Source organism: Mauremys reevesii, linkage group 8, assembly GCF_016161935.1.
Source record: "Mauremys reevesii isolate NIE-2019 linkage group 8, ASM1616193v1, whole genome shotgun sequence".
Taxonomy (NCBI): Eukaryota; Metazoa; Chordata; order Testudines; family Geoemydidae; genus Mauremys; species Mauremys reevesii.
In genome coordinates, this window is record NC_052630.1 from 44524486 (window position 1) to 44646381 (window position 121896).

General features: G+C 43.0%; 1 protein-coding gene across 4 annotated transcripts; it reads right to left on the minus strand.

The window, feature by feature from the left end:
* Positions 1-18452: 18452 nt before the first annotated feature.
* Positions 18453-107029, minus strand: SUCO (SUN domain containing ossification factor). 4 transcript variants are annotated; one of them, XM_039485504.1, is made up of 24 exons: positions 106679-107029; positions 83306-83411; positions 80235-80345; positions 78127-78272; positions 72942-73082; positions 72590-72740; positions 67381-67495; positions 65668-65792; positions 65126-65193; positions 55795-55902; positions 48168-48273; positions 45849-45869; positions 45558-45613; positions 43606-43697; positions 41725-41790; positions 38790-38864; positions 34701-34800; positions 32229-33401; positions 30787-30874; positions 28951-29055; positions 25454-25608; positions 24671-24762; positions 21021-21076; positions 18453-20474 (listed from the first exon to the last, which is right to left on the minus strand). In XM_039485504.1, exons 1-24 carry the CDS (start codon positions 106744-106746, stop codon positions 20028-20030), a joined length of 3771 nt encoding a protein of 1256 aa, XP_039341438.1. In that variant the 5' UTR covers positions 106747-107029; the 3' UTR covers positions 18453-20027. The 4 variants fall into 4 exon arrangements, with proteins under 4 accessions (XP_039341438.1, XP_039341437.1, XP_039341439.1 ...); XM_039485503.1 differs by having other exon boundaries at positions 67381-67498; XM_039485505.1 differs by lacking the exon at positions 72942-73082 and having other exon boundaries at positions 67381-67498.
* Positions 107030-121896: the final 14867 nt, after the last annotated feature.

Below are 121896 nucleotides of genomic sequence, written 5' to 3' on the forward strand. Positions count from 1 at the left end.
TTGTCCATGCTGTATATGCACAGGAATACATACGATACTACGGTCGGGTGCCCTGCCTTTGACAACAGTCAATGCTCAGTGCATCAAAGGGGACCCTCCTCCTTCTACTTCCACATGCAGCTAGCCTCCTCAGTGGGGAATTTCTTCCTACCTGAACTCCAGCTGTGAACAGCATAGCCTCTGACTCATAAGACTTGGTTACTTTACCCTTTCTCACCTATGTACAAACATTAATGATCAAATTAAAATCATGCAGTCCTTTTACAGTACAGCACAGCAGTGTCTGTATTACTGCCTGGTATGGTGAATTCCACAGCTTGACTACATGCTGCAAAAAACCCTACCACAGTGAGCCTAAGAGCCCATATCAATTGACTCAGGGCCATGCTACATGGCTAAAAATAGTCATGTAGATGCTCCTGCTCAGGCTGGAAACCATAAGAACAGCCATACTGGGTCAGACCAAAGGTCCATCTAGCCCAGTATCCTGTCTTCCACCAGTGGCCAATGCCAGGTGCCCTAGAGGGAATGAACAGAACAGGTAATCATCAAGTGATCCATCCCCCGTTGCCCATTCCCAGCTTCTGGCAAACAGAGGCTAGGGACACCATCCCAGCTAATAAGGCTCTGAAGCCTGGCAAGGGAGGGTGGATTTCAGAGCACGGACTCCAGCCCAAATGGGAATGCCTACACTGTTATTTTGAGCCTCAGTGAGTTGACCCTGGCTCTGAGACTCAATGCTGTGTTTTGGGGTGGGGCAGGAGGTTTGCAGTCTACTGTCATTTACTATCATTTAATTTCATCAGTGCATTCTTGTTCTATTATAGTACTGGCTAAAAGTGGGGTTGATCAGTTTCCACTGTATCCTTGGTTCATTTTGAATACTTCATACTCAAGTATCCTCGCAACTCTGTTTCGTGGCTAAATAGTGGGAATTTTTTCCTCTCTATTTTCTCTGAGATCTTCTGCACTAGTCCACAGCTGCTTGAGTTAGCTCCTCAGTGCTACATATGAAGATAATAAACAGAGAAATAAATACCTAGCTCTTACATAAAACACTTTTCATCAGCAGATCCCAAAGTGCTTTACTAGGGAAGTGAGCATCATTAGCCTCATTTTACAGATGGGAAAACTGAGGCAGAGAGGGGTGAAGTGACTGCCCTGGGTTACCCAGCAGAGCCAGAATTAAAACTCAGATCTCCTGAGTCCCAGTCCACTGCTCTATCCACTAGGCCACAGTTTATGGAATTAGGGTGCGGATGTGATTCCCTTAACAAAAAGAGGCTTGCTAGGTCACTGGCATCAGTCAAAGATGTTGAAAATCCCACATAAGACCTGAATAACAACCTGAAAACCTGTATGTTTTCCTTAACCAAAAGAAGGATAAGAGGAGATATGATTGCACTCTTGAAATATATCAGAGGGATAAATACCACGGAAGGAGAGGAATTATTTCAGCTCAGTGCTAATGTGGACACGAGGACAAACGGATATAAATTGTCAGTCAGGAAATTCAGGCTTGAAATTAGACGAAGGTTTCTAACCATCAGGGGAGTGCAATACTGGAACAGCCTACCGAGGGAAACAGTGGGGGCGAAGGACCTCCATGACTTTAAGATTAAGCTAGATAAGTTTATGGAGGAGATGGTATGATAGGATAACGGGCTTAGTCAATAGGTCAATTAAGTGCCACACTGGTAAATAGTACAATGGGTCAATGATATGATATAACCTTTTTCCAGAGGGTATGGCTGGAGAGTCTTGCCCGCATGCTCGGGGTTCAGCTGACCGCCATATTTGGGGTCGGGAAGGAATTTTCCTCCAGGGAAGATTGGCAGTGGCCCTGGAGGTTTTTCGCCTTCCTCCGAAGCATGGGGCAGGGGTCGCTTGCTAAAGGAGTGGGTGGCCTGCATCTAGCAGGAGGTCAGACTAGATGATCATAATGGTCCCTTCTGATCTTGAATTCTATGATTCTATGTTTGAAAAAGGAATTGGAAAGAGATGTACAAAGATTTTAACCTGAATGTGGAGGAAGTCCAGCGGTTGTGATATGCAGGAGGTCAGACTAGATGATTAATGGCCCCTTAAACTCTATGGGGTGGGGCTGCCTATTTTTAAGATGTTCTGTCAGGTGGGACACTTCTAATTTGCTTTGTGCCACACCAGATGCTTGGGGCCACCAAAGTCAGTCGAGGGGTGAGGTCCAAAAGAACTGGAGAAGGCCAGGTATTGGACCTTTGAAAAAATGGGAACAAAGAGGGCCCGGGGAATTATAGACCAGGCAGCCTAACTTTGCAGCCTGGAAAGGCACTGGAACAAATTATGAAACAATCACTTTGTAGGCACCTAGAGGATAATAGGGTTTTAAGGAATAGTCAGCACGGATTTGTCAAGAACAAATCATGCCAAACCAAACTAATCGCCTTCTTCGACAGGGTTAATGATCTAGTGGAAAGGGGAGAAGCAGTAGACATGATATAGCTTGATTTTAGTAAGGCTTTTGACACCGTCTCATATGACATTCTCATAAGCAAACTAGGGAAATTTGGTCTATGTGAAATTACTATACGGTGGGTACACAATTGGTTGAAAGGCCGGACTCAAAGCGTAGTTATCAGTGGTGCATTGTCAAACTGGAGGGATGCATCTACTGGGGCTCCACAGGGATCTGTCCTGGGTCCAGTATTATTAAATTTTTCTATTACTGACTTGGATAATGGAGTGGAGAGGATGCTTACATATTTTCTGGATGACAACAAGCTGGGAGGGATTGTAAGGAGTTTGGAGGACAGGATTAGAATTCGAAATAACCTTGACAAATTGGAGAATTGGTCAGGCAACAGGAGGAATTTTAATAAAGACAAGCGCAAAGTACTTCACTTAGGAAGGAAAACTCAAATGCACAACTACACAATGGGGAAGAACTGGCTAGGTGGTCATACAGCAGAAAAAGATCTGGGGGTTATAGTGAATCACAAACTGAACATGAATCAACACTATGATGCAGCTGCAAAAAAGGCTAATATTCTGGGGTGTAACAATGGGTGTATTAACAGGAGTATCATATGTAAGTCACGGGAGAGAATTGTCCCACACTGTTTGGCACTGGGGAAGGAATCATCTGGAGTACTGTGCCCAGTTCTGGGCACCACACTTTGGGAAGGATGTGGGCAAATTGGAGTGAATCTGGAGGAGAGCAACAAAACTGATCAAAGGTTTAGAAAACCTGACCTGTGAGGAAAGGTTAAAGAAACTGGCCCTGTTTAGTCTTGAGAAAATAAGACTGGGGGAAAGAGGGACCTGATCATTTTCAAATATTTTAAGGGCTGGTATAAAGATGACAGAGAGCAATTGTTCTCCATCTCCCCTGAAGGTCAGAAGTAGTAATGGGCTTAATCTGCAGCAAGGGAGATTTAGGTTAGGTACTGCATTAGGAAACCTGTCTAACTGTAGGGATAGTTGGTTAAACTCTGGAACAGGTTTCCAAGGGAAGTTGTGGAATCTGTCATTGGGGGTTTTAAGAACAGGTTGGACAAACACCTGTCAGGGCTGGGCTACATTTATGGGTCCTGCCTCAGCATGGGGGGGAGGGGACGAGACTAGATGGCCTTTTGAGGTCCCCTCCGGCCCTACCTTTGTGTGATTCTATGTACAGAATGATTTCTGAGTGAGAGAGAGAATCTGAATCAGATACAGGCACAGAGTGTGTTGGCAAGAAAGAAAGTGGCTCGTTTCCCACCTCCCTCCTGCACCCAAAGCACTCCCGTGTGGGCCCAGTTTTCCATGACACAAGGTGAAGTGCCAAGTGCTCAAACCACTTGTTACCAAACAGAGGGCTGCAGAAAAAATGCCATAAAACCTCGCTCCTTCTGAAGAGCATTTTCTGACCTTCAGCCCCTCACTCCAAACCCATCTTGGCAGCCCTTGCTAAGCCCAGGGAAGGCAGCAAGGTACATGCAACTTCACTTCCAAAGTGTCTCGTGTTCAAGTGGATAAAAATTCGCTCCCAGTCAGCAGGTCAGCCAGCTCTCTGGAAATTAACTACTTACTAATCCTCCCTCTTGCCAAGATACAATGGGGAGGGAAGGAATGTGGGATCGCCACTCCCAAGTGCTCAGAATCATGACTTAGCCCCCACAAATCATGACACTGGCTTAAAGATCACAGGATTATAAGAAATAAAACATTTGTAATGGGCGGGGGGGGGGGAGACGACACCAGAGATGTCTGCTTGTACAGTGGCTAGCACAGCAGGGTACTTAGCCATGACTGGTTGTCCTCAGCACAACAATTAAATAATTCTGGATTTTGCACCTTTAGGTTTTCCAGAATTTTTCTGTAACCATGAGGGCTAGAAATGCGGGGGGGGGGGGGGGTTAATAAATAAAAGCTGTGATTCTGAAGTATCCGCATGACTCCAAGGTCTAGAACTTTACAAACAACACTAAATACTGCAAGACTCGTGATAAAAAGAAATCACAAGAATTGGCAACATGAAGTTAGAGCTCACCCGAATGCAGCATTTTGGCATTGCTGGGCATCCCATCCAAGCCTGACCCTACTTACTTTGTGAGACATCACCAGATGAAATGAGACCCTTCTTCTAAAGTAATTTCAGGCAAGACTCTGTTGAGCACTTTGAATGAAAGATCTATAATCTCTAAACTCGAGTTATGATCAATTTGAGAAAGAGGCCTGGAAAGAGAGATTTTGACATACAGCATCATGTTAATACAACTGTGAAATAGGAAATGAAAGATGACTGGGGAGCCCACATGAAGAGAAAAACTAAGCAATGAGGGAGCTTGAAATTCTAAGAGGTTTTTCATCAAAGAGGTATTGCTAATAATAAAAAACACTACCAGCACAGCAAAAGAGGAAGCTGTGGTTTGCTCTGTCCTAGCCTTCGCTGAGGGAAGGCACTGAACAACTCTCAGCAAAGTGGTCTCACATTTGGAAGTTCTTCGAACGCTGGTCCTTCCAGCCAAAGCAGATGCAAGCTACACCCAAGGGACTTAAAGGGGTTTACATTTCAAAGTTTTACTAGCATAACTCTGGAATAACTTTGCAGATTGAATAGGAGTGTGGAGGGGAAAAAAAAACAAAAAAAAAACACCAAAACAAAAAAAACCCCACACACCCTCCTAACTTCCAAGCAGTTTTATGTCAAAGTCCTCATGTAGACAACCTTGCCAGCAGAGCTTATTTTGTTTGGGGACCTGGTATAATCTACACTGGAAAAAAGTACTCTCGTTGCTATAAAATGTGTCTCCACTAGGAGGGTTTGCTGGTATAGCAACCTCTTTCTAGTGTAGCCAAGGCCTTTGTTCTTACATGGCACCAGTTGTTCAACACACCCACTCAAGTACATTATGTGGTCAATAGTTATTGAACTCTCGAACGAGGCTGCAGGCCTCTGCTTCCCTGTTTCAATGGGCTGAGACTCATCACGCCAAGCACGTGTCTGGGGCGACAAGCCACGGGAGACACTGTGCCGGTAGCTGCGAGGGTGGCAGACAGGGTGCCTTCGGCGGCTTGCCTAAGGTGGGTCTGCTGGTCTGCTGGTCCCGCGGCTTTAGCGGACCTCCCGCAGGCTGCCACCGAATCCGCGGGACCGGGGACCTCCCGGAGGCAAGCCACCGAAGGCAGCCTGCCTGCCATGCTTGGGGCAGCAAAATACCTAGAGCCGCCCCTGTCACTGACAACGCTTCGTTAAGGCAGAGCTAAAGTAGCCTGATTGTATCCTGTGCCCTTGTAGCACAAAGTTTAAATGACACCCAAGCTTCTGAAAAAACAGGGTGAAGAGTTAAGATACCTGCTAATGAAACGTTAACTCTGCCCCCCTGGAGCTGGGAACAGCCATTGGGAATTACTTGCGTACACTCCAGCTGCATTCACTGCGTTAGCTGTACTGAAGGGTGGGGGGATTAGTTGGAGCAGCTTGTCTGAGCTGTGATTGGAGTCTGATGATGTCTGTGGGGCCTTTTCCCTCTGGGTGGGTTGAACCCCTCCTCGTGTGACCAGAGAAGAGAGGTGCACATGAGAGCCAGGCTCCCTCATCTCAGTGGTGAATCCTGTAGGTTGTGTCATTAACGGAGCACATGAGTCTTCTGGCCTTGGAGATTGCAAGCAGTGAGGTGGGAAATGAGAGAGGGCTGTGAAAGCAGTAGTACAGTGTTAGAGGGAATCCCTTGGGTAAGAGCAATGGGGCTGTCAGATTTAGCAAGCGGGGGGTTATTGCTGTGTCATGGGTGTACTGGGGCATTGCTCAAAGGCGGCAAAATTAAGGTTCTGGGGGCAGGTACCTTAACTCTTATTTCCTGGTTTTTAGACGTTAGAGTTCTGAAAAGGCACAGAACACTGCAGGGTAAACTTAATTCCGCATTAACAATGCTTTGCATCAGTGAATTGGCCAATTTGTTTGGTGGTTGTTTTTTGTTTGTTTGTTTGTTTTAAACAGATATTTTCTGTAGGAGTTCGTGGCCATTTAGCTTGTAATAGTTATCACATAGGTTTGTGGTTGAGATACTGCTGAGGAGAGGTAATCAAACCTAGCTCTTAATATAGCACTTTTTATTAGTCCTTCTCAGAGCACTTTACACAGGAGGTAACCATCATTATCCCCATTTAACAGATGGGGAAATGGAGGCACAGAGAAGTAAAATTACTTACCCCAGGAATAGAATGCAGATCTGAGTCCCCATCCAGTATTCTCTCCATCCAGGCCAAATGGCTGCTAAGTGATTCCTAAGCACTCCTCCCCTTTCCTGTAACCTGTTGTAGCGGAACAGAGATAATGGTCCTGCTTCAAAATGTCCAGAGTGTGTCATTGCTCATGGGCCAAAGAGAAGCCTCCAGACATGGTCTATGGCACAGAATCCTGACGAAGTATGTACTATACGAAGTACATCCGAGAAGACTGGTATGTCTCTCCTTCTCCACCTCCTCCCTCACCATTGCCCAAAACATATAGCCCCTCCTGCCACTTGCTAACATTTCCAGCTTGCTCTCCTCTTCCTCTCCCATTAAGCTATGGGCATGTGACGAGTTGTGCTTGGTTATCTGGCATCCTCTTCTGCTGCATACACATTATTGGCAGCAGCTTACTGAAGGGTTGCATACCTGCTCGGTTCTGCAGCCTGTGCACTGAGCTATGTCCTCCTGCCAAGCTTCCCCAGTCCACCCCACTCCAAGCTGGCTCCTGCCCCCACTCCAGCCAGGCGTGTACCTTATTTCCTGGTTTTCACATGTTTAAATTTCTGTTACCTGGCTCACCTGGGGGCAGGGAGAGGCAATCAGACCCCACAGATCCCACCACATATGAGTGTGAAGAATGTGGAGCTGACAGGTTCTCCTACCCTCCTTTTGTGTCACCGCTTAGTCTCATTTATCCCACTCGCTGCAGCCCCACAGCCATCTGCCCCAGCCCCCAACCCTTCCCAGCAAGCCTTCACGTATGTAATTTATTTTCTTTTCAAAAATAGTTTGCATGCCTCGAAATTATCTGCTAGATTCAGATTACATTGCCCCAAAATAAAAACTGACTCTGACAGAGGCAAATTGTAGCAACAGGCCTATAGATCTGGCTCAGATTTCTGCTAAAGGTAGTATTTGAACTTATATTTGCTGTAGCTCATGTTCAATAGCCACAGTAAGTACTCTAAAGCCATCCAGGTCCCAGACAACTAGCTGGCTAGAAACCCTGTTGGCTAGCCTTTCTGCACATGTGCATTGTAATCCATTTGGGACACACCAGTTCAGAGCGCCTAATTTTTAAAAATCACATTTTCAATATTGTGTCCCCAAAAGGATGCACTAGCTGGGATAAATGTTGAGTGACAGATCAGTTGGGGATGATCCAAGCCATGGTTTGAGCTCCAGGTGAATGCAATAAAATAAATAAGTAAATAAATGGTGATAGATTGCATCAACTTTAAGAAAAGCTGGTTTTTTTTCCCCGGGGGAGGGGGAAACCCTAGTGAATCCCTTGCTAACGGATCACTAATTTGACCCCGCATGGCACCCCAAATTTCAAGGCAAATAAACATTCTGAGTAGACATGCAGATTTTAGAGCACTTGAAAGAGTCAACTTTTATGTAATGATGGCTTCTCAACTTTAAATATAGTGGAGCTGCTGCTCCGCTATACTGTGAACTTGCCAGGAACAAACCTTGAAAGACCATGATGTGAGAATTTTAAATGAAGGAATTCAATTGTAGCATAAGTAATTAATTCAGTGATGACCCTGTTGGTCATATGCAAAAATCAGGGGATTAGTTGATCAGAACTAATCAGAATTCAGAACAAATATTGTGGACCAAATTCTCCCAAGGATGTTGGTATGAACTGTGCTGAAGCCCTTGTGGTGGGTAGACAACCAGGTGCTGGCATAAAGACTCCAACCTCCTACACAGGCAACAGCAGGCTAGATAAAAATCAATGATTAAAAAAGTTTAACAAGCTTTATTTAAATCAAATTTTCATTTAAATTAAATATGTTTTTAAAGTAAACCCATTTAAAATTAATTTTTAAAATTATGACAACCCTATGATCAGGCCTAAATTGACTATTTACATATAAAAATTACACAGTATGTTTGCTTCCAAAGCAAGATTTAAAGAAAAATCAAACCACTGAAAACAGTGGAAGTCATCAGCCAAGCACCTGAAACCAGAGTCCAAAATCAGCTTTTGAAGCTGTGGCCTTTTCTGCAAGTTCAGCGAGAGAGAGTATTTTCTTAATTTCAGTTTATTCAACTTGTTCAGTTCAATGCCTAGTTCATTCATAGTTAAGAAGCCAGCTGGGAGATGAAAAAGCAGGAAAACTTAATTTCCTCTTCCAATTTATGAATAAAAACTAGGTGAGAGATTATGAGACCTACTACTTCTAAAATCTTGAAGGACATGGCAACCAGAAACAACCAGTTCAATTCACTGACTACAGCTAACACGTCTTTTATTAAATCAGTTTTAAATAAAAAAATATGTTTTGATAAACGTGCTGAGTACACAAGAAAAATGTTTAAGAGTAGTTTTATTTAATAGAATTAAAATGCTGTTTTTCTGGATTTTTAATTTACTTGAATTTCCATCCAAAGAGAGCTTGACACAAATCACAAATAAAAAAATTAATGGTTGCGGGTAAGAAATATATCATTCACCTTTTTCTAACATAAGAAAAAATGTAAAAACTAAGATCTGAATGTATGTTAAGCTATATCATTACTTACGTATGTACAGATATAGCATATTCCCGTTAGCAAAAAGTAGTACCAAATTTAGTACAAAGACTAAATTATTGAGTTGCAAATCAACGTTTTAATGGTTACTAACCAATGAGAATCAACTTTTCTTTAGGAAAATAACCAAAAAGTACAAATGCAAAATAAGATTAAAGGAATGATGTAAATCAAGGTTTCTTGCTTGCTGATTAAAATAGTTTTGATTTAAAACAATCCACACTGCTGAACAGTCAGACAGTGCAGCCTGCAAAATAGTTATACTGACCTGAAAGGGGGCACACAAGACATCTTGGTGGTGAAACTCCAAAATGAGACCTGATGAAACACCTGAACCAACCCCCTCCTATTGGTGGAAAAAATGGGGGAGATCAGTGGTGACAAGCCACTTAACCTCCCCTGGATAAATCTCCTCTGACACAGGTGGTTTTAGCAGGCATACAGACCTAGAATGTGTGCCTGATGCCAGTTTTTCTGGATCTGGCCCAGCGTCTGCAACATTTAGGAACTGAAATCCTGACCATATCAGAAGTGATCTACCCACATTTTGGGAAATTCAGATTTCTATCCTGCTTGTACTATTTAATTAGCACATTCTACATTTTCACTTGGACACCAGTTGGGAATAGCAGAATGAGTTTAACGGCTGTTTTTCAAATCACATAAACTCACGCTGTGCAGTTCTTCGAGATGCGTCCCCCTATGAGTGCTCCTCTGGAGCCCTTCATCAGAGATTTCTAGCTAGCAGTGTCTGTTTGGCCTGTGTATGCACCCTCCTTGGGGCTGACACCAAGGCTATATATGGGTGCATGGGTGAACCACCCTCAGTTCCTTCTCTACTCAGTCATCCCCTCAGCCAAGGGAACAACCAAAGCAGAGGGGAAAGATGACAGGTAGTGGAGCACCCATAGGGACACGCATCTCAAAGAATTAGTTACAGTACAGGGTAATATTTCCTTTGAGTAGGGTCCCTACGGGTACTCCAGTTCAGGTGACTTTTGAGCAGTATCCTAGGAGGAGGAGGGTTCTTTAGAACAGGTTCCACAACTGAAGACAGTACTGCAGAGCCAAATGTCACATCAGGTCTGACGGCACAGAGCAGGACATAATGCATTGAAAACCTGTGGACTAAGGTCCATGTAGCAGTTCTGCATTGCTCAGATATACTGGGACATTCTTCAAAAATCTGTGATCTGGTTGAATGTGCTCTGACCACTGTGTGTGTGTGTGGGGGGGGGGGGGTCTGAGCAGCTGCAAACTCGTAACAGATAAAACCCAATATCCATTTTGAAAGCCTTTGAGCAGAAATAGAAGCTCCCCTAGAACTATCTGTGAAAGATCCAAAGAGTCTAGATCTCCTGAACTGCTTAGTCCCACCCAGGTAGAAGGCCAGAGTATAGAAATAGGATTCATGCTGAGAACTATGAGATTTTGGGAAAAAATAACTGGTAGATGGATAGATTGGTTAAGATGAAAATCCAGTTTAGCCATTGGGAGGAGCTTATGATATGAATGTAGAGATGTTATCGTTATAAAAACAGGGCAAAAAGGGAGGGAGGGGGAGAATCTGCCCTTGAGGCTTCAAACTCCTTGACCCCACCAGCCAATGTGATGGCAACTAAGAAGGCCATCTTCACAGATAAATGAACCATTGGTTCAAATGGAGGTCTCATGAGGTGGCTGAGAATCAGGATGGTGGGGGGGTGTCCAATGTGTTGGAAGAGATTACCCAGACCCTTAATAAATCTGGACTATACTGTGTGAGAACAAATAGAGAATACATCAACCATGGATAAAAGGCTGATATGGCAGCCAGGTGTACCTTGATGGATAACCCAGGTGTCTTCCGATCTAGCAGGTAATCTAGCATGAGGGAAAGGGGAATGGATTCTGGACAGAGGGAACAACGATTGCATCAATAGATGAATCTCTTCCATTTCTGCAGGTATGTAATGTGCATTCATGTTTTTCTACTGTTTAATAACATCTGCTGCACCTCGTAGAGCAGGAAACCTCTATTCCTGACAACTATGCAGGAGCCGGGCTGTAAGGCATAGAACTGCCAGGTTGGGGTGAAGTGCACGGCCCACATCCGGAGACAGAATGAGGAATGGTCAGGATTTCTTTACATTTAGCTGTAGGCCCAACTCCCAGAACAGAACCAGGGCCTTCTGGGTAGATAACTGCCTCAAAAGAGCAGCCCTTGAGTAGCCAGTAACTGAGGTCTGAGGATCGTTTCCTGCTGAAGGTGAGCTGCCACTACTGCTAGAACCTTCAAAAAACATGTTTGGGGCAGGGGAAGGGGAGCACTTGATACTGGAAACGGTCTTGGCCTATCGTGAGTCATCGGTATTTCTTCTGCATTGGGTGTATAGTTATACAGAAGTAGGCATCTTGTAGGTTGAGGGACGAAAACCAATCCCCTTCCTCTAGTGAAGAAATTAGTTGGCAGAGTCACCATCCTGAACTTTTAAGGTTTCACAAACTTGTTCAGCTGTCTTAGATTTAAGATTGGCCTCCAACATTCATCCCTTTTCAGTACTAGGAAGTGTTTTGAGTAGAACCCCCTACTCCTGTAAGGGGAAGGGACCAGTTCTATTGCTTCTTGCCAGAGGAGCGAGTCACCCTCTTCACTCAGTAGAAGCTCATAAGAGGGATCCCTAAAGAGGGAGGGCCTAGTCCAAAGTTATGACATCCATTGTTCCATGGTGATCCATTCTCAAGCCTGGTGGAAATGAACAAGGCAGTCCCCAAAGGGAGGGAGGTGGGCTAAGGGGCACAACTGTGAAATCAGAGGACAGAGGATCTGAACCTTCAACCAACCTAACAGAAGTGTGGTTTAGAGGACACCCGGGTGGTCCTCTTCCTCAGAAATCTTTCCTTGCGATTTTGAGAGTTGATGGTACTCCAAACTGAGCTGGGTGAGATCTCTGGGCAGTCTGTGACCTACTGAAACATCTTACTCAAAAGGTGTATAAATGCCCAAATAACGTAGGGTACCCTCTGAGTCCTTCAAAGCGTTCAGGGAGTCATTTGTGGTCTCCGAGAAAATTTTATGACTGTTAAAGGTGAGGTCCTCCACAATGTTTTGAACATCTCTTGAAAACCCCAAAAGTTGGAACCATGACACCCTGCACATAACTACCACTGCAGAGATGGATCAGGCAGCAGTGTCTGCAGCATCTAGGGATGCCTGGAAAGCCATGCTGGCCTACAGCTGACCCTCCAACTATGGACTGGAATTGCTCCCAGCAGTCATGTGGCAGCTGTTCAATAAAGGCTGTCAGTTTGTTGTGTTTGGCCATGACCACCTGATAGTTCGCCACCTGGAACTGCACAGTTGTGGATGAGTAAGACTTATCCAAAAAGAAGTGATTTTTGGTCCTTGTCATATGATGTAGTTCTTCAGAAATACTACACATTTGGAGTGCCTGAGGCTTACCATTACAGCCTCCTGGCAAGAGAGGCAACATTTGAAGACTAATGAACCAGGCATACTCTGCCAGGAGAAGACAAGTCTCCCTGGGGAAAAAAGAGGGGAGAACAGTCCTGTCATCTAAAACTAACTATACTAAACAGAAAACTAAAACTACAAACTAACTTTGAGAAAGCGAAAAGGCAGAGTATGCTCTAGGAAGACATGCTAGTGTTCCACCTCAGGTCGAAGCAATGGAGAAGCAACTGAAGGTGGTTTGCCCATAAATCCCTGACACTGCACCCCATATTCTCCACAGTGATATTATATGATGATTATGGCATAATTATGATGCATTTTGTACAAGATAGGTCATGTGAGGTGTCAGAAGTTATGATTTGCTGAATACGATTATCCTATTTGTATGCATGTATCATTTTTGTATCTAAAGTTATGAATATTGACTAATCTGTATTCAAAATGTGCTTACTCTGGATGACACCCACAACTAGCGTTTCAGGTACAACAATGAAGAAAGCAATCAGTGCTGATGGACCATCAGCAAAGACAATGGACCCTGGAAGATCTTAACCTTCCTGTAAATGTTCCAGACAGCCTGTAAGCAATGGCTGCTATGACTCAGCAAAGTATGCAAGGGCATGTGACCAGGCCACACGACTCTGGACTCCATTTTGGGATAGTCTGTATTTTTCCACACATTGGTCTGGAATCTTGTTTTGGAACAAAGGGTTCCTGCCATATGCTAAAGCTATATAAGGCTGGGAGTGACATCTGTTGTTGTTCTCTCCCCGCACAAGATGACTCCAGGAAACACCTGAGGAAAAAAGACCTAACTGGGGGAAGTGTTGGACCCAGGCTAAAGGGATTTCTATCCTGTGTATGAAAACCTGGGGATTCCAAGATGCAAAGCAAATGCTGCTTGTCCCTTAAGAATCTGCAAGCCTGCTTGTACCATCTCTCAGGGTGGAAAGTTGGATATGAATTAGCAATCTATGTAGTACGTTAAGCTCAGTTTGTTTTTGTTTATTTGCTAGGTAATCTGCTTTGATCTGTTTGCTATCCCTTATAATCACTTAAAATCTGTCTTTTGTAAATAAACTTGTTTTATGTTTTAATTTAAACCCAATGTCCCTTTAAGTGAAGTCTTTAGGGTGGGGGGAGAGAAGTTGCAGCTTGCTTTAACACAGACTTGTTGCATTTCTTCTGCCCATTGAGGGGGAGGAGAACTGGATAATAAATTCATACTGGTTGGTATATGGACCAGGGCAGGATAGTACAGCTCTGAGGTCCTAGGCTGGGAAGCTGGTGGCTATTTTGGCTCTAGCCTCTCTATTGTTGGTGCATGCAGTGGCTGGTCAGAGAGCTTGCATGTTAACTGCATCTGGGTTTGTCCCTGCCTGTGCGAATGCTGGTGGAAGTGTAAGACTGGGAGTAGGTCTGCAGCTTGTCACAGCAGCACAGTGTGAGAGGGAGCCCAGGCTGATGAGTCAGAGGGCTCAGTGGTACCCCAGTTCCAGGTGGCACCCCAAAGGCAACCCATCATAACCTCCATGTAGCCTGTGTCTGCCATGAGGAGGCAGAGGGCACAGGTGTGGGTCAAACAGATGTTGCTAGCTATAAATCTCCATCAAGGGTGAGAGGCACATGTGCATCTGAAGTGGAGCAACCACAGACACACTACTTGAAGATGATGTGGTTATGTGAGCTCTCTTCCAGTGGAAAGTCACTAAGGTGCCATTCTCTCTGGTTCTTTTAATCAGAGCGGTCAAATTTCACTCAATCAAAGATGCCCTTTTATAAGAAGTTTAATGGAATTTTAAAAATCTTACTTTATGAAGGATTTTGTTCTATTGCTCTGGGTTTAGATATGGCACCCATCACTATGGTACCTGAGCACTCCCAAAAGTTATGGTATCGAACAGTTCTCTCTCATCACCTTCGACTTTAGGTTGCAGTGGGGAATTTTAAGAGCCACACTGTCTTTAAGAAGTTTCCTCCATCCAAGTTAACTTGATAGCTCTGTTCCCTCCCCATTGTTGTGTATTTCTGTGAGCACAGGCGTCAAAGGTATGACCACAATGGCAGGACAAATTCTGCTGCTGCTACTAGTACAGTACAACCAGCAGTATGCACAGTGACTTCACAAAATATTCCAATACCGCTCATTTTAAAACTTACCAGAAAGGCAAGGATCTTATTGTAGAAGACTCCACAGCGTGGCATGCAATACTTGGCTTACCTGGATATTTATAAAATGTGCCTATCACAGTCCCTAGAAATGCGTAGAAGTTTAAGGACTTATTTAAGATGAACAGTTAGTGCACGATAAGCTAGGGTGTAAATCTACAGTGCACCCTCTGTCCATGTGGACCCCGCTGCCATGCACTACAAGTTCTCTAGTGCGATTTGATCTACTTTGCTTTGAAACAAGAGTAGGTCACTATTCACTAGGGAACTTTTAGTGTGCAGTAGCAGAGTCCATACAGAGAGTGCACAGCATGCTAGTGCATGTATATTTACACCCCAGCTTGCTGAACACTCAGTCTAGACAAGAGTTAAGACAGTATATACACCACTTATTGAGAAGTGATAAAGACTTCCACTCAAGAGTAAAGGTCACTGCATTCCTCGCAATTCTATTCTCATGAAAGAATGTCCTGTCCCTGATGTAGAGAATATAAATAAAACAGCCCCCACTGGTCTCACCTATCATGATAGCACAGAGGGAGAGATTGGGCTTCTTGGATAGCTAGGATTCGAGTCATAAGGAATTTGATAAGTTGAAATGCATCCAGAAATAGCTAGTGCTGCCTATGGAGAACAGGTGTAATATGCTCCACATGGCCAAAACAATTAAGGAAGCAATTAGCAATATTCTTCCCTAGCTGTAGTTTCCAAGTTCAAGGATAACCTGTTTGCACTTGGCAGTAATCCTATCTGGAGATAAAGGCACACAACTATGGAAAAGTAAAAACAGTCACTATTATCAAGACAAACTTATGATGAAAAGGTGCTTGTGACCATTTGTGCTATAAAAGATTCCAGAAGCAGTCCATGATACAAAAACACTTCTGTGGAAATACAGGCATACCACCTCAATCAATGGGGCAGAATCTATTGTTGCTATATGCTCTAGAAACTTCTCCTTACAACCAGGATCACCTGTCTTGAACTCCAACCAGTTTGATTTCATTCCAGGTCTGTGTCTCAGCTAGGCCTAAGGAAGAATAAAGTATGTGCTCCTGATTAGAGACAAAAATGTGTTTTCCCGCTGCATACTGATTGAACTACATCTCAAATGGCCTCACGAGCTCTCCCACTGGCATAATTAAACCAGCCCCAGCAAGCGGCACTAGCTATGTTGGCAGGAGAGCATCTCCCGAGAACATAGCTCTGTCCACACCGGCACTTTTGTCAGTGAAACTTGTCAGTCTGGAGTGTGTTTTTTACCTCCTCTGACCAACAAAAGTTTTACCAACAAAAGTGCTAGTGTAAACATATCCTAAGAAACAGGTTTTTTAAATCCCATTCCTTGTTTTTAATAAATCTTTCTTTTGGTTAAATTTACTGTTGTATGAATAATATCATGCAGACATCCCCAGAAAAGAGAGATATTCATAACCTTGAACTGAATGGTAAAAAGTTTCAGGAAGCTACATCCCCCTATGTAGTCTTGGTTAAGGACCCTGCACAAAGGTGTCCTATCCCAGAGTAACTGGCACAGGGAGAACAGAAGAGGAGACATGAAAGGCCCAAGCAGGAATCAAGAGTTGGCAGTGATATTGGTCACACTTCCCTAACTGCCTTACTTACCCACTGAACAGCGAATGACAAATAGAATCTTATGGTAACCCATAAATGAAAGCCTTGTGGCAAGCAACCTAAAACCCACCCACTGGAACCTCAGAGATAACCGTGACGCCAAACACTCCATCAGAGTCCATAGAGTCAAAACCATCTTCTGGTAAAAAAAAAAAAATCATCAAAATTCAACACCTGAAAGTATGGTCACCTATCTTCTGTACAGCACTGTGGAGAAAGACTAATGCAACCAGTGCAGTGCTTGTATTGTATTCACACCTAAAGCCGAACTGAAAGGTGTCAAAAGTTTAAGGCTCCAATTGCTTCATCACAACTTCAATAATATTACCAAAAAAGAGACAGCTATAGGAGACAGGGCAATAATTAAAGAAAAATCGTGATCCTGACATCTTGCTAAACACAGGCCTAACAATCTCTTGCCTGAGGAACGGTGACAGTATACCCACTTTGTCTTCAAATGATGCTCTGGGTAAATTACAATTAAAGACACCGGAACAAGAAAAAGTTGCACAAAGTAAGTTTCTTACCAGTGAAGTTGAAATGATAAATCAACATTTATATCTGACAGAATTGGTAAAACAGGTTATTAATATTACACCAACATCTACAGGCCTTGAGATCAGGGTTCCCTGATGCAGGGTGCTCTTCAAACAAATAAGAAAGAGTCCTTGCCCTAAGAGTTTACAATCTAAATAGAGAACAGATGATGGGAGGGAAAACCAAAGCACAGAGCGGTAAAGTGACTTGTCCAAGATCACATAGCATATCAGTGGATGAGCCAGGACTAGAAAAGACAGTTACCTTTCATAACTGTCGTTCTTTGAGATGTGTTGCTCATATCCATTCCATTCTAGGTGCGTGCACACCCAAGTACACAGCTGTTGGAGACTTTTTCTTAGCAGTATCTGTAGGGTTGGCTGTGGTGCCTCCCCTTGAGTGTCGTGCTCATGTGTTGGTATATTAGGCGCCACCGACCCTATGCCCTCTTGGTTCCTTCTTGCCGACAATTCCAACAGAGGGGTAGGAGTGTGGGTAATAGAATGGACATGAGCAACACATTGAAGGATAGATAGTTATGAAAGGTAACTTTTTTCCTACGAATGCTTGCTCATGTCAATTCCATTCTAGGTGATTCACAAGCAGTATCTACAGAGGTAGGCTCAGGGTTCAGTTTTGCAGCTTGCAGTACTGCTCTGCCAAAGCCAGCATCAACCCAGGCCTGGGACATAAACGCATGGACAGACAACCAGGTGGCTGCCCTGCAGATGTCTTGGATAGGCATCTGGGCCAGAAAAGTTGCCGAAGAAGCCTGAGCCCCGGTGGAGTGGGTGGTGACAATCGCTGGGGGCGGCACCTTCACTTGATCACAGCGGAAGGGAATGCAGGCGGTGATTCAAGAAGAAATTCTTTGGGCAGATACAGGGTGTCTTTCATCCTGTCAGCCACCACAACAAACAATTACATAGACTTATGGAAGGGCTTGGTTCGCTTGATGTAGAAGGCTAGCACACTCTTAATGTCCAAGGCATGCAGTCTACATTCCTCCTCTGACTACTATTAACTATGTACAGATTAGGTAGAACAAAAGACTATGAAGAACTGCTAATGCTCTTGCTAAAGGCAAGACAAGGCACTCCAACCCACCATCACGGGTGGTAAGAAGGAACTGAGAGGGCATAGGATCGGCGGCGCCTAATATACCGACACATGAGCATGGCACTCAAAGGGGCGCCACAGCCAGCCCTACGGATACCACTAAGACAAAAGTCTCTGATAACTGTGCATGTGGACACGCACACACCTAGAATGGAATCGACCTGAGCAAGCACTCGAAAAAGAACCAGGTTTCCTAGGGCCACAGTCCAGTGCCCTGTGAACGAAACCACACTGCTTCATGAGTTTGAGCTTCAACCAATTAACATGTGATTTATAAAAGAAAAGAAATGCCACTAAATTTATAAGACAAGTGTTCAGATTTATTTGGAAATTCACAGTTTCTAATGGCACTACAGCTCTGTAGTTACATATTCTTGTTCCACAATGTTGTATGCTGCACTCAGATAGTATAAACATTTTTTCTTCATTCTTGTTTGGAGCTTTTTCCAATTACATGTTCTATAAATCAGATCCATGTGCTCTGAATGGCTAATTGTGCAGACCGACTGAAAAAGTACATCACTTTAAAGTATTTATAAACTAACATGAAAGCAGCAAAAACAAAGGCTTTAAATAAGTCACATTACATACAATACCCAGAAAAGGCATTCGATCTGTTTAAAAAAGGGTACCACTAAAAGTGCTTAATAAGTTAACTTAGTTTTACAACATGAACCTATAACTCCTTTCAAAAAGGAATAACCTTTTGTCCCATTCACTCAGCTACACATTCATAACATTTTATGCAGTCACACATTCTATTTTATCCAAATATACAATCATGGTCAAAATAAAAAACACTCAGATATGAAAGTACCAAAACATACACACACACACACACACACTGCACATGTGTTAGCCAATACAAAAGCAAACTTTATGGAAATATCCACTTTTAAATAGACTTGAGCTGTTAGACTTCATCAAGGCTTGGCAAACTCACTTTCATTTGTCATGTGCACTTGTACCCAGCACTGGTTAGGATAGTTATATCTTCAGCTGTACCTAGTCACCCTTACATTTCTCCTTGTAGATAGGCCCCAATTTCCAAATTCTTAGAACAGAAAACAGAGTGACCAAAATAAAGCATCAATCCTTTTTGGTTAAATATTGTAACAGAGAATTCCGAAAGTCGGTCTGGGAAACAAAGGCATGTTTGTCAGTATGAGATCCTTCACATACAGCGAGTGTTACTGTACAGCTGTCATTAATGTAACGCGTCTAAATAAAATACACATCTGAAATTGATTAAAAATGCAATTAATGGCATTACAATTCCTTCTAACAAGATATTTTCCCCAAGTGAGTTTTCAAAACTGAGATCTAATCAGCAAGTCTACCATGTTAGTATTTCTACAGTATCCAGCCCACATTACTGAGTCCAGCTGAACGCCAACACGTCCTTTTACAGCACTGTAGTGTTGCATCCTCAAAAAAGCGAGAGAAGTTACAAAAGAAATCAAATGACAGTTTTATCTTTCTCCCTCTTCCAGTGGCATTATAAATAGACAAAAGGCACATAAATACGGGAAGGTGCAAGAAATAGGAACAAAGCTAAAGGAAGAGGATTAAGCTTTTATCCCTATTCCACCCAACAAACAGGGCTTCAACAATCTTTGCCCCAGTAATTGTGAAAAAAGTTTTATAAAACGATCCCTCCCACCCCCAAGCTGTCCACATAGGAAGTCGTCAGCCTTGTAAAGCTGAAACTCATAACCAAGATTGACACAATCCCATCTATTTAAAAAAGGCAGAAACCATAATTTCTGAATACTTTCCAGTTAGTTCATCTCTTCTCCCACCACTCTCTTACAAGATACAGACTGTTCTCAGATGAACAAAAAAATCTCCTGTATGAGAAGTTCAACTAGTTTTAGATTTGTCCAGAAACTGCTGTGACACCAAGTGTTCCTACTGTTATATCCTTGTTTCCTTTGATTATGTCATGCAGGCTTGGCATTGACCCTGTCTTAGTCTGTATTAGAGTTTTTATGAACTTCCCTTGGTCTGGAACCTTAGACCTCCTTCGTTTTAAAGCCCTCTTCTCAGTTTTTGTCTTTTGGGTCTGTCCATTGCACAGAGTTGTGCATGCTGAAATGCCACAAAAATAGGATTCCTCAGATTGTGATGAGGTTTCTGAGCTTCCTTCAGATGGCGGACCTTTATATGAGGAGTGATATACCTCTCCAATATTAGAGAAATCTCTCTGGTTCGTAAAGGGTTTCCTTCCTTTTATTTCCCCATTGGCTAATGGATGCAGAGGCTCTGATGCTGGTTTGATAGTCTCAATCTTTTCACTTTTATATTTGCAACGTTTCTTCTAAAGCAGAAAAAGGGGAAACAATTAGATTGTGCAACACAAACAGGAAATAATATCAAGTATGAATACTGGTAGGTCATACATAGGCTTGGCAGAACTCTTGTAATTGATAGCTAATACCGATGTTTATTTTTAAGCATTTTTAAATTTTTATTTAAATTTTCACAGTTGCAGTAAATTATGGGGGAGGGGTCAGAATTATTTAATGATTGTAGATGCTGAAATTCAAAAAGTTAAAGCTTTAACTGTTAAAACAAACTATCAACATCACATGGCGAAATACAAAAAGTAAATACCTTTAAATCAAACTGAAGTTCTCCGGCAGCATTTTTCTTACTATGCCTATCTGTAAATTTTTATTATCATTGATGTAAATGTTTATCAGCAGCTTGTGTGTGTATGGTGAAGTCAGTATTTACTGACATTTACCAATAAAAACCTAATTCTTTCAAGCCTGATTGTAGGTAAGTGACCAACAAAAGCACCATCTACTGGTAGTATTTTCAAAACACTTTTCTTGCAAAAACTGGAAGGAAGCTACTATACCTTTTTTTCTGGTGAAAACTTCAGAGGTTCTACAATGTAGAAGTCATCTGGATCCACTATAAGACAAGAAAGGCTACATATGAAAGGACAATAACATTTAACTGAAACCACAGACGCTAATTTCTAAAACCATGAAACTATATAAGAGATCTCATTCCTCATCCCAAGGACTATTACTCTGCTTTCCATGCATACATCTTAATACTATGGATTAGATATTAACAAGATGCATGTGCATGGAAAGTAAACTCATCAAAATGTTCAGTATAAAGTTTTATCTCCAGAGTAGCTAATTTCTACCCAATTATATAATTTTGCAACTGCAGATCTCATTTGAGGGATTAGGCCATAAGCAAGATTTGCAGAATATATTTTCAGAGGGAAGAGAGGGGAGTGTTCAAGGACCCTGTATTTGGGGCAGATTTAAGCATTTCTTTATTAAATAAAAGTGCTTTTTTTTTGGCTTCCTTGCACAGTTCTCCTTAGAAGTTCACTGATCATCTTCCGAACAAGCTCAGTATTAAACAAACTTGCTTGTGCTGAAAGACCACATAACTAAAGATTCATCTGCAGAAATATTTTGGAAAAGGTTACATCACAAATAAGAGTTAATGCTACATAACAAAAAGCCTGTCTATAGCAGGATATAATTGGAGGCATCGCAATGTGTACCTAGGGCTGTAAGAAACAGACTGACACGTCAGCAGCATACCATGTCTTCAGAATTTTTATTATCACACTTCCAAGAACAAAGGTGTAGAACACCAAACACGTAGGATATTAGTAAAGAAAGTAATTTGGGTGTTAGGTGGTCTCCATAACTACACTTTTGAAATTCACTCACTTTTTTGTGTGTGGTTTCTTTTGGCTTACACAGGTAGAAAAAAAATCTGAAGTGATTTTGCTCATACCATAAGCACAAAGGGGAAAAAAAAGCATAACTTCTTGGTTAATTAGCAATTAGCAGCACTTCATTTATTTTAGTAGGGCGCTGATCTGAGGAAATTGGATTCCATTTTCCTTTAACATGAAAGCTGGAAAAAAGATTTCATCTGAGAAAGAGGCAAAGTCACTAGTGAATTTGGATGCCTTAATATTTTGGTCACTCAGTTTGTGCCACTTTAAGACAAGTGTTCAGCACCACCGAGTTATGATCTTTTAAAATGGTCTCAAGTTGGGCCCCCAAAACATTGAGGGAAATGTTTTCGGAACCTAAACTCCTTCAGGGTTGTTACAAAAATCAACGTATTATAGAATGCTATATTTTATATTGGATTTATTTTTTTCAGATACACACACAAACTGTAAACATGCCAGTGCATAGAGAGTTGTGGATACTGACAGGTGTAAATTAAAGTTAAGGTCAACATTCTGTCAGGCTCAGGTTTTTCCTTCCAGAGTTCCTCTTAGCTCATAACTAAGCCATATTATTCTAATTCCCCCTGCTTCTAGAGTGCTAACAAGTGAAGATGCATGATCTGGGGAAGGGATCCTCCAAAAATAGCAACATACCAGCAGATTCCACAGCTAGGGGCAGATGATATTAGCCCCTTAAAGACAGTGACCCCAAATTTAGGAGATAAGAAGTGTAAATCTAACTACAGCAGAGTCCTTGGTATTTAATATTATATTATTGAACTTATTAAAAAAACACGTTTACAATATTTTTGCTTGCCATTGCCGGTGGGGAGTAAAGGAGGGGTTTGTAAATGTATACTTAATGTCAAGGGTCTCCAAAAGAATGGAAATAACACTCTTATTTTTGTGTATACATTGCTGTATAACAGACTAAAAGGCTAGCTAGCAAAGCCATGCATAAAGGGAGTTCAAGTTTACTAGAAACACCAAGAGATTAAAATTAATCAATAGCAATCTCTCAGAACATTACCTTTTTTGAATTTAGTATCCCCCAGTTTATATAAACTCAACCAGATGCCTGATTTAACACCACACATTCTTCTGTGCAGAGTATGGAGTACTGCAAGTGCACATTTCTGATGAAGTATGGATTGAATGGGACCTGCTGTGTACTAACTTATTTAGGACCTTACATTTAGGCTCACATTTCAGAAAATCTTGAACTTCGAGAAAAAAATTAAGCTTCCACCATAGCATTTAGGCACTAGGTATAACAATACTCAAATTCAAGTTGTCTATAATTACGCACAGGTTTTATATAGGAGGTTAGTTTACATACTCTGTGCCCTCATTTCGTTTACAAATATTTGGCAATATTCTTTGAACAACAATTCGTTTTTCAATGTTGACAATACTAGTTTCTTAAGACTCCCAAATGAACCTAGTTTCTTAAGACTCCCAAACATAAAGGTGCTCTCCATTTAATTTAGAGTAAGAATTCAGCTCTGTAATGACGGATTTCTACCCCCACTTGATTATTTTCAAGGCTTGGTGATTGCCTAGTGGACTCTGATTTACTCCTGAAGCAGGAAGTAGTTTCCACACAGGTTCATGTACACTAAAATGGGGGATTTAAAAAAAAAAAAAAAAAAAAAGACTGGAAATATAGTTGCTGGCCAATATCTATGCTGATGTAGAAAAACGAACAAATGAGAATTTTTTTTAACTAGTCTGGTATCAGAGTATCCCCTCGCTACCAAAAATGGAAATCCAACTCAATGTTAATCTAGAACAGCAAAAACGTAAGTAGTATATTTCAGGGTTTACAGGAAAAAAATGTTCCATGACTGCCTTAAAGAATAGGCTTGTCTACTTCTGAAAGTCCAAATTCAGCTGTGAAACTCATGCCAAAAAGGTTTCTCTCTCTCTCTCCCCCCCCTCCTTTTTTTTTTTGGTAAAGCATGCAGCATTCCTTCTATTTCTTTTTAAAAGTTCCAAGATTAAGGAGTTAATTTTTTGGCTTGCTGAGGAGTCTTATGTTAAAGTGAGCATATAGTGCAGTAGTATCAAATAGCACTCTGACCCCCGCTTTCTAGCTAAACAAGGTCAGGCCAATGGATTACTGTGCTAGAGGCTTCAAACGGTGCATGCGCTCAGTCAGTTTTGAACTAATGCCCCAAATGTACAAAGGTGGAGGAGATATTAAAACCAAAGTCCTGCCTATTTATCTTTATAGATATCAAAGTATTTCTGTAAGAGTGTTAGACCCTGTGTCTAAACCAAATTCCAACTTTATTACATTTTGCCCATCTAAAGTTTCCCTGCAGTTTCAATGGCTTGCTATTCTCCTCTTTCCTAAATAGTCTGTTTTGCATTACTGTTTGCTTTTAAAATATTAAAAATAAAGTGCTTTTACTCCTGAGGTGGCTGACCTTGTGTAGTTGGCATTTTGTTTGTTTGTAAAACGTTCTAAGATTTCTATTTCAAATGAAAGCTTCTGTTAATTCCACTGTAGTAACCCTAAATGATTTTGATTTTCTGCACTCAACTCAGAGACCTTTTATAAATTTCTGTTTTAGAGACTATAAAAAAAACACTGAACTACTTCAATTCAGAATTTCCCAGTGTACACAGTGATAGACTTCAGTAGTGTACAACAAGTAGAGTGCTTCTGGATTACCTTTTTTGAAACTGGTTTACAAACTACATGATCATACATCTACAATGCATTACTCATATGGTACAGACTTTACAACCACCACTAGGAGGAATTAGCTGTACATGAAACATACCTTCTTTGCTAGTTAGTTGAAAAGATTGGGACCTGACAAGTGGAAAAGAAGTTCTTCTTTTCAGATTCATATCATCATAGGAGGAAAAACATCTGTAATGACAAAAAACACAATAAAGTTCCATTTCCCAGAGTACTCTTGGGAGACACTAACTTCCCCCATTACCACTCCTTATATTTTTGTAACCCGCACACCTCCTGGGTGTGGTGATCTGTCTCATCTCATGGCACCAAGACCACTGACAGAGAGATCGATCAATGAGTCTGCTCTACAGCCTTAGTTAAGGGCCATGTGGCTTTTAGCTCATGCATTTAGCTCCAGACGTTCCAGGTTCGATCCCGCCCGCCTGCAACCGGACGGTCAGTGTTACACCTTCACACTGCAGCAAGCCTTCCCCATGGCAAGGTTTCCCAAAACTGCTCTGGACTTTGACTTTCTGATGGCCAAAGAAAGCTGCTGGAGAGTAAGATGCAGTGCTCTCTCCATATCCAGGATCTGATCCCATTCCTACATTAGTGATGTTAGACCCTATTGCAAATAAAAGGCACTACTTTGTATAAACTCCTTCACAGGAACTATTCTTCTATAGAAGTCTAGATGTTAAAGGGTATGCCTTTTGCTTATCAGAACCCAAACTTCTGAATGTACAGAAAACAGACTGGTATAATGAAAATGGACAAACATCATTCAACTGGATGGAAATAGAGTAAGTGAGCAACTATCAAATGCTAGATAAAGTGTAAATATAAAGTTGTAAGAATTGATTAAAATGTCAGAGATTACCTTTTGGGGCTTGGGTAGTGATTACTTTTGGGGATTTTTGAGAGGTAATCTTCATTGAACTGAGATGTATTTCTGCAACGCTGCATACAAAGCATCAAACCCAGGATGACACAGAGAACCAAAGAGATCACAAGATAGCTTTGTCGGTCAGACACCTGAAAAATAATTGGATTTTTTATTTATAAAAACTAAAGATTAAATAAGAGGAGTTTAAATACAATGGAGCTAGCAGTTACATCATGAACATGTTCAGCTTCATGTAAACTTTAATGAATAGATCAGTTTTCAAATCAACTCCAGGGATTTTTTTCCTGTTTCACTTCATAATATCCATTTCTCAAAGTTAAGTGTCTGCTATATAGCCAACAGGTCAAGTCCTGGCATTTAATATGCTGTAAGTGTATCTGCCAGTGAAGTTTGACAGCCATTAAAGCCAGTATACCCAGCATTTTCAAAGTACATTTTACAGCATTAAGATCAGATAAAAGTTCAGCTGCATTAAAGACATGTTCAAACACATTCACATTCATAAATGGCCTTAAAATATTTCCTCAATGTGCCTTTATTAGATGTTTGGCAACTGCCAGGATGTCAACAAGTAAATGCTGGCAACCAAAATGCTAAGGAAAATATAATCTAAACTATACATATAAAATGATGGGGTCTAAATTAGCTGTTACCACTCAAGAAAGATCTTGGAGTCACTGTGGATAGTTCTCTCAAAACATTCACTCAGTGTGCAGTGGCAATCAAAAAAGCAAACAGAACATTGGGAATCATTGAAAAGGGATAGATAATAAGACAGAAAATATCATATTGCCTCTATAGAAATCCATGGTATTCCCACATCTTGAATACTGTGTGCAGATGTGGTCACCCCATCTCAAAAAAAGATATATTGGAATTGGAAATGATTCAGAAAAAGTATGGAACAGCTTCCGTATTAGGAGAGATTAATAAACCTGAGACTTTTCAGCTCAGAAGAGATGACTAAGGGGGGATATGATAAGTCTATAAATCATGACTGGTGTGAAGGAAGTAAATAAAGAAGTGTTATTTACTCCTACTCGGAACACAAGAACTAGGGGCCGTCAAATGAAATTAATAGGCAGAAGGCTTAAAACAAACAATAGGAAGTATTTTTTCCACACAATTCACAGTCAACCTGTGGAACTCTTTGCCAGAGGATGTTGTGAAGGTCAAGACTATAACAGGGTTCAAAAAAAGAACTAGATAAATTCATGGAGGATAGGTCCATCAATGGCTATTAGCCAGGGTGGGCAGGGATGGTGTCCCTAGCCTCTGTTTGCCAGAAGCTGGGAATGGGTGACAGGGATCGATCAATTGATGATTATCTGTTCTGTTCATTCCCTCTAGGACAAGTGGCATTGGCCACTGTCGGAAGACAGGATATTGGGCTAGACAGCTCTTTGGTCTGACCCAGCGTGGCCGCTCTTATGTTCTTATGAATTTCATGACAACTTTGAAGAGATATTGGAGTTCACTGCCTGGATTGCAACGACTTCCCATTAACAGAAATGTACACTATTTTCTATCCTAAACAAATCTTATTTTTCAAAAATTGTAATAGAACTCATAGTAGGTTAGGTGATTTCTAAAAAGATGGAGTTATAGTTTCTCCCATGAAGAGCATATAAAAATATGTATCTGAAACCTAAATTAAGATATGTAAGAACATTTTTAATATGAAACTATCTTCTCTGAAGAAAAACTGTTCTACTCCATGGAACCTGGTTAATCTTATTTTATATAAAACCGATCTCTTAAAAGGTCACTCAACTTTAAAGGGGCATGTACCTTACCATGCCTCATCTATGTGGGAGGATTTTTTTTTTTAATATATACATATTAAAAATAGTGCTTGATTCTGAAGATCACTGGCTGACAAACTTTATTAAGCCTGCTATTATCGTACCAAAACACTGAAATCCAAGGGCATTACTTTACAATCAAAGTAACTTTCAAGGGGGAATTATTCCAGCTGGGTTGGGGTTTTTTTGGGGGGAGGGGGAAGAGCTCTAGCTCTAATTACCCTTTCCATGTTTATTTTAAAAAATGTTTTTAGAGTTTTGTGCTAAGCCATTCACACTATATTAAAAGCATAATGAGCTATTTCACAATTCCCAACCAACTGAATGCACAGCTACCTAAAGCCAAATGTCATCAGCTAATCAGAAAAAAGCAGTATGCATTTTATTTTAAACTATATTTCTTTAGATTTAAAATATAAAAAGATGCCTATCCAAGGCTCTAGACACCTTGAGACAATAAAACCCCAAAAGCATTAAAGTAATCATTTTAATAGGAACACTGCCAGCCAGCCACTTACAGAAACTCCTTTCTATTCCTTTATTGTTTTTGGAAACACTCCCAGCCCTTTCCAAACACCTTAAAAGATGTCTTTGGCAGCATGCGCAGAAATTCACCAATCTCAAGCTATTTTGGACCCTGGGGATTGAAGCAAGTTCCAGTATCTTGAAGCCTTCACAGAATGTCCTGCCTGCTGTTCCCACTCTTTAATGACAGGGATCCTGCTCAAGTGCCTCTGTTGACCACAGCTGTGGCAATATGGCCCTTGAAGACTGTTGATATTAAACAAATATCTTTGAGGGATGTTCCATGGAATTTCAACTTTTTCCTTCGGTCCATTACAGAAACTTTATATGTGGCCCAGTAATTCTACTTCACTATAATTTATGGGAATCTATAGAATAATTAATAATCCTGAATTCTTGGCAAAGATTGGAGAATAACTGTAAACGGTTATTTCCTCTCTATCTTCTTGTTCATTTGCCTTGAAGCTGAAATTAGTCTTTTATTTATCCTTAGCAGCACTATGATGAAACGGTAAACACACACTTTTCCAGTTGTCTCTATGCAGATTTAAGAATTACCACACGTACTTCTGAAAGTCCCTTTCATTCTTTTGATCCTGCAAATCAATGACTTGATACTCAATAACTACAAATGAATAGATAGTGTTGGTTTTAAGTTTAGTTATGACATTTTTATTAAATGGCTTTTAATTACTTTTGTTTTCTTTCTTTGAATCTGTTGGTATTCATCAAGACAAAGATTTAAATATTAGCTGCCTAGTCTCACTTTAGTTGGAGGCACCATGCATCAGAGTGTGAGCAACTGCTTCTCCACTTCACTTGACCAAAAGCCCTCACCATTAAGGCGTGAACTCCAGGTATTAGGTCAACCTATTACCTAATCTTCCACCCATTACTACATTCTATACTCCTCCAGCCCCCTTTCCCCATATTTCAGCAGCTATTTTATTAGCAGTCCTGCTGCAACCAAGAAACTCACACTGACTAAATACTTGGCTGGCAGCCAGAGGGGGCTGAAAGCAATGCTACCTGCATCTCCTTGCAGATTAAGTTTTACCCCTGCAAAACTCAGCCACCAACAACCCAAGAAACATTTTATACAAAGAAGTGTCTCATGCCATATTGTTAAATTCGAATTACCTCATGTTTTAGTTCAACCACAGTTCTTGACAGATTGGAAACTAGCTGTGTCATGTTGGTCAGCTGTGCTTGTAGCAGTTGGATGGCTTCTGTTTGCCGCTGATCCTGTGTTTAAAAAAAGTTGGTTTATCCCCACATAGTTCAGTATGTGGGATTCTGCTAACATGCACCATACTATTTATCAAATTATAATTCCATTTTATCCACAAAGGCAACAGACACTACATAGCCATAGGCTTATGAAAAATTCATTTACATGCTGACTAAATACAAAGAAAACACTTACAGTAGTTAGGAGATTTTATTCTATAATGCAGAAAGCTAATCTCTACACAGCACTTGAAACGGAGTAAAAGCAACATTTTAGCTGCGTCAGATTTCTGCATGAAAAGCTTTATTGAAAATCTTTAGCAGTTCTAAGACTAACTGCATCTAATAATCTTATGTAATACTATACCAATACACCCCACTATGATTTCTAACTATTCCCTTCTCTAAAGTGCATAACAAAAATGAAACCAATGTATCTTATTTATGATAAGTTCATTAAATGGGATTTAACATGTGTTCAAATAGCAGTAGTTGAAAGACTTCCAGTGAAAGTCTGAATTCAATAATACCTGTGATACGTTATTTAGAACTCTTAATTTTCCCCCTGAATTTCAACAGTTACCATAGCAATATAAATCCTGTTCCTCATAAGTCACTTGTCAAGAACTACATTTTGACAAGATGATACTTAAAATGCTTAAGGACCTAGTGGAAATAGGATGTTTAAAAAAAACCTTGTGTTTGAAGTCTAATTGCTTCGATTACCTTGCATTGCCAATTGCTCTGCAAACTACATTAGTACATTTGGGGTAGGAAGACTACTGAATCAATTTAAAGCATGCTCAAGCAGTTTCAATTTGCACCCTCTAAATATATTAAGGAAGGTACGGCATATGTAAAAAAATTACAAAAATACAAGTCTGAGGCAAAACCTTGTCTAAAGTGGCTGATATATAGGACTTCCCAGTATACTGTTTTTCATCCACCTTCCTTGTGTATTGTGCTTTCTGAAGGCATCAGTGTAGCAAACAAAACTTTTGCTTAAACTTTCTAAAAAGAAATGTGACTTTTGGACCAAGACCCAGCCTGGAAGATTTCAGCTCAAATAAGTTTCAGAAGCTTTAAATTACTGAAAGCATGGAGTTGGATTTGAAACTCTTATGCAACCATGACTATCTACAGGGGGTTCCCAGCCCCTCAAACACCTCTCACAGCATCTGTCAATTCAGTCCTTTTCAAAGTGGGGTGACCTACATTTATAAGGATTGAAAATAAGAGTCCAAAAGAAGCAAGTGATCAGGTACGGATCTGTATATAAACAAGATAAAATTTTCAAAAATGCTTATGTGATTTAGAAGCAGAAGTGCTTAAATAATTTTTTAAAATGGGACTTGGAGGCCCTTCTGGAAAATCTTATCCATCGCCTTCAGACTACTTATACCAGTCATTTATTTTTCTTGAAAAGTAAATTTAAGAAATTAAGGTGGAAGGGAAAAGAGTCTGAGCTTCCCATTAATTTACAGAAAAAGAAATCTAAAAATTAATTACAGAATAAATACAAGATGAAAAATGGGAGGACATTAAATAGAAAAATATCAAATCTGCAGCTTTTACATAACTGTTTTAGAGTAACAAAACATGACTATTTCTAAAGATTCGTGCTCAGTCCAGTCACTAAACAAAGTTTAAAAATACTGACATTGTCCTTGTAAGCTTTTACACGTTCTTGAGAATCTCTTCGTTAAGATACACTGTCACCTACTTTTAAACAGAAGCAATTCGTACCTGCTCTTCTGCTATTCTTGAAGTATTCTGAAGCTTTACTATAGTCTTATTGAAAGCCTTCTGCATTTCTTCCATTTGCTTTCGGTACCTATAAAATGAATTGGGTTCCATATTAAAGACTACAATTTCACAGACTGTCACCACAGCACCTTCCTCTATTCATCTAGTACTAACTTCCTCTCTGCTCTCGCCCACATTCTCACCAGTTTTAGGGAGAAAACCCCTCTCCTTTGAAGTTTCCCACCGTCTGGAACAACTTTGCTGTTTTCCTGTCTTTATTTGTTTAATTCTCAGATAATTTTTTAAAAACATTTTTAGGAGCCAAATTAAAGCCTATTTTAATATTAAAAGAGTTAGCAATGGGCTGTATGCCAGAAATATTTGGAGTGGGAAGGTGCTTCTGCTACTTACTGTTGGTGCTGATTAATAGTGACTCACAGGAAGCAGCATTAAATAGCACTAAGCAGAAGATTGGGGTCAGTAAGCATGGTTATGGGAGCTACAATATAATATATGGAGATATACCTATCTCATAGAACTGGAAGGGATTCTGAAAGGTCATTGAGTCCAGCCCCCTGCCTTCACTAGCAGGACCAAGTACTGATTTTGCCCCAGATCCCTAAGTGGCCCCCTCAAGGACTGAACTCACAACCCTGGGTTTAGCAGGCCAATGCTCAAACCACTGAGCTATCCCTCCCCCCTGCAGTGCATTCACCCTTCATACATTAGAGTGAATGCATTGCAAAAAGCTTTCAGTGTTGAGGCAGCAGAAAAAAGAAGCAATGCAAACATTTACAACTACAGCCTTTACTAAGAAAGGATTATGTAATTAGTGTATGACAAGAAGATTTACCAACCTTTACTCCCATACATGCATCAAAAATAACTACTATTGAATAGTTATACTAACTTCATTAAAATCTGCAGGTTGTGTTCCCCTCCCTATCCATCTCTTTTTAAAACACAAACATAGGAGTTTAACATTACTGTATTAACCAAAAGGAATTACATGCCACCATAGACTGTCACACTTAGTAAGGGAAATTACTAAGGCCTGGATGCTTCTGCAACTGACTGAAGAGGCAGCAGGATCAAATCCTACTCTGGAAGGTTTGCAGAAGGCTTAGTGCACATCCTCAGGCAATACATACACTCTTTAAAAACGGAGCACTGTGTATTCTGCAGTAGAATATAAAATTCAGTGGCAGCTTGAAATACATAGGGAAAAATTCAGATACAGAAATCTAAACTTTTGGCAGCTTCTACCAATGGTCAGTTATTGCTCAATTGTCTGAAAAAAACAAAAAAAACTTTACATTGCTGATCAGTTACTCAAATACATGTTAGCATGTTGCCTACAGATTTTTCTAATCAGCTGTGTCGTGTTAAACACATTTTAGACATGATAAAGGTAGATTTTCATAATTTATTCGGAGACTTACCTTTGACTAAGTTCTTCTAAATAGCGGCTGCTGAGAGACATGTTTACTTCCAGGGCTTTAATACGATTATTAAGTCTCATAAATACAGACTCCTTTTGATTAGATCCATGAACAAGATTTCCATTAGTATAACCTAGATCTGTGGAATTCTGCAATTCAGCATAGAAATCTGTAGCCATTCTCTGCTGTCCACCAGAAACAGGAATAGCTAGAAAAGCTTCTTCAGTTGTTTGCTCATCATATTTTATTTCAGTTGATGCAGAAGATTCTACCACAGGAGACAGTACTTGCTTCTGCATTTCTGAAGCACTCACTTTTGCTTCCCCAACATCACCTACTGTTGCCATTGTATATTCAGGCTGTGGTATAGTCTCTGTAGGTTTTGAGAGGATTTGGACAGAATCTGTGTCTCTTGTGCTGATCTCCTTGAATTCACTGACAACGTTTGTTTCAGAGACCACAGAATGTTTCTCAGAAACAGAACTCTCAGCTTTCTTTTCTGCTTCAGTATGTATCTCAACAGTATCCTCTTGGGGAATTATCTGGGAAGTTAACTGTGCTGCCTCATGTTTTGTAGGCTCCAAGGAGACCTCCATTGTAGATAATGGCTTAATTTCAGAAGTAACTTCTAAGGGGAGAGATTGAGAGACAGTCTGAGGATGACTGGGTTCCAATTCAATAGAATCTATAGTCTGGTTAGTGATATCCTCATGGAGTACACTGCTTAAGTCACTTGCAATAGTAGATCCAGGTACTCTCCCTGTAATTTCACCGTCTAGTTTCTCAGGCAGAGACTCATCTATTGAAACATTTGAAGATTCTGTTGGAACTGGTTGTGAATGCTGAATGGTAACAGAGTAATCCCCTTGCTTGCTCTCAGAAGTTTTGCTACGTTGTCGATGAACAGCTTCTGCAGCTGAACACCACTTATAGAGATATTCTGAAAAGCTAGAAATACAACAAACCGTCACCAGCTCACAGCAATAGATTTCTGTCTCAGATTCAAACCATGTTGATGTTTCTTCCTCTTGTTCATCACTAGGCAGCAGGGTCACCGTTGACTGACTTGCCTCCTCTTCATACTCTTGAACTAGCTGAACAATGGGGCTCTCCTTTGTTAATTCCAGGACTAATTGTTCCTTATCTACTTGTGGTAGCTCTGTAGTTACAAGCCTACAAACAGAAGTTAAAATAAACACAGGCTATAGATTTGTAGGATATGGTGGTAGTTGTAAAAAAAGAATGCATGAAAGTGATGCTCAGGAAAGACTAATATCAGGTAATAAATGTCAGAAATAGTATAAGCAGGAGCCATTACAATTAAATAAATCACTGATTTATCTCTACAATACATCTCAATCCTAACTTGGTTTACTTTCCCTGACTATTCCAGACATAAGCTTCTCTTGAACAAAAATTGAGAACTGTGCCAAATCACATAGTGGCTTTGTACCATGGACAAATGTCAATTTGGAGATCACTACATTTATTTTCATGTATCAGGATACATATTTTCTAGTTTTGTTCCTCAAACCAGAGACCCATAGAACAGCATATCAATTGCACAGAACCTAGTCTTCCCTATTAGAGCCAGTTCTACATGGGACTGAGTAGAGGTACCATGCAAAAATAAGGCAGAGCAGAAATCAGATCCAGAGAAACTTGACTAAGGGCTGGGAAGAAAGAGGAGGAGAAGAAATCCAGGCTTGGTTCCAAAGCAGACCTCAATTCCAAATTGTTGTAATTAAAGGACGAAGAATAAGTTGCCTAGAGTCTGATCTGAAGTGTCTATATGCCAAGGAAGTATTAAATTCCTTAATATTCAAAAATTAAAAAAAAACTCTCAACAGCCTTCCTAGCCTCCAAAATATACAAGTTTCTTTGCAACAAAAGCCAACATGACACACATGTATGGAGTGCAATTCACTTGTGACAAGCTAAGATACGAACCCAGGGACCAGAAAAAAAGAAAGTGAATTAGTCTAATGTGTTGCCTACTCCCTCTGGACTGAATTTTTACAGTTTTTGTATTTTCTAAGAATATTGTCCATTGTTTGTAAAACAATCTAATCACAGCCCTATGGTTTTGTTCAACTGTTTCAGTGGTCACAAAAAACAGTTTGACCCAGAACTTTTGACTTCCTGTTTAAAAAAAAAAAAGTACAATACACTGGTTTCATTGAGTCAAGCAAGTAGTAATTTACACATATACTTTCATGCAGTGAAGACTATTGCAATACACAGTAACTACATTCTGAAAACTATCAACAAATATGAAAGACGTGAACCTCAAGTATGTTAAAGTCAAGCCCAAGTACCTGTATAGGCAAGGTTTCAACCAATGCAAGTATGTCTACATTAGGGTTTTCTAGTAAAACGAGGGCCGAAGTCTAGCAGTCTGATGCAGAAGATTTCAAGTAATGGCCAAGCTCTACCTCATTAGAACTAAATTTAACACACAAAATCACTTACTCTGGTGAAGGAAGAAGGGTTGGTTCAGGCAGTTTTGGTGCATCTGTTGAAGTGGCAGTGGCAGCAGCAACAGTGGTATTTTCAGACATACTGTTATTTCCTATTAAAGTATGTGGAACCACAATCAAATTAATATATAAGCTTCCTGAGAGCTCCATGAATACAACAGAAGTCAACAGGAAGGAAGCATAAAAATGGGTGAGGAAACAGGAAACATTAATACAGTATGCTCAAAAAACTGAATTCTCATTAACCAGGCATATTTATTTTCCCTATAAACATTTGTTTAGTAGCATTAACAAAGGAACTACACTAAAACAAGATACTGATTCTCTATGTTTACACTTAGATGAATTGGACACCTGTTGATGTGGTTTTGCATATGAAAGATGTGCTGAAGTATTTCTATGGAGAAGAAAGATAGTCTTTTTAGTCTCTATAACTAAGGTTGTGGAAAGCTACAGGCTAAAGACCACATCAGGCAGATTTTGACACAAAGAACAAAAGATATCTGGACCAGTATGCAGAACCCCATGCTATTTAATCCATCAGTAATAGCCACAGAAAATCACAGTAGCATCTTTTCCCTAGTCAGGAGGGAGAGTTTATGGTGGTAGCAGTATGGGGAAAGAAACCACAGAAAAGGAGAGAAAACACAGTTAGTCTTCTGTAACTGTTATTCAAAATGTGTTGCACGCGTTTATTCCATTCCTGGTATGTGTACACGCTGTACAGAGTCATTTGAAAATTTTCCCTCAGCGGTACCCACATGGTGAACTGGTAACGAGAGTGCTTCACTATGAATCAGATATTTTCTGTGATCTCAATAAATTGCCACACCTTAAATCACGGGCTGCATAGCAGGATCGAGGGAGGGAACAACAGAAGCCAGGGTGGCCATGTAAAGCTGTAGCTTTTTGAGATATCTGTTGAGTTGGGGTGCAGGTCTAAAATTAGACCTCCCTTGGCTTTCAGGATTAGAAATAAACAGGAATAGAACCCCTTCCCCCCGAGACACTGCAGCGCCTCCTCTGTGGTTCCAGCTCAAAGGAGACAACCTACTGGATGAGGAAACCCTTGAGAGTGTGGTCCCTGAAGAGAGAGGGGGAGGGAGGGGTACAAAGAAATTGCACAGAACTTAAGACCCATTGGTCTGAAGTAGGCAGGGATCAAGCACTAAGAAGCTGTAAACTGGTATGGCATCCTTGAGCCACCCATCAAAATGCCTGTTTAGCAACCGCTGGGTGTCTAGATCACCCAGATCCGGTCCCTCAGGGCTTTGTATCCGGCCCCCGCCGCTCTCAGAGGCCCCCGGCTCCCAGAGAGGGAGAGAGCTCCAGGCCCTGCCCTGCTCCCTTGGCCTGCCCCCCTGCAGCTGCAGCTGGGGAACCACAGGGGCCGGGAGCTTCAGGGCGGGCAAGGGGCAGCCAGGAAAGGCCGCAGCAGGGCAGCACAGCCACCCTCCTCCCCCCTCCCAGGGGCCGCAGGGGCCAGGGGCAGGGCGGGACAGGCAGAGGGCAGGGGGCCAGGCGGCCTGCCTTGCCACCGCTGAGCGTGTGCGCCTGCCCCACCCTGCCCCCCTTGCCCCCCCTGCCTCCTGCCCCTCCTGCCCTGCCCCCCAACTCCCCCCCACCCCTTGCCCCACTCCTGCACCCCCTACCTCCCCTGCCTGCACCCCCTGCCCCTCCCTCCCCCCCCCCCCCTCCCTGCCCTGGCTGCTCCCCCCCCCCCCCCTCCCCCCCCCCACCCACCCCCCCCTCCTCCCCACCCCCCCTGCCCCCCTGCCCCCCCCACCCCCCCCCCTGTGCACCCCAACTCCCCCCACCCCCCCCCCCCCTCCCCCCCCCCCCCCCCCCTCCTGCCCCCCGCCCCGCCCCCTCCCCCTGCACTCCCTCCTGACCCCCCACCCCCCCCCCCATACCATCCATGCCCCTCCCCCCCCCCCCCCCCCCCCCCCCTCCCCCCCCCTGCACACCCGCACCCATCCACACCCACCCCTCCCTCCACACCCCAAACCCCTGCCCCTGCATACAATTTCCCCACCCAGATGTGGCCCTCACCCCAAAAAGTTTGACCACCCCAGTCTAGATGGAGCATGCATTGCAAGAAGCCAAAAGCCAAGCAAGCAGTGCAGCTTGTCTCTACTTTTTTTCTTTCTTTTTCAGAGATGATGCAGCAGCAGAATAGTGGTGGTGGGTCTGGGGTGGAAAGTTTCCTGGGTGGAGCAGGAGCATACAATCCCAAAAACTTTAAAATAATTCCAGAATCTTTCCACTCATGGAGCTTAAAGTCTGTCTGCTCCAAAAAAGTGAGGACCCTTCAAAGGACATGTCTTGAATTGTTTGTTGGACCTCACGCAGAAACCCCAAGGACTGCAGGCAAGAGCTCCTGCGCATGGAAACTGCAAAAAAACCTTAACAGCCGAGTCTGTAACATTTAGTTCAATCTGCAGCAAACTTTAGTATGGATTTCCCCATATCAACTAAAGAGAACATCTGTCTAGCATCCGCCTGCAACATGTCCTTAATCTTTAAGGAGAAGTCTCAAATGTTAAAATCATAATGTTCCAAAAGAGATTGTTGGTTAGCAATCCTGAGTTGCAAAACCAACAGAAGCCCACAGCTCCTTGTGAACTGCCTCTGCCTTTCCTGGTACTAGGCCTAATACCAGACTGAGGACCAGGCAGCTCCTGGCAAGTAGACTCCCCATGCATCTGCAAGTACACAGAGAATGAACAACTTGTGTAGGACATAAAACCGAGGGGAAATCCCCACAGGTTCCAAAATGACCACTGAGCTGGTAGTGGGTCCCAGTGACTCCCTGGACAGATGCCCAATACCATTCCACCCAGAGGATCTCAAAGGCAACCCAGGGGAGTAACACCTATGTGAGGAATAGAGTGACTGGTTCCAAGGTTAGGAAAAGTAGGAGCCAGTCTCTCATTCAGAGGACAGCGAATCACCCTCTGCCGACCAACTGGGATGCTGCCCGTGATGGTGTCCGAGACCAGTGCTGAGTTGGCAAAGAATGTAGAGAAGTCAACATTGCAGGTTTCCCCTTCGACGGTACCGATGGGTAGGAAGTCCGAGGCACAGGAGGTTGTTGCAGTACCAAGTAATGCACCAATGATACTGGGACCCCTCCATCTGCCAGTACCAGGAGCGCTATCTCCTGCACTGCCACAGATACTGGTATCAAAAGGCTCAGCAGATCTCTCACTGGCACAACCACCTCTGGCCTGATCAATACCAAGATTGTCTTAGGTCACTGTGTGGTACTGCAGACGCAGAAGGGGCCCTTTGGGTCCTGGACTCGATGGTACCTGCCTTGGTGCCAGAGTCGATGGAAACTGGCACCATTATACCAGAGCAGAGGAATGCTTAGGTTTCAGCTGTACTCTACTCCCTATATTTAGAAGATTTGGTGCTGGCCATCTTCCTCTCTCAGTGGTCTTATGCCTCTTTTTAGGTACTGGGGAGGGTTAGCAGTGCCAGGTCTTGGGCACGATAGGAAGTGCACTCCTAACTGACACCGAAGCACTCAGTGCCGATTCAGGACGGCTAAGCTCTAGCACAAAAGATACAGGGTTTGAACCCAGGTGACCGAGGCATCCTTAGTACTGAGAAATGGAAACCCCAGAACTGGGAACTGAAGGTAACTAGTCATATCCACACTACGAAGTACTGATCAGCTACAAATCTAGAAAACTATTTGCTGTACAATGAATTTACAATGAGCACACAAAGCATTTGCTAGGGCAGCCAAACAATTCTACCACCACCACAGGCAGTAAGAAGGAAGTGAGAGGTCTCTGAGATAGCTGGGCCCTTTATACCAGCATGTGATGGCAGGGGTGCTCAAGCCACCTTGACTGATACCACTGAGGGAAGAGTTTCCGATGACTGTGCATGGGACACATGCACTCCAAGTGATTGCATCTGTGCATTCTACTCTTGAACTACTCTGCACTCAGGTCACCCAAGTCCTTAGGAGAAATGAAGGTGGGAAACAAGGAATCTATAACATGTTTAAAATCCTGCATCTTTTAATAAATTAACAAAATTATGCATCTAAGGAAATAACATTTACCTTCAGCTTCAGAAATCTCTTCTGTTTTTGCTCCAAGTATATTAGCAGCAATATTCACCATATTTAGAATGGCATCTGAACAAAAACACGACTGATCAGAGAGGACATGACCAGAAATCCTCACAGAAATCTGTACTATTATCTACCCATTGATTTGCATAGACTACTTTGGATCCATCAATTTTTTTCCCAGTCCAAACAAGTAATCTATTCCCTCCTACTTCCTCCTTATTTGTCTCATCATAAAAAAATGGTTGGGTTTTCTGCTTGACATAATTTCAAATATAGGTTTCTAGGTTATTTTGCAAAATTATGCCAAATCTTTACCAGTGGGGCTCTCAGTTAAAAAGGTTTATTCTGGCTTCCAACCATATATGTGGGCAGGAAAGGCAATTAAAGTATTTCCTAAACAACATGCTGCTAACATATTTCCTAAACAACATGGTGGTGGCAGTAAAGATCCTACTACATTGAGGCAAAATGTTCCTCTTCCATCTGAGCTGAGAAACATAGTTGCTTTCATGGGAAAAGTGAAAAACAATCAAAGCTGGTGGAAGGTTCTAGATCTTTTTGTAGCTATTGATTCAATACAGGTCCACAATGGATAAGAGATCTACTATAGACTGCAGAAAAGTTCAGAGAAGCAGAATTCCAGGTAAGAGTTTTTGCTATATTAATATTGAATTGGTTTTCTACTCTTGAATCTTGTGCTTCCAGCACAAGACAGGTGGAAATCCCTCTAGCACTCAAAAAAAATTCAGTCCTCTGAGTCAATGGTAGATTAAGCTCAACTGTCAATGCCTCTATGTCCTCTAGAATATTTTCAGCTCCTCGATGAGATAGGAAGAAAGAGTTCCCTCAGGTGAAAGCATAAATAAATGGCTCAAGTAGACTAGAACCAAAAACTATTTCCTTTTTAACTCTGATTGCCTACCCATCCTATCAAGTGATATCTTTACAGAACCAGAATTACTGAAAAGTATTTGGGTTTTGGTAAGATTGATTAGACTAGTGCTTTTGCAGTCTAAAAAGCTCGAGAGCTACACTCCTGAACACCATGAATTTTATCTGTTCATCAAGGTTTTTATTCCAGGCTTACCATTGTAGTTGCTGAATGCCTTATAAGAGATCATAACCAACATAGGTCAGCTCAGATCTGAAATCTGAACCAGATTCCTTCCGGAAGGTAAAACAGAGGAAAGAGGCAACTGAAGCTGCTCTGTCAATCTTCCAGATGATGAGAAGAGAAGGAGCAAGGGCACAAGAGCTACCTGCCCTGGTCAATATGGCCAGAGAGAATGCAAGACAGCTCTTATGATCATCCAAATCCCTAATCAAATTTCTGATGCTTCCCTCCTTACCCTTCATATAACTAGGGGGTTCTACTGTTACATAGATATTAGCCTCTCTACTTGAGATTAGAGATGGCATTGTACTAGATTGACTAAATGGAGGCCGCTTTTGTCACTCTTACATTTGCCCAAGCACAAGCCTCACAAAGGTTCCCCCCCACCCCACCCCCCCAAAAAAAAAAGAATGCAGATTATCCCAGAGTACTGGTCAAATGGCAGTCTCAATAACAGACTACTAGCCAAGACGATGTAAGAGTTACTGAGTGCTTAATGGCTACATAGTCACTGGTTTCTAAACAGACTTTGGCATACTAAACACACTATAAAAACATATTTGACATCCATTAAAGAAAGTCACTGCACTTCTCACACCATCAAAGCTGTAGTTGTATTAAGTTACATACAACTGTATTTGCATATATAGCATCATATTTTAAAGTACTTTATCAACACTATTCTGGGTATGGGTAGCTCAAGACTAACGATAAAGGATAAATGGGGCAGCGTCAGGAAAACTAACATGCTGCTTTTCGAGTTGAAAGCCCAACATTATTTGGCACTTTAACATTTATTAATAGACTGTTTGGGAATTTATTCCTTCCCACTAAGATATTGTGCAACATTCCTGGACATGACCTTTTTAAACTTAAGCCACAGCTATATTCTAGGAAAAACTGAAAGCAAGCATTACAAACTTGTATAGTGTGGAATTAAAAAATAAAAATGTTTGCCCATGCAGATACAAGACTACTAACCTGTTTGAGCACTAAGCAGAAGTAATATTCATTGTGCATGCAGAAGCTAGATCACTAACTTTGATAGACAGGAACAAGCTCAACGAGGCAACAATTATTCTAGAAGGGTTGGATGACTGGTGCTATTCTCTTAAAATAATGCGGCTGAAGTTGAGGACTCCAATTAAAACTGAAGTAGTGCCATGTCTAGTCACCTTAGTCCACTAAAACTCACTTATTTTCACAAGATTAGGTACAGTCACCCAGATTAAATGAAACTGGTTAAAGAGGAAGAATGTGAGAAGAAGTGCCTGAGCCATCAGCTCCCTCAAAAGCAGACTGGTTTAAGAACGGATAAAGAAGCTATGCTATGCATGTAAAGACTTTGGCTCAGAGACGTATAGTGGTTCTCTATCCTTTCCCTTTAGCCAGGTGCTCAGGCAACTCTATCCTCTTAATAATCAAGGTTCTATGGCACTGTTAATAAAACAATTAAGACTTAAAAAAAACACTCACATTCAACTTCTCATTTATTTAGGTTAACATGCTTATTGCTCTGATGCTAAGAGAAAAGGACTGAGTAAAATTTTCAAAAATGCTTTAAGTATTTTAGGAGTTTAAGTCTTATTTACAAAAGAGACTTAGGCACTTCGTCTCAGTCTGCTACTAAGGCATTTATGAGTTTGAAAATTTTGCCCTAAATCTGAATTACAAAAGCATGATTTTTCCCATTATTTAATGAAATAAATGTGTCACAATAAAGTGGAATCTTACTTTCACATAAAATAAACCATTTTATTAGTAGACAGCATTATGAAAGTGTTCTGAGAAACATGCAATTATACTCACTAGTAGCAGAGCCAAGGAGATTTTTTGAAGATTTTTCTTCCCCTGTATTGTAATCCAATGGATAATCTGTTTAAAGAAAATATTGTTGCAACAGAAAGTTACATGCCTTATGAACAGTGAAAATACACCTCAAGGTCTAGTGTTTGAGTTATATGCAAAGAGTCTGACAAAGTAAAAAAACAAACTTCAATTTACTGTAAATCAGAGTTAAAAGGACACTGATATTGTCAATGAGCCCACTGGAGTATCAGGTTGTAGGCACTGAAGCCAGGAGGAGTCTAGAATCTCAGATCTCTCCCCCCACTCCCTTAACCCAGGGAATAAAGGCACAGCAAACCACAAATCTGGTTAAAAAATGGGTTTCAACAAGACACGGGAAGCACAAAACATGGGCATCCCTTTCAGGGCTGACTGCAAGGCAAGAGATACACCTCTGGAAGTCTCTGCAAGCCCCAGGGCCTGAGACAGTGGACTCCGGGGACATGGGAGTAAGCTATTAGTGATTTACGCTAAATCTTAAGCTAGGCTAAGGAAATGTCTACGCCTGAAGACACGACATGAGTTCCATTATCTCTCTGCAGCAGCCAAAAAGGAACTGAGACAGTTGAGGGGTGCAGTCCCTTTATATAAACTACAAGGCAGTTCTGCAGGTTCAGAAGGAAGCTCTTGCAGGTAACTCCTATGAAGTAAGATGACTAGATTTTCAAAGTGAAAAACTTAAACATTTCTGATTGGGGAGGGGAGTGAAGAAGCCGGAGCTACTTCCTGAATGTTTTGGAAGCTGGGATCTAGGAAGAGAAAGAGCATGCCCACACATTTCTATCTTCCTCAGCCAAGTAAAACTTCTTCCACACTTCTCTTTCCTTTAAGAATGAAAATGGGATGCTTCAGCACAAGGCTGAGTGAAAGAAGTCAATGTTTACTCCAAATACATTCTTGTTATTTTCCTTCACTGTATGTGCAGGGCCAGCTTTGTCTCTTCCTTCTCTCACCATTCTCTCTTATTTACAGCAAAGAATCCTGTGGCACCTTATAGACTAACGGACGTTTTGCAGGAGCTTTCGTGGGTGAATAGCTGAAGAAGTGGGTATTCACCCACGAAAGCTCATGCTGCAAAACGTCTGTTAGTCTATAAGGTGCCACAGGATTCTTTGCTGCTTCTACAGAACCAGACTAACACGGCTACCCCTCTGTCTCTTATTTACGTTCCTGTGTCTTGCCTCCTTTCAAAACTTAGCTCACTTTTGTTCCCCTCTGTCCTGAAAGAAGCCAGGGCTTGCATCTGAAGCAGAGGTAATCGTAAGTATGGTTGCCAGCTCAGAGTGCATTAGTAACCACCTGAAGTCAGAGCATGTCTGTCACCATGTGAATCTATATATGGATGAAGGATGGCTTGAGAATTCACAAAGGGAGAAGCATGCTCACAACATCCAAGGTAACAGGTCTGGGGAGGATGGCTGGAGGTGTATATATGCTCAGCCAGCCTACTGTAATTCTCACCAACTCAGACAGTAGTGCCCAGAAGTGAACAATCTGCAGAGGTTTATAATGAAGAACAGTAGGTTGTATAAGGCCTAATGGGATGTTCGAACAGGCCTTGAAAACGGGCACATTACTCAGATTCATAGACTAAGGCCAGAAGGGACCATCATGTCACAAGCCACAGTACCTCAACCACTCACTCCTGTAATAGGTTTATAACCTCTAGCACATTCCTAATTTTCCGGCATATTTTACTACTTTAAGGATTATTTTAGTTCATCCTCATCCTCAACTTCAGAATAAAACATTCAACACAGGCAGGGGAAAAATACTAGCGATCACCAAGTACAGAAGGTATGTTAGAAGTAACTGATGCTTGTTAGTCATCAGTTTGCTTACCATAGTCTTCATCAAACAGCTCTTGTCGTTCTGATTGGTATTGAGAGTCAGCAATTTCTTCATATTCTTCAACCATACTAGTGCCAAACACCCTATAAACATTTAATTAAAACTGAGTGCAAAAATCTAATTGCTGTACTTACTGCCATAAATATGTATTAAGTAAGCAATGCTTATCCTCTGTTAGCCAGACAGCAAACTGACACCTTCCATAAGCTGACCAAACTCCCTTCCTTTGAAACAAAGTCACTTCTAAAAAATAATTTGTTAGCACTCAGAGTATTGTATTTAGAACCAAATCCTGTCGCTAATTCCTCCAAAACATTTCCAAAAAATAATACCTTTTCCACATCTATACAACTGGAACTTTCATTCAGACCCTTATCCTTAATCTTGATTACTGCATCCTCCTCCTCTGGCCTCCATGATGCACACAATCCCATCCTCTTCCCCACTTCCATTCAAAATGCAGATTCTAAGACCACATTCTTTGCTCAACAGTGACCATGTCGTTTGATCTTTGAATCCCTCCTCTGGCTCCCTGTTTTCCTACACTGTCTTCTAGCTTCTTGTCCTCATGTTCAAGGCTAGCTCAAAGGTCATGGTGTATGGTTCTGGCTTACAGTGCCGGGGTCCCAGGTTCAAAGATTGGGAAAATGAAAATCCTAAGGATTAGGAGACTTTAAGGAGGTGAGAAGGGCTGTTGCTTGTACCTTTGAGATATCAAGGGCTAGATTCACAAAGAAAAATTTGTTGGGCAAAAGAGAACCTGCAAACATGGGACTGACTCTGTAGACCGGTGGTTCGATCACTCACCTGAGAAGTAGAAGACCCAAAATCCAGTCCCCCTACTCAAATGACTTTTTAAAATTATTTATTCATAGTGGAACAGCTTCAACAGGAGACACTGAGGGAGCCCAATATCAGAATAACCCACAGCCCAGTGATTAGGACATGCACCTGAGCGATGGCAGATCCCAGTTCAAATCCCTTCTTCTCCATAGACAGACAGGGAACTTGAACCAGGGATCTCCCACATCCCAAATGAATACCATAACTACTGGACTAAAAGTTTGAGGCAGTCCTCCCTCCTTGCCGCTTCAGCTGTTTTGTGTAAGCTCACCTACACGGCCGAAGCTGGTAGGCAAGGGCTGAGCATTATTAACAGATTGGGCCCTGCAAGTGAGTGAAGTGGAGGGACAGCTATCTTTCCTTGGTCCATGCATTGTTTTAGGGGTTAAGACGTCTGTACGCCTAGTGTAGGACTGCAGAACAAACGATGAGAGGCATAAATATAGGCTTCTAGGGAACTTTTAATGCAAAAATTTAGGGACCAAGTAATTTTAAGTGCCTACAAGGTACAGGGGCAGCTGAATCGGGGGGGGGTTGCGAATCTTAGTAGGGTCTGATTCTGGGATTTAGGTAACCAAGGTGGCCATTAGGCATTTAAGTCCTTTTATGAATCTAGCCCCTAATACTGGCCACTGTCAAAGACAGTATGATACTGGACTAGATGGAGCTCAGTAACTGCCAGACTAGATCAGACCTAAGGCCTTTCATAGTCCTTCCCCTCCTTGCTTACCCACTCACTTGTTTTATTGTATTGCACACCCCATCCTTTGTTCTGCCAATTATGTCAGCCTTGAATGCCTTTGTCCACTTCTACAAACATCTCTGCCTTCTCTCATGCTTCTACTTAATATGGAACACTTGAATTAGTCCATAACGCTACCTATTTTAAATAAAAAGCTTTCAGTGACTTGGCAGCATCACTATGCAGCAGCTAATCTATGTAACTTTTATAAGCAAACACTCTGCTAATGAATTTCAAAAGGAATAAAGCTACTGAAAGCTCAAACTTGCGTTTTCCAGTTGTCACTAGAAAACATTAGCTACTTTTGCAGCACTAAAGTAAAGAAAACTTTCAGCTTAAGTGTTTCATTCTATATTACCTTATAAGGCTTAGAGGACAAAAGTGTTCTGATCCAAAATGTGATACCAACTCCACCTAAAGAATAAGAAGTATTCAAAATGGAAGACCAGGAAAGAACCATCAAGTTAAACCTCCATTCAACATATCCATACAGTTTTCAATCTGCAAGTTAGATTTATGTAAGTGATGTGCAGATTGCTCATTACAGAAAGGTTCTTGGAAAGCTTTATTCTTGCCATGCATTAACATGCGGAGCCACAGATTATACCCAAGCCCTATGCATTCAACATTCAGAAAGGAGGTTGCTAACCTTTATGTACTTGATGAACATCTGAAGCAAGAGAAAGGAAAAGAAAAAAAAAAGATGTCAGTACAAAGGTCATGCCACAGGCAACTAGAATTTTTTTTTTTAAATAAGTACTATCAAATGCACAAAGAAATAAGATGCAAAGGATAAAGCTGCAATACTACATCATTTGCTTTAGGTAAACCTAGATTTACTTTAGCCCTCAGTTTGCAGACAGAAAGGAATAACATGCACAGAAATCTTTGTTTCTATTAAATCGGAAGATACAGTCAGATTCCAAATTTTCTGTTATAGAATGATAAAAAATTTGATATGCCAGACAGAATACTGAACTGAATTAAGCTAAATAAATGTGATGATTAAGTTGGGGGGGGGGGGGAAGCATTAAACAGCCTACTGAAAGATGAGAACTTTTAGAAGAAATATTTAGTATGTACTTTATACATACTGTAACTGTTCTAATTTCAATATAACATGTTCTGTTTTACAGAAATATTTCTAGGGGGTGATAAAGCAGCTGAAGATCCAATGGGAAAGTTTTAGCCACTACTATATTTATAACATGCTAGCAAACTATATTCGATATTATAAAAGCCAATACATTCCAAGAACAATTAGTACTTTTAAGATTTCATGGGTTTTGGACCATAATATTGAAGGCAGAACAATATATACAAGAGATTTTTAAAAAATCTATAGCATCTAGCATACTTTTGGTACTTTACTAACAGATAAAGTCACAGTTCTGGCTATACTGATTAGGCTATTAATTAAGCCAGCAGGCAGAGCAAATAGTCTTTATCTTGTCATTTTACAGACTCATGCAAGATTTTTGGGGGGTGTAATTATGCAATTAACAGTTGAAGAGTAAAAGATTTGGATAGTTATTATCATAGATTACAAGTTAAATCACTCCCACATTATTAGGAAAATAGATTGCTCAATTTTAATGGTACAAGCCAATTTTTACAGAAATTCAGCGATTTCAAGTGATTGCATTTCCTTGGATGGTGCCAAAGTTTAACTTTTGTAAAAAATTTAATAGTATTGTGATAGAATTTAAAAAAAGGGTATAAAGTAAATTACCATGATAACATTAAAAAGATGTACTACATCTTTAACCAACTAGAATCTAAAACAGGTTCAAAGGAGAGAGAGAGAGAGAATGCTAAATGAAGGCTAGTATGCTTCGAATTATTTTTTTAAGAGTGATGCGGGAGAATAGCAAATCAAAATCCACACTGTTTCCATTCAAGTTGTGTTACTCCAGAAACCACTGCAGTACAAGTATATTTGAACTGAAGTTAAAGAATATGAAAAAAAAAATAAAATGAAAATAGAAAGCTGTCCTCAGATTTAATGTTTATTTATGGCATTGTTACATGCTCACTTTTATTAGTGAAATCAAATATTAAGCATGCCAATGCATCAAATAATGTTGTTTTGGATGCTCAGATGAGATGTTAACTAGAGAAAAAAAATGTTCTAAAATAAATCAAAAAGCAAGTATTTGGAAGCGTAAGTATCCTTTTCAGAACAAAAGCAACGTGCAATTGTACCATTAAATTCTCTTCATTAACTATGAGAGGATTTCTAAATAGGCTAGATTTCACATTTTCCTGAAATCTTAAGTAAAGTATTCTCAATGCAAAACAAGCCTCTGTGAATTTATCAATTATTACATTGTGGCTCCAGCACAGTAAACCTAAATAATTCAAAGGAATTAGCGTATGTGATAGTTACAGCTCAAGAACTCCATTATGAATACTATACTAGATATCAAAACTGAAGTTCTAAATTTTCAGTTTTTAATTCATCATTATTTTTGTTTGAAGTTGTGTAGCAATATAAAGTACAAACTACTGAGGAAGTGTATAATTGCTAGAGTATAGGTTACACCGCAGAGATACAGAATAAACTACAGCAGGTAATATGAACCTGGGGAAATATGCACCACATGTGTATTGGTATGTATTGTACTTTTAAAGAAAATAAAAGTTCTGAGAACGTTTTGCTTCATTAAACCTAAAAAGCAAAGTAAAACATTGGCAGCCAAAACCAAAGTTACAAAATCAACTGCAGTTGAGAAAATTGATGCTAAAGTTATCAACCTCTCCTTAATACCCTCTTGTATTTGAATTAATCATGGTATGTCAGTAAACAAAAATTCAGATTGCTAACTGAGCAAGGACTTTTCAACCCAGGTTTGAACAGACTCTCAAGCAACATTGTATTGGTGACTCAAGCGGAAGTAATCCTTCAAAAAAATTGTTGACATTAAAAGTGAGAATGGTTGCATTCAGTGCACATTAAAAATATTACCTTAACGTATTTCGCATACATCTGTTCATCCAAAGGAAAGCTTTGGACAATTCTCTCATCTCTAGCATGAAAAGTACCTAATTTAATCCATTTATTTGTTGGGTACCTGGAAAATACCAAAATGTTGACTTTAAAAACAAAAACAAAAAACAGAATCAAGATTTTTTTTTATAATTTCAATATTCTTTGAATTATTAATATTTTTTAAAAACAGTATTTCATTTTAATATTTTTCATAATTCTTTTTTCATAACTTCAATATTCCTTGTTTAGCCATTCTAGGAAACTCTAAACTGAAATCAGTCCTGCTTCCATAATGCCTATACAATTATTAAAGGATTATGCACAAGGCCTGTGTTGCTGGGCACTGATTTTTAAATCCAAACAAAATATATTGAAGTATTTGCTTTGAAAAGGAAAAATGGTCTGGATGTTGCAAAATAAAGAAGTTTGTCAGTCTCAAGTTCAACAGAACATCATCATTGTTCTTTTCACAAAAAAGACACTCTAAACCATTAGATAAAACACTGCTTGTTATAGTATCATACTCAATGATAGTAGAATTAATCCCAGTTCAGTTACTAAATTACTGAGATTCCAAGCATTTCAAAATACCTACAGTCTATAGCAAAGTTTTTTTTCATGCTTGGGGATGATTTTAGCTAAGTACTTCCTAATTTAAGAACAAGTTAACTGAATATATAGTTTACAAACATGTAAATACCTACTTTAGTACTGCAATAAGGTGTGTGCATCTGCTTCTTACTACAGACTGCTTTAGATACATATATAGCTATAAGTGTTGCCCTCATTTAAGTAGCAGGAGGTTAAGGGAGAGAGAGAGAGAACATGACAGATACAAAGTTTGGAATCTTGAAACATGACCATACACCCATAGTTTTTGAGCCATCAAAGCTCAAGAGAAGATAAAATCCTTCACAAGTTACTGGGAAGGAGCAATCAATAGATCCCCTATGCTAGGGGTTCTCAACCTTTTTCTTTCTGAGCCCACCACAATATGCTATAAAAACTCCACGGCCTACTTATGCTGCAGTAAAGGACAGTTACCTGTTCCATAACTGGTATTCTTTGAGATGTGTTGCTCCTGTCTGTTCCACAGTAGGTGTGCGTGCTCGCCACGTGCACCGGTGCCGGAAGTTTTTCCCTTAGCAGTTCCCATACTGGGGGAGCACCGTGGCGATCCCTGGAGTGGCGCCTGTATATCGCGCTATAAGGGGAGCCACACGCTCCCCACACCCTCGGTTCCTTCTTGCCGGATAACTCCGACAGAGGGGAAGGAGGGCACGGCGTGGAATAGACATGAGCAACACATCTCGAAGAATGCCAGTTATGGAACAGGTAACTGTCCTTTCTTCTTCGAGTGATTGCTCATGTGTATTCCACAGTACGTGATTCCAAGCAGTATCTGTTGGAGGTGGGTAGGAGTTCACGGTAGACCGGGACGAAGTACCGCCCTGCCGAATCTGGCGTCATCCCTAGACTGGGCAACGATCACCTAATGCGAAGTAAATGTGTGAACTGAGGCCCAAGTGGCCACCCTACAAATGTCTTGGATAGGGACATGGGCTATGTAGGCTGCTGATGAGGCCTGAGCCCTTACAGAGTGTGCCCTAACAATTGGTGGCGGGGGAACCCCTGCCAGATCGTAACACGTATGTATGCACGAGGTGATCCAGCGGGAAAGAAGCTGGGTGAAGATGGGTTGCCCCTTCACCCGCTCAGCCAAGGCAATAAAGAGTTGCGAGAATTTCCGGAACGGTTTGGTCCAATCCAGGTAAACAGCCAGCACCCTATGCACATTGAGCGCGTGGAGGCGGCTCTCCTCGCTAGAGGAATGAGGCTTAGGACAGAGCACGGGAAGAAAGATGCTCTGTTCCATATGGAAGGCAGAGACCACCTTCGGGAGAAATGCCGGGTGTGGGCGAAGCTGGACTTTATCCCTGTGGAAGGCCTTAAGTTACTAGACCCGTCGGGCCGACGTGATTGCTACAAGAAAGGCCACCTTCCACGAGAGGCGAGACCAGGAACACGTGGCCAGAGATTCAAAGGGAGGCCCCGTGAGTCTGGACAAAACCAGGTTTAGGTCCCATTGCAGCACCGGGGGGGGGGGGGGGCGCGAGGTCTAGCATACAGGAACGAACGGTCAAGGCCCTTCAGGAAACGGGAGGTCATAGAGGGGAGAAGACCAAGTGCCCTTGCACCAGCAGGTAGGAGGCCGATATGGCTGCCAGGTGTACCCTGACAGAGGAGGGTGCCAGTTCTTGATCCCTAAGGGACAGGAGGTAGCCCAGGATAAGCTACAGAGGAGCAGAGGAGGGGGAAATTCCCCGCTCACCTCACCCACTTGGAGAACCTGGACCACTTTGCCACGTACGTCTGGCGCATGGACGGCTTCCTGCTTTCCAGGAGGACCCGCCTTACCTGCTCTGAACACCTGCCCTCCTCCTCGTCTAGCCATGGAACAACCACGTTGTCAGGTGGTGCACAGCTATATTGGGATGGAGGAGGCGGCCCCCACCCTGGGAGAGAAGGTCCAGGCGAAGCGGCAGCGTCCTCGGGGGGGCTGCCAAGAGGCAGAGGAGGGTCCCATACCAGTGTTGGCAGGCCCACGCCGGGGCTATGAGGATGACTCTTGCCTTGTCTGCTTTTACTTTTTGAAGGACTTCGTCAATGAGGGGAAACGGCAGGAAAGCATAAAGGAGCTAACCCGACCACCGTAGGAGGAACGCATCAGCGATCATGCCCCCCTCCCGGAGCAGAACAGTGGGCAACGCCGGTTCCAGTGGGTTGCAAAGAGGTCGAGCCGGGGAACTCCCCACTCTCAGAAGAGCCAGTGAACAACCTCCGAGTGGAGCGACCACTCAGACTGAGGGGAGAAAACCCTGCTGAGGCAATCCACCTGGGTATTGCGGACGCCCGGGAGGCCCTCAGGGAGATACTGTGGGCTATACAGAACCTCCATAGGCTCAGGGCTTCCCGGCAGAGGGCTAGGGAGCGAGTCCCGCCTTGCCTGTTGATATACTACATGGCAGTGGAGTTGTCCGTGAAGACTCTGACCACCTTGCCGCAAAGGTGCGGCCACGCATGCCAACTTCACTGCCCTGAGCTCTTTGACATTTATGTGAAGGGACAGGTCCGGAATCAACCACGTCCCTTGGGTCCGTGTGTTCCCTGAGTGGGATCCCCAACCTAGATCCGACCTGTCAGTCACCAGATCTATAGACAGGTTGGCATCCCAAATGGGGACCCCTTGTAGCATATTGCTCGGGTAAGACCACCACTGAAGGGAAGCCAGCATCGGGGACGGAACCATGAGAACCTTGTCCAGCCTGTCCCGGGCCTGAGAGAATTGGGAGGTTAGCCTGAGCTGGAGGGGCCTCATTCAGCGCCTGGCATGGTGGACCACGTACGTACATGCTGCCATGTGGCCCAGAATTCGAAGGCACACTCTCACCTTTGTCACTGCCTCGGTCGCGGCCTTCCCGATGAGATCTCTCAGCGCCTCGAACCTGTCTAGGGGGAAGAGAGGCTGTGGCCCTCAAGGAGTCCAGTAGCACCCCAATTAACTCTATGCGCTGAACTGGAACTAAGGTTGATTTGGTCTCGTTCACCAGTAGGCCGAGACTGGCACATGTTGAGAGAAGCAGCCCCACGTGGGTCTTTACCTCGGAACGCGAGTCACCCTTGAGAAGCCAATCGTCCAGGTATGAGAAGATCTGTACCCCCCCACGCCCGCCTGAGATAGACAGCTACCACAGCCATACACTTCGTGAAAACCCTGGGTGCCGTGGATAGGCCAAACAGAAGGACCACAAACTGGCAGTAGTCCAGCCCCACTAGGAAGCGGAGGAAGCGCCTGTGCCCCTCAAAAATATGGATGTGAAAGTACACGTCCAGGAGGTCCAGGGATGTGTACCAGTCCCCCGGGTGCAGGGAGGGGATAATAGAGGCCAGGGACACCACACGGAACTTGGAGCGGGCCAGAAAACTGTTTAGGCCCTGGAGGTCCAGGATGGGTCTGAGGCCCCCTTTGGCCTTCAGGATCAGGAAGTACCGGGAGTAGAACTCTTTGCCCTGGAATTCTACTGGACTCTTTCCACCAACCCCAGTTGCAGCGGTCCACCTCCTGACCTAGGAGGAGGGCATGCTCCAGGTCGCCCGGGATTACTGGAGAGGGCAGGTGGTTTGGTGGGGGTAAGGTGAACTGCAACACGTAGCCCCTGGAAATGGTGCTGAGGACCCACTGGTCCAAAGTTATACGGGACCACGTCATGCGGAAGGCAGACAAACAGTTGCAGAACACAAACTTTATTAACTGGGGGAGCCTCCCTGGCAACTGGTCCAGTGTCCCTCTGCAAACAGTCAAAACCGCCTCTTTCCCTGCTTCTTGCCCCTAAAGGATCCAGGCTGCGAGGCCGAGCGGGACTGCTGCTGAGACCAGCATTTTCGGTCCTTCGGTCTCTTATACAGGGGCTCGTATCTGCTCCTCGCAGGTTGAGCCGACGGTTGCGGCCCGGCTTTGTCCTTAGCTGGAGGAATGTAGAGGCCCAAGGTCTGCAGGGTGGTACGGGAATCCTTCATCCCATGCAGCCTGACGTCCGTCTGGTATGCAAAGAGCGCTTTTCCATCGAATGGAAGGTCTTGCATAAGGGATTAGGCCTCCGAGGACAGACCCTACAAGAGGAGCCACGACACTCTACGCATGGAAATCGCAGAAGCCATCAAGCAGGCTGCAGTGTCAGCTGCATCCGATGCCGCTTGCAGGGCCGCTTTTGCCACCGCCTCCCCCTCTTCCACTAGTGCCTTGAAGTCCTTCCTGTCCCGATCCTGGAGGAGGGTCTCAAACTTAGGCAGTGTCTCCCAAAGGTTAAAGTCATATCTGCTCAGATTGGGGCCAAGGAGACAGTAGTTTGCCACAGGGTGTTAGAAATGTTGGTTATACCCTGGTGCAGGGGCAGAGCCACATGGCCCGGTGCCAAGGGAGACAACACGTTGAAGAGGGAATCGGACGGGGTCTCCATCTCCTCGGCCTGCAGCTGGAGGATGGATGCCACCCGCTTTAGCAGGTCTTGGTGTGCCTTGAAGTCCTCCTGTGGGACTGAAGGTGGAGGCACTGTCATGGTGTCATCCGGTGCCAGGGAGAGGGCCAGCATGGAGCCGAGGGCCTCGGTTGGTATCAGGGTGTTGAGCCCCAGATCAGAGTCCGGGCGTGGATCCGCTGACTCGTGGCCCACCAACTTGTCTCTTAGGCGGCCGGACTAGGCCGATGGAGCCTGAGAAGCTCTGGCAACTGGGCGGGCCCCTGTCTTGGCAGGAATCAGCAGCCATGGAGCCCATTGGCTCCACTGCCCTTGCCACAGAGCCCCTTGCCAGTGACCCAGCTGGGAGCCCAGCGGCGCTATCTGTCCTGGCTGAGCAGCGTGGACTGAGGGTGGGCGGCTGGGTGCCAAGGCAGAGGTCACCGTCGAGGGCATGGTCTTGCGAGAGCAGTAGGAGCGGCAGTGCCTGCGACGCTGCCTCCCTCAGGACCTGGACCTCGATGTCGAGGAACAGTACCCGCCCGAAGTGCTGCTTCGGTACTCTTGACGGCGTTGGGAGGTCCGGTGCCCCTGCGCCAAGGCATCACGGGGGGAGTCTCGAGCACGACGTCTAGGAGAGCAGGAAGTGGAACAGGAACGACGTCGTCTATCCCATCAAGATCAGCTGCAGTAGTCACGCCGCAAAGGGGAGCGTTCCCAGTGCCTCTCTCGGCGCCTACGCTCACTGGCAGGCGGCGTGAAGGGTCCCCGAGACTCCCATCCAAGCAGCAACCCAGATGGCCTGGCTGACGTCGAGGGCGGGCACAAGCTACAGGAAGATCAGTCGCTGCGCGCTGAGCGGTCCTCAGAGTGGGAACTGCGTTCCACCAGGGAGGCTTGGTGGGCACCCAAAGGAGGCTTGCCGCAGGATCAGGGGCCCGTCCCCGGCTGCGTGTCCAGAACCAGTAGGCTCATAATGTCTTTCGCAGCCTGCATCGCCTCCGGCGTCGACGGCATCTGTACCGGTGGGGATGAGTGCGCGGACAGCACCAGGCTGCTCCGCTCAACACGAGTCGGAGGCCTTAAGCCCAGGGGAGATCGAGGGCTGCCCAACATGGGACCAGCCTCCCCTCTTTCCTTGTCTCGGCGCTGCTGCGAGGTGGGGCCCTTCCCCTGTTTCTTGGTGGGAGACCGGTGCCGGCTGGTCGAGGGGGCCTCACTATGCACTGACGACGCGGCGGTGGGTGCCAAGTCCGTTCGACACGCCGGAGCTGGGGCCAGCGCCGACTCCGCCGGGAGAGCTCAAAGTCTAATCTCTCTCTCCTTGGTCCTTGGATTGAATGACGTACAGATCTTACAACGGTCACTGGTGTGAGTTTCACCCATGCAGCGGAGACACTCAGCGTGCACTCCTAGGCATAGAACGGTGACAGGAGTCGCACGACTTGAAGCCTGAAGAAACAATCCACGAATGGTACCACTAAGGTCGAGAAGGAAACCTGCAGCAGAGCTGGAGCACAAAGTTCCAACTACCTTCACTGGTGGCAAGAAGGAACTGAGGGTGGAGGGAGCGCGTGGCTCCCCTTATAGCGCGATATATAGGCACCACTCCAGGGGTCGCCACGGTGCTCCCCCAGTACGGGTACAGCTAAGGGGAAAACTTCAAAGAAGAAGTTGTTTTCTGCATATAAGAGCCAGGGTGGCATCAGGGGATAGAAAGCAGGGCAATTGCCTGAGGCCCCATGCCACAGGGGACCCCATGAAACTACATTGCTCAGGCTTCAGCTTCAGCGTCGATTGGCAGGGCTCAGGAACCCACACTTCATCCCCACGCAGTGGGACTTCGGATTTCTGCCCTGTATGTGTGTGTATATATTACACACACACACACACACACACACACACACACACTTTTAAAAAGGGATATGGGATCTACTAAGGAGTTAGTATTTTAATCTAATGATAACACTGATTGGGAGTTTAGGATGTGGACAACTGGTTTTATACCACTGGAAGGTAATGATGTGGGATCTCTTAAAATATGTTACTTGCTTTCCACAACTAAGGATGACAATCAAGGAGTTAAAAAATTAACTACAAATTAAAGATACAATAAATGCAGATATATTAGATGCTTGATTTGCAAGTAAGTTCTTTAATATTTTAGTGTTTTTTACTTCTGGTAAAAAATTACTTATGGGATACAAACCTCATCTAGGGAGGAAATAAAATTAAGAGAGATCAATGATGCTTTTCCCTGCCATTTGTAAGGAGGCAAATCAAAGACTGATCTAGAAAGTACCACATGACATCAAGGTAATAGTGTAGATTAAGTTATTTTGCTTTTTTGGGGAAGCTAAATGGCTGATATACCTATTTCGAAAAACACTTATTACACATGCATAGTTAATCTTACATGTTATTTCACAACATTTACATTAAGCAAAGGAATGAACCACACAGTAGTATTTGGTATTCAGATTCTATTCATTATGAAATCATTGCAATTGTTGAGTATTATTCCCGCTTTATGTTAAGCTTCCTGAACGCAAATGATCACAAAATCAAATTCTGATTATATGACATACCTGTCGCTAATGGACACCAGGAAGTCTTTAGGAGTAGATGAAAATAATTCATGATTTGCAATGTCAAGCTGCTTTACTTGAATTGGTTCACAGAGCTCAATAACGAACCTTTAAGACAAAAAAAGAGATATTGGAAATAAGTGATCTCCAGGAAATACACAATTTCATTACACAATTCAAAACCGTTAGTGCTACTAAATCTTTCATTCACAATGGAAATATGCCACAAGGTAGCTGTACAACAATATAGAGGCACCACTCACTGCTACCTTTAGAAAATTTGTCAAAGAAACTGCTCCTGTGGTGTGTGGGTGGGTTGCAGATTATTTTGCTTTTAAATTCTATGCCCAGGAAATGGAATAAAATCTTAGCTCAACACACCCAATTTTCTCAAAGTAAAAGAATGCAACTCTTCTTTCTTTCAAATTAAGCTCTACTCAGAAAAGTGACATCTTATCCCATAGACCTGCCCTCTTTGAGTATTCAGGGTCATATCCACTTATTTCAGTAAGTACCTACTACTCTTTATTCCTGATAATATTGCAAAGCCAATACAACTCCAGAAGAGCAAACTAGATTCTATTCTGGCTTGCTGTTTATTAACAGAAATTATTAATTATAAACCTCCACTGTAGGAGTATCTAGGTCAACAGAAGAATTCTTCCGTTGACCTAGCTACCAACTCTTGGAGAGATGGATTACCTGCACAGATGGACAAATGCTTTCTACATTGACAGAAAGTGTCTACACACTTTAGCGCTACAACAGCACAGCTGCAGTGCTGTAGCTGTGCTGCTGTAGTATAGACATACATTAAGTACTTAGAGGGTGTTTTTGGACAGTTTGTGGATTTGGTAGTTTGGAAAATGTATTGCTTTAAGGACTTGTGCCCACCCTATGTATAAATTTGAGAACTAAACAACTAAAACAAAAATTCGCACCATTTATTAAATAAAAAGAAAAAAGGTGGTGAGTTAAATGACAAGTTTAAAAGTGAGGAAGATGGAGGGAATTCAAGAGGGAACCTACATAAAGTCTGGAGTTTATAGTCTCACATTGCCATAGGAGTGCCTATCACCTTTTTTCTAGTCCTTCTGAAGAAGGCTCCAAATTTCTAAAGATCACGAAGGAAAACAGAGCAGCACTCCCAATCATCGCCTCTCCCCTTTTCCATGCAATGCATACAGGAAATTTAAAAAGTTTTATATTAACTTCTCCAGTTGTTCATGCAGCCTAGAGTATGTAGTGTATAAAGTTGAGACAGCATGCAGGAAATGGTGGAACCTGCAATTACTCCACAATACTGCTTTCTACCAATCTTACGCTGGTATAACTACGTCACTGAGGAGTGTGAAAAACCCACACCCATGAGTGATATAGTTATACTGACCTAACCCCCCAGTGTAGACAGCACTGTCAAGGGGAGAGTTCTTCCCATCGACATAGCTACTGCATCTCACAGAAGTGCTTTAACTAGGCCGATAAAAAAGGCTCTCCCACTGGCATAGTAGTACATAAAGCACTACAGGGGTGCAGCTGTGCTGCTGCAATGCTGTGTATGTAGACAAGCCCTACGAGAATAAGGACAACCGAGGGAATTATAAATCAGTTATCTTAACTTCAGTACCCGGAAAGATAATGGAGCAAACAATCAGTTTGTAAGCACCTAGACGATAAGGTGACAAACAACAGTCAACCTAGATTTGTCAAGAACAAATCATGTCAAACCAATCTAATATCCTTCTTTGACAGGGTAACAAGCCTTGCAGATGGGGGCAAGCAGTAGATATGATATCTTGACATTAGTAAGGCTTTTTATATGGTCTCACATGACCTTCTCATAAGCAAACTGAGGAAATATAGCCTAGATGAACCTACTATAAGGTTGGGTGCACAATTGGTTGGAAATTCACACAGTAATTATCAATGGTTCACAGTTAAACTGGAAGGGCATACTGAATTGAATTCTGCAGGTATCTGTCCTGTGCCCTATTCTATTCAGTATCTTCATAAATGGTTTGGACAATGGCATAGAGAACATGCTTAAAGTTTAGAGATGATACCAAGTTGGGAGGGATTGCAAGCGTCTTAGAATTCAAAATGATCTCGACAAACTGGACAAATGGTCTGAAATAAACAGGATGAAATGCAAAGGATGAAATTCAACAAGGACAAATGCAAAGCACTACCCTTGGAAGGAATAATCAATTGCACAAATGGCATATGACAGCCTAGGAAGTACTGCAGAAAAGGATCTGGGGATTACAGTGGATCACAAACTAAATACGAGTCAACAACGTAATACTGTGGAAAAAAGCCAACATCATTCTGGGATGTATTAGCAATATTGTAAGCAAGATATGATAAAGAATTCTTCCACTCTACTCAGCACTGAAAAGGCCTCAATTGGAGTTCTGTTTCCAATTCAAGGCATCACATTTCGGGAAACGTGGACAAACTGCAGAACGTCTAGAGGAGAACAACAAAAATGATTAAAAGTCTAGAAAATCTGACCTACATGGAAAGAGTGAAAAACTGTGTTTGTTTAGTCTGGAGAAGAGAAGACTGAAAAGGAACATAAGAGTCTTCAAGCATGTAAAAACTGTTATAAAGAGGTGGGTGATCAATTGTTTAAGGTTTTTAAGAATAGGTTAGATAAAAACCTGTCAGGGATGAGACAAGATAATACTCAATCCTGCCCCTGTGCAGGATACTGGACTAGATAACCTACTGAAGGCCCTTCCAATTCTATATTTCTATGGTTCTAACCAGATACCTGAGAGTATTTTTACATATTCTATCTATCTGTTTAGGGGAGAAGCAGGCTTGTGCAGACTGCTAATAGTTACTTGGCAATAATACTCCTAAACAAGAGCACTGCCACCAACTGAAGATGCACAGGAAAATTTCAAAGCACAAAGGATTAGCAAAAAAGAGCCCACATCAACTGTTCCAGGCCCAGCTGGAACAAAGTAGGGGGACTGCGCTGCTGGGCCTGACTGTTATAAAAAGGCAGTCAGCTGCAAACCAGCTGAGCAGCGAACAGCAGAGAGGCAAACAGAAAGAGTTTGCCTGGGAGTTTGCTTGGAGAGAGCCTACTGAGGCCCCCCTCGCAGGTTTCTCTGAGTAGCATCTGCCACAAGTAAGGAAGCTCCTAGAAGGAAGAGACTATGGATGCTGAGCGATCCGCTGTTGTGACCTGCACAGGATGCGCCATGTTCATCTTCCTTCCACAGGATAGAAGTGACTTTGTCTGTACAAAGTGCAAGCTGATCTCCATCTTGGAAGAGAAGATTCAAGGTCTGGAGAAACGAATACCAACCCTGCGTTCCATAAAAGAAAATGAGGATTTCCTGGATAGACGTCAGGATCTGCTTCAGCGGGCACAATGTTCTGAAGATTCAGAGCAGGCTACGCAGCGGGGACAGAAGGCCAGCGAGGATAATTGGCGGCATGTGACTTCCAGAAGAGGAAAGAGTACCAGAAACGTCCATGTACCAGAAACACAGATGCAGGTGAGCAACCGTTTTCATGTTCTCTCCGCAGGTACTAGTGCAGAGGGTGGAGTGGATGATACATCTGAGGGAACAGAGCAGAAGGAGACTCCACTGATTGGAAGGCATGAGATGCACCGTCCTAGGGATGGGGGTTCCACGACCACCACTCCCAAGAGAAGGAGGAGGAGGGTGGTGGTGGTCAGGGACTCTCTCCTCAGGGGGACTGAGTCATCTATCTGCCGCCCTGACCGGGAAAACCGAGAGGTGTGCTGCTTGCCAGGGGCTAGGATTCACGATGTGACGGAGAGACTGCCGAGACTCATCAAGCCCTCGGATCGCTACCCCTTCCTGCTTCTCCACGTGGGCACCAATGATACTGCCAAGAATGACCTTGAGCGTATCACTGCAGACTACGTGGCTCTGGGAAGAAGGATAAAGGAGTTTGAGGCGCAAGTGGTGTTCTCGTCTATCCTCCCTGTGGCAGGAAAAGGCCAGGGTAGAGACCGTCGAATCGTGGAAATCAACGAATGGCTACGCAGATGGTGTCGGAGAGAAGGGTTTGGATTCTTTGACCATGGGATGGTCTTCCAAGAAGGAGGAGTAATAGGCAGAGACGGGCTCCACCTCACGAAGAGAGCGAAGAGCATCTTTGCAAGCAGGCTGGCTAACCTAGTGAGGAGGGCTTTAATCTAGGTTCACCGGGGGAAGGAGACCAAAGCCCTGAGGTAAGTGGGGAAGTGGGATATCGGGAGAAAGCACAAGTAGGTGAGTGCAAGAGGGGAGGGCTCCTGCCCCATACTGGGACAGCAGGACGATCAGTGAGTTATCTTACATGCCTATACACAAATGCAAGAAGCCTGGGGAACAAGCAGGGAGAACTAGAAGTCCTGGCACAGTCAAGGATTATGATGTAATTGGAATAACAGAGACTTGGTGGGATAACTCACATGATTGGAGTACTGTCATGGATGGATATAAACTGTTCAGGAAGGATAGGCAGGGCAGAAAAGGTGGGGGAGTTGCATTGTATGTAAGAGAGCAGTATGACTGCTCAGAGCTCCAGTATGAAACTGCAGAAAAACCTGAGAGTCTCTGGATTAAATTTAGAAGTATGAACAACAAGGGTAATGTCGTGGTGGGAGTCTGCTACAGACCACCGGACCAAGGGGATGAGGTGGACGAGGCTTTCTTCCAGCAACTAACAGAAGTTGCTAGATCACAGGCCCTGGTTCTCATGGGTGACTTTAATCACCCCGATATCTGCTGGGAAAGCAATACAGTGGTGCACAGACAATCCAGGAAGTTTCTGGAAAGTGTAGGAGGAACCAACTAGGGGAAAAGCTCTTCTTGACCTGCTGCTCACAAACAGGGAAGAAATAGTAGAGGAAGCAATAGTGGATGGGAACCTGGGAGGCAGTGACCATGAAATGGTCGAGTTCAGGATCCTGATACAAGGAAGAAAGCAGAGCAGTAGAACAGAGACCCTGGACTTCAGAAAAGCAGACTTCGACTCCCTCAGGGAACTGATGGGCAAGGTCCCCTGGGAGAATAACATGACTGGGAAAGGAGTCGAGGAAAGCTGGCTGTATTTTAAAGAATCCTTATTGAGGTTGCAGGAACAAACCATCCCGATGTGTAGGAAGAACAGTAAATATGGCAGGCGACCAGCTTGGCTTAACAGTGAAATCCTTGCTTGTCTTAAACACAAAAAAACAGCTTACAAGAAGTGGAAGATTGGACAAATAACCAGGGAGGAGTATAAAAGTATTGCTCAGGCATGCAGGAGTGAAATTAGGAAGGCCAAATCACACTTGAAGTTGCAGCTAGCCGGAGATGTTAGGAGTAACAAGAAGGGTTTCTTCAGGTATGTTAGCAACAAGAAGAAAGTCAAGGAAAGTGTGGGCCCCTTGCTGAATGAGGGAGGAAACCTAGTGACCGAGGATGTGGAGAAAGCTAGTGTACTCAATGCTTTTTTTGCCTCTGTCTTCACAGACAAGGTCAGCTCCCAGACAGCTGCACTCTGCAGCACGGTATGGGGAGGAGGTGACCAGCTCTCTGTGGAGAAAGAAGTAGTTCGGGACTATTTAGAAAAGCTGGACGAGCACAAGTCCATGGGGCCGGATGCGCTGCATCCGAGGGTGCTAAAGGAGTTGGCCGATGAGATTGCAGAGCCATTGGCCATTATCTTTGAAAAATCATGGCGATCGGGGGAGGTCCCGGACAACTGGAAAAAAGCTAATGTAGAGCCCATCTTTAAAAAAGGGAAGAAGGAAGATCCAGGGAACTACAGGCCAGTCAGTCTCACCTCAGTCCCTGGAAAAATCATGGAACAGGTCCTCAAAGAATCAATTCTGAACCACTTAAAGGAGGGGAAAGTGATCAGGAACAGTCAGCATGGATTCACCAAGGGCAAGTCATGCTTGACTAACCTAATTGCCTTCTATGATGAGATAACCGGCTCTGTGGATGAGGGGAAAGCAGTGGATGTGCTATTTCTGGACTTTAGCAAAGCTTTTGATACAGTCTCCCACAGTATTCTTGCCAGCGAGTTAAAGAAGTCTGGGCTGGATGAATGGACGGTAAGGTGGATAGAAAACTGGCTAGATGGTCGGGCTCAACGGGTAGTGATCAATGGTTCCATGTCTAGTTGGCAGCCGGTATCAAGTGGAGTGCCCCAAGGGTCGGTGCTGGGGCCGGTTTTATTCAATATCTTCATTAACGATCTGGAGGATGGTGTGGACTGCACCCTTAGCAAGTTTGCAGATGACACTAAACTGGGAGGAGTGGTTGATACGCTGGAGGGTAGGGATAGGATACAGAGGGACCTAGGCAAATTAGAGGATGGGGCCAAAAGAAATATGATGAGGTTCAACAAGGACAAGTGCAGAGTCCTGCATTTAGGACGGAAGAATCCCATGCACTGCTACAGACTAGGGACCAAATGGCTGGGCAGCAGTTCTGCAGAAAAGGAGCTAGGGGTTACGGTGGACGAAAAGCTGAATATGAGTCAACAGTGTGCCCTTGTTGCCAAGAAGGCTAATGGCATTTTGGGTTGTACAAGTAGGGGCATTTCCAGTAGATCGAGGGATGTGATCATTCCCCTCTATTCGGCACTGGTGAGGCCTCCTTTGGAGTACTGTGTCCAGTTTTGGGCCCCACACTACAAGAAGGATGTGGATAAATTGGAGAGAGTCCAGCGGAGGGCAACAAAAATGATTAGGGGGCTGGAACACATGACTTATGAGGAGAGGCTGAGGGAACTGAGATTGTTTAGCCAGCAGAAGAGAAGAATGAGGGGGGATTTGATAGCTGCTTTCAACTACCTGAAAGGGGGTTCTAAAGAGGATGGATCTAGAGTGTTCTCAGTGGTAGAAGATGACAGAACAAGGAGTAATGGTCTCAAGTTGCAGAGGGGGAGGTTTAGGTTTAGGTTGGACATTAGGAAAAACTTTCACTAGTAGGGTGGTGAAGAACTGGAATGGGTTACACCTAGGGAGGTGGTGGAATCTCCTTCCTTAGAGGTTTTTACGGTCAGGCTTGACAAAGCCCTGGCTGGGATGATTTAGTTGGGTTTGGTCCTGCTTTGAGCAGGGGGTTTGACTAGATGACCTCCTGAGGTTCCTTCCAACCCTGAGATTCTATGATTCTAAGTGACAAGCACTGCGTAAATAATGCAAGTTCTTCAGATGACATTTATTATGAATATTCAACTTTCAAAATGACTACTAAGGACTCCGTCAATTAGTCACTCCCAAGCCTCATTCCAGGTTAAACACTTCCTTTTATTCATTTCTTCAGTGTGCCTCATCTTAACTATCCTGTATTTGAAAAGGACTTAATATGCTGATTTAATCAGGGAAGACAGGGCGCAACAATGAAGAGAAATAGCTGTCCTAGGCCTTGGCTACACTTGCCAGTTACAACGCAATAAAACCTCTCAGAGCGCTGTACCTCACTCACCGTCCACACTGGCAAGGCATGTACAGCGCTGTGTCTCCACCGCCCCGAGCTGCTCCAGTGTAAACGGGAAGTAACCTTATTACGCACTGATTGACCTCCCAAAACTCCCCATAATCCTTTTAACTGAAGAATCGTTTCTTGTTCTGTTGTGAATTCCGGAGGAGGAAGTGCCCTTTCAAAGCTCAGTTTTGGGGACTGCTTATCAAAAAAACCAAAACACAGCTACTGTTTGCTTTGAATGAGTGAGAGGCAGGCAGGTGGGCTCCGTTTGGAGTACCCACAGCTAAATGTTTGCTTGAAGGGGGGTGGGGGGGATTGGGAGGTTGGGGTCCCTTTCCGCAAGTGGCCGCTTATTTGGTCTATGAGAAAAAAAGAAACAGCTGCTGTTTGCTTTCAGTGAGTGAGGGGGATGGGGGAGGAAGGAGGGGGGGTCTGAACTTACAAGGCAGAGTGCTGACACTCTCAGCACTCCAAAAACCCACTCTCCCCTCTCCCCCCCACCATGCTCCCTGTCACACTCCACCTCACCCCCCCATTTGAAAAGCACGTTGCAGCCACTAGAATGCAGGGATAGTTGCCCATAATGCACGGCTCCCAATGCAGCTGCAAATGTGGGCACGCCAGTGCGCTGGCAGCTGTCAGTGTGGACAGACTGCAGCCATGCCCCTAGTCTCTCTCCAGGATTCGAATACATTTGTTTCCATGGTGCTCCCAGCCCAGAAGAGTTCAAGTCTAAACTCAGGATACACTCTAAAAACTCAGATTTTCAGCACAGTGACTCACTGTGCTACAGTATTCATCAGTTTACTCACAAAATTATAATCCCGAGGTACATTTAAATACTGTACAAATCACAATTTGAATTAAAAGCAGACTTTCAATTTTTATTCAACTAGAACAGATTTACAGCATATATTCAATAGTATACTGATAAATGCCATATGCTCCAACATCTGACATACCTAGGGTAAACCATCCTACATACAGACCAAACAAATTATCACAAACCTGGAAAAAGCAAATATAATCCAAACCAGTGTTTTAAACACCTTCAAAAGCAACTATAAAGTTGTGGAAGATTCACTTAAGTCTTCACAAAGGCCAAGTGGATGCACAGGTTTTTCTCTTCCCTAATATCATAGATTTCACAGAAAAAAGCTACATTAATAGTGTGCCATGAAAAACATCAGCTCTGTTAAAAACATGGCATTTAAATATTCTGCTAGTTCATGTGTGGAGAAGATCCAGAATTATGGAAAAGATTGGTTGCACCAGCTCTTGGACTCTGAGGCACCAGCTCTTGAACTCTGAGGCTGAGCTTGCTGATTACAAAAGAACTGATAATTGAGCGGGCGCCTATGACAATAATGGGCAAGGTATAAGAAGGGTTAGACTGAAGCAGGGGAGAAAGGAAAAGAATATACGAACTTTTGGAAGTCAAGTCTCTCTTCTAAAAACCCCACAGGACTGTCTTCTTTGAGGTGGGAAGGCCTTCTTTTCCCTTCTCCCTATGCTGCTCTCCTTGGTTTAGTCTGCAGAGCAACCTCCTTGTTTCAGATGCCATGGGAGCAACTAAACTACAGAGACCAAGCACAAAACTCAAAACTTAGGTGAACCCATCCCTCTATCGTCATATCTCAATGCCAGAGAGAAAATAGTACTACCAAAAAAAACCCTGGATTTTCTCTGCAGTGGAGGAAATGAAGGTCCACCTTCTTCTAAACTCTTGAGTATTTTCCTCTCTACCCCACTCTGAATAGTTTCGTGTCACTTAAGGCAGGCAGATTCTGATCTCAAGTAAATGGACCAGCATGCACATATTCCCAGCAGGATGGCAAACCAAAAAATCCTATGCACAGTGCTACATAACTTACCAGATTTTAGTACTGCATGGATTTAGCATATAGAGGTCCATGTTTTCTATCAGAATTGCTGATGTGCTCTAAATGGATAATAAAATTCTTAAGTTATGACAGGTAATAAAGAATTAAAGCAACATTTATTTCCTTTAACATAAATGAACTTTCAATCCATACTTCTGCATTTAGAGTGCACATATAATTCTAGGAATCAAATATTAAGTTATGGAACTGATTAAACAGGACAGCATGCAGAAGATAATACATCTCAGATCACATACACCTCCAGAGGATTAGTCGCTTATTAAATAAGTTGGCAAGATTTTACAGCACACAACATAACTAGCTTCCATAGAGTCCTATGCTAGGTAGATGTTTTCATGGAATTCCAGTATTTCAAAAGCCAAAAAAAGAAATACTGAAAAAAGGTTAGAAACACTGCCTTAGAAAACCAATGTTTTGTTTTAAAGGTAAGTGTGGCTAGAACACAGTACAAGATCACATTTAAAATATGCACACATACACATTCATAACCCCAAATTAGTAAATAAAATTACCTTTGCTTCTGGATTCGCAGCAAGTATTTTGGCACCACACTCTACCGAGGCATAGTTATTTCTGTTTTTCTGAACCTTTTTTGTAGCATGCTGTCCTCCATTAGAGGATGGGTGCATCGATTGACCTGCAGACAAGATAAATTTTGTTGTTAACAAGGTAACGAAAGACATCTATGGGCCCAATCTTTTCAGAGCTGAAGAAAGTATTGTTATTCAACATTTGAGTAACAAAGCTGCAAGCTTCAATGTAAGCATACAAATTAATTCACTGTATGTGATCAGACTGTAAAAATAATGCTCTTTCCATAGAGCTGCTTTTAAGGTTCCTCTTTCATTTTTTATGTGGACTTTAGTAGTTAATTAAATAATGCATCTTGTTCCCATGTTAGTACTTCAATTTGCCAATGCAGGGAAGCATTCATCTATATGAAACAATATCCTGCACAAGAATTTGGGCATGTTTTTTTAAATTGTTGACAAACTCCCAAAAGGGAAATTGGCAATTAATTAGTTCTCGCTTCTCTATCAAAAAAGAGCACAATACTTCTAATAGATATTTCAGTGACTGGTACTCTATAAATAAGACACAATGTAATATGTACCTTGGTTCTTGACCACTAGACAGCTGTATAACTGTCTGATGTGAAGCATGTATGGCAAGGCTTAGGCAACAGTGATTACCATTACTCAGAATTCTCTGACTTTTGTGGAATTAGGCCACAACATTTTTTTTCCATGTAATTTGTAGTAAATTTTTAAATATTATAAAAACCAAGACAGAAAAAGTAGGTATCTGAATGGAGGTAATGTCCAAAAAGTTTTGGAGTGTGTGGCCATTTACACACACAGCTACATAACGGTGTGATAGACATGTTTTAGCAGCATTCATTCAGAAACTTCCTTTTAGTCACAGGTGACAGAGCCAAAGGAAGGTATGCAGGGCATCCTAAATGAGTGTTGATAAAACTTTGCCATTATGTTTCTCTATATGCCATCTCTTTTACCAACGTTCAATACAAACACTTGAGGGTTTTAAAAATGTCACTAGGACTATTTTTTGTAGCCCTCCACCTAATGTCAAGTGTCTTAATTATTGAGGGAGAACTGCACAGATCTTAGGGACACCCATAAAAGCCTTTAAATATTAATTTGTTTAGATTGACTATATATGCCATGACTTTAAAATACAGTCATTGTAGGACATTTCTGGGCTAGAAATAAGCACCAGGTTCAATGGGAAGATAGGAAAATGTTCCCTTTCCCAGCTCTACAGGACTATGAGATCATTATCTTTAAAGTCTGACATTTCTATGTCCAGTTAAGGAGATACTTGGGCAGGACTAGCTGCTTCAGCATCAGGGTTTCTTCTGCAAAATGGAAGTCTGCCTAACAGTTTGCAATGAAATAGCGGCACACAAGTTCCAGCTGCTTTAATTAAAGTTGAAATTCTTGCAATTTTGATATTTATGAAATACTGTCAAATGCCAATGCCTTGCCATGTTCTATGGGGATAATATTTTGACAGACAACTACACAAGGAAGTCGGTTGTGTTTCTGTATTATATATTTTTAGTAAGAAGCAGACTTTTGGGCTGCATTCTAATGCATTTACTTTTACTATTTAAATTTTAGACAAAGTTAATAAAAGAGGAAACACTGTAAAATATAGAAGTGGCTCGTATTTAGACCAAAGGAATTAATCTTGGAAATTACTTTTTTCTTTTTCTACTTCCATAACCTTCTTCTTCCACTCATCAAATGTTGGAATGTCTCCTGGGTCCTTTGGGGTTATTACTGATGTAGGGTCAATTTCTCCTGCTTTATAGTCCTTCTGGGAAAGGAGAAAAAAAAAATCAAGCAATATACAGGATTCAGGTTTTTAAGACAGCCAACATTAAATCGAGACAATACAATGAACTGCAGTGCTTTTTAAAAAGCAGATTCCAAATCAACATAATATTAAATGGGCAAGGTGGATGAGTTAATATCTTTTATTGGACCAACTTCTGTTGATGAGAGAGAAGCTTTTGAGCTTACAAAGGGCTTCTCTGCAGATCAGGGAAGAGGAGCTCTTTAAGAGCATAAGAACGGCCATATTTACTCCTGAGGGCATTCTGTGCCAAACAGTTAAAAATTCTGCATGCCAGGGTGTACTAGGTGTGGGCAGGCAGGCTCAACAAAGCAGGATCCAAGTGTGGAAGGGCTTAGTGTGGGGGGCTCCAGGTGCAGGTTGAGAGGGTTCTGTGTGGGGCAATCTAGATGTGAGCGGCTCAGTGGGGGATCCAGGTGCAGAGGGGATCTGGATGCCAGGGGCTTGTTGGGAGGTTCTGGGTGCAACGGTAATGAGACTCTGCAGGGGGATCCAGGTGAAGGTGGTTGGGGGGATAGAGCACGGCAGGGGGGTCTGGGAAGCTCAGAGGGGGTCCAGATGCTTGGGTGGGAGGGGGCTCAGTGGGCTGAGGAACCAGGTACAGCTGGTTGGGGCTCAGTGGGGTAGGGATCCAGGTGGCTCACTGAGGTGTTCCAGGTGCAGGGGGAGTGGGGCTCAGTGGGGGTGTGAAATTAGGCTTGGCAGGAGGATCTGGGTAATAAGGGGATCTGGATGCATGGGGGTTGGCTGGATGGGAGAGCAGCATCCTGTACAGTGATCCCTCCTCCTGCAGCTGAGGAGCCATGCGTGCAGGAAAGAGCGGAGAGGGAGGCTTTGCAGAGCTTCCTACAGCTGGGGGAGAAATCTGGAGGTAGGCCTGACCCATCCCCAGATGCCATGTAGGGAAAGAGGAAGTCCCGTCCTCTCCAGCCCAGCCGGGACTACCAGCTGAGGGTTGTATGACCCCTCTTGTGGCTTCCTTTTGCTTTCCCATCAGCAAGTCATATTTCTGCGGGGAAGCAAATAAATTTGCGGTGGACATAAATTCGGCACATGTGCAATGGCACAGAATGCCCCCAAGGAGTACATATTGGGTCAGACCAAAGTTATGAATTTAAGCTCCCAGGTCTGTCTTTTGAAGCTGTTGTGAAGTTTTCCTTTGAGGAGAACTGAGAGGTCAGACAGATGGATCACTTTGTTCACCCATGGGTGATAAAGTGTTTGTCTTATTTTTCTATGAGAGTTCATTTGAGAGTGTAGCAATTGACTTGTTTCACCCACAGTTATTGGGTCATTTTGTGCATTGGATGAGGTACCCATATGTTGTAATAGACATATGTGGGACCCATGGTGTGACGGTACCTCCCATAAGGCTTTATGGAAATATGCTTAGAATGTGTTTTATGCTACATATGCCATGTAACATATCTCCGTAAAGGTTATGATCTACTGAATGTATTGATCCTATTTGTATGCATGTATCATTTTTGTATTCAAAGTTATGAATGTTGGCTGTGTACTGGCTTGATTTCTAAATAACCTTAGTACAGCATTTGGTCAGTTCCTGGAGAAAGGAATGTTGAAATTAAGTACCTAATCAAGAAACACTTAAAGGACAATGGATCTTGGGATGTTCCAATCCACATAAGAACTGTACTTGAGGAGGTTCCAGGTAGCATGTAAACAATGGATGCTACCTGTAAAAACTGAGTCATGCATGGACATGTGACTTGCCCAGGTGACTCCTAAACTCCATCTTGGAGCTGGACTTTGCATAGGAGTGAGGAGGGGGTCTCCACCCACAAGAGAAAGTCTATTTAAACCCCTGGCAGACCCCTCCATTTTTGTCTTCAGCTGGCTCAAGAGACAACCTCTCCACCCCCCAGGATACTTGAAAGAAACTAGAACAAAGGACTGTGTGCAAGGAGTGTGAGTGATTGCTGGACCCAGGCTAAAAGGAGATTAGTCTGTAAAAGGGAGCATTCTGGAACTGGTGAGGATCTTATCTGTATTCAGTTTGATTAGACATAGATTTGCACATTTTATTTTATTTAGTTTAGTGACTTACTTTGTTCTGTCTGTTACTACTTGGAACCACTTAAATCCTACTTTCTGTATTTAATAAAAATCACTTTTTACTTATTAAATTGACCCAGAGTATGTATTAATACCTGGGGGAGCAAACAGCCATGCATTCTCTCCATCAGTGTTATAGAGGGTGATCAATTTATGATTTTACCCTGCATAAGCTTTATACAGGGTAAAACAGATTTATGTGTGTTTAGACCCCATTGGGAGTTGGGCATCTGGGTGTTAAAGACGAGAACACTTCAGGCTTCACTGAAAGCAGCTAACAGAAGCTTTGGGGCAAGTAATTCAGACTCTGGGTCTTTGTTGGAGCAGACCAGTGTGTCTGGCTCAGCAAGACAGGGTGATGGAGTCCTGAGCTGGCAGGGAAAGCAGGGGTAGAAGTGGTCTTTGCACATTGGGTGGCGGCTCCCAAGAGGGTTTCTGTGATCAAACCAGTCACACATGGATCTTGAAAACAAGTGTATTATGGAGGTATTGATTATAGCAGAATGAAAATATTTCTGCAGGTTGCGCATCTGTTCTGGCAGGGTCTGGTGCCACTTTGAGTTGGTGTGTCCTGGTCTGTGGGGAGCTTGCTTGTGATGAGCTTGGAGACGCTGGAGGGTTATTTGAAGGCCAGAAGAGGGGGTTCAGGAAAGATCTTTCAGGATGGGGTCCCCATCAAATATGGGTTGCAGTTTATGATACCCTGTAAGGGTTCCAGTGTGGGGTAGGTGACAGCTTGTGGTATGTGGTCAGAGGAGGTTTTTATTTCCATATTGAAGCAGATTCTCTCAGGATATTTGGGTGGCCTGTTCCATGATGCAATCTACTTCTCTGCTGGAATGTCTCTGTTCGGTGAAGACGGTTTTAAGTGTAAAGTTATATATCCCACACTTTCACCTTGAAGTATATTCTGTAATATCTGAATGCCTGGCTGTAGATAGATTTCTTGATCTGTTTGAGGTGGCTACTGGATCTACGAAGGCAGATGTGGTGATCTGTGGATTTCTCATATATAGTAGTCTGGAGGGGTTCATCGTTGAAGCTGATTGTGGTGTCCAGGAAGTTGATGCTAGTGTGGGAGTGTTCTATAGAAAGTTTAATGGATGGATCATGATGGTTGAAGTCAGAGAATTTAGGTCATCTGTCCAGAGGATGAAAACATTATTGATATATATGAAGTATATCATTGATTTTGTGGTGCCTTTTTCCAAAAATTCTTCAAGGTGACCCATGAAAATGTTGGCACATTGGGGAGCCATCCTAGTACCTGGTGCTGTTCCCATGGTTTGGGCAAAGTGTTTGTTGTTTAATGTAAAACTGTTACAGGTGAGGATGAAAATGGGTGAATTTGGCAATGTGCTGGAGGTGGATATCTGAGGGTTGTCCATTATCTTGTAAATATCTGAGAAAGGCAGCTATGCCATCATTGTGAGGCATGTTGGTGTATAGGTAGGTGACATCCATGGTGCAAAGGACAGTGTTCTGAGGGAGGCTGTTAATGTTGTGGAGTATCTGGAAGAATAGGTTGTGTCCTAAAGGAAAGTGGCCCTTTGTGTGGTGAACAGTTTGAAGATGGTTTCTATGGGTCTGCCTGGATTCCCTGGTTTGTATATCTTGGGAACACGTAAAAGGTGTCTGGGTTGGATTTGTGGGGGATGAAGTTGTAGAGTTTCTCTTGCAGTGGTCTGGGGAAGGATTTCATGATATCCTCAATTTCCTGGGTAAACTGTGGTGTGCGGTCTTCTTTGAATTCTTTGTAGTAGGTGGTGTCGGACAGATGTCACTTGGCCTCATTAACATAACCATGGTTGAGGACTATGATGATGCCTCCTTTGTTTGTTCATTTGATCACTATTTGGTGGCTGGATTTCAGGGTCTGTATAGCTGTCCTTTCGGCAGTGGAGAGATTGTGGTGGATGTGATGTTTGTTAAAGATTTCACAGTCAATTTTTTTTCCTGATGCAACATAATGATCAAGAGTGTGATTTTGTCTTCTCTGTGATGTCCAGTCAGATAATTCTTTTTTCTTATGACTGTCAGTCAGGACATGGTAATTGTGGGTGGTGTCGCCGTTGTTATGAAAGAATTCTTTGAGGCAAAAGTCAGTGGAAGAACTCTTATAGTTCTCCCCATGTTTAGTATGGTATCAGGTTCTGTGGCATCACAGAAGTTCAGTCCCTTGGAGAGTATAGATAGTTCAGCTCTGGTTAGAGATAATCTTCATAAATTCATGATGTTGGGGTGTTGTGTAGTGCTGTGTGGCAGGTCCTTGTGCCATAGTTTCTCCCAGAGATGGCATTGTGTGGGCTGTGCAATTGTAGACGATTCCACTTTGTGTTGGATGGCTGTTAGGTTTTTTTTTTTTTAAAAATAGTTGTTTTGGGTTTCTTGCATTATTTCCAAGTAACTTTTGCGACTTTCTCTTCCAACAGTATCTGCCCATTTTACACAGAAGAACGGGGCAGTACAGGGGAGAGAAACCATTTTTTTTTTTAATATTGAAAAGAAAGTGCTTTTTCTGCTGCAAACAACATTTGTTTTTTCCCCTTTACTGTTCTCCCCATTATGAGATACAAGACCCTCGTTTGCCATCATCCTGGGCAGCTCTGTACAATTTTTTTAGATTTGAATCATCATCAGTATCAGTCCTTCGTCCTCCGTGATGAAGGATCTTGGCAAGATCATTCAATGACCTAACTAGTGAAATCACATCACACAAGGCAGTAACCTGAACTACAGCTCAATCCCTCAAATGAAGGGAATACTAATTCTTAAAGCAAAGAGGGAAATGAAAACCTGATACTTAAAACTGAAAAAAGCAAGGGGGGAAATGAGTTTTTGAAGAAATCTTTGAGGCAATATACGTATCAAAGCAGAGGAAAAGGCAAAAAGATAATTTTGAAATTTAAACACAACTCCTGGATAGTTCCTTAATTATGGGTGTCCTGGCAGAATATTTCAAGTTATATTACATACCTCCCTTTTCAAGTTATCTGAAGCATTCAAAGCAGATTTTGCCTTCTTTGGCCCATTTTCAGATGCTGCAACCTTTGACTCAAAGTCAGATTTAGTCATCTTTCCCTTGCCATGTGAAGAAGAGATGTTCTCTATATGCTGACCCACAAGGCTGAAAAATACACAAGAATATTAGAAGCAATAACAAACATATTAAGCAGTTTTAGAATCTTCATACAACTACATTTAATATACTACATATGAAATTGTACACAAAAAATGGATACAGAAGCAAGCAGAGCAGGTGAATGACCATGTTGCAAAGCCAGCATAGCAAAACACATTGAAGTTATTTTAGGCTCACAACACTCACCTCTCTGGTGGACTGACAAAAGAGGAAGGCTCACTCTGAGGGTCAGCCTCAAGTGCCCCACCAATATCACAGTCAGGTTCTGACTGCTCAGCTTCACTAGAGCTGACTACAGGGATATCAGCACGGGAATTTTCTATTGCACTGAAGGGAAAGAAATAACATGCTTTTTACCCTTCTGGTATTAGAAGTACCCTGCTAATCAAAGAGGTCAGTTAATGAAGCTATTTTGATAGAGAAAAAAGAGAGAATACATATATAATACAGTACCATGGAAATGTCAGTCATAGATCTTGTAATTGGATGAAGGGAAATATAATGCTATGTCACTATTTTGGAAGTGTATTCTCATATTGCTCACATCAAGGATGATCTATTTCCCATCTATTCCATTTGCCATGGTATAAGTAGCAGCACACAACGTTTGTCTTTTAGAAGGCCCAGGCCCCAGCTCTCAAAAGTCTCCACTAAGACATCTTATCACTCTTGCAATAGTTATTTTGTAATAGTAATGGAAAATTCAAGGGGGAAATTGGCTCTTCTGTCCAAACTTTGCTTTGCTTGGGCTGGGGGGAAAGGAAGCTGTAAACAGCTCATTTGTGAGATTCTCAGGGTGAGCCTTAACCAACGCAACTTAGAGCTGCCTGACTGGCTGTAAGTTTCACCACTGGTGTAGGATTCTTCATAAACCATACATCAGCAGAGGATATGTACAGCTGAACAGAGCACTGTCATGCCTCTTAAGCCAGGAGGGGATGGCATGAAAAGACACAGGGCCTGGCAGCAGCACATGTGTGCTAGCATGCCATTCTCCTATACCAGGGGAATTCTCTGCTGACCAAATGATGCTGCATTACAGCCCCTTTGTGCCACTGTGTAAAGGGGCCACAACTGGGCTACAGAATCTGTCCTTGTGTCTTGATTATTTCCATTTCAGTCTTCAGGAAGAAAACCTGAACTTGCTGGGTCACACAGATCCTAAAGCAACAAAAGGCCATAGCTGCCTTTCATCAGAGATGAAGCAGAAAAAAAAAAATGGAGAGAGAGGGAACAAATTTTTGATTTGTTCCTTTTCTGCCTACATTCATACAAGGTAAGAGTACACAATGGTCTGTAACAGGGGTTCTCAAACTGGGGGTCGGTACCCCTCAGGGGGTCGCAAGGTTATTACAGGGGAGGTCAAAAGCTGACAGCCTCCACCCCAAACCCTGCTTTTCCTCCAGCATTTATAATGGAGTTAAATATATAAACAAGTGTTTTTAATTTATAAGGGGGTTGCACCCAGAGGCCTGCTGTGTAAAAGGGGTCACCAGTACAATATAGTTTGAGAACCAGTGGTCTATAAGCTATATTCCCTCTAAGGTGCACGCCTACGCAGGAGACAACCAAGGGCCGCACACAAAATTAGCAGAGCCGTGCAGGTGTGCACGCTGCACTCGGGCATGGCCATAGGTGGGCCTAGAAGATGGGTGCAGGGCGAGACGCCTCTCCCCGGCTCCCCCAGTCCCGGGGCGGCTGCAGCGGGGCAAGACGCCTCTCTCCCCGCCAAGGTGCTGTAGCGGGGAGAGATGGCTGGGGAAGGAGTCGTCCTCTCTCCCCGCCGCAAACCCAAGGCAGCCTGCACCCGAAACTCCTCATCCCCAACCCCACCCGAGAGCCCTCCCCCCTTTACCACAACCCTCTACCCCAGCCCTGAGCCCTGAACCCTCTCACACACACACACTCTCCAAACCCCTCGGCCCCACTCCCGCCACACATCACACCTCCATATTAGTGCACACAAAATTCATTCCACAATGGATGGGAAAAATTAGAGGGAACATTATCTATAAAGGTGATAAATCAGAACGAAGAAAAGCCTTTGCTCGGCCTCTCGTATATCAGAACTAGCAATCTTCACCTGAGGCAATACAAACCTTGTCACACCAATATTCTGACACTGGGCTGCAAAATGCTGTCCCCTCCCCTACCCCCTCTCCTCCAAAGAATAACAGCAGGTTAGCAACCTACAAGCTGAGTCTTTCCATTTGCCACCTGGTGCTACTCCTACAATGGAAGCAGCAATAGGAAAAAAATTAAGGAACTTATTTTGGCACCTTTCAAATGAAAATGCTAAATGGGAGAAAAAACCCAGACATTCAAAAACTTATTCTTGGCCATGCACAAAGGGATCTGTCTATCCCCGCGAGTACAAAAGGAAGACTACTACTAATTATCTTGTTTAAGAGATTGATTTTACCAAACAGGTTCATTTAGGATTTGTGTTAAATATGATCCTTAAAACCAGGGGTTATAATTACAAGTTATTCAGTCCATTATATTAATAGCTATTTCCTTTAAACCCCTTTTGGTGGCAGAGCCAGGTGAATCACACCTTTGCATTAAACCTCAAATTCAGATGCCAAGGTGTAAAACCTAACTTAAACATATTAATATTAAATTGATCTGCACATTCTTGACCCTACAAGACTGAGAAGATGAATGATCAGAAACAATGTGAATATGAATAATCAGTAATTCAATAAAATATGGTACAAATATTAACTGAAAAAAATCTTAGGGTATACCTTAACTTCAATAGACACAAATGAGATTTTTTTTTCCCCACAGAAGATATACATGTGTCGTTTACATATATGAAAGAGTAGCACGAACACTAGGCACATGTATTTTGTCCTGTTTAGTCATTTTCAAATGTAAATTGTTAAAAAAAATTACTACAAAACATGTGCACATCATTTGTTCACACTGAGTACTAACTGAAACGCAAGTCAGAAAATAAAGAGTTTATATAACCATAAAATCTCCCATCTTACTCAGATGGGAACTGATTTTTTCTGAAAGGATTCCAAAAATATTCGTCTTTTGGCAGAGATGAATCATGAGCAGTTTCATGTCCAAAAGGAACAACTTTTAAGTTATTACATAGTAAAAACAGAAGTTTAGATGAAATGATTCAAGTATGTTTGTGGTGGTTGTAATGTCTCAAACTAACAGAAGGCAGCTAAACAGGCAGTTCGCAACTCAAAGCTCACAACAGCAAAATAAGATAGCTATACAACTTTTTCTTTAACATCTTGGACTATAAAAGTTTTTGCTAAACTTCCATATGTTGTCTATGATTGAACACATGCTTGTTAAACGTCCATTGCCACTTTAAATAAGTGTCCATACAGAAAGAAATTAAAATAGGTATAAACATTTTTCTGTTGACTCAAAAGGTTTTTAAGTGAAAAGAAACATTCACCTTCTCTGGTCACCCTGTTCTTTCTTCCCTTATTTATTCAGGGAAGCCAATCCAAACCATTTGAAAATCATGAATTAGGCCCCATAATATCATTGCCTAGCCCTAAAAATGACAAGATTTAAAAAAAAACATTTGTTTTAAATTTGCCTTCTCGTTTCAGCCTTTAGGGCTCACTTTTTCCAGCTTTTCCCCCATCCATGAGGGCTAGAAACTTTTTTAATGAAAGGTGAAAGTCTCATGAAGTTATATGGCTCCATGAACTAAGGGTTTAAGAAGCCCACTAAGAGTGCTGCCAGCTCTCGTGATTTGTACCATGAGTCTTGAACACCACTGGCAAAGAATATCAGTGAATGCATCAGTATAAATAGGCCAATTAGGGACAAAAACTGTAATGGAGGCATTTGGGTTTAGGATAGAGCATATGCTCTGAAACCCCACGAGGGGGGTGGATGTCGGAGTCTGAGCTCCAGCCTGAGCCCCAGTGGCTACATTGCCATTTGTAGCCCCACAGCCCGAATCAATTGACACAGGCTCTGAGACTCCGTGCTGGGGCTTTTTTATTGCAGTGCAAACGTATCCTCAGACTTTAAGTAATTTTTTTTTTAAAACTGGCTATATTTAATGAGTCCAATTTATTCTGATTTTCCTTTAATCTGTCAATTTAATGACAGTGAGTCAGGCTTAATTTGTTCTGTACTGCCTAAGTACTGCAGCAGAAATTTTTCAGCAAAATGATTAGCTGAGCATTGTTTTAAGATACTGATGTGTCTGAGGGGAACTTTGCAAGAGAAGTCTAAATTCTTATGCTAGGGGTTGGTGCTCTGTAATTTTACACAACTTGAATTCTATAAAAAGCAACAGAGTCCTGTGGCACCTTATAGACTAACAGAAGTATTGGAGCATAAGCTTTTGTGGGTGAATACCTACTTCATCAGACGCATAAGGTGCCACAGGACTCTTTGCTGCTTTTTACAGATCCAAACTAACACAGCTACCCCTCTGATACTTGAATTCTATAGTTACCTTCAACTTTTTCTTCTTATTTTCCTGCATTTTGTGTCATCATAGAGAGGGCAGCAGAGTGATGCCTCTGTGTTCCAGAGGTGCCCTTTGAAGAGACTGCTTCAGAGCCACCCAGCCACTGATAACCTAGGCTATGATCCACTGGGAACCTCAGAAGCAGTACAGGCACTGCTGAATTCTTTTAAATGAAGATGTTTTGAGACCCCATTTAAGGGGAAAAAAGTCTCCTGCTGTCAGAGCAGAGAGTTTAGGACAGCCCTGTTGCTGCTGGTGGGAACAACAGAATTCTTAGAGGCTTATCTCCTTAAGGGACAAAGTATAGCCCAGCAGTGAAACAGTTCTGGCAAAGACATGAAAGCCTATTTGTGAGGGCTAGTGGCCTTTAACAGGGAACAGATAAAGACATGTATTTTTCAGATATACTATGAAGTGTATATAGAATACAGTTAGCAAGCTTACTACTGTGAAAGGAAAAAAATATTTCAGTTCTTAGAATATATAACTAGGTTGATAATCAACATTGACACTTCAGGCAAACAATGCAGGAAAGATGCACTGCAGAAGTGGTACAGTATATTGAAGTAGCCTTGCTATCATAAATCAGTATGTAGCAAAACTAGTAAGAGTGTAGTAGGCTGAAGTTTGCATAGTAGCAACAATAGTTTCCCCCACTGTAAATCAATGAGAAAGCTGTTGCCATGGAGATTTTGAAGAACTGATTAAATACTTTCAGATGGCATTCTCTAACAAAAATGTATAGCTATGAGAATGCTATGGGATTTTGCTTGCCAAGAGTACCAACACCTACACAGTATTACAACCAATTCCTCATGCCTAGCAATTTAGAAGGGCCACCTATTTGGGGAAATACTACTTATTGCAATAAAGACCAAAATGGTAACAAAATAAAAGGCTTACTCAGGCTGCGAGACTGGAGAGATCTCTGAGGTAGATGAACTGGAAATGTTTTCAATGCTTGCTGCTATGCTAGAAGAAGCTTCATTTAAGTCTACTGAAGGTAGTGTCTCAACCTGAGGCAGACTTAATTCACCCATTTCTGTAGTCTGTTTAAAATATTAGAAATCAGTGCAAAATTTATATGACTTCTGGTAAGTGAGATGTAAATGTACATTTCTCCTGTATTTACATAAAACATACATCTGAATTACTGATCTCTTCAAAAACCAAATATGCGCACGCGCACACATACACACACACACACACACACGAAAGAAAGAATCTGACACCATAAAGCAGGGGTAGGTAACATGTGGCACATGTGCCAAAGGCGGCACAAGAGCTGATTTTCAGGGGCACTCACACTGCCTGGGTCCTGGCCACCTGTCAGGGGGCTCTACATTTTAATTTAATTTTAAATGAAGCTTCTTAAACATTTTAAAAACCTTATTTACTTTACATACAACAATCATTTATACCACTTTTCTTGTTTTGATGAAACCTATATTTCTAAAAAAATTAATACCATTATTAGGAAAAATTTCCTAATTGTATTGTTGGGTACACAACAAAAATTGCAAATATGTCCCAAAGTAGCATTTAGTGTCATGTATGTTGCTTATGAATGAAAGCATCCAATGTTCTTTTATGGCAGGGGTCGGCAACCTTTCAGAAGTGGTGTGCCGAGTCTTCATTCATTCACTCTAATTTATGGTTTCGTGCGCCAGTAATACATTTTAACCTTTTTAAAAGGTCTCTTTCTATAAGTCTACAATATATAACTAAATGATTGTTGTATGTAAAGTAAATAAGGTTTTTTAAATGTTTAAGAAGCTTCATTTAAAATTAAAATGTAGAGCCCCCCCCAGAGCAGTGGACAGGATCTGGGCAGTGTGAGTGCCCCTGAAAATCAGCTCGTGTGCCGCCTTCGGCACACGTGCCATAGGTTGCCTACCCCGATCTAGTCTGAGCTGCTACATAACACAGGCAATAGAATATCACCAAGTGACTCCTGTTTCTAGCCAAACAAGTAGTTATGTGCTTGATAATCTTTTAGAAAGACATCCAGGCTTGATTTAAAAGCTTCTAGTGATGAAGAATCCACCACATCCTTGGTAAGTTGTGCAACAGTCAATTATCCCCACTGTTAAAAATTATACATGCTGGAATTTAATAATAAAATGTGTTGGTGTGACAAACTGGGAATGTTCTTAATGTTTTCTCTGAATACTGTGTTGGTGCCTCAGTGTCCCCTCTGCAGTTCTTAATATCTAGGTGGTGGAATAAGGGTGTGTGATTGCTGCAGAGGAAGGGGCCAGTGCACCTAAATGCCTGACACTGTCTCCTAGCAACTGATGGCCTGGGCCCCTCCCCTGCAAAGGTGCCAGCTGAAGGTGTTGGAGACAAAGAAGTCAGGTGACCTCCTGGCCCAGGAAAGGAGCTGAGCAGAGACGAGGGGCTGGAGGGGTTGTTAGTTGGCAGCTGGCTGGGGACGAGGAGTGAAGTGCAGACGTGGGGGTCTGACTCGCTGTCCCCCAGAATGGACCCGTCCGAGGGGTCCCATTCACTGTACCTACAAGCTCTGTTTTAGACCATGTTCCTGTTATGGAATAAACCTCTGTGTTACTGGCTGGCTGAGAGTCACGTCTGACTGCAAAGTGGGGGTGCAGGACCCGGTGGCTTCCCCAGTACCCCGCTGGGGCGGGCTTGCTGTGGGAAGCGCATGGAGGGGCACATGCTGAATGCTCCAAGGAGAGACCCAGGAGGTGAAGCCATGTGAGCTTCTTGCCCTGCAGACAGTCTGCTCCAAGGGAGAGGAGGCTCCCCAAAGTCCTGACTGGCTTGGTGGGGAGCAGTTCCAGAGCATCGCCCAGGGACTCTGTGACAGTTGGTCCTTGTTTTTTTCCTCCCATATGAAAAATGACACCTCCAGCAGCTCTGTGCCCAATATCTCCATGCAAGTAAAATACAATATAAATAGTTATAAAACCTCAACACACAAATGAAAAGCTCAAACCCATCAAATGTTTGAAAAATGCACCAAATGACAAATGAATGAAAAAGCTTGCCTGGTCTTCTTTTGTGCAGTCATCAAGTAAATCAGTTTCTCCAGGATAATTGTGTATATTTGAGTCCACATGTTCTAAAGACTCTGTTCCAATGGGCCTGCCTGTTTCCTCCTAGTGCATTACAAAGTAAAGAAACAATTGGATAATAAATATTCATACCATGCTTGAATTTAATCTGTGTTCTACTAAAAACACTTTCCCACTATTGGTCTTGAGACAAACCTTGGGAGTATTTTACCTTTCTAGACCTGAATTCTAGATCCAACAAAAGAAAACAAGCTGAGTTATGGAATATCCAAAGACATGTCTTACACGCTAACGTATATAAGCTAAATGCTCTTAAATCCTTGTCTGTATAAGAAAAGTCACACCAGTTTAAGTCATTTTAGTTCAATTAATGGGTTTGCACTAAAAAACACAAATCAATTTAACATTTCCTTAAGGCCTGGTCTACACTTAAGATTTAGATTGATATAGCTACAGTACTCAGGGGTGTGAAAAATTCACATCTGAGCACTGTAACCATGCCAACCTAATCCTGGTGTAGATGCAGCCAGGCTGACAGAAGAATGCTTCTGTTGATCTAGCTACCCTCACTTAGGGAGGTGGTGTTTCTACAGTGATGGAAAAACCCTATTTGCTACTGTAGGCTACATTTACACTATGGAGTTATGCTGGCACAGCTATGGTGCCATAGACATGCCACTCTAATGTGACCTAAATCTGTTTTAGCTTAATTTGACACAAGATAAACAGACTTAAACTGTTAAGACTGTTTAAGTGTGTCTGTTAAGGGTTTGTGTCCGTTCAATTAGATAGATTTAAACTGGTACAACTTCTCAATACAGAAAATAATTTAGGGAATATATATATGCGGGAAGTTACACTCTTGGCTGGATCGGTGAATGATATCTGAGAAATTGTTTACCTATAGTTGCAGTTCTTTGAAATATAGTCTGTACATATTCACAAGCTCAGGAAATGCATGCCCCTCATTGTATAAGACCCATTTGAAAAAAAATCAGTGATTCTGAAGGCTAAACGTACTAAATGTCTGAATACCCAAGGACAAGCAAGGCTATATGATGAACTGTAGCTCTGAACCCTCAATTGATTAAAACAGACTCCAGAAAAGGAGGAAAATAAGTATGGATCTATATATGAAATTAATCTTGCACACTTTCAGGTAAGTGACCTCTCTCAAGTATTAGCTACTCAGATCCCCACTTCTGAAAGATTAACTAGCAGAAATTCCTCTAAAAAGAGGGCTAGTCAAACACTGCAAGATTGTCCTCCTGAATTGAGGAGTTCTAGAGACCCAGTCAAGAGTAATATGCTAAAGAATCAACAGCTCTAAATTACATCTTCACACACAGAGTAATTTCCTAAACAAGCTACAAAAGATACTTTGGGTCTGGTGGAATGAGTTTAATCTCTAGGTTTAAATTTTAGACATCTGCTTCTGAAACAAATAATCACCTTCCCCCTCATTCCCTTAGGATGCTTATCAGAACAAAGTGTACAAGAGTGGTTTCACAAACTCAACCCCCACTACAGGTCACTTGGCTTCTTCTTTGAGTGATGTGGGCATATTACATTAGCCATAAAATCAAACTGGGGTATGAAGGATTAGTGACAAGTCCCATTTTTTATGATTGTGTCGTTTTGCTCAATTTAAAAAATGTATCTTGTATTCTTCCAGCTGAGGTCATCAGAACTGCAGGATTGTGCACAGGGTGGATAAAAATCCATTTTAAAAATGGATTTTTTTATTTAAATCAGATTTTTGATAAAATGCTTTGAGGAAAAACCTAAATATAGTTTTAATTAAGATCCATGATGAGCTATATTTGCACTATAATGTAAAGTGATTATAAATTTTAATTCTATAATATGAGACAATATATTAATGTAATGTTTAAAAAAAGTTTTGTAAATGAGTTCCAATAGTTCATGGATTAGGGACCCAATTTTATGGGGTTCCACAGGCTTCTGTATAGATTCTTTAGGTTAATCTTTCTATCTACCCAATGGGACTCAGTGCTCAGTCTAGAAGATACCATCAGAGATTATTAGTTTTGCAGTTTTCAAACTGTGGATTTATATCTCCAGAGGTAACATGCTTGTTAACAGCAAAAAAAAAAAAAAAAAAAAAAAGTAGAGGTGAGAAATAACAGACCTCAATTCTAATGTCCCTCTGCTAATTTGTGTACACAGAGTCAATCCCTTACCTCTCTCTAAAAGTGCAAAGTTTCAAAAAGTTCAATGAATAGAAGATTGTTGGGGGCAGAATAGATCTGGACAGGGAGAAGAAGTCTGGAGATAAATGTGAGAAGAGAGGGACATATGCTTGTTTTGTTAAAATATTATATGTTTGCTGTTGAAGAAAAAAATCCAGAATACTTAACGTTGTTGTTTTAGTTAAATAAGACAATTTAAATGTTGTCTGGTGATGTTCTCCTCCTAATAAGTCATGACAAGAAAATCCTCCAAATATTAATGATTAACCTGTTGAATTGGAGATAGTTCACCTCCCAATGACTTCATAAATATCTGCTTCAGTTACCTTTGGTAAATGAAATAACCAAACAGTCATTCATTTTCTGATATAGCTGTAAAACTAATCTGAAAAGTTTTCAAAATAAATCACTGTTTAAAAATGTATAGTGTGTACCTTCTAAAAATGAAATCTACATCTGTGAGTTGTGAAGAATATTAAGGTTATAACGAACAAAAATGCACTTTTATGTAGAAAACCGAGTCTTCCTGACTAGTGATTTAAATCATTATTTAAATCAAATCCACCCTGATTGTGCATCACTTAGAGCACAAGCTGGCAAAACTACAGTGAGCCTGGACATTGCATGATCTAAGAGACAGGGACACTGTGGAAATTAAAGTAGATTTTCTAGATGACTAGCCCTAGCACCTTAGCTAATTGGAGCATTTGGTACATATTTTTTAAATCACTGATTGAGAACCAATCTTAAAATGAGGACCACCACTAGCTTTGCAATTAGTCATGTGATACCATGCCCATCTACTGAAAAATATGTAAATCTCCACTGTACCTTTTCCTGGATGTTCTCATCCTCATTTGCCTGGGCATAGTTATCTGGAGAGTACTGTGATGTAGATGAAGGGCTCTCCTTACAAAAAACATGCCAGCTGGGAAGCCTGTTAAACAAAACACAGACAAAACAGGAACTAAAAATCTAAGTCTCACTTTACATACATAAATACAAAGATTATCTCCCTCAACTTTATTTTTTGTTTGTTCCTATAAAATACCTGGGTATAACCAAAAAAAGAACACCACTTTTGTTAGGTTACTGATGATCCTTTGCAAGCAGTGCTAGGAAACTCACTTCAGTTTTAAGAAGTGATCTCATAGCAGGATGGACTGGGAAGTTAGCTCTGAAATATACTCGTACTTTTTACTGACTGATTTGTAAATTAAGAAGTGGAGTCTATAGATCAAAATTCACTCATTTCTTGTGCAGTTCCATCAGTGTGCTTAGTGGCTCGGGGTGTTCTATTCCTCTTAGAAGCGTACAGTACTTGGGCACCTACGATATTACATTCTAAGCTAGCCTAACAATAGTCAAAGTCTAAGTTCCCCTGAGCCATCGGGCTGAAACAGTTAATTTCATAGCCAACAGTACACAAGGGAGTGATGTGTCGAGCATCATGTCCGACCACCTTTGACTGCCCTAACCCAATGGATCAGGTATCCACTCTGCAGTTGGGTAAACTAGAGGTGGCTTTTCAGTATGAGATCAAGTGACACTTGAACCCATGACCTTGTGGATTGTAGTCAAACCATGTGGCACTGACAGATGCAATCTCATAGTAGTAGAGAGTACTAGCTTGAACAGAACATGCAGACTTTTTCTGATCAAGAGATAAAAAGCCTCTCGTCAGAAAGTTCAGATTTTTTGATAAGCAGTTCTCAAAAGAACATTTCAGTTTCTTATCTGTAACTTACTTTGTCAAAATGGTAAATCCAGTGATTATGGGCACTGTGCAATAGGGAACTCCTACACACCTGACTATAAAGGCATCTTATATTTTTTTAATACTTCACAGAAAAATAACTCCCTTAGCACACCAACTGCATGAAATCACAGCCTAAGGAGGTGCCTCCAGAGCTGAACACCGGAAAACAAAATGCACAGAATGGAAGTTGACAAGATACTGACTAGCTATCATTAAAAGGACACACTCCTCTCTAAAATTTGAAATTTCTTTACCTTTTAGTCACAGGTCAGAAACTGAAGTTTTCTTCCTTGCCTATGCACAGATCAACTGACAATACACACCCTTGGACAGTAGCAAACAGTAATGATCAATAAAGATAACTATCATACATAAAAACAGGCTCTGTTATCCCACACAAACTGAAAATATAAACAAATGTATTTAAAGCATATATTGTAAGTTTAGAGCACACTGAAGGATGCTAACAAAGCTCTGCCAGGTAAAGAAAAGCCCAAGCTTTATAGAGCTTAGTGAACCAATATATGGTAAACCAGATAGTGGCTTTACATATGTGCTTGTATAAGGCTTGGGGGGCGAGGGAGGGAGTGTTCATGAGGGAGTTGCACCTTCAGCTCCTACAGGAGGAATTTTGTTAGCTCTTCTGATCCAAGTAGATATAGCACAAAGGGCTCATCAAATTTTCTCTATCTTCTAGATGTATAAATGCAAAATTTCCCTTTAACATGCTTGGTAAAGAAAGATATTTAGGCTTGGATACCAAAAGGTAAATTATATGATTTGGTTTACATAAAATTCTATATTTATTTGAGGGACAAACTCAGGAGTTAGATGGAGAACCTATTAGCTCAGAAAGAATTGAGGCACTCAAAAGGTGAAGGTGGCTATATAAATGCCTAACAGAGTGAAAAATGTTCTGAAGTGGTTGTGGGAATGAGAGCTGCCTGGAGACCAAGCAGGGCCTTCAAGCCATATGTAATGAGAGCTCAGTTTCCATGTTATAATTGAAATTTCTTTTTAAAAGCTGGCTAACATTGTTTCAAATGATTTTTTAAAAACAGCACTTTTTAGAACAATCTTAGTTTTACTGAACAGTTTATACTCCAAATGATACCTTTTTTACTTCAGTGAAAATGAAAAGTCCAGGTACTCCAATGGGGGAAAAAAGAAGAAGTTTATTTTGGACTATTTTCTGAAATGTCTCCAGCACACAGACACCCAACTCCCAATGGGATCCAAACCCCAAATAAATCTGTTTTACTCTATATAAAGCTTACACAGGGTAAAATTGTAAATTGGCCGCCCTCTATATCACTGATAGAGTGATATGCAATGCTGTTTGCTCCCCAGATATTAATAACTTACTCTGGGTTTATTAATAAACAAAAGTGATTTTATAATGTATAAAAAGTAGGATTTAAGTGATGTCAAGTAATAACAGCCAGAACAAAGTAAACAAAGCAAAATAAAACAAAACATGCAAGTTTAAGCCTAATACATTAAGAAACTGACTACAGGTAATATCTCACCCTCAAAGATGTTCCCATACGCTTCTTTCACACACTAGATGCCTTCCTTGTCTGTGCCCAATCCTTTCCCCTGGTATAGTCTGTTAGATCCAGCAGACAGCTCAGGTGGTAAGCAGAGGTTCTCTCATGACTGACCACCCCTTTTCATAGAATATCAAGGTTGGAAAGGACCTCAGGAGGTCAACTAATCCAACCTCCTGCTCACAGCAGGACAAATCCTCAACTATTTTTTTTGCCCCAGATCCCTAAACGGCCCCCTCAAGGATTGAACTCACAACCCAGGATTTAGCAGGCCAATGTTCAAGCCACTGAGCTATCCCTCCCTTTGATCCACCCCCTTTTATAGCTTTGGCACAAGGTGGGAATCTTTTGTCTGTGCTTGTCCCCATCCCCGGCTCATCCATGGAAAAGTACAAGGATTAAGATGGATTCCAGTATCATGTGACATGGTCACGTCACTTTAAAACCCTTAGTCTCCATTCTTCCTGGGTTGGCCCACAGGTACACAGGAAGGAATGCAGGCAAATAAACCGTTTACAACCAATCGTCCTAGTCAATGGGAGCCATCAAGATTCTAAACCACCATTAATTACAATACGACCTCGGAGTTATATTTTATATTTCTAGCTTCAGATACAAGAATGCTATATGCATACAAATAGGAGGAATATATTCAGTAGGTTATAACCTTTGTTATGATACCTTACAAGAGACCTTTTGCATAAAGCATATTCCAGTTGCATCATATTTACACTCATAAGCATATTTCAATAAAACATATGGAATGCAACATCACAGGCAGCAGTATCTTTTGTCCTCTTGTTTCTTGTAACTGTTCTAGGTCTAGCCACAGCAGCCTAGTTTTATGACATGATTTGACACTCACATTGCCACCATTACACTTTTGCAAGAAAAGCAGAGAATATTAAATAGGCTAATAACAATTTGAGTATACTGTTGGATCCAGTATAATGTGTTACATATTTCAAGTTAAATAACATCTATGGCAATGCAAGACTAGGAATGATGGTGGTCACCCTTAAGCTCTCTCATTAGGGTTGAGCCCAACCAGCTACTTCAGTGGTCCCCAACCTTTTCGTCTGGCGCCTGCCAGACGAAGGACCGTGGCGGCGGTGGAGCACCCACCGAAATGCCGCCGAATTTCTGCGGCATTTCGGGGGCTACGCCTCTCGATGACATTGCTTGTCAGCGGCACGTGGTGTCATCAAGAGGCGTCGCCGCCGAATTTCTGCAGCGTTTCGGCGGCGACGCCTCTCAATGACGTCACTTGCCGCCGACAAGCGACGTCATCAAAAGATGTCGCCGCCGAAACACCACAGAAATTCAGCGGCATTTCGGCAGATGCTCCACCGCCGGCCAAGACGCAGGCGCATTTAGATGCCCCCGCGGGTACCACGTTAGGGACCCCTGAGCTACTTTGTTTATAAACACTACTTACATCATCTACATTAGGTACAAACAAACATTACATAGGCATTGCCATATTATATTAGGCCCTTGGTCCATCTAGTTCAGTATCATGTCTCTAACAGTGACCTGCTTCAGAGGAAACTGAAAGAAAAGCCCCAGTCAACAGCTATGCACTTCCATGAATGTCTCATAGTAATTCCTAATAGAGGTTCGTTTAAGGCTTGAATCATGAGATTTAATAATCTTTCCAAAAATTGTTTGCATGAACTACTGCAACTAGATATACTTTTTATCTATGTAAAAGTCCAATCCTCCTTTGGAATTTGCTAAACTGCTGGCCTCAATGACATCCTGGAGCAATTAATTCTACAGACAGATAAATAATATGTAATTAGTTTTCTATTTGCTGCCCTTGATTTCATTGAATCCCTCCCCCTTATTCTTGTGGTGAGAATGAGAGAATGGAAGATCACTTATAGCTTCTCTATACTATTCATTACTGTAAGGTGAGCAGCAAGTGATCCCTATATTTAGGTTGCCTAACACTTTTCATTATAAAAGATTTTTGTGATCTTTGACAAACTTCACACCTTTACTATTTGTAGCAGATCTTTGATATTTGGCAGGGAAAATGCCTTGGTATCACAGAAGTGGCTTTTCTTTGACTTATTGAAATTTTGTTTTTTGCTGTGACAGAAACTGCTAACATCACTATCACTTTTCTTCCCCTTGCATTTCTAAAGAAAATATTAGCTCTGTATCAGAATAATAGACATTCTAAGGCCAGGCTCACCTTACTGCCAAAGCAGTAGCAGGCATTGTACTGGCAAACTTGTGGAAGCTGCCATAGTGAGTGAGTGAGAGTGAGAGTGAGAGAGAACTGGGCCAGGTTAGAATCTCGCACCCAATCACATCCAAAACCCAGCAGTCTGTTTGCACCACCACACTTCTGGGAATAACCTTCCCCTCCTGCCAGCTAATTCAGTTAGTTCTTTTGCTCAACCTGTAGTAATCTGCACTGCAGAGATGAAGGTTCAGGATTCAAACTCTGCTTATGATGCGTTAACAGGGGGTTTACACATTTGCACAGAACAGTTTGTTTTCTCCTATAAAAAAAGTTACACACAAAAACGTTAAGTTTTTTAAACTGCAAAGTCAAAAGATAGGAAATGCAAGATTTACAGTTGCCCATGCACACTTTGTTCTGACTCCTTACGTACATAAATTATAATACATGCTTAATTACACAATCATATTCTTTCCACAAGACCCTTGCCTCATTCTGGGCACCAGATCAATATGCAAGGGAGAAGAATTAAGGTTGCACTGTACATCTGGCATTTCCTAACCTGTTTAAAACAATCTGTTGATCAAGTCCTTTCTTATTTCAAAAAAGAGAAGAAGCAAGCACTCAAGACATTTTCTCCCAGAATCCTAATCAATATTGCCTTTTTCTGAACCCCCTCCAATTTTGCCATGTCCTTCCTGTGATGGGTTGACCAGTACTTCACCCAATACACTAGGTAAGGGTGAACTACTGATCTAAATAATCACATTCTGTATTTTCCATAACTCCACCAGAGAGGTCCTTTGGGGCCATCTGCCCGTCCCAAGTCAGGGTAAAGGAGGAGGGTTGGGCGTGGGGCTAGCAACTCCACCCTGTAAAAATCAGCTTGCTACAGAAATGCCAACAATAGAGTTAACAGAGACTTTTAGCCTGGAAAAAGAAGGGTCTTCAACTCGAAGATGCATGACGCTGGGTGGTGAAAGCCGCGAGGAAGCCACTAAGCCGATCACCCTTCTTGCAGCCAGGAGGATTACCATCGGCACATGGAACGTGAGGACCATGTACGAGTCAGGAAAGACGGCGCAGGTTGCAGCAGAGATGAGGAGCAACAACCTGACCCTACTAGGCAAGAAATACCTGGCGACGCGACCTTCAGGTTGATAGCAAAAAAATGGGCTATACCTGGAACCAGCTAGAGCGAATGGCCCAGGATAGAAGACTATGGAGATCTGTTGTTGGCGGCCCATACCCCGGTTGGGGTGACGGGCATGAATGATGAATGAATGATGTATTTTCCATCTAATTTCTTAGACATTCCAACATTGCTTTTTTGACTGCAGTTGCAGACTCAGCTGAGGTCTTCTGTGAACTGTCAGAATGAAAAGCAGCAATTTTCCTACTACAGTGGTGGACTAGGTCTCTTAAAATAGGGTGTAGTAATAAAAGTAGTGTCCACGAGGGCTTGCGCTTAAAAAAAAAAAAGACAGAATGCATAGCAATGTAAATGCTTTATTCCTGGGGGAATTCTGCAACAAAAAAATAAAAATTCTGCACACAATATTTTAAAATTCTGCATATTTTATTTGTCAAAACAATAATATAATCACACCAGTTTAAATTACTTTTTGGTCATTTATTTCAAAACACCTGTCAGCAAGTACGTCTGTAACAATATAGACCAAAAAGACTGAGGAAAATGTTTTTTGACAAAGAGTCATTAATATAGAACTCTGAGTAATAATTCATTTAAACTACAATACAGAACCATATTTCCTGCACCCCTCAGAACCAGTGCAAAGGCTTGGAAGAGTCAGGGATAACGGAGGAGCTGAGGGAGGGGAAGCAAATTGCTGGGAAGGAGCCTAGGTGTGAACTTGGAGGGTTGTTGGGTATGAGTGGGAAAAGAATGGAACAGAGTTTTTTTCCTTCCCCCCCCCCCCCCCCCAACCTGGCCCGACAGGTGCTGCGAAGAAGGCGGGCTCTCTCTTCCTTATCGGACTGGGATCAGTTGCTGTGTTCTATTGCCATAGCTCCCTCTGATGGGCAAAAGGCGGAACTGCAACAACATTTCAGCATCAGAGGGGTAGCCATGTTAGTCTGGATCTGTAAAAGCAGCAAAGAATCCTGTGGCACCTTATAGACTAACAGACGTTCTGGAGCATCCGACGAAGTGGGTATTCACCCACAAAAGCTCATGCTCCAAAACGTCTGTTAGTCTATAAGGTGCCACAGGATTCTTTGCTGCTTTAACATTTCAGCAGAAGCTTTTTTCTGCGCAAAAAAATGAAAAATGCGCATGGCTCATTAATTATGCACACAGTAGCACAGAATTTTCCCAGGAGTACTGCATCTATGGAACAGATTGTTAATAATGTGTGATCAGCTTTATTAACCAGGGGCTGGACATTTTAGTTCCTAAACTAGGCAGCTTGATTTCACTTCTCATTAAAATACAAATCACAACCTACTTTTTCCCCCTCCACAAGAGGTAGGGGAGAATTTTAAAAAACCACACACCCCATATGCATATAAGTCACAGCTTTGACACCCATAAGCTAGAGAAGCTAAAAACCATAGAAAGGTGTATATAAATGTGTGACAACCATCAGAACAAGTTTTACAAGTACATTTTCATTTGTTTTTAAATGAACATGATTCTATGTGGTTGAAGATTAAGTTTATTCTAAAAAGAGTACTAAAATCTTCAACAATACAATAGACAAGAGTGTAAATTATTAACACAAGTGGTGTTTAAGTTAAAGTAATCTACAGAAATACAAAGATCTAAAAGAAACAATTTGTAAAATATTTATGTTCCCAACTACTGCTTCACTATATACAATCAACCTCTGCAGTTCTGACATTTCACTTCTATTAACATTATTACAATATTATAATTTAGGCACATCAAACAGGCAGAATCATTCTTCAAATTTGAAATTCTGAGTAGTCTTGCCTTTATGTTGCAGACATCCCATACTTCCAATCTACGAACACCCCCCCCACACACACACGATTCTAAAGAAGGCCACCTAAAAAGACATGCAGAAGAGAGTTTTCAAACGGGGCAGCTATTCTACCCTCTGCCTGTCTCTAGCCCCTTCTTGGAACAAGTCCTCATCTGTTACTTTTCTCCTCTTACCCAAAATTCTAACCTATTGGTCTCTATAAAAACTCTAATTCATAGTCTATCAGGGTATGAAGGGACCTCAGGACATCTAGTCCAACCCCCTACTCAAAGCAGGACCAATCCCCAGACACATTTTTGCCTCAGATCCCTAAATGGCCCCCTCAAGGAGTGAACTCACAACCCTAGGTTTAGCAGGCCAATGCTCAAAGCACTGTGCTATCTCTCCCCCCTAATTTTAAGCATCCACTTAAGAACAGGGTCAAGTAAAGTCTGCTTCCTGCTGATTTAGTACAATATGCCACTAAACAATACTCATATAAAGAAAACTAAGCAGATACAGTGAAACCTCGCTGTAACGCGACCCTTGGGGTCCAAAAAATTCCATTGCGCTAAATGCGGGGTCACGGTATAGCAGGGCTTCAAACCAGTCCGTTTTTCAGTGGCCCCAAAGCGGTGCATTGAGGTGCACCGCCTAGTGCCCCTGGTGCCTAGTGCCCAGCAGGGGAGAGGAGCTGCGGCCCCCCGCCTGCCAGGGACAGAGAACTCCGGGGCTGCAGGTGCCGGTGCTCTGTCCCCGGCAGGTGCGAGGCCGCAGCTTCTTTCTGGCTTCAAGAGAAGCCGCGGCTCCCCGCCTGCCAGGGACAGAGAACTCCAGGGCTGCAGACGCTGGTGCTCTCTGTCCCCGGCAGGCGGGGAGCCGCGGCTTCTCTTGAAGCCGGAAAGAAGCCATGGCCCCGCACCTGCCGGGGACAGAGAGCACTGGCCCCGGCAGCCCCGGAGAAGCCAGAGAGAAGCTGGGGCCCTGCACCTGCTGGGGACAGAGAGCACCGGTGCCAGCAGCCTCGGAATTCTCTGTCCCCAGCAGGTGCGGGGCTGCAGCTTCTCTCCCCTGCCATGGTGTTGGGGACCATTGGTACAGCACCATACTGTATTATGCCTTAAAGGGGAGCCAACCTGTGATCGCGTTATATGCGATTTCGCGTTATGGCGGAGCGCGTTATTGAGAGGTTTGACTGTATTTCTAAACATTGGTTAACAGATGTTAGACTTGGAGACATACTATATTTGGCATATAATCTTATACAGAGAGTCCCCTTCTGCTCTAGTAATCAGTAGCAAAATTTTATAGAATCCATTTCTGCAGGGAGTTAATTGTTTTGTTTGACCAAAAGGGAATCTTGCCCCTTTTTAAAGAAGAGAGGAATTCTATTCTAGGGAAGTAGTTTGAGTTCCTTGCAGCTATTATAGTACCATTAGCCAGATTGGCAGCTGGGAAAAAAAACAAAAAACAACAACAAAAACTAACCCTAAAGTTAAGCAATTAATTTAGTTACAGGTTTGACCCTGTCCCATTTCTATTACTTTTCTCATCCGCACCATGATTCTGTTTTTCCTTCTACTCTATTTCAGTGCTTTTCACATAGAACAAACTACTGATAGCATTTTGTTATTGCCAAACACTATAGCCTATCAGTAAAATATATATATGGCTGCATATTTGTCAAGTCTTTATATTCAGAATACAAAAAAAAAGTCAATAAAATCCAAGATGCTAACTCGTATAGTATTTGCAGCTCTACCAGTCCAAGACACAGCAAACCCATTTAAGTAGTTCCTTCATGCAAATGCCTCTTCAAATGCCTGTATTTTCTTTGCCTCAGGCCAAACATGCCACACTATTGTTTATTATGTATTAGTGTGCAGATAGTTTCTAACATGTAATTTCCACACTGATCGATGAGTAACAAAATAGCAAAAACGACCACCAGTCTTTCAGATTATCAGTACATTAAGGCTTTCTAGTCAATATTAAGATTTTATCATTCCCTGTCCTTGCTATTATATACTTCTCTTGTTGCATCAAGATTTACCCTCTCTCTCTCTCTGAATAAATCACTGTTTCTAAGAGAGTCTCTGACCTTGCAGAAGTTTTTAATGTAGCAATTCAAGTTTGCTACAGATGGTTCAATGACGACAGCAACGGAAGCTATTTAAATCTGATAAAGAATAATCTGGCATTTTCATTGGTATATTTCTACGCCTGACTTTCTTGGATGCCCCACTGGATTCCTAAGGTTAAGAAGAGATACACATCCAAGTCCTGGATGCTAGCCCAAGCTTACAAGACAAAAACTTTACCCTTCATACGATAAACGTGCTGTTCTTTAGTGAAGAGGAAGGAAAAAAAACATCTGCTCATCACTTCTGAATAAAATAGTGTGTGAGATGTTGTGATTTAGCAGTGTTCCATTGACAGCTTGGCATCCATAACAAACCAAGCTTTTTTGTGTTTAATAAGCAAAAAAAAACACTGCTTAAATATAGAACTACCTGGGACTTCCTGGTTGAGTGGCAGACAGCACTTATTCAAAGGAGAAAATCCCTGGCTAAGCCCTGAAAAGAGTGACTGGGAAAGGCAGAAACAAACTAGATTTCTAACTTCTATAACAATCACAGAAGCAGAGAGATGGAGCAGGAGTCTCAAAAATTGGAGATTTCCTTACAATTTGACTCGTCTGTTACTTGAATCTTGAAACCATGCTCAGCCTTGCTTAGAAGAAACAGGAAATGGATGTGGAAAAACTGTAAAGCCAAGTTCTGCTTTAAATTGGCCCCCAAAGCTCCACAAGCTACCATTACCAGCACCATTATTGGAGGGGAGAGTCTACAGGAGCGATGAGCTACGCAGGCCAAACAACAGAGGTCCCCATGAGCTCAACATTCCATTTTAGTGTATTGACAAGACACTAAATAGGGAAATTCCCTGGTTCCCCTCTAGTCCTGTCAAATGGACCATCTCTCTATAGAAGTTGTTTGGCCAGAAGGAGAAGAGTGTCCTAAAATTCTACCCGGAAAGGAGGCCCTCCAGAAAGCGCCCTGAGGAACCTACATCTGCCTACACAGAGGCAGAAGACTGGGCTCTCAATGTGGCTGTAGCACTTCTAGTGTGCCAGCAAAGAAAGACAGCAATCAATTTAAAAAAAATGTAAGAAGTACTCTGCTTACCTCTGAAGCATGGAACAAAGGCAGGTACTCCCAGAGGTTTTAAAAAAAAAAAAAAAAAAAAAAAAAGAAGACCTCTGGTACTATAAATGGCCATTATCATCATCCCATCTCACCCAAATACGAGACACAGCATTCTCTTATTCGTACAGAGGTGTTTTGGGTTTATCCACACTTCATTTCTACCACACAACGGAGAAATGTTAAAGCTAACTTTTTGACCGATTAAACAATTTTGAATGATTTAGATAGCTAGTTGCTACTATTACAGAGCAGGATGCTACAACAAGAGAATCAGTTTAAATGACTATGCGCATGCCTTTGAGAGAAAACAGTAAGCACAAAATACACAGAATCAAAATGAGTAAGGATGCTACAAGGTAAGAATCTATACATATTGCCTGAAGTAAAATCTTTGTTTCTTACCACAATGCATTTCACTGTTTGTTTTGAGAACACAGAAATATTTCATTACTTTCTAGCTTGAAACTGATGAAAAATAGGTCAAAGCAGAATATACTTTCTTCGCTGTTGCTCAACTATGCTTTTCTTTCGCAAAAAGTTTTCATATTTTAAATCCTGCCATCCAGAATGTTCTTCAGAAAGAAAGGGATTTCTTCATTTCATTTACAGAACTGGATTCATATGCACAAAAATAGTGAGCATATCCTGTTTCTGTAGATCAGATCTTGCAAATCAGGTAAGTTTGCATCAAGAACTCTCAATCTTAGTGTAGCTTAATTTTTTTTTTAAAAAATACAGAAAGTTACTAGACAAATTAGAGTGCATATAAATGATAAAAACAAAAACAAAGGTCTGCAGAGGAAACAGAGAAATAATCAGTCTTCAGTCACTACTAATATCTAGTTTAATCATCCTTGTCCAACACAGCAAAATTTACTGTGATGTAATTTTTTTGAGTGGGCTTGTCTCCTGTGTGGACTACACCAATATAAAATTAGAACCCTGTTATGAAATAATACTAAAGCCCTGTACCTGAGCTTCCAAGAGTGTTGATAGTGTTTCGGTGTCCCACTTCACACACCTTAAATGGACCACATTTTCAGAAAGTGCAGACCACGGACTCTCTGAAAACCAGGTCCCCCTTTAAAGTGTTTGAATTGGGGCACTCCAAGTCTCTTGTCACGCTTAAATATATAGACCAGTGGTTCCCAAACTGGGGTTTGTGAAATGTTACAGGGGGTTCTCAGGGAAAAAAAATCCTGAATGGTGGACAGAGCTGTCCCTCGGGACCCCGGGCAGCACAGGTCCAGCAGCCTGGAGCCCCTGGACTTCCAAGAGCTAAGCAGATCAAAGCAAGCCTATCTATCACACTGAGGAGATTTAAACTTCAACACTCCTTATAAGAAATGGAAAGGGAGGTGGATATTTTTTGCTGTTTTTAAAACGAAATAGGCAGCTAGTGTTTTTTAAATTATTATGAAGAACAAGTTTAAGCTTTGTTGTAATGTGTGTTGTTTGCCTGGGCTGCTCAAGAACTGAATGCTTGTGTAGGAGGAACTCTTTGAGTTGACTTCTTAAATACCTTCCTGCTGTTTCATATCTGATACGCCTTGATGAAACATAGAAACCTTGTCTTATAACAGGCTTATTCAAAGCGATACAAGCTATGAAAGTGAGATCTTGGAAGAGTGTTGCTGTTTTCAGAATAAAAATACTGTAATGATCAATAATAATTAATAATAAATAGCGTGTAATAAGCATGTCATAAAAACAAATTGTGTATTTCCAAGATCACTGCTTTTATAATTTATACTCAGGTAAAGGAGAAAATCCCTGGAAATATTTGTTTTTAGGAGGGGGTTCGTTAGACTTGACATTTTCGGCAAAGGGGTTCACAGGTTGTTAAAGTTTGGGAACCACTGATATAGACCCTATTCCTCACAGGTCTTTATCACAGTGCCCTGACGCTAAATGTGACACGGTAAGCAGGCTCTACCTGATCATCTTACCATCTTAGTAGAACAGTTTGTGGATGGATTAAATTAAAAATACATAAATACTACTAATGCATTCTGGCTGGAAAAAATAAACAGCAAAGCCTTATGTGGACTGTGCAGAATACAAGAAGGTAATGAAGCACATGGCGTTGATGCTTACTCCCCCACATCTCCCACACTGGGGTTTTTAAACACAAGTTTGTGCAAACACCAGGTGTGCCATTAGCTGTGGATAACAAATATTTTAAAGCTCTTGAAATCAAGCAAAGAACAGAATTTCTCTTTAAAAAGTTAAAGTTATGCTTCAGTCATACCAGCCAGCATTTCTGCCACCACAGCTAGTTCACACCTATGTTAAAAACAGTTCCCTTACCTGGGGGAAGTTATTCTAGAACAAACACAGTCTGACAGCCATTATCTGCTCAGTGCTGTGCACACAGGAAGCAGAAATGGCAATCAACAGCAATGTTAAAACATAGTTATCAGGATTCTACTATCAACCTGTGTGAATAAGAATTTTTGTCTGAAAATCATTATAAAAAACTATGCTGTATAACAGCCAGACACTTTATATAATGGATTTATAACAGGGGTGGGCAAATTTTTGGCCCGAGGGCCACATCTAGGTATGGAAATTGTACAGTGGGCCATGAACGTTCACTAAATTGGGGTTGGGGTACACAAGGGGGGGAGGGTTCTGGCTGGAGGTGTAGGCTCTGGAGTGGGGCTGGGAATGAGAGATTTGGGGTGTAGGAGGATGCTCCAGGCTGGGACAGAGGGATTCAGGTGCGGGATCAGGGTTGGTACATGGGGGGAGGAAGGGGTGCAGGCTCTGGGGTGGGGCCAGAAACAAGAAGTTCAGGGAGCGGACTCCGGGCTGGGGTGAGGGCTTCGACTGGGGGTGCAGGCTCTGGGAATGAGGGGTTTGGGGCACAGGAGGTGCTCTGGGCTGGGACTGAGGGGTTCAGAGGGCAGGAGGGGGGATCAGGGCTGGGGCAGGGGGTTGGGGTGTGGGGAGAGGCTCAGGGGTGCAGGCTCCAGGCGGCGCTTACCTCAAGCAGCTCCCGAAAGAAGCAGCATGTCCCCCCTCTGGCTCCTACACAGAGGTGCGGCCAGATGGTTCTGCGTGCTGCCCCGTCTACAGGCACCGCCCTTGCCGCTCCCATTGGCTGCAGTGCCCAGCAAATGGGAGCTGTGGGGGTGGCACCTGCGGACAGGGCAGCGCGCAGAGCCCCCTGGCTGCCCCTAAACGTAGGAGTCAGAGGGAAGACATGCTGCTGCTTCTGGGAGCTGTGGCGCACACACGCGGAGTGGCCCCTGACCCTGCTCCTCAGCTGGAGCATGAGAGCAGGGCAAGCCCCAGACCCCGCTCCGAGGTGGAAGCTTGAGGTCCAGATTAAATCGGCCGGCAGGCCGGATGTGGCCCGCAGGCCGTAGTTTTCCCACCTCTCATTTATAATAAACTTCTTATCCTGAAATGACCCATGATGATTATCTTATGGGGCTAAAAGTAGAAGAGCTTTTAGGCTAAAAAAAGTTCCTTTTTAAGTGAAGCAAGCTTAGACAGAAAATAGTTTGAAGGGACAATGTCAAGTTAAAAATTGTTATCTTTTTATTAACCACTCCTAGATAAATATTTTTAATATGTCTACCATTAATGCTGATTTTTCTGACTTTTGCATCCTGGAAAATTAAGATTAATTAGTGAGTTTCATTTTTGTCTGTACTCAGTTTCATGTTCCTAGTTCTCCTGCACTAACACAATGCTGAAATGTTCAAATCCTAATTAACTATTTTCATTAGATTTTAAAATCATGGGAATGTTTTCACTGATCTCAGGTTCTATAATACCTCGTTTTAGACTAAAAAAGTGTTCTAGCCTGCGTTCTCCAAAAGCCACTAACCTCTCCAAGCAGACAACCACTAAGAGCAGAATTTGGAATATTTTACTCCAAACTAATAGTTATAATATCTTGTCCATTTCAAAGAAAGATGGCTTTACTAAAGGACAGGAGTAAGAATAAAGATTAAGTATTTTTCCTTGGGCATTGTGTGTTTTCACTGAAACAAAACCAAAAGGAAAAGATTACAGTAGGCAAAATAAACAGCAGTTTAAAGAATTACAATACAATAGACCACTGGCAGGGAAGGCTAAAGAAGAGTAAAAAACCAGGAATTGGAAGATGACATGTCTTTGCAACAGGCAGGGTCTCACAGAGTAATGGCAGTGACTATAATTACAGGGTTGCATTTCCATTTAAGTAGGATTCTCTCACGCCTTGAATAAACAAATTTGAAGTTTCTAGGACAAGCCACTTTTGAGATATGACATGACAAAGAGGTAGCTGAATAATTTTCAAAGACAACTTAAAAACAAACAAAAAAAACACAATACATCAGAAACTGCTTATCCAATTCATTTCAAGTTACCATAAAAACCCACAGTAAACATAGGAAACATTTCAACTCAAAGGACCTCCTTGAGGGATTTAGAGTGGAATAAAAATAGGGCTTACAATGAAAACCTGCATTACACCTCTACCCCGATATAACACTGTCCTCGGGAGCCAAAAAAAAAGTCTTACTGTGTTACAGGTGAAACCGCATATCAAACTTGCTTTGATCCACCAGAGTGCGCAGCCCCGTCCCACAGCACTGCTTTACCGCATTATAGCCGAATTCGTGTCATATCGGGTCGCGTTATATTGGGGTAGAGGTGTACTTTTTTCCAAAAACATACGCCAAAGTAGATATCAAGAAGTAAATTCAGATTCCAATAGTATGCAAATCCCTGCTTTAATTAAAAAACTCATCTTTAGCTACAAAGCCACAATCGGCACCTCCACAATAGAGTTCTCTATACACAGAACATGCATTTCACTTTAGAAGTCAGCAGATGGAAACAAAGGTTTTGAATATATAAAACGGATGCCTAAGTCTGTTTCTTCATAAAAAGTTTCTCCACAAAAGGTATGAAGTAATTTTATTTTGATTTATTAAACATTTTAGTACCACAGCAGAAGTGTTATGAACAGATTTAAATTACATACAAAAAAAATCCTGAACCCCAATATAATTTAAAATGTTAAGATCTCTATCCAGAAGAGAGACCAGCCTGCTGCAAATACTGCCTATTCTAATTCACCAACAAACAAACAAACAAACAAAAAAAACACACACACACACACACACACACCACCAATGAAACAGGGAACTGTAGAGTTGCTTTGAACGCTCCGTAAAGTGAGCTTCTTACTAACCCCTATCTTTGGTCTGTCTCTTCTTCTGACAGCCTCTCATACACTTAGCCTAAAATACAGGGTGGCACCGAGTCTCACATAGGCTATGTCTACACTGCAATAAAACACCCATGGTTGGCCTGTTTCAGCTGACTTGGGTTTGTGGGGCTCAGGCTGCCTGGCTATAAAACTGTAGTATAAATGTTTGGACTCAGGCTGGAGCCCAGGCTCAGGGACTGTCCCAAGCCTGAACATCTACACTGCAGTTTTATAGCCCTGCATCCCAAGCCAGAGCCAGCTGACATAGGCCAGTTTTAGTGCAGTGTAGACATATTCAGAGGGTGTCACTGAGCCTCACAGAGCACATCCCTAACTCAGAACTTTTGAGGGGGGAAGGGAAGAGAACAAATGAGAGAGGAGAGAAAAGATCAATGCGAGTTGGATTCACCAAACACGCAGCAAAATCTCCTTCTGCCACTTTACCCAGGCTCTCTTCCAATCACTGATACATGAGGAATAATTTCATCCAAGGTACATGGGGGGAAAAGAGGGGCTTCCCTCATTCCTACAATTTAGCTTGCAACAGTTGACCCACTAATGAAGAATTCCCACCACTGTGGTAACTAGTTTGGCTAGAGCCTGATTCCATCTGCGGCAAGAGGGCAAGTTTGAGCTGCTGTACAAGACAAAACTAGCAATTAACAACTTCTATGCAGGCATTGCAGTGTATTCTCCTGGGAAAGTGTGACGTGGTGCAGCATCTCTGGTAGCCTCTGTGACTGGCAGCCATAGAAGAAAATTTGCCATGTTTATTATTTAGACTATCAAGATTTGAGATTTTTTTCCCCCCTAATAGTTATTTCAGTATGAAAGCTTGTAATAAACCAGCAAACATACAAATCCATGTAACCTTATATACTTGTGCCAGTAAGACTGAATGTTAGTATAAAAGGCAAGAAAACTAGGGAGGAAAGTATTTTAGTTCAACTTGAATATTAAGGTTCATAATGAGTTTTTATGTAATTAATTTGTTACAGGAAGGGAAGGATGAAGTATCTTGTATTTAGTAAACAGGACTGGGAGTTAGGACATCTGGGTTTTATTCCCAGCTATACCACTGACTCTGAACAAGTTATTTCAGGCTTGTATACATTAGGGATTTTGGCACCAATGTAGCTTCTCTGGTGCAATCCCCCAGCATCGATACATAGACATGCTTCCATTGTGCCCTACTGAATAACTGGTGACAGCCCTGCTTTCAACTGGTGTAGCACAACTACACTGAGGATGTCTGTACCAGCATAGCTACACCAGCAAAATCCCTAATGTGGAAAAGCCTTTAACCTCTCTGTGCTTCATTTTCCCCTCTCCCCACACCTGTGAAATGGGGTAATACCTGCTTCATAAGGATTTGCAGCTAAACTTACATGTGAAGCACTTTCAGATTCTGGGATGGAAGGTGCTATAGAAGTGCAGATTACAACAGTCATTTCATTCATCAACCTGAGGTCCAACAATGCTTCTGAAAATGCTATTAGTAGTGGACAAAAGCTGGATTCAAAACAATTTATACCAGTTTATTTAGGTTTAAATAGCTATCAAAGGTAGCCTGAATTCAAACAAAGCAGTGAGTGCTATACAATTAAGTATCGAAGAACCCCAAAGTGATCTCCAAGCTTCCAGGGCTGCACCATTTAATTGGCTCTGCAGAAAACCAAACCATTAAGCATTAACTTCAGCACAATACACTTTGAATACTTTGAGGTTACCACACAGAGGGACAAAGAACAGTGTTCTGCAAACACACAACATCCTTTACACATTTCCCACATCCCTTAGGACTGCCTGACAAATGCTTCATGTAATGGGAACTCTGACCCATACCAACATATATATTTTTAGAGGAATGTATTCCTAAATCTTAGTTCCTTAATGTTGCCCTTGATTACTGATGGGACATGGAAGCCTGGCATCAAAAGCAGTTCTCTAAAACCATCCAAAAATCCTGTTCTCATCAGTTACCAGGGACAGTATGCCCTTGATCCAGGTTCGTTTTTAGAAAGATGCGTTTTCTATATTTTAGCAGTACTTCGTGCATTTTGCTTCAAAGTTTTATGTCCAGATGACGTTCCAAAACATAACAGTTTAATCCAAAAAACACAAGAAAATTAATGATACTCCTGTTTTAGTTGCTGGCCCACAAATTATGGACCTTTATTACTCCACTGACTTTTAATACAGAAGATAGTTTTTCTTTTAAAGATACAACTATCCCTATAAACAAGTTTGTAGGATGACCACAAATGTAAAATTAGGTGCATAATGAACATCCAAATGGCCAAATTACAAGAAATATGGGAATACCAAAGTTGAGATTTTTCTAGATCTTTTAGGTTTCATGTAAAATTTAATTTGGTTCAAACTCAGGAATTATCTAGCTGACCTAGGAGAACTAAGGAAGTACAATTAAAGAGTGACACTGTTAGAGTCTGAATGGCTGGTAAGCCATATCTATAGAGGCTAAAAGTATTATAACCATGGTAACGGAAATAAAATAATAAGATCTTTCCTACTTTCCTTTGTTTATCTGATAATTTGTTGTAGTCTGTTTCATTGTTACTTTCCCCCGTAGAAACAGTCATGTTGTGTTAGTGTAGGTTTTCTTAGATTTTTTTTTTTTTTAAACAACTAGGAAATGTGATTGTAGAGCCACAAGATTTGGCATGCTCACAGGCATGTGTGCAGACACTTGAAATCTAGTCATTTTATTGAAACCAAAGCTTGTGTCCCTTAAATATCAGAGGATTATTTGGTGGCTAGTAGGAAAATGAGAGTTGGTATTCTTGGATTTCTTACCCACCAAGCATCCATACCACAACTAAAACCAACGTGTAGTTTCAGTAGACAAGCTACAAAGTTAATAGGACTGGAGATTTACTTCTCAGCTCTTCAGGTCTGAGAGGTTTATTGAAAGATTGAGTTGGAGAAAGTTGTGCTGCCGTTCTGTAGAGAGTATTTTAATCTCTATTGTTGCCCAACAAGCACCTTCTACCAACACAAAGTTCACTTTAGAGAAATATTTTAAAAGAATGAGAGTTGTATGCAATCTTATTTCCTTACCACATCTAGACCAGAAGTTCTCAACCTGCAGCCTAATCAGCACAGAGCTGTGGTCCATGTCACATCCACAGGGCCATACAAGTACTACTCGATTCGGCCCACAATAGTAATTAGATTGAGAACCACTGATCTAGACTATTTAAAACGAGACACCAAGAAGAGTGTTGGAGCAAGCTGGGATAGCAAAGAGTCTGCAATTTTACTGCTGAAGTTGACAAAACTACAGTACAGCCTTCAAGACTGATCAGCATATTGCCTGACAGAAGAATTTGTCCATTCTCAAATGCTTTAGAGATAATAAAAGGTAACAACAACAAGATGTCTCAGAGCAAGTTTCCCCCAAACTAAAATCTAGTGGAATTTAACAGTTGCCTTATGATATAAAAACAGCACCTTTCTTTTCAGTAATCTGCAGAATTTGTCACTCATAACCAAGAAGAAGGGATCCTAACTTCTCTTACTCTATCATGAAATAGATAAAAGTTGCTGTGACCTTTTGTATAATAGTTACTAATAAAAGAACCTAGCTCTATTCTTAAAATGCAGGGAACTTAAGAGGACAACCTGTTCCATTAACAACGAATTACAGCTTTGGAACACTTAATTTGTTATCAGCCCCAAACACGACACAGAGAAGATTAATGGACGTATGCAAGAAAGGAAGAATTATTCTACTTTTATTAGGTATCTTAATTGTTTAATGGATAAAAACCCATGTGGAAACAATTAAAACACCCCATTACACTTTTGCTCAATAGGTCAAATCTGCCTATGAAAAGCTAATGGCAACTGAACGTTTAAACAAGGGTTATAACAATCCTCCTCTTCCAACAACCTAAACTATTTGCTAGATTCTTACTGAATTTCCCCCCACAACTTTAAAAAAGGGATGAGCTGAGAGAGTTGTGCTAGAAATGCTTTAAGCTATTAGTACAGTTTGCCTCAATGCTTTCTGGTAGAGTTAGAAATCTTGAACCCCAATCATGCAGTTGACTTCTCAGGCTGACTCCCATGCCCCCGGGGAAATGCAATTCAAGGAGCTACCCATGAGTCCACCCATGCAGGGTTAACTGTGGGATTGGACCCTCAGCTATTAATCATACTATATTGTCCATTTACAGAGACTTAATATGTTTGTTTTCACAAGCAGCAAAATATTTACAATGTTACACAATGAAGCACTCTGTGCACTGTGATCTCTTACAACAATGCCTATTAATTGCCCTGTTAATTCTCTAAATATTTGTAGGTTGCTCAAGTAGAGAACCCCCTTACAGTTTTAGTACAAAAAATGCTATATTGATTTTTTTTCCCCCATTCTAAGATTTTTCAAAAAGTCAAGCTCAGTGGTTTAAGAAGTAATTTGTTTTTAAGAGAGAATCCAGCATAACCAGTTATCCTTCAAAAAAGTAACCAAAGTGAAATAGATTTCAGAGGAAGACAAAAGCAATGATCCACTGGCGATAACTTCCAAGAGCTCATACCAACAGTAACTGTCTACAAGATTGACTGGCAGCAAAAACATATACCAAGAAAAATCTTACTTCAACATAAGTTTGCAACTTCTTAAAGAACTTCTAACGTGCTTCTTGGGTGTTTTGGGGGCACCAATGTGAGGAGACTACAGAGTGACACTTCTCTGGCAGTCATATGTGAAATCTGACAAGCAAGCGACTAAGTAGGTCCAGTGATTATTTATGAAATTGGAAAGGAAATATCCCCTCCCCAAATTCTCTCATTTTCCCTTAACATTCTGTAAAATCTAGGGTGACCAGACAGAAATTGTGAAAAGTCAGGACTGGGGGGTAATAGGTGCCTATATAAGAAAGCCCCCAAAACCGGGACTGTCCCTATAAAATCGGGACATCTAGTCACCCTAGTAAAATCCCACATGGGGTGTGCATTTACCACCTTCCTTCTCCACAGGTTTCTGTGAAGTCTACCCCATTCTCTCTCTACATGTATTACTGCTTCCTATTTACTTCTGTTTGCAGCGTCAAGATTATTTTATCTTCTACATAGCAACAGCACTTAAAAACAGCAAAAGGACAGTCCCTGCCTCAAAAGATTATAATAATTTAGAACAAGATGCCACTGTTGGAATAACAGAAGAGAGGCCAAAGGAAATAGCAAGACCACATTAATAGGCCACATATATACACAGCTTTTAAAAACAACAAATTTTAGAAGTCCCCGTGAGTCAGTTTTCTAGTCATAATTGGTTGGCACCTTATCTTAGGCATTACAGCAGAAGTGGACCTCAATGACCGGGAAAGAAACGGAAGAAGCTTTACAGACTAGTTCAGGGAGTGCATTCTATGCATAAAGAAGCAAGCACAAAGGTGCTTGTGGGAAAAAAAGAGAACCTGGCATAATTGACAGCAAACAGGTCAGAATGTGACACAAAGATTTGAAGACCAGACAGACTATGTTGTGCACAATTTTAAAATTTAAAGACAAGAAGACATTTGATGTGATGAAGGGGGTGACATGATCAGAAAACAAAACAGGATTATTTTAGCTGCAATGTATCTGAAGAGTAAGGGGGCACACAGTGGGAAATGGGTGTCAGGAAAGCCAGAGGGGAAAAGGCTACAGTAGCCTGGATGGAAGATACAGACCTTGATGAGAGTTTTAGTAATATGAATTTAGAAGAAAAGCTGGATTTCAAAAATGTGAGAGAAAGAAACTGGAAGAATTTGAAACGGCCTAAATGTGTAGTCTAGAGAGGCAGCAGAGTTGAAGATGACACTAAGGTATTGAGAGGATGGTGGTGCCATAGGATCACAAAACTCTTTACAAACAGGATATGAAGAAAATATGGTAGCCCTGTCAAAGGACATGGTCACCACAATGATATTCAGCCAAAGTGAAAAGTGAGATAGATAAATGAAAGTTAATACTATAAGTCAGGCCTGGTCTACACTGGGGGGGGGGGTGTCGAACTAAGGTACACAACTTCAGCTACGCGAATAGCATAGCTGAAGTCGGACTACCTTAGTTCGAACTACTTACCCGTCCTCACGGCGTGGGATTGACGTCCGCGGCTTCGCGATGGCGGAGTTCCAGAGTCGACGGGAGCGCGTTCGGAGTTCGATATATCGCGTCTGAGACGCGATATATCGAACTCCGAGAAGTCGATTGCTACCCGCCGATCCGGGCGGGTAGTATGGACGTACCCTCAGTGTTTCTCAACAACCGGCCTGTGGACCGGTGCCGGAACCATCTCTGAGATTTTCCTGACAGTTTAGGAAGGCAGCAAGCTGATCCCCGATATCAAAAAGGTTGAGAAACATTGCTGTAAGTCACTCGCAGAATTCCACAGAGTTTAAAAACCACCACAACAGTCTATTACTTCACAAGGGGTGATGGCTGCTGGTCGCCTCAAGCAAACAATGGGTGGGAGGAGAAGAGATACCTTCCAATGCATACTTCCCAACCAAGGATCTTAAATCACTTTGTAAACCATTAAGCTCAGCCCTAGCTGCAACAGGAACACAATCCCATTCTGTGATTAGACAAAGTCTTCCATCCTAAAAGTCCGCCATAGCACTTTCCAAACTACACTAGCATTGCTTCTCCGGCCACCATGAATGCAGCAGACATGGGAGTTGATTATTGGGACTTGCTTTTTGGTACAGCAATTTACACGCAGTGTCCCCAAGAAGGGAAGTCCATGCACCTGTAACCGGAGGTCATGGGGGCAGCACAGGATCTTTGTGGGAAGAGGTATCCACACCACAGAAAGGAGAGACTAACTGGAAGGAAACCTCCTCTGGAAACCTGGGTGCCTGGGAGCAGGAGAACCCACCACTCACAGTACGGGGGGAGGCCACCTCAACCGCCTGGGAGCAGAGAATCCTACCAAACAGCACAAGGGAAGACACCCGTAATTCCCAGGGCTATAAGACCAGGGAGAGGCAGGGAAAGCCCAGCACACAGCACAGGTGGGGAAGGACAACCCCCCCCCCCCCCCATATACAGGGCTATAGGGCCTCATGCGAGTGGCAAAGACTTCCATACACAGCACAGGTGAGGGGAGGTCACCCCCCACAGCCAGGGCCCCATTGGAGCGGGAAGTCCGCCATACACAACAGATGCAACCCCCATGCTCCATTTGGGAAGGGGCTCGGGATGGGGGAGTGCTCGGAGCGGCCATGGAGTCCGGCGTGAAGAGGGGTCGGCGTGAAGAGGGGTCGGTGTGAGACCACCGCCCCCACCCGCCGGGCTCAGAGACCCACTCACCAGAGAAGGGAGCTGCAGAAGAAGAGGCAGGAACCCAGGGCCAGGAGCCGGCGGGGCGGCTTCCTCATCGTCTCCCCCTTCTGCCTCCCCCGGCAAGGAGGCGGCGGCGCATCCTCCCGCCTGCTGCCGAGGGGGATGAGAGCGGCGGGGCCGGCCGGGCAGGGGGACGGAGCGCTGGGGACGGAGCCTCGCGGGGGGTTCAGCCACTCCCGCCCGCCTCGCGCCGCCGCCGCCCCGAGACTGCGCCCAGCCGCTGCCCCCGTCTCGAGGCGATCTCCAGCGCGGTGCGAGCGGACCCAGCGGAGCCGTTACCCTCCCCCCAAATCCCCCCCTTCACACGCTGAGCTGGAAGAAGACGCGTCACGTCACCCCCTCACACACATAAACCACGCCTCCACCCATCGCCGGAACACAATTGGCCCTGCGCCTTCGATGACTTCCTCCCTCCCCTCACCGTGATTGGCTCAGAGGCGCCACTTCAATACAATCCCCAGCCCGCAGTCAGAACGCCCATTGTGATTGGACTACAAAACGGACGGGCCTCTTCAAGAGCCCCTCGCCGCTGGGAGTTGTAGTCTTCTGTCGGCATCGTTTCTCTCAGAGAGCGGCGGGCCGGGGGTGCCCTCCGCAAAGCCAGGACTGCTTTAAGCGTCTTTAGAAGAATTAATAATAGAAGTGACAACAAAAATATACAGATACGCGAAATAAGTTACAAAATAATTATAAAAAATTCCAGGCGATTGGTAGCAGTATTGACCTAGTTATAGTCAGGCTTTCTGTAGGGGCTGCCCCAAGAAAGCTGAGCCCTGATTGGTGGGAGCTGAGGTCTCCGAAGGTGAAAGTTCCTGAGCCTGGGCAAAATAAATGGGTGGCTTTGCGGAGGATGGGCGCGGGGGGAAGCGAGCGGTTTTGTTGTCCAAGAATACGTTGGGTGAACGAGTCCGCGGGACACCGTAGCTGTCGGCTGGATCCCATTTAGAACTACAAATCCCAGCATGCATCTCTACTGCCCTCAGGCTGGCAGCCATTGGCCAAGGCTCTCGGTGGAGGCTGGGAGTTGTAGTTTTCCAGGGCCCTGATGCTGTTCTAGTTATTGGTCTGAGGTATGTTTTACCCACTCCAGCCCATGCTCTGTTTAACCCAATTTTACAGATGGGGAAACTGAGGCACAGAGTGGGGAAGCAAGTCACCCAACAGACCAATGGCAGAGCTGGGACTAGAACTAGGGTTGCTAACATTCTAATTGCACAAAACTGAACAATCTTGTCCCACCCCTTCTCGGAGGCTTTGCCCCTTGTTTGCTCCATCCCCCCTTGCTCGCTTTCCCCCATCCCTCACTCACATTAACCAGGCAGGGGGTTGGGGTACGGGAGGGGGGTGAGGGCTTCAGTTGGGAGAGGGGACTCTGGGCTGAGGCCAGGGATGAGGTATTTGGGGTGCAGGAGGGGGCTCCGGTATTTGGGGTGCAGGAGGGGGCTCAGGGATGGGGATGGGGGTTTTGGCATGGGAGATGTGTGGGGTGCGGGTTCCAGGAGGGAGTTTGGATGTGGGAGGGGACTCCGGGCTGGGGCAGAGGGTTGGGATATGGGGTCCCAGCAGCACTTACTGCAGCTGCTAGGAAGTGGCTGCCAGGTCCCTGTGGCCCTTAGATGCATGGGTAGCCAGGGAGGCTCCGAACGCTGCTCTCGTGCCTGCAAGTGCCGCCCCCAGCTCCCATTGGTTGCAGTTCCTGGTCAATGAGAGCTACAGAGCCAGCACTCGGGGTGGGGGCAGCGCGTGGAGCCTCGCTGGCTGCCCATGCACCTAGGGTCGCAGGGACCTGGAGACCACTTCTGGGAGCCGCACTGAGCCAGGGCAAGTATGGAGCCTGCCTTAGCCCCAGGCCCGCACTGCGCCACCAAGCAGACTTTTAACAGCCCAGTCAGCAGTGCCGACCAGAGCCACCGGGGTACCTTTTCAACTGGGTGTTCCGATCGAAAACCAGACACCTGGCAACCCTAACTAGAACCCGAGTTTCCTGTATCCCAGGCACCGCTTGGGGAATGCTGCCTAGTAAAACACCCTCAAGCTGCAGGGGTTGGGGGCTTCCAAATGCTGCCACAAACGAGGCAGACAACAGACTCCTTCACTGCACAACCCTGCTTCATCTGCAGTACACTATCCAGCCTGTCCACTGAATGGGGGAGGGGCCTGTGGAAAAACAGAATGTGATCATAGAATCATAGAATCTCAGGGTTGGAAGGGACCTCAGGAGGTCATCTAGTCCAACCCCCTGCTCAAAGCAGGACCAAACCCAACTAAATCATCCCAGCCAGGGCTTTGTCAAGCCTGACCTTAAAAACCTCTAAGGAAGGAGATTTCACCACCTCCCTAGGTAACCTATTCCAGTTCTTCATCACCCTACTAGTGAAAAAGTTTTTCCTAATGTCCAACCTAAACCTCCCCCTCTGCAACTTGAGACCATTACTCCTTGTTCTGTCATCTTCTACCACTGAGAACAGTCTAGATCCATCCTCTTTGGAACCCCCTTTCAGGTAGTTGAAAGCAGCTATCAAATCCCCCCTCATTCTTCTCTTCTGCAGGCTAAACAATCCCAGTTCCTCAGCCTCTCCTCATAAGTCATGTGCTCCAGCCCCCTAATCATTTTTGTTGCCCTCCGCTGGACTCTCTCCAATTTATCCACATCCTTCTTGTAGTGTGGGGCCCAAAACTGGACACAGTACTCCAAATGAGGCCTCACCAGTGCTGAATAGAGGGGAATGATCACATCCCTCGATCTGCTGGAAATGCCCCTACTTATACAACCCAAAATGCCATTAGCCTTCTTAGCAACAAGGGCACACTGTTGACTCATATTCAGCTTTTCGTCCACCGTAACCCCTAGGTCCTTTTCTGCAGAACTGCTGCCCAGGCATTCGGTCCCTAGTCTGTAGCAGTGCATGGGATTCTTCCGTCCTAAGTGCAGGACTCTGCACTTGTCCTTGTTGAACCTCATCATATTTCTTTTGGCCCAATCCTCTAATTTGTCTAGGTCCCTCTGTATCCTATCCCTACCCTCCTGCATATCAATCACTCCTCCCAGTTTAGTGTCATCTGCAAACTTGCTAAGGGTGCAGTCCACACCATCCTCCAGATCGTTAATGAAGATATTGAACAAAACCGGCCCCAGCACCGACCCATGGGCACTCCACTTGATACCGGCTGCCAACTAGACATGGAACCATTGATCACTACCTGTTGAGCCCGACCATCTAGCCAGTTTTCTATCCACCTTACCGTCCATTCATCCAGCCCATACTTCTTTAACTTGCTGGCAAGAATACTGTGGGAGACTGTATCAAAAGCTTTGCTAAAGTCCAGAAATAGCACATCCACTGCTTTCCCCTCATCCACAGAACCGGTTATCTCATCATAGATGGCAATTAGGTTAGTCAGGCATGACTTGCCCTTGGTGAATCCATGCTGACTGTTCCTGATCACTTTCCCCTCCTTTAAGTGGTTCAGAATTGATTCCTTGAGGACCTGTTCCATGATTTTTCCAGGGACTGAGGTGAGACTGACTGGCCTGTAGTTCCCTGGATCTTCCTTCTTCCCTTTTTTAAAGATGGGCACTACATTAGCTTTTTTCCAGTCATCCGGGACCTCCCCCGATCGCCATGATTTTTCAAAGATAATGGCCAATGGCTCTGCAATCTCATCAGCCAACTCCTTTAGCACCCTCGGATGCAGCGCATCCGGCCCCATGGACTTGTGCTCGTCCAGCTTTTCTAAATAGTCCCAAACTACTTCTTTCTCCACAGAGAGCTGGTCACCTGCTCCCTATACCGTGCTGCAGAGTATAATGAAAGGCTGTATTATAATTTGTACACACCAGGGGAACAAATTAAGGAGCACAGGAACATCTGAAATGACTGAACTGTTCTGGTTAAAATGTTCCCTCAAAAAAAAGCATTGAAAAGTTCAGCCCAAACTATTAAAGTTTGGCAAAGTTAGAAGTACCCAAAAATGGAGTCTTGTAATGGAAAATGTCAGGCAACCAGGTTCACCTATAATGAGCACTGGTGACAAGTTCACAGTAATTAAAGGAAGCACTGAAGAGTGCAGTTATAGTGAGGTATAATGTTTCTTTGGGTCCTCCTGTTTAGTAACAACTTTGTCCCAGATCCCCAGCTGGCGTACATCAGGGTGAATCCACTGGTGTCTCGGATGCTTTGCTGATTTACCCCAGCTGAGGATCTGGGCCAGCATCTCCAGGAGGAGGCAGGTGTTGCATCTGATACTTACATGTTTCTCCATAACCTTCTTCATTTGTGCCATTTGACAAGGGGTGAATTTTACCCTGACCTGGGAAGGAATTTTACTACATTGAAGTTAAAGGAGAATGCATGGCTATAGGGCCACAGCCAAGATTTACAGGCCCTCAGACAAGATGTCAAAACAGATTCCCTCTGCAGCCTGGCCACTCTAGTGACTGCCCCAGCATAATCCATAGCTGTATCCGCTCCTGACAGCGGACTCAATCCCGTCCCTTTGTTTCTATCTCCTCCACACGGGTGTTTTTAAAGCCCAGCCTCTGTCCCAGACCCCAATCCCATAGACACAGGGACCCAGACTCAGGCAAGGCAAGCTATGCAAGTGCTGCTGTGGTGACAGAGAAACAAAGCACCCAGCTGTCTGTCAGGGAAAGGTGCAGTGTGCCCAGAATGGGGCAGTATCAGTGGGGGACAGCTTGCCTTTGCAGCCTTTTTACTTCTTCAATAAGATCCTAGGCCGACTGCATGCAGGGCTGGCTCCCTGGTAGAAGTTAGAGCAGTCTAAGGATTGGGCTGATATTTGACCGGAGATCACCAGGTCATATAGAAGCTTTGACCATGCCCCCTTTTCCCATGGGCCCTGCTGGGAGGGATTGGCAAATCCTCACCACTGGAGGATCTCCCTACACTGGGGTGATCTTCCTGCAGGTGAATATGCTGGCTTTAAGACCCCTCCGTGCTGGCATATCATGATGTGGATCAGGAGCAATGCAGCTGAGGATCAGGCCCAAGTGTCTCAAATCTAATCTTGCAGCAATTAGCAGACCTTATCAGTAGTGCTCCTAGTGATCCCTGGCGGGACACGAGATCTCAGTGGCATCGCAAGTAGCCAGGGACTACCCCTCCTCCTGCAATGAGCCACTCCTCTTTTACTATCAACAGGGATATTTCTTCCCATCACCATTATACGACTTATGCTTCCCATTAACTTCAGACATCCTCATATGGATAACTGTTAATAGCAAGGAAAAGATCTCCAACAGAGTACTGATTCCAACATCTTAGGCATTGATCTATAGCAGGATTATCTGGTCAAAATCCTCTATTGATCTTTTTAAGCATTATACTCCTTACAAAATCCCTTTCATATAGACTTTAATATTGAAGTAATTAACTCAGATGTCTAAAAAAATTAACACCTTCAACGTTTTTAGTATGTGCTGTTGTCAGACGCTCAGCAGGTGGTTCTATGAATGGATTTCCCATTTCACTGTCTGAAACACGGAGAGCTTTGACATAAATTAACACAGACACACAGGGCCATATTAATTCCTGGTCTCTCTTTCTTGAAGCCTGTGGTGTTTCACCAGGGAGGAATGTGATCCACAGGATATAAAACAAAATGTGCCACTCCACAGCAAGTTTCAGCTTGGATTTGAATTTCAGGATTAGTTACTGGTTGATTAGGTTGGGTGGGGAGAAATTCTTCTTTATAAATTGGAAAAACTCACTGGATTCGGCATTAACCTTCATTACAGAAAAACAAATTAATCTACCAAAAATACAGATTATATTTTCCCTCAAAGTGACCACTGTGCAGCTCTGTGTTCCTTCTCTGTTGCTAGATGCCTATGAAAAAGACAGACGCAATATGTGGGTATGTAGTAGGACTGGTTGAACATTTTCCATCTAAACTGCTGTGGATGGCAAATCACATTTTTGACTCCGCAACATTTTTTGCAAGAAGTATCTGAAATTTTTGATTTGCCATTGAAAGATGGAATTCCTGAAAAATGTTAAATGTTGACCAAAACTTTTCAGTATTTTAATTTCTGCCAAAAACATTGAAATTTTCCACATGAAAAATACCACTTCTGACCATCTCTAATTGCTCTATTACATATGGACTCTTGCATCAATTATTGTACTTTTAGGTTGAATCGAAGGTTGCAGATACATAGCTGTGTTTTGAGTGCATACTCTACAAGAATGTCAGAGGTAAAAAGGAGAACAGATAGCAAATCTTAGAAACTCAAGAAATACAGAGGTGGTTTTATACTTCAGAACCAAGGCACCTCTAGAGATGCTAGCCTAATCTCTTTCCTTCCCCTGTAGTAGGGTGACCAGATGTCCCGATAAAATCGGGACTGTCCCGATATTTAACCCTTTGTCCCGATCGATGTATGATTGGAACGCCATTTGTCCTGATATGCAGGTAAGGAGGCGAGCGGGAGGGAGGTGCCGACTCCATGGGTCCTCTGCCCTGGGTGCCACAGGGAAAAACTAGTGGGTGCTCCGCACCCACCCGCAGCCAAGCTCCCCTCTTCTCACCTTCCTCTCCCCTCTCCAGCATACTGCGTCCCTGCTCCTCCCCCTCCCTCCCAGCGCTTCCCGATGCCTAAGAGCTGTTTGGCGGTGCTTTGGACTTTCCGGGAGGGAGGGGAAGGAGCTGGGACATAGCGCGCTCAGGCGGAGAAGAGGCAGGGCAGGGGCAGGGACTTGGTGGAAGGGGGTAGAATGGGGGCGGGGCAAGGGTCATGCAGGGGCAGGAAGAGGTGGGGGGGTGGGCAAGCACCCTGGTGAGCGGTGGGCAGGGGGTGTGAAAAGGTGAGCAGCAAGCCAGGGGCAGGCAGGGGTGAGGAGGCGAGCGGTGAGTGGGGATCTGAGGAGAGACGCAGCAAGCCAGCGGCAGGCTGGGGGATGAGGAAGGGCGGGGGGAGCAGGACCTGGGAGGAGTGGGGGTGGACTGTGGGCAGGGCTGATGGCACCCAATGTGTCCTGCTATTTCACTGTTGTGATCTGGTCACCCTACCCTATAGTGTGTCGGAAATGTGCAGTACAGATCCTCAGCTTTTGTGATTAAACATAATGCTACTAGTTGAGGACCTGGCCTGCTGACTTTATCAATGGTTTCATACATATGTCTATGTTACCGAGTCTGACGATTTCTTGCCACACTAATTTCTATTCTTCTTTCATAAGTGCTTTAATAATGTGCACTGGGAAGAGGAGTTGATACAGGGGCATGCCCTAACTCTGGGTCTAATGACACTTGGATAATTGGAGGTCACATTCATAGGACCAGATCCTGTAAAGTACAGAGGATCTTCTGTGAGGAGCAGAGTGCCTTTCTGTGAGAAGGAGAGTGAGGAATGATTGCCTTCAGTGTGCTTTTCTAAGGTCATGTCTAGATGAACAGATCACTTCTATAGCAAAGGTAAGGTAGCTGCAATTTGCTCAATTCTTTTTTTTGCAAATTAGGCAAATCCCCCAGGCTCCTGGCAAGATGGCCCCTCAGTTAGGCAGTTTGGGCACCCCTGATTTGGACTACACCAGATATAAATGGTTACTATACACATATTTCATAAACTCTGCTAATGGGACCTACCCTTATAAAGGGTAGCACTGGTCTTCATGTCAGGACAATTAGTCTGCAATCCATTAGAATGTGTAATCATTGTCAGGGCAAAGAATGTATAGACCCAGTATAAACAGAAGTCAGGCAAAAGCTCATGTAATACAGACATGGTTTGTTAACATTCTGTAGGCAGGACTCTGCACTGCATTTCTATGGTACCTTTACTACGAGGAGCTCAAAGCTCATTACAAACAACAAGGGCCCATCTATAGTGCAGCTATCATAGTGATTTTGTAACTAGTTACAGGGACAGTCATCTTAGCCAGTTACAAGAAACATGGGTTAGTTTGGCCCAGGCCCTCAAAAGTATTTAGGCACCTTGCTCCCATTGATTTCAAAGAGCTAAATACCTTTGAGGACCTTAGCCTGTATGTCCACACAATGGCTTGTCTGCAATTACAGCTGTGTTTGCATGTTTGAACCCACAGTACTGCCTAAACCATCTGTGTATGAGTGCATTGTGGGAAGACACTGGACACCTACCCCATAATGTGTCAGTAGGATGACAGAGTGCCTGGATGACATGCACAGAGAGTGGCATTAGTGGGACTTTGGGGATGTCCTATCACACAGGGAACTGGAAGGAAGAACAGTTGGCCAAACTGGTTCCACAAACATGGTGAGCTCCTGCCCACACAACAAAACCGGTCTGCTTCACCCATTCCAGGAGACAGCTGAGTGCCAGCCGAGGCCTCCAGGGTCTTGGCTATGCAGAGAAATGTAGAGAAGTCCCCCTACCATTGCATCAGCACTGATGCAGTTCAACCAGCCCTAGCATAGACCAGCCGCTGGTATTTGGATCACCATGTTCAGCTTACCCTGCTTAACGTAACTCATGAGAGACTGTGTTGCCTAGAGGATATAGCTGGATGCCTAGGTTCCATTGCTGACTTGTCATGTGGTCCTGAGGTCATCCCATTGCCTCCTAGGTCCCACTACTGACTTGCCACATGGCCTTTGTCAAGTCTTCTCTACACTAGACTTTTTTCTTAAATTTGCCCACCATTGCTACCACTGGTGCAGCTCTTTAGGCGAGTGCAACAGCAGAGGACCCACCAGTCTCTGCTGGTGTTTAATCCCTATCTCATCTAGGCCTGCTCTGAGTAGAGTTTGACCACACTGTGGTGACAGTCTGTTTATACTAGTGCTCTCGCTGTTGCTACCACCAGGGTAGCCACAGTAGGACTAAGGCAGTGGTGGGAGAGTCCCCTACATTTCCTCACTCTACGTACAGCTTAGCAAGGGTGAGAAAACAATTTGCTGCCACAGCTGAGTTTTAACTGTGTAGCTACTGCTCAGTAGTTAAAAGCTGTAACACAGGCAGGACTTGACTGAAGTCCTGCCACCTCTGTGAGGTAGAGAAGTATTCTTATCCCTGCTTTATAGATGGAAAAGCTGAGACACCCCTGGTTAAGTGACTTGGCCCAGATCATGCAGCATGTCAGTAATAGAACCCAGGAGTCCGGACTCCCAGTCTCCTACTAGCATCTTCTGGGCAATGGTGACTCATAGGTTACACTGTTGTTCCTAATTCATGCACCTAGGGGAAGTATGCCAGTGAGCATCTTCCCCCATAGTCTACAATATTCATCTCTTTCTTACAGGAAATAACTCTGTGATATCAGTCACCTGGCAGCTCCCTGTTTGAGTTAGAGCTCTCTCTGAGCACGTGAAATTCCAGCCAAAGCAGTGCCAGTTAATGCACCCATGCACCAAAATGCCAACTCCTTTCCACCAGCAATGCCAGCTCCGCCCAAGCTGACAATGCAATCCTGAAAACCCCGAGAACCTCGTCAAATAGAGAACACTTCCCCGAGAGGTAGTTTCTGTTCAGTGGTTTGTGCTTCTGACAGCTTGACTCACTGGTTCCAACAGCTTTATCCTCCCAGTAATACACTAGGTGTGACCATAGGCACCGACTCCATGGGTGCTCTGGAGCTGGAGCACCCATGGAAAAAAAATACTGGTAGTAGGTGCTCAACACCCAAATGCTACCTGCCAATCAGCTGTTCTGTGGCCGGCAGGAGGCTCTGGGGGGAGAGGAGGAGTGGGGGCAGGACCTCAGGGAAGTGGCAGAGTGGGACCTTGGGGCAGAGCAGGGGTGGAATGCTCACCTGGAAAGAAGAAAGTCGGTGCCTCTTGGACATAAAACATAAGGGGGACCAGATGGCTCAGGAGCACTAGCGAGGTTGTGGAATCTCCATCCTTAGGAGGTTTTTAAGGCTAGAAAATTACCTGTCAGGGATGGTCTAGAATCTCTAGATAATACTTAGTCCTGCCTCAGTGCAGGGGACTGGACTAGATGACCCATAGTTCTACATTTGTATGACATTATGAAATACAGAGACTGTCACCTCTGGGCTGTCTGTTTGACTCCAGACTGAAGGTTGTTTCTATCTGATGCCTGTTTAGTAGCTTCTGTGAGAGGTGTTGATGGCCTCAGCCCAAAGAGTGGCCAAGTATCCACGTCACAAAACCAGCAAAAGCACTGGTTGGCAGTGTCCACAAAGGCCAAGAACTGAGTGGGAATTGTGGCCTAACTGCCCTCTTCCCTACAGATGGTGCCTTCAGGGCAGGGTTGGAGCATGTTGATGGGGAAGATTCTGAGTCAGACTTGTTCTGCCACTGCCCATACAATATCTGCCCTGTTAGAACAGACACCATCTACCCTGGAGCCATAGCCAGGAGGCATCAGCCTGATACTTTACACCTTCCTTAAATGAATTGATGATGTGAATACAGAGACTTGTGTCCTGCTAACTCCATTGCTAGGAATGCATAGTCTCCCGTGCTCTCTACTGTCCTATCAATAAATAGGAGACCTTTGCGTATAAGCACTCAGTTGAGTTCCCCTTGTTAATCCCTCACTGAAGGGAGTGTAACCCTTCTGTCAAGTGGAGCCAGCAGCAACCAGGATGGGTTCAATTTCTAGGGGTTCCTCTTCAGCAATTCAACACAGAACCGGCTCGAGCCCCAACTGACTAACCTGGGAAAATTACACATGACCTGTGGGCACCTCTAAGAGGCAATACTTCCCAACTCACAAGCACAGAGTCTGAGTGTAGCAAAGAAACTTTTAATGAAAAGAGGGAAATCACTCGACAGTAATTAGGGAAAATGCCACAAGCAGGATTCATAATCATAAAGCTGTGAGCAGGACACCTGCCCCAGAGTGCATGGGGCAGAGTCTTCTGCCTCATGTTCTTGAGTTCTACAACCAAAAGTTCCTTTACTGTACTCCCCTCTGCTCCCTCACCATACCTCCCTCACTGTGGTTGTCCTTCGTCAGTGAGGACCCAGGGTTAAAAGGTGCAGCTGTGTGAGTTCACCTCCCACCTGGGGAAGGAAGAGACACCTTAACTGTTCTGCCATCTGAGCACTTGCTTTGGCTGGCCTCCCAGCCAGCTACTCATTCCTCTCCGTTATCCACCTTGCCAGCCACTGTTCCGTTCCGCTCCACTCTGCTGGCTGCCCCACCAGCCACCGTTCCATTCTGCCTACCACCATTCCATTCTGCTGGCCACCTTTCCAGCTGCCACTCTTGCCGGCCACCCTCATCAGCCGCCTGCTTGCTGCTCCTGCCAGCCACCTGCTCACCAGTCACCTTTTGCTGTCACCTGCCTCTCTGCTTGGACCTCTGCAGGTCAGTCTCTCAACAGTCTACCCAGATCTTAGTGATTGTCAGCTCTTAGTGGGGGAACTTGAAGAGGCTGGGCAGAAATGCTGTCCCACTACAAATGATTTCAGCTCTAATGAGCACTTAACATAACAAAAGACTCCTAATGGAGCCTATTTAGCTTTATCTTTGAGCAGTGGGGAGGAACAGGTTAAACCAGACCAGGGACCCTTATGCAGAGTCCACACCACCTGGCTGGGACATCTCTCCCCACCCCTCTTACATTCACAGGGGTCTGGCATTTGAGCCCCTGGCTTAGTAAGTTCCTTTCAGCTGAGGATAACCCCTTCAATCAGGACAGATTAAGCACAGTTCTGCTCCCCTTTACTCATACAATAAAGACAACAACATTGATAACAACATTTCACTACCCCTGCATTCAGTACTAAAGTGATTTGTAACCCAACACTAGCCAAAGTTGATCTCTTTGAGCAACACAGTTCCATGTGTTGCTGGATTCTAAGCAGAGTAGGTGTGTTTAGGTAAATACAGTTTGCTCCTGAAGTCTCTCCTTCTTCCCAGTTAGCTGTCATTCAGACCCTGCTTCCAGAAGAATAGCCCCTGTATGCCAGTTAGGTGGGTTTCAGTGGCTTCATTGTATCTGTGCAAACACAGCTGTTTTAATTCAATAATGGTCACACTTTATATTACAGTTCCATGTATAAAGAGTTAATAAATTGTTGTTGGAAGTATGCTACAGGCATGAGCAGTATGGATGGATGGTTAGGAGTACATCAGGATAAGGGGTTATAGCTGGTTATACATCCTGGTAAGCAACCTATTGGACTTCATAACAATCAATTAGCCATTTACTCAAATATCTATCAATCATTTGTTAATCCTTTGCAAAGTATAAGTAGAGCCTTAATATGAAGTGTGATTGAAATAATCTATCCAAAACCAGCTCAGAGCAAGGGGAAAGGTTTCCTCCCAAATCAAGGTTAAGTGGTAGTTCAGAGATATGGTGCTAACAGGCAGAGTGGAACTGGCTTGTTTTATAATCCCACTCTACAGATGGGAATTTCCTTCAATGAGGCAGGAGGAAGGTTTGGAAGCCAGGTTTGCTCTGATTGGGTGATTGCTCTGGAGTACCACTGATTCCATGTGTTGCAAGAAGAAAAGTATGGGCCTAGTACATCTAGGGATAAACAACTCTGTATACAACTCACCCAGAAAGGGTTATCATTCAAGATAGACATGTCTGTGAATTTTAAATCCTTACAAGAACAATGTGCATTTTCTTTTTGAAAAGATGTTTGGAGTTTAGGGCTGGTGAAAGGTCCCACGCAGATGGCCATGGAGAACAGACGCCTTTTTATCCCCAGACCTGGTTAAGCTCTAGAGCTCATTGGAGGTAGAAAAAGACACTTCCTCCAACTGTACGTTGATCTCCGTAGCCCAGTCATTCCTTGGCCTCTCTGCCGAACCTGTCAGCAACGTCTGCAGTTAGCATCCCTTGTGATGGTAGCTTTAATGATGTTGATTAGGAGCTGAACTAAGAATATCCGAAATTCATTTTGCACGGACCATCAAATAGCCATGACATTGTAACTTATTTAAGCCACTACCAGCTCCAGCCAAATGTAACCCAACAATCTAGAAGTGTGACATCCCACCAGAAAGACTACGTGCCCCATGACCAATCCCTCAGCTCAGGCCCTGCTTCAGCAAGGTACATTCCAAACTAGTCCTATTGGGAATACTCACATGCGTAAAGCAAGGAATGTGTTTAAAGACCCTTGGTGAATCAAGGCTTGTACATGTCTGATGACACTATGTGGATTATATCCGAGTGACTCAATCCTTGCTAAATCTGTTATACTTGTTTTTTGAGTTCTGATAAGATAATGATTAGCTATCATAGTAAAAATGATAGATCATCAGTCCAATTTTTAAGTTTATGGAGCAGCCAAAAGCCTAACTTGATCCAATAGCTAGCAGTTGAAGCTAGACAAATTCAGACTGGAAATGAGGTGTACATTTTTAACAGCAAGGATAATTAATCATGGCAACAATTTACGAAGGGTCAGTGATGATGGGGAATCCACCACGACAATTTTTAAATAAAGATTGGCTGTTTTTCTAACAGATCTGCTCTAGGAATTATTTTGGGGCAGTTCTCTGGCCTGGTTTGTATAGGAGGTCACTCACAATGGTTCCTTCTGGCCTCAGAATCTATGAAATTACAAAGTTCCAATCTTTTTACTTTTGATTCACTTGCTCTCTCTCTGTACAACATGAACTCTGTCTTAAGTACAGTTTTTGCCTAACAACTATAGAAAGATTTCACATCAGTGATTAACTTCCAACAAGGATATTGACTCAGTTATCACTTGCAACAGATCCTGTTTGTAATAGATCCTTGCCAAATCTGCACCTGCATGCCGTATAAGTACGTATATTAGTAATGCATGTGTATGGTCCTGAAATCATCTCTTTGCATGATGAGGTAGTTACATGAGAGAGAAGAGCTGTATCTGGAGTTTACCTAAAGTCTGTAATGAGTCAGGTGCTGCTGTTGGAATGACCAGGTTCTGGATGTGAAACAAAGGTCAGTGTGACCAGTTGATTAATCTGCAAACAACATGGGGCAGGTCACCAACTTCTGTCATGCTTGAATTTTCACTGTGTTTTATTTAAATGCCTGATTGCACTGAGTTACAGAAAGTGAATATAGCTATAAATCGGCTTTGACAGTTTCCCAACCCTCCCATGCCAGGAGCATATATTCATTTTCCCCACACAGGATCCCAGTCCCACCCATTTCATGCTTTCTAAAATTACAGCTAGATTTTTTCAGCTTGTTCTTTTAACAACCATTATGCTGGTCTAACTGCTGTGATATTTTCTTTAGAGCCACAGCTGATTGATGCATCAGAAATTGAAATTAAAATTGTCCCTGACACTAAGGCCCCTGTGGCCTAATGATTAGCCAATGTTTGGCACCCTGCAGGCTTGTTTCTGTTTGGATTAGGAATCAGAGATCTAAATCAGGTGTATTCTTTGTGTAACCCCATTTATATACAGAGAATTTATACAATGTCAAAAAGCAGGCAGTTCCATTACTCAGACACACCTCCATGTCTGCCACTCCAGTGAGCTCTGTGCCCAAGAACCCCTGTCTCTGCTTTTCTCCATGTCATGCACTCAATTCTTTCTCCTGGCTTTCTGCCTGTAATACACACAGCCTACAACCAACAGCCTAGCCCATGTGTTTGCAACCAGAGAAACACCTCAGTCCACTCAGCTTAGTTCTGACCTACTATACACTTTGTTGCTCCCAGCACCTCCCAGATGTTTTTCCTACTTAAAGGGGCTTGCTTGATTATGCCTTCGGTTGAGCCTGAAGGAGTGCTTGGCACCCATTAGCTTTTGTAGGCTCTGTGACTGTCTTTGGATCCAAGCCAGCCATTAGCACCTTTCTGAATAACACAACTTTCAATTGTCACCAAACCAGGCATGATATGATCTGGTCACTAGTACCCCAAGGCCCAGATCCACAACGGCCCATAGGCGTTGTGATGCGGAGTGTCACAGTGCCTACATTTTAGGTGCCTAGAAAATCACAAGAACACCCTGATGACCTCCAAAGCCTCAGTTAGGCACTGAGGCTCCTTGTAGGAGAGGGGAGAGAGAGGCGCCTTAGAACGTGATTCACAAAGCCAGCATGCTAGGTGAGGAGCTGCCTCAACTAGCCAATGGGAGATGCTGATGACAGGGGGGTGTCCTAAAACCTGCCCCCACTCATGGAGATGGGAGCCCAGGTCCAGGCTGTAGGAAAGCACCTAGCTCTGCTAGTGGCCCACAAACGGGAACCCCTTTCCTGGAGTGAGTTGGCGTAGGCGCCCGAGCCTGTTTTTGTGAAAGGGAG

Coding starts and splice junctions, on each gene's coding strand:
- SUCO (XM_039485503.1), bottom strand. CDS start 106,746: ATGAGGAAGCCGCCCCGCCGGCTCCTGGCCCTGGGTTCCTGCCTCTTC. Junction 78,273..80,234: donor ACTGCACAAAAGAAGACCAG/GCAAGCTTTTTC, acceptor TATTTTAAACAG/ACTACAGAAATGGGTGAATT. Junction 30,875..32,228: donor TTAGAAGAACTTAGTCAAAG/GTAAGTCTCCGA, acceptor TTCATTTTATAG/GTACCGAAAGCAAATGGAAG.